We start from the raw sequence: 144,179 nt of genomic DNA, 5'->3' as shown, positions 1-144,179 counted from the left end.
AAATCAATTTTCTGAGTCATTTGTCCTTGAGCCTTTTTCTTATTTCCAGAGAAATTATTTTTAACATATATGGCCAGTTCTGTTCCTAGTGTCAGGTCCTCTCATGTGAGGTTATTGACACTTAGCAGCATTCTGTTTGCCTGCAGAGGTATAGCTTGTAGGAAAACACTACTGTTTGGAATGCTTTTCAGAGACACTGAGCCAAGGAAGTGCAGCCATGGGACCATTTTCTTTTACCCTATTGTTCAGGCTTCTAAGAATGATGCCATAGCTAGAGTTAAGCATCCCTCTTCTATTTTCTACCCTAAGATCTTAGTGTTACATATATTGTAGAAAAGGAACTTTTCACCAAATTTGCATCTTATTTAGCTTTTTGCTACTCATTGTTGCTGCTTTAAAGGAGAATGAATGTGGCAACGGAAAGTGCATGGACAGAGTGATTTCACCAAAATCTTTCTTCCAGCCGAGGAGCAGAGACAGGAAATCTAGATGTCAGACCTGGCAGATAGCATGGCAGATGGTACCATGGCCTCAAAGGCAGTGGAAGTCAGGCAGAGGGATTGCAGCTGGGTGAGAGCAAGTTGGGGGAGATCTTGAACAGCTAAAAAGTCAGTAGTATGGATGGCTTGGAGAATAGGAAAAAGCTTGACTGAGAAGGACTGTAGGGTCAGGAGAGAGCATAAAAGCAGCTAATGTGTTCACTGGAAAGAGATCTTCACAGCAGGAAGGTCAGAGGGTGACAGCACAGTAAAGGCAAGACTAACTGGGGAGCTGCTTAGGGAGAGAGCAGCAGGCAAAAGAAATGAAATCATAAGGAAAAGTTGAGACAAAAATAGTGAGCACTTCTCTGGTTTTATAAAAATCAGATACACTGATTTGGTGGATTCATATTCAAAGAATTCTGGAAAAGTCATATCTGTTGCCATTGATTTTGTCTTCCTTTATATCCCGTTAAATACCCATTGAAATAAGAAACATTGATTAAGTTTTTAATCTACCTCACCTCATTTAAATAATTTTAATGTTAAAATCAAAATCCTTAGTAACTCAAAGTACCATAATCCAAGGCAGAACAAAGCTTAATATCAGTTTATTTCATTGACATTTTCTCCTGACACACATATGACATTCAGGGTCACAATGTATTCTGCAAGTCTTTGTGACTACTATGCCAAGCTCTCCAAGTTAGTTGTGAGGATTACTCTTCGTGGTAGTCAGCCCTTCTGTTACATTCTGCAGTTTAAAGATACCATTTAATAGCTCATCATGGACAGCAGATGTGTATATGAAAACAGTCATTGTTGAGAAGTGGGCAAACAGGATATTGAGAATGTGGAACTGGCACAGAAGCTGCAAAAAGCAAGGAGTAATATTGTCTTCTGCTTTGAAGAGTCCTTAATTGGGCAGTTCAACTCTCTTGAAGCAGGTCCCACTCTTCAAGGAAGTAGTTTCACTCAAGGCAAGCAACGAGAATAACCAATTGAATTGAAAGATTGATGTGTGAGATAAAAGGAAGAAAATTCAGTTCAGCTGTAGAAGTACATAATAACAATTGCAAAGATGGAAATATAAACTTCCCTGTGCGGTGGAAATTACAGAGCTGCAATTGATGAATCAAATTACACTTTGGGGCAAAAATGTAATTTTTTGGTGAACTTTTGTAATTTTAATCTGAGGGGCTGTGGAGCCTGGAAAAATACTGTCTGGTAAATACTGTCTGGGTAGTCTCTCTCATTGGAAAGGTTGCAGAATAGTTCAGACATGAGATATGTCCTATATAAATACATTTATTCTTATTATGTTGCACAGATATGCAAAATAAACCCACTGATACATATATACACTCTGGGCCCAGGTTTCAGGAGTAATAAATAAAGCATATCATGCTGTACAAATTATGTACTGACATGACACACTATGAAAAGAAAACCCCTACATCTACTATTGAGCATATGCAGATAATTTATTCTTTTGTCAGACACTATCTATCAATGAAAAACAGAGAGAAAGAAATAGAGGTGGTCAAACACAATCTTGGTAACAAGGCAGCTCACCCCCAGTGATTGCAATCTGGGGTTTTCTGAGCTGTACAGGGTGAAATGTCACTTACTAACACTGTCTGATTGATGAGAAATCTGGATTATATTTGTAGATGATTAACTCAAAGGATTGTCTGCCTGTTCCTGATGACTTTCACTCTTTGTACATTGATCTTTTTTCTCTTGCCCAATAGATAATTTTATTAACTTTTTTCACCAAGGTTTTTAAAAAGTATCTTCCTAAATTGCCTATTGCTTCTGTAGGTCTATGCTACAGCTTTCAAGTTTACTGCAAATGTATTGCTACTTTGTAAGCTTTATATCCAAAGCAAAACACAAAAGGTGAAAAGCCTGAATCCCTTATACCAGTGATATATCATATGGGTTTTTTTCTGGTTGCTTGGCAATAAAAAAATAGACATGTGACTCCCTCCTCCATCTCCCTGGCGCCACTTGAAGATATTTTGTCTTGGCCTTTCTTCTTTTGTTCTTACCTCTCTGTGGGAGTATTAGTTACAAAAAGGTTTTCAGCCTGATTTCTTTTTTCTTAGAGTCTCTATCTCACAGTTTTCTTTGTAAGATCGCTATACATGTGTAAAGACGTGACTAATGGCAGCTGGGGATTAGAAGGGGCAGAGCAGTGGGAGATCAATGTCACCTAAGTTTAGGCACCAACTGTGGCACCTAAGATACCTACTCTGTGTCCCTGTGTCAGTGAGATGAAGATGTCACCAGAAGACAATTCAGTACCCCCAGGACCTGAGTCATGAACTGGAGATACCTACACATCAGCCACCGGCCTCTGGAGACCAGGAGAGGAGGGCAGGACACTTCTCACCAAGGCAGCTTGGCTAGGTGTCAGCAGTCAGGCGGGCTCCCCTGCTCAGAAAGGGCAATCCCCAAATACACCCAACACAGCCCCTTCTGCACAGAGAGGGAGGGCCCTCAGGCAGATAATGCCCATAGTCAGGGGATCTTCACTTCATGGTCAAGAGACCATCCAGTTCTGAGCTCTTGGGTTACACCAGTGTCAATGGGACCATTTCCAGATCTCAGACCCTGTGCCCTCTCAAAGAAGGCAGCTCTTGGTAGCACTTGGACTGGTCTGCTCTTCTTTCTACAGCCATAAAGAGAGCTTTTTCTCCATACCACTTTTCCAATCAACTTGCCTGTCTTTCTGGGCACAAAGAGATTTGTGGGAAGGCAGGGGCTTATCACCACCTCTCTGACATAGTCTGCAACTATGTAAGTTGGGTGAATCATCAGTCCAAGGAAAAGCAATATCTTGGCCTCAAGAACTTGTACCACCTAGAGAAAACCCCTTCTTGGTGGGTGAGTAGAAGAGCAGGGGCAAGAGCTGAGAAAGAAAAGGGCCCCAGTTGTACTTGAGGCAGCAGGGTCAACTCAAAGTGCTTTACCCTCATCTGTGCCTCTCTTTCATGGTGATTGTTGTTCTCCAGGCAGGAGCTTCTCATTTGTTGCAGTTTTGAGCAATGAAGGTAAACATGTTCTTATTTTGTTTTATCCTCATGCATGGCTCAGAAAGCTTTATCAGTCCAAGAACTGATTCAGAAAGCAGATTACACATGCCTGCTTTAAGGACAGGAAAAAGTGCTCAAATCCTATCACAAGCATATCAGGGCACAAAGTCAGCAGTGGGGACATATCTAAGAGTTTACAGACATAGGCATCTGCAGGCAAGTTAAATCCTAACACTTTCCTTGTTTAATCCATCATGCATAAACAGTTGCCTTTCTCTTCTTCCTCTGTTTGAGAAATGTGTGCAGGCAGATTGTGACATCCTCAGATATGCTCATTATTCAAAATTATTTTCAAATTGGTTTGCAGAACATTTCCCAAGTGCAGAGCCTGTGAGCATTTTGTAACAAAGCAGTGGTTATCTGGACATTGCTGGTTGAGTAACTCATGCATTGCTGGGCTTGCCTCGGGTTTAGAGAGCACAGTAGATGGCAAAGGGCAAGTACTTATTTCCATCATCAAATATACCACTGGAAATTTATTGTCAAACATCCCTCTACACCAAATGTGCAAGTTAATATCCTGTCTTCATTTAGATGTGAATGTATGTGTCATGAGCTCATAACTTGGTTTTAAGATAATTATTTATAGAGTTGTGTTTAGACTGTTTGCTCAGCTCTGGTGGTGCATCTGTGCATTCGTTCAGTTAGGTGACAATGCATGTGGCAATGTGGCAGCTCTGCAATCTTAATTTATTCATCACAAGGTGCATTGGTTTCTTGATCTAGTTTCTGGAGAAATATTTAAAACTCCAGCTGGCATGATGTTAAGTAACATTCTAAAATAAGAAGGTGGCATTTGCGACCTTCCAGTACTTAAAGGGGGCCTATAAGAAAGATGGGGACAAACTTTTTAGCACGGCCTATTGTGAAAGAACAAGAAGCAATGATTTTAACTAAAAGAGGTTTGATTTAGACTACATATAGAGAAGAAGTTTTTCACAATGAGGGTGGTAAAATGCTGGAACATGTCCAAATAGGTGGTGGATGTTCCATCCCTGGAAACACTGAAGGTCAGGCTGGACTGATCAAGTCGAAGATGTCCCTGCTCATGGCAGGAGGGTTGAACAGGATGACCTTTAGAGGTCCCTTTCCAAACCAAACTATTGTATGAGTCTAACAGAAAAAGTAATAAGTGGTCTGGAATGGAGCGGACTGCATGGAAAACCTTGGCAATAATGCAAGATAAAGAGCCTCTCAGACACTGTGTTCCTGAATATGGGAAAGACACATGCAGGAGTGATTACTGTCCAAAGGCATGATGTTTCAGTGCAAGCTGCTGAAACCCTCTCACAGAGTGACCTATGCTAAGGACTGGCAGAAGAGCACATTACATCTCAGTTATCTCTCTGGTGAGAGTCCTGATGCAGCGGCGGCTGTGTAGGGTGCTTAAGGTGCAAAAGTCCTCCTGACATGCTGAGATATCTGTCCAAGGTCAACATTTTACAGTAAAGTAATAATCTCAAAATATTACATTCTGTAGTGCTTCTTAAGATGAAAGCTCTCTCCCAGCCAAGTTGTTTAGTGTTTTAAAAAACATTTTTGTCAGTGCCTATAACCTGGCTTCTAGTGAGTCACAGAAAAGCACTCAGTTTTGAAATTATTGCCAAAAGATCTCTTGAAAATCTGTTCTGGTTTACAAGCTCCATCTTTTGCTTATTACCTGAGAGGACCACTGTCACTTCTGTCTCACAAATTTCTAACTAATAATTTGCTTTCATATCCCAATATTCCACATTAGCATGGACAATGACACTGTTATGTTACATGCACACAGTCTTTTTCACCCAATACTGCGGCTCCAGAGGATAATCCCTCAGGATTATAATATTCCCCAGCACCATACTTGGGCATAACATCAAATGGAATTTAAAAAGAAGACCAACATTCTCAGGTTCTGTGCATCTTCCTGCAGTGCTAAGGGATTGCTATCATTTTTACATCCAGTTCAGTATCAGACACTCCAGGCCTTTCTGGCACAGAGAAAAGATGGTTGTCAGGTATGTGATTAAAGACTAATCATCAGAATCACAAAGGCCTGGCAAAGAGCAGATGAACAATGGAGCAGAGGAACCCTAGAAAGGCAATAACCAGGAAAACATACATATATACAATATAAAAAATACACATGTATATTTTCCACTTGTAAACTTCAATCCTAATCAGTTGAAGAGGAGGAACAGCACTGGGTAGTCTGTGCTTTTTGTGAGTGTTGTGTGTTTATGTGGGTGCTGGTAAGACAATGTTTCTATGTGTGAAGTTGGCTCATATATTTGTGTGTGTGGGCATGTGTTCACTGCCTGGACTTCAATATCAAAAGGCCTTTTTGACTTCAAAGTCCAAAGATGAGTCAGATATCTTAAATGTATATAGAAACCTGAATACATGTAATGCATATGTAAACTTTGAGAGATCACAATAAAAGTGGGACCACAGAACAGACACCCCTGGTTGGTGCATTATATCAGTGTGCATACTGCTTTATAGCAGCAATTTTCTCCTGGCCACCATTTTCTGTGCCATTTAATAACATTTTGGAAAGCTTCCTCATGGGAAGGAAAATGCTCTGAACCTTTGGCAGAGTTCAGTTGAGGTCCTGGGAGTGCAGACAAGCAAACTGCAAGAAGAGGATGCCAAGATGCAGCTTTTCAAAATTTTATCTTCATCCTGCTGCAGAACTATGAAAACCACTTCAACTGCTCATGCTCTATTATCTCTATTAGCTGAGCAATATTCCTCTATGTGTTAAAAGAGACAGTGGACTCTTTTGAAAGACTTTTTTCTTTTAATGAGAGAAGGCTTGGTTTTTTTGACAGGGAGCTTATGCCTGGTTTTGTGGATGGAGATAGAGCTCTGATGTGATTGTCCATACATTGTATTCATCAAGTATTATCTCACAAGAAAAGTATCACTTTTCCATTATAACCTTTTCAAGCCTGGCAACCTTGTGCAGTGATTTCTCATTACAGTGAAGTCTTCTGAAATAAGGATGAGGATTCTCCCCTCTCTGTTCACTCTCTCTGTACTATTTTTGAATTTTTGAAAAGCTTGGAAAACAGCCATTATAGGTAGTAAGGCCTGTTGGAGTTTCTCAGAGAGGCAGCTTTGAAGATGTGTTTTTGAAATACTGTCCTTTATTTCATTAATAATGGAAGCTGGCTAGGAGTAAATCAAAACTTGAGCAACAAGTATAAAAAACACAATTGTCTTTTCCCCTGAAACAAATTGCAAGCCTTCTGGTCCCACCCTTGCTTTTCTACCAGCCATCAGGCTCTGCTGTTGTACTGTCCAGTCCTTTCATAACTCTCAAAGCCAACAAGAAAAATCACATTTCATTTCCAAAATTAATTTCAGCTGAAATCCAGCTCCTAAGATTAGTCTCCATCATTCCTTCCTGAGCATTAGTGGCACCAGCCTGTGTAACCTTTCCCAGTATTCGTTTCACACGTATGAAAGTACACAGATGGCCAATTATGCCAGTGACTGCACTGAATTATTATGTATAATTAGAGATGAGAACAAGATTTTAAGATGAGAAAAAGATGTCTGATTCTATCAGACTAGTGGATTTATGGGCTTGGAGAAGGCAGCTGGTTTTTCTCCTATCTGTACATGCAGTGCTTCAGCACAGATATTTTGCTAGCCATTCATGTCATGAATATAAGCAGGGGCTAAGGAGGGGATGCACTGCTGCCAGAAGCCTGAAGGCGGGTGGTCGGCACCCTCCGAGGAGCAACAAAGGAGAATTCAGCATGTGGCCAGAGCTGCTTCACAGCACGGGCAGGGTGATGCACAGGACACTATTTTTCCTCTTCGTAACTCTTCTTGACTGCAAGGTGTGGATTGTTCAGCTTCTTGCCAAATATTTCAGATTGAGAAGGAAAAAAAACGAAGCACTGTGAGAAAAAGAAGGCAGCATTATTATATAAATAAGCTGGCTGAGGAGTAAGTCCATTTCTCCTACGCAATCTTAGGATGAATTAGTGGCATTCATTGCTACACTGCTAAGTTCTGTAAGAAACATAAGATTGCACTTTTCATTTTAGGGTCGAGTGGAAAGGCTTGATTGTGAAAAGTCAAAGCTTTTTAGACAACTGCAAAGTCTGAATTAATACTAGAAGAATTACATGCAGACTGGTATTTTGTTCTCTTCTTTCAAGTTTATTCAAGTAAAAAAGTAATTAATTCTTCAAGCACAGTTGAACCTTGCCTATTTTACACTAAAAACTGGGTGACTCACTGGAAGCTTCTAAGTTTTTCAAACTCATGAGCATGAAATCAATGAATAGCAGAAATTAATGCTTTGCAAACCATACTTATTTTCATTTGATAACTTTTATTTAATGTCATTTCAAATACTTTGGATTTGCTAATCAGTCACCAAAATACAATTAGAGTATATTTTATCAGAAATGATATCTCAATAGATGGCCCATAAAAGATGTCCAGTGTCATTTTCTACTAAAATGAGGGACAGATTGCTGATTTTATGAGCCATCTAGAAAGTGGTAGGAAGGTACTTGACAACTACTTTTTTAATCAAATGAGCTACTGTTTCGTCTATGTTTTGCAATACTGGCACCTATATTTGATGTGGCAAAATGTTAAACATTTGACAAAGCTCACTGAAGATTGTTTGCTAGGTATATTTTTTAAATTTCTCTACCAAGTGTTTAAACATATTGTTCTTTACCTTTTTTTTTACAATATTCAATTTCCTCTCTACTTGGTCAAATAAGGCATTTTTCAGCCAATGACTTATCAAAATACTTCCTCAAACTTCCTTTCTATTTCTGAGGTCTGATTTTTGAAGACCCATTAGAAACATTTTCAAGATGTATTTATGAAAAATACTTACTATGAAAAAAAAATACAGGGAATGTGTTCATCACAATTTTAAGGTGATCAAGCTTAAAAAAACCTCGGAAAAAAAGCAATATGTGTGATACATGTGTCATGTAATATTTTCTAGTCAATCTTGTTAATGTGTAGCTACATGCAGGTAATTCTTCCTGCCATGACAAAACTAAAAAGAGAAATCCTAAACGTTTAACACCGAAGCATCTCCTTACGATGAACATCCTGCAATAACCCCCTCAGCTAAATAACATATCCAAATCCAAAAGCAATGACAAAAAAATCCCACAAAGCCAAAACAGAAACAAAAAAGCAAATGAACAAAATAAAAGAAAGAAAAAGGAAAGATTCAAAATTCTACAGTGTCAGCATGACTTTTATATGAGTATAAAGCTTGTTATATGCTTCCTGAATTGCTACTGTTACTGAATATTATCAGTGAGCCCCATTAACACAGGTTCTGCCTGCATATTGACAATAAGCAGTTAAAGCTCTGCTATTTGTGTCTCATTGTTTCTCATTCTCTCCCTTCCTCTCTGAATTTAAGAGCACGAAATACCTATACTCGTAACAATAGCTGAAGTAATTATCTGTTCCAAGCATCATTAGATCAGCTAAAGAAGCGTGTGGCCAAAACAGCTTTATGTCACATCTCAAATATTGCCCAGCTTAGACTTCTCCTTTCATGTAGAGCCACAGAGCCACTAGTCCAAGCTTTCACTGTGATCCAGAGGTTATTTTAATTCCCAGTGTGTTGGCTTTCCATCCAGAGATGGAAATCTTGGCCTTAGTTTCCATGAGAGCCTATTGCTTCTGGCTCCCCAGTCAGGGTATCCTGGTGAGTATCCAGGTATGGCCCAAAAAGGGAAATAAAATAACCAGAGCTGGTCAGAAGACTGTCTTTTGTTCCAACTTCCTTTATTTTTGAAAGAAAAGCAAAGCTGTGCTGAGCTGGAACACAAAAGCTAACAATCAGAACATTTTTGTGGGAGGGAAAAGCCTGAAAAAATTCCGCTTTGAAAGGATGTGGACATTTTTTCAGCTTGTTTCCTGGGCTGCCCAGCTCCTCTGGCTGCCTGCTATGTAGGCGGGCTCCCACAGAGCTGAAAGCCTGCTCTGCAAAGAGAGATGGGAAGAGAGCATGAGGGAGAAACCCTGAAACCTGCTGACTACCAAGAAGAGAGACAACTGAGGGACTGCTGCGCTCTCCCTCACTGGGCCAATATGCAGACCCTGGGCAGCAGATACCCAGCAAACCACCAATCTACTCTTGTGGTGACCAAGAAGCTGCTGCCACCAGGAAAGCCAACACTTGGGATGAGGTTTGCAGAGATAGCCAGCCAAGAGAGCCCAGGAACCCCAACTCCTGTGGCAACTTGCGTTAAAAATTGCTCAGACATGGGTTACCTATTCCCTGCAACCACCAGCTGGGAGATTTGGAAACCCTAGTCTATCTCCAGCTCACCAGAAACAGAGACTTTGAATAAAATCAGAGAGAAGGTTGAACTGGCAGAAGAGATGGCTTGAGAAATTATTTTCCAACAAACTATCATTTCTCAATAGAAATTAATTTCATAAGGAAGCTCTTGACTATCCCTATAACATATACACCGAGGCTGACTGATAGGCTTAGCACATGTACTTTTAAGGGGAAAATGAGCTTTGAATAGTTTCAGGGAGCATCACTGTGCCAGAACCCACCAGCTGTTTGGTGGCCAAGAACCTACCACGGGAAGCAGATGTGGGCGGTGTGTGTGTAAGGTCTCTTGAAGCAGGGATCTGCAACTGCCTGTGCTCTCTTACTAGTGAAGGTGCCATGGTTTGATGAGTTGAAAAGCTGGAGTGAACAGTTTTGTTCGTTAGGAACCTGATATGTTCTGGAAGAGTGATCACACAGCTGGTAGCAGTCTCTGAAAGTTTCAATAAAACAGTTGTTTGCTGAAGAAAAAGGAGATGACTATGTGTCTAGTCACGTAGTTCCTGTTTAAATTAGATCAGCTGCACCTGGACATTTCAAGATTTAAGGTGAATTTTTTCTTGATGCTATTAACTGCTCAAATGTGGCCCAAGACAAAAATTAAGACTAAAACTTTAGAATCATTAGATTTTCTGCCTGAAAATAAATGGTCATTTATAAACTACCTAGCAATGGAGATACACTTAGCAGAACTTGATATCCTTATGCTATACTTTATACTAGGTAGCAAGAGCTCTAATACCCCATATTTCTAGTTTTCACTATTTTATATCTATTTTTACATTTTTTGTTACTTTGTTTTTTCTCTCAAAGGGCTAAGATATACATATTTAACAAATGTATTTTTAGCGTAGGCCACCGATCACATTCTTGCAGGAAAAAGGAATTGTAGATCTGCTTGCAAATATTATGTTACTTCTTTTAGTTGTCCTTATGCAATTTTGGATTAGGCTTTCAGTATCTACCTGCAGGGAATTCATGCTGAGCCATAAAAGCCTATTAAAGCAGTGACTGGTGAGGCACTAAAAATACCTTAGTCTGAAATAGCTTGTTTCAGCTCTTTATCAGGCACCAAGAAAAGTGTGTCACCTAATATCTTACAGGAGAAGGATGATTTCCAGAGGACAAACACAATACCTCTAAAAGTGATAGAAGGAGAAAAAAGAGAGTGTGACAAGCTAAGCACTGGATGTCCCCTTCCATAAATGCAGAAAATCTTCACATCACAGTTTTTATATAGCTAAGAGAAGCTCTCCTGGAAAAGGTAGTCCCAGTTCAGTGTTCTCATTCACAAACTTGGCCTGCACTGGCCATTGTTCTCTTATTCTTTTCTCTAGTTCAGCTTCCTATTTCCTCTTCCTCCCTCTGTGGATCATTATCCCTATAATTTCTCAGACATTATTTTTAATAATTTCTCACCTGTTCTCTCTCACCTTCTGATCCTCTCTCCTGTGCCGACACATCAGTGATTAATTAAGCTTCAGTCTTCAGCTTTGGTTAATTTGTCCGTCTCTCCATCATAGGACCTTCCCTTCTAACTCTTGATACTCTTTCCCTTACTTCTGCTCCCATCCTGCAGAGTGGACTACCTTCCCTCACATGAATTTCAATTGGCATGTGTTATTTTGGCTATCTTCTATCTATCTCTTTCTCTAACTTAGCTGACAGCTGAGCCAACACCAATAGCTCAATGTATTTTTACTTTTTAGACCTACTCACGAGCAGTCCTGTTGCATGAAACATGGCCGGGGTTTTCTGACCCTTCCTTGCCTGTCACAGTCCAGGGAGCTCTTTCTCTCATAATATAGAATTGTTAAATATTTGTTGTTTTTTGGGTTTTTTTGGTCCACCATTTACTAATTCTTTATATCTGTTTATAAGTATTGATGTGACATATAGTCATAGTGTCACCATTAAAAATAAATCATGCCTTTAGGCCTCAGCCTTTCAGGAATTACAATAAGTCATAATCAGCTCAAGATACAGACATAGATACAACTCCAGATCACTGTTCTCAGTTTTTGAGATTAAATTCAGAGTGTTTCTGTGACATTGATTTAGAGATACAGAGTGCATATCTAAATAAAAATATTTAGAGATTTTTAAAGAGGAAAACAATTATGACTGTCTATAACTTTCTGTTCAGATCACAAATGTGTGTTGGAAATACAACTGAGTGGAAGTCTATCTACCTTTACTTGCAATTATTCCTTCCAGAAGGCAAGTAGTGGATATGAAATACCACCAGCCATGAAAATCAGTAATCCTGATACAGCAACTCTTTTACCAGTCATTACATGGTGTGACATGATTTAAACCTGAGTTTTTTAGCTAATCAGAAACTACTCTCCTCATTTTTTCCCACAGTCTGATGTTCCTACACTTCAGAGGCAATGCAGTATGCAGCAGACTTTACCCAAAATAATGCAGCTGGCCAGGTAAGATAGCAGCAGTAAAAATTATGTCTAAGGCATTGACTGTAATAATTATTCAGAAGGACTGAGCCTCAAACAGCCTAAATTGGTGAGTGCCGAGTGGCTGTTGCTCTGGCACATGTCAGGCCTTCAAGTGAAAAAAGAGCAGATCCTATAACTCACACATTATTACTTATATTGTTAACAAGCTTCATTTGTTTGAGTATTTCTTGTCAGGAAAATGTCTGGGAAATTTGACAGCCCAAAGTTTGGTTGTTTTGCTGCATTTTCACAGGACTCGAGGCCTGAGCTGCCACAGACATCCACTTACCTGCTCTAAGTGACCCTGATCTCCAGAGGTCCCTTCCCACCCCAACCATTCTGTGATTCTGGTTGCTTCCTCTCAGTTAGTCCCATGGCAGTGGGGCAGCTGTCCCAAGAGCCTTTCCTAGTTCTCATCCCGAGTAACACCCAGCTGCACCTTGTTCCAGGGAACAGTAATCCCTGAGCATCCACATTTCGCTACTAAAGATACACTCATATACTGAAGAGAGGCATTAAGTAACTTGTCCTTTGGATAATGCTGAAGGCCCCTTTAGAGAGGGATTGACCCTGGAGTGAAACAGAGAATAATAAATATGACGTGTGCGAGTTCTTATGTGCTCCAGCATGCATGAACTGGAAGATATTAAAAATCACTACAAAGGAAATGCCAGAGTCTCACACAAGGTCTACAAAAAGTTCAGACTATACAAGCTAAACATTGTGCAACACCACCAGCATGTTCAGTATATCTTTTTAAAATGAAGTATAAATACAGTTAGTTAATTTATTAAGTGGAGTCTTCCTTCTCTGTTGAGGTTACATGGATTGTGTTTTCTTTTTAAATAGATAAATAAATTACAGAGCATCCCACCCCCTGTTTGCAACAATCCTTTCCTCTTCCAAGAAGCAGCCCCTGAATACAGACACGCTATGGAAGGTGTCTTTAATACAATAAACCTGTTATATGGTATTAGCATGGGGCAATTGTGGAAGCTCTGGTAACAGTAAGTTCTACATTATCAATGAAAGAGTTGTGAAAAAAGCAGGGTCTTAGCCTCCATTGTTTCTGCTTATAGGGTTACAACTCTAGAGTAAATTATTTTTCATGCTGCTTCTCACTGAAGCAAGTAGAAAATCAAATCTAAGGGATTTGGGTGAGCATCAAAACTGAAAAAATAAGCCAGGGAAGGATCTGACTACCTCTCTGCCATTGACCCAGAAGCCCAAAATATTATACAGTCGCTAAAAAAAAATCTGAAGAAGCAAAGAGAATACCTAATACTTTGTTAGGAAGTTTGATAAATATTTTATCTCCTCCTTAAATACACCTCCTAAATTGCTAGTCTGACACCTATGACACCTACACAGTTACAGTTTTGAAACAGCAGTACCCAGAGCAGAGATTTGTCAAAGTCTTGTTAAGCCAAGTGACAATGATTCTTATTTGATGCAATCATTAAATAACAGACATTGTCAGCAGACCACACTGAATCTCCTAAAAATGAGCAATTTGTCCTCAGCAATCTGCTCCATGAATCTAACATGGAGGTATCTACAGCTCTCCATGTGATGAATCTCACCTGTAGCAGTTTTCATTAAAAAATGTTTCTGTGAACACCTGTGTTGTGAGGGGTTAAGTCTGACCCCAATGACACATCTCTTCCAGTACATGTACTTTCAACTGACTCTTAAGTGAGTCATTGGACTCTCACTTATGTTTAACAGTCACATTAGGGCTGTTGTCATTCTTCCTCAGGAAATTCCTGCAAGCCTGTTCTGGCTCATCTCAAGCTTTGCCCATCGATCAGACATTATTGATCTGAGTAAGGGTTTCTAAACACCATAAGAATGGTGAACGAACAGCTGCAGTACAAAAACGGGACCTTATCTGTAAAGATCAAAGACCTTGAGTGCAAGCTACTGAACTGTTGAGCAAATGAAAATTTAGTCCTTGATCAGAAGCTGACCAAGGTCAAATCTCAAGCTATAGAGTTCAAATGAGTTCTAGAATTCCCAAAGTGTTTATTGGGCTGGGGAAACTGGGCATACATGCTCGAGGGGTAATGGGTTCCTTCTGCTCCCTAAACTATGTTTGCTTTCAGGAATACTATCGAAAAGTGACCTTGTTACAACCTGCCAAGTGGTGCTATGCCATGGCCATTGTGGCAAAGCCATCCTGCAGAGATATACATCTAACTACCTGAGTCCTTTCAAGATTCAGGAGCTCTGAATTTGAGCATGCATTCTTTACATGCTTCCTGAAGGAGAAATATTTGTCAAAACTCTGAGCCACACTTGGTCAAGAAATTGAAATATTAAGAAAATATTACTGCCAGTTCAGGGTTTGGGTAAACCCTTCTCATTCACAAACTGTCTTATCACGTCCTTTGTACAACTCAGGAAGCTACCTTGAGAATTACAATTTACTTGGGTAAAAATCTCCAGAAGCTACTGTCAAGTCTAAGCTGGCAAGTTAACAGACCCTTTGTAATAGATCTGTTGTTCACCATTTCATACTATATCCATTGCTTCATTCTTGCAAACATTCACTTGCAATGAAGACTTCCAATGAAAGGCCTTGGTAGGAACCGACTTCTTTGAATTGAAATGGTCAGTGTTATCACTACTATCTGGCCACTTAGCAAGCCTGGCTACCTCAAAAGACCACAAGTGAACACTTACAAGAACATGAAGTATTTTCAGTTTCAGATAAGCCATGAAAATGCAGACTAACCTTTGTGAGTTTTGCTGATTTCTTTGTTTGTATTAGGTATATCCGGTGGAGCTCCATCTAACCAGAGATCAATGACTTAACCAAAAATGCAGAAGACAAACAAGACGACTGTTGACCTGGCATCGTTGGCAAACTCTTTGGCTACATTTCTTGTAATGGTTTCATCCCACCTAAAGTAGTGCTGCCTGTGAAAAACATCTGTAATTAAGACCATTAGAGACTACACGTTTGATAGCCACACTTTCCTAGAAAATGAAGGAAATCATTGAGACCAAAACAGAAAAATGCAAGAACTTCCTGAACTCTGAGCCAGCCAGTCTGCATCATTGACATATACTCATTGACTGGACAATGAGATGTTCTTTTCTCTGAAGTCGTTTTCTGCTGACTTAGCAATGTTTGCCATAGAAACTTTGGATTACCATGCTTTTCCTCAATCAGCTAAGGGGGCAGTCCAAAGCACTGGGGAGAGATGCAGCAATATATTAAGGCCAGCTCCTTGTCTGAGCTCTGAGGCCAGCTGTTCCTGCAGCATTTCATTGAAAAAATGCTTGTTTATGCTTTTCCTGTTATAAGCTGAACTAAGTGTGATCATTTGGGAGAAAGAATCTTGAAGGATATAATTAATTACCTTCAAGTTGTAGGTAATTAAATATGTAGATCCTTAACTGTTGAGTAAGCTAACAAAGACATATACTGTAAGGCACACTGCATCAAAGTACCGTAAACTACTGTTCTGAAGAAGGGAGGAGAGGAGAAGCTGAGAAGACCTAAGCTGGTACTTACTCACCTTACCTGTACAGGTTATCTTAGAAAAAAAGTTATTTCAGAATACTGCAGGAACCCTGTGTTAAAAATCAAGGTGTTGAAAATGCAAGACTAGAATGAATAGTGTGTCAAGGAATATTTTTTGTCCTTGGTTAAATAATACAGCCTGGAAAGATCATGTTGGGCTGAAGTCTCTTCAAGGTTGATGTGCTCCAGATCTTGTGACTCTGTTACTGAAAAGGAGGTTTCTTTCAGCTTCAGGAATGATCTTGCACCAAACTATTTGTTTTCTTTCCCTGAGCTCTTAATAAAGAGGTAGAATATCCAAATAGTAACAATAAGACTAAAAACTTTGTCTATACTAGTCTCATCTTAATGCAGAAGTCTCACAAAGATTACAGGACCGTACACAAGACATAGACACTACATATTTGGCAAAACTGAGAAGACAATCAGTCTCATAATTCCTTAAGGACAAGTTTCAGAAAACACATTTGGGTGTCTAAAGCACTGCTGAAGAGAAGATGTGAAGGTTCAAGACAGTGATTAAAAAAAAAAATCCTGACCCCTCCTCTGATGCCTGAAAATCTATCTGTACCTAAGTCTTATCCAATAAAAAAACTTACTGGGGTGTCAAATGCTGTGTTAGCACAAATGGCCAGGGATATTACTTTCTTGCTTGACCTGAACATTTGATATAATCCCATCTCCCACCTAAGATTCCATCTCCATCCTAAGATTCACAAAAAGGCCATGGCTCTTAGGAAACCCATCTGGAAGGCCTGATCTGCACACACTGAATTTAATGAGATGGCAACAGCAACTGCTGTTAATGGCAGTGGCAGCAGTGACTGATCACTGTTTATACAATACCTTAGCTACCAGGGCAGTTGCCAAGTAAAGAGGAGACTGAAGACACTTTTAACCACTCAGATGTTCTCAAAGAGAAGGAAGACATCCCAGTTTGTCTTTTCACAGGATTGAACCACTTGCTATATCTGGAAAGGTGGACATCCAGAAGGACAGGCTGAGCTAAACACAGGTAGGAATCTCCCAACCCAGTGCTTGGCTACTGTGACTTGTTTTCAGCTGCCTGGTGGTTCCCAGGCAGCCCCTGGGGTCTCTGGTGTCCCCCAGGAGCAGAGACCTTTGCTTTGGGTGCTGCAATGATGGGTGACATAGCCTTCAGCTCCAGTCTGGGAGTTGCCTCCAGGATCCCCATGTAGAGGAATTTTTCCATTGCATCCTGCCAGTCAGCTGGGGGGAAAGACACTCTGAGGCAGAGGTGGCTCAGGGGTAAATGTCACTGGAAAAGCTGCCAACTATGGCATTGTTTTGTGTATTAAAATAAGAAGGGGACTCCACCCATGGAAGTGGTGGATTCCTCTACATTGGACACTTTTAAGATTCAGCTGACAAGAGTTCTGGGCCATCTTGTCTAGGCTGCGCCTTTGACAAGAAAGGTTGGACCAGATGACCCTTGAGGTCCTTCAAACATGCTGTACTTTGATTCTGTGATTCTATGAAAACCTCTTAGATTTTCCTTCTTACAAAGCTGTCTTGTTCATACAAGTTGTGGTTTCACAGCCTTTGGGGCACAGTGTGCTGAGAATGGCCATGCCTGGGTGCTGCAGTGCCTCAAAGGAAACAATACTGCATCAGCAGGAGGTGTGAAATGGGCCTTGGGGCTTCCCAAGTTAACTGAATTGTGCTGCCACAAACAGGGTGTCTGTGAAAGCCTGGTGGAATTAGAGTGTCAGAAACCATGGCATTCTCAATATTTCTGATTAAAAAGTATACGCATGAAGGAAATAATACAGAAATTGCCAAATATTTAAGGCCAAAGGCCAAGTCATGTTTCCCTAAGAGTCAGTGGGATATTTGACACAGACTTTTATAAAACAAGGATTAGACTCTATATACTCTATTTATGAGGAACAACTGATATTTTAACATACCATTATTTTTCCAAATTGTTTTAGGAAAATTATTAATAACTGAAGAAATCTGAAAAAACCCAAAACGTTGAAAAATGCTTAATTGCCATAGCAACGCCTGACTTATGTTGAATATCATAACTCCAGAGAGACACAGAGCTGCCATGACCAGACAGCTTCTCTTAAAATTTCCTGATTGCTGAAATCAAAGAATTTTACTGGATAATCCTCTTCAAACACAATAACAAAACCAGCTTCCCTCAGCATTAGTCACAGTGTGCCAAATGGTTTTCCACACCTTTCCATACACAAACAGAGATCACCTTCACTTAAAGCTATTAAAGACCATTTTTGTTACAAAACAAAATACAGAATTGCGTGAAATAACGAATTATATTGCAAGATGTGAAAGGAACCTTTTCTTTCACGACTCAGTCTCACTGAGGGAGGCAAACAGTTTGTCTCTAAATCCTGCACACATGCACTGTGACATTGATTTACTGCAGAGTAGACAAATATTAGAGCACCCACCCCCCCAAGAGCATAAAAAGAAATAAATTTATCATAGTGTTATTAGTGATGAACTTGTCTTGGTTATAGAGCCAAAAATTGATTATCTGCCTCTGAAATATACATAGCAAAATATGTGATCATTTTAAGTGCACAAAAATATTACTGATTTACTAAAAGCTATCATTCTGCCCCTCAAAGGAAATGGACTACCTCTGACCAGCAGGCTTTCAGTCAGACTTTAGAATTTCTGAGCTGGAGGATTTATGGCCAATGGGAGCCAGGCAAAGAGGAATAATGCTGGGCAGCACATCACTGCTCCTGAGGAAGTGTCCCGGTTCTCCACCACTCTTTCTGGCCTGTGGTTCCTTGGAAATTGGATGCAGCAGAAAGTACCTATGTGGTATTACCAAAATCTGTTGTGATTGCTCTTATCCTAAGAAGATCCATTACAGAGGACAAGATCCACATATTCATGGTCTTAGCACTGATCTCTTACAACTGATGACAGTTTTTTTAAGCCATTGAAATTTTGTCAACTCAGAGCAATTTTGGCATACTTGATGAAACCTTTGAGAAGGAAGATCATGGAAAAGTCTGGCATGCATGTATCTGTTTGCCAGCATGAGCGCTGACAAAGCTGAGGACATCCGTGCTGGAGGTGACACCACAGGGTGGAGGTGGCAGGCTGGCTCAGTGGGAGCAGTGCAGCCATGACATGCCAGGGACATGTTTGCACAGCGTAGTCTTCAAACCCAAATCCTCCCAGTTATTTTTGACTGGTGAGGAACAAAGACCTTATTGTAACAAAAGAATCTCCTGATATGCATGAAGTACTGTAGGGAACAATATTATAACTTTGTGGAGGAAGCAAGCTGGTTTACTTTATTTCTGGCTATTTATAGCTCACTTGAACATTTTGACAATTGCAAACAACTCGCAGACTAGCTATTTAGACACCCTGCTGAATGTATCCCAACAGGAACTTGAGGGGTTTAATAATTTTCTAGCCAGAGAGAAGTAAACTTCTGATTTAGTGAAGAATGTTACAAATATAATCAGACACTGAATTTTTAAACTTTCACTTTTTGTAAATTAGCTTTTAATTAGACTGTTACCCCAATTTACCCCCTCCTCCTCAAGTTCAAGTCAATTATTTTATATGCAAAAAACCCCCAAACATCTTACCTAACATTTCAGCATAAGAAATTGCACTGGCACTTCATTTAAAATCTTGAGCATTGGGTTAAAAGGAAGAACTTTTTGAAAGGCTGCATCATAGCACCAGCTTTACCACACTGCAGTAAAACTTTCATTCAGCCATTACTGTCACCAAGGAAATTGAAGTTAATTCTAGCTACCACCTTCTCGGATACAGACTTCTGGTAAAAATGTATAGCCTATTTTTGAAACCTCTGTAAATACCTCTAATGACTTTTGTTGCTGCCTAGATCAATTTCCTGACTAGCAGACTCCAAATAGCCTGAATTAAAATATGTTTGATATTATGTGTCATTAGTAAGCGAGCACTCACCTTTTCAGATAGAATACATCTTTACAACATTTGCATTTGAAAGGGATGAGTAATTTTCAGCTTTGACAGAATTTAACCCACATGTTTTCTGCATAATTTTGCATTCCACTTAAAAATTCTCTCTCTCCTGCCATATCTTTCATATCCTTTTATGCTTAGGTTTCCCAGTATCTCTTGCCCTGCCTGCTTGTCCATATCTCTCATGAGTACTGCTTGGGTACTCCCACAAGAAAGATGAAAGCTCAGTCCTGCTCTGTTTTTCTTCAAATCATTTCACAAATGTCTGCTGGGGATTAGATTATCCATGGAAAATATTTTACAATTTACAATAAAGAATTTATTTGCTACATAAAAGGCAAAATAAAAAATAAGGTTTATCTTCTACCTAATTAAAGTTTATACAAACTCAGTATTAGATAGCTTTCTTTTAAGCAAATACTCATTCTCCATCTCTACTGAGCACTGTACAAGTCTGTTTCTACACAGTGCAAACCAAAGAAAAATTGTCCTAGATCTTCTCCCACACATTTTAGCTTTTGTAGCGGAGTCATTGTCTGATGCTTCTTCACTAATAGAAATAAACATTGAAAAAACATAGAAATAAGTAATCTTTTCTGTGTGGGTAAACAAAAGCTACTCTTCAAGAAGGATCACAGATCATCTTATGAACCTTTTAATAGTGGCACCAGTGAAGGGATGTTCTCTGTACTACGTACAGGATCTAAAGGATATGTTTTGCAACTGAAAGTTCTGCTCCATCTCTTTTTAGTCCGTATGTAATGACCTACGGCAAAACAAGGCAATGCCCATGATGTGATGGTGAGCACCACATCCCTTTGTCATGTTTCACATCCTTATCTTTATAATTATATGCAATAGTGACTTTTTTATTTGTGTAAATGATGTATTTGCTCTTTTTTCCCCCTGCATTTTGCAGTTGTAATTCTCTCTTCCTGATTTCCCAAGCCTTCATCTTAATAGCAATAAAGATCAAGCTTTGAGTAGGAATTCTCAAGAAATGTAATGGCTGTTGTGTAGTGTACTCTCTGTGTTTTAGCCAGTCCATGATAACATTAAGTATTCAATGATGTTTCCTATATTGTTATAGGTTTAACTATATATCTTGTTTTATTTGTCTGAGATGAGTTGAATCGGGTATGAAGAACAAACTCCCTCTCCTAGAGAGATTTGACCCCTATTCTTTCTGGGCTCCACTGGTATCTACTATTGCTGCAGCAGAAACCCAGCCTCCCTTTTTTAAAGTCGTACTGTGAAAAACATCAACTACATAGTCCTGTTCAGCTATATGTCCAGAGAAGCAACACAAAATTATTAATGAAAATTATACAAACATTCACAAAAAAACTGCTACAGCATTTTTTTGTGGGCCACAAATTAGAAGAAACACTATTCCTAAATGTGCTTGCTCTGCAATTCTTTTTTGTAAAGACATGGAAGTGACAAAGGAGTTCCTGTTTTTATACCTATAACACTGTATCATAGAATCATAGAATCATAGAATAGCCTGGGTTGGAAGGAAACTTAAAGATCATCTAGTTTCAGCCCCCTGCCATGGGCTTGCATCCTTGCATCAGACCAGAGTGCTCAGATCCCTGTCCAACCTAGCTTTGACTTTTAATGACTTTTTCTCTGCATAATCTAGTGTGGTGATCAGAAGTCATTACTTTTGGAACAATATTTGTGCATTTTCACTTAGCTGTTGTGCCAGCAGCATCTCTGTACTCTGCATGGCTGTGTTAGTTGCACTAGAAACAAGGACAGAAGGTCTATCTGCATTTCCATTTGTGTTGCAGGAATCACTGTTTTCAGGGAATGACATTGAAGTAGAACAAGTCTCTAAAGCTGTTTTCAGCACCTCCACTGAAACTATTTTCTGCCACTTCTATTTTGGTAAGATGAGGACCAGCCTGTGATATATAAAATTATCACAGGATTCCCCTATTTATCAAGTAGTATCTGTAAGGACTTTTTCTCCATAATTAATTTTCCTTGGTCAAGGTTGGCTTAGTCAAGTTGCCAGTGAAACCGTACTGTCTCACAAAGATCTAACATTAGATTTTATTAAGTCTAGGCATATCTAATAATCTCAACAGCTCTAATTAAATTGTTCTCTTCTAAAACTTGCAGAAACTGTTACTTAATTTAAATTTACATATTTTACACAACTTCTTGAAAGTCATGAAGATGAAGTAGAATGTAAATTCAAACCAAATTTTATTACTTTGATAACAAATTGACATGAATATTGTTGTGCACTTCCTAAAAGAAGGGAGGGAAAAAGGCATTAATAAATAATCTGAATCACAAAAAAGTCCTCAATATATGACTTTAATTTAGAGGTTTATCTGTTGTTATGCCTACTTCCCCTACTGCTTCCAGGTGATATCTTTCCAAGGCATTTTCAAGACTGTTACAGGCCTGAAGTCTGCTTCACCATTGCTGTTTCTTTGGTCAAATAATTATATAGCATTCAAATAAAATTCAATATTACCTAACAAAAGAGGGGTAAAAAAAAAAGAGAGAGAAAAAAGGACCATTTGCTTTGCAATCTTATTTAAACAAAAGAAAAAGAGGAGAAAAAAGCAACATAATTTTGTTTTACCAGACACAGAATAAACAAATGTAGAAGTTTCCCTGCCTCAGTGTCTCAGAATGTCTCGGGCTTTGCTTCTCTGGGTTATGTTTATAGGTACTTTTCTGACATTGCCTTCAACTCAATGTGCACACAGATGCTGTTTATACACACACAGGCTCTTCTGGACAAGCCATCCTGGTTGCATTAAGTTTACCATCAAGTTTAATCCCAGGTTACCATGAGACCACTACAGCAGGTAGTAACAGTCACAGTTCTTATCTGTCAACATCTACTTGTTTTTTTTGTTGAGCCTAAAGTAGCTTTAGAATGAGTCTTGGCATTGTATTTCTATTAAAATCTTCTGTAAATTAAATTGTAACACCTCCCAGAAAAGGAAAACAGTTCATATTGATTCATTATATAATTGCTTCACTTCCTAAGGTTTAGGCTACATAAACTAATCCATGGCCAGGCTCATCTCTCAGATCCCCTGGACCATTATAAACCAAACAACATTACCAGATCAGTTGATAAGCCAACATTTGGTTCTGTAACCACAGCTCCTTTTGCCCATACTGACCAGAAACACCAGCACTCAGAAGGATCAAGAAGGGCTGCTCCTGGACTACTATTGCTTTTCAAGAGTATTTTGATTTTATTAAAAATGTTACAAAGAAGTCTTTATTTCAATGATCAAATACTATTTATTTTCACAGGCATGCTGACACAGTCAGTGCATGCAGTCAGTGTTGTCCGATGTCAAATGAAGGGTATGAACCAGAGCAAAATATTGCCCCCCCACCAACACCTGCCTCTTTCATTCCAAATCTTAGTACTAGCATCCAGAGCTGAGCTTATGTCCCTGCATCTCTCCTCATGCTCTGCACAGTACTGAGAGGGCCACCCAAACCACAGTTTTCAAAATGTAGCCACAAGTTAGGCTTTCTTCATTTTCTGGGTATCTAATATGAAACAGCTGTGGATGAATTTGAATACTCACTACTCCAGCTGGAGATGGTTCCCATTGCCTAAAACTTCATAAAAAGGTCTTCATTAAAAAGTGCTCTGAAACACGGTTTTCTAGGTGGCTCTCTAAGACCAGTGGACAGCTCTGACAATGGTATTTTAGCACAAACCATTTCTACAGGAATGCAATGAAGAGAAGTTCACTCTTTGACATTTGTGAATCACAGCAAGTCTGCAGAGGTTTCTACAGTGGAACAGATGCTCCATCATAGCATATAAAGGATCCACAACTCTGAGTTAGTAGTCTGCAAGAAATCAAAAGGTTTTGCATAAAACCAGTGCCAAAACTGAACCACTTCCTCCCCTACATGTATATGTTACATACACAAGCATTCAGGCAAGGAGAGTTGAAGAAAGCAAAAGGAATAAACAAACATCCAGGCTAAACTATCTGTAGGTATTTATAAATTAAAAGAGTTGTGGCAATGCTGCAAGACAGACCTCCTTCTAAAGAGTTAGCTGTTCTCCAGTTTAAAAAGCTTTTGAATCTCTGCCTTCCATACCACATGAGGAAAGAGAAGCATCTCCCAGAGATTCCAGCATGTCAGGTTATTTAATGTCAGCATCCAGACATTGCCAAGAATGACCACTTTCTCATTTCTCAGTCTGAGTACATATCTATTCTACTCAGCTAGGGCTGGGGTCTCAGCTTTATGCACCCTGTTTCTACCGTAAGGAAGCCCAGCCATGCATCTCAGAGGCCATCATATTTATTTCACAAATGACCAATATTATTTAAGGGATCAAGAGTTACATGTAGACACAAGCTAAGCCAAGCTAACCAGAAAGATATAGCAAAGAAAAGCTTGGATCATAAAACCCACCTGTCCCAGTAAGGCTGTGGGAGGCTTGGGTTAAATTTCTTTTGCTGCCTGAGGGAATTTGACCTGGTATCTCCTACTTGGAGGTGAATATGCTGATCAAAAAAGGTCAGCTATTTTAAGGCACAAGGGTGAGGCATCCCATTATTTCTGTCCAAACTGTTCCACTTTGCATGGAATGAATATTCATCAGACTCCTGAGAGAATGAAAGCGCAAAAGTGTGTCTATAACTGGGCTGTTAGGGTGCTTAGTGGAGAAGGTGGGTGAGAGGAACATTTTCTTTTGAAATATGTGAGCATACCTGGCTAAACAGCAGCACGGGCAAGGTGCTAATGATCTGTGTTGGGGCCTGAAGTGTTCACACTGGAGATAAGATGGAATTTGAATGTTTAAATCGGATTGTGGCAGCAGCCCTCAGACACATTACTGAAAAGGCTACCTGGAAATTAATAGTTGTCTATTTAGTGCTGGATAATGTGAGGAAAATATAGTGTGAAACCACTCACAGAATGATGAAAAGGCCTCTCCTAGAGCTGCAAGAATAAAATTTCTCCCTCTAATCTAGCTTTATATAGAGATCTCAGAGTATAAATGATCCTGGCAGAGAAGTAATTAAGTAGAATGACTGCAAAGACCTGATAATAGAATGTCCTATATTCAGCAAAAAGTCATTCATCTAGATATTCTAAAAAGCAGATTAAATAACTGTTCACATGAACTCCTCTATGAAGGTATTTTTCCCTTTAGACTGTTGCTTTAATGACTGTATAATTATTGGAATTAATTGGGTTTGAAGGAACACTATTATTTTTAACATAGGTTTTATCAGGTAGTGACAGTATCTTTTGTCTTATGATAAGTTTGCATTTTCACTCTCTGATGCCTTACTATTGGATCAAACTTTTCAACTGTGGAGTTGGTGATAAATTCATCTGTGGCAAAAAAGGTGCTCACATAAGTCTGTTTATACTGACTTCTGCTGGCTTTCCTCAGGAATGAATCTGTCCAACAAAGCCTATTGTGAAATTATTTATGGAGATGTTGACAAAGTTACACTCTATGGGTAAAGAAATTTCTGCATATTGCCCTGAAATGACTTTTCAATAGAGAAAGGCATTTAGAGATGGCTTCTTTTAGGGACAAAATCTATAGAATTTAACAAAAGGGAGCAACACTGTTCTAAGATTCAGCAACAAAAATGCTTTATGGGATCTGTATGCACCATCTATTAGACCACTTGGAATTACACTTGAAAAAATAAACATTATATGCCTAGATTGTTTTAGCTCTGGTGAGGAATCACACAATATCCACAAGCATGAGTGGCCAGCTCACACTGACTGAGATCAGTGACTGCTCCACTAAGGAGAAGGATCTACCGGCTCTCAGTGCAGCCTATCTGAGTAGAAAGAGAGGAAGGTTTTAACTAAGGAACACGGAGGGCTGCCTGTGCCTTTTCAGTTTAGTCAAAGTTTATTTCAGGTCTTCTGGACGACAAAAAGCAGCAGGTTTACTTCTGTTTGCATGTATGCAGCTGGTTTGGCACTGCAACTGCATTTTCTGTGAGAGAGCAGTAGCAGCCATTGCCTTCATATGAGCTTTCCTGTGTAATTAAGTTTTATTAATAAAGACTTAAGGCAGCAAATTAATAACCTTGTCTTTACATTGCAGACTGGTAACTTAGAGTTAGATTTCTGTCTCTCTAAGAATTGTTGCTAGGTTCAGAACACTGTTTTGATACCTTTAATTTAATTACCTACAAAAATTTTATGCCATTCATCTTCTACAAAGTACATATTCTAGCCAATGGAGACACACTAATTTACACCAGGTCTGGGGTTCGTGTAGGAAAAATTTAGGTTATATTTTTTTCAGGACAGTTGAGAAAAAATATCTCGGGCTTTTGCTCCTGCTTCTAGATTCTTATCCTATCTATTATCCTATCTATTATCCTATTCTTATCCTATCTATTATCTTATCCTATCTGTGTGTTAAATGTGAACCTTTCCACCTCCAAAGTGTGTTCTTTGTAGGAGCCAGAATTTACATTCGTCTGGTAACTCTCTCTGAGACTCATCATCCTAAAAACACAGAGATGTAAATCTGGGAAGGACAACAGGAGGCTGCTCTGTTCCCCTGCTGTCCCCAACAGGTGCTGCTATGAACTCTCCTCAAACACATCCAATAAAACACATTCATGCATATTCTTAAATACTTCAGTACTTCAACAGTCAAAATACTCCTTATAAAAGACTGCATTTATAATGCAATTTTGAAATTACAATATTTAGTTGCAATAGCTCCTTTCCGTTCTTCTGTTCTCATCTAAAGTAACAAGTGATCATTATTCTATTTATAATGATCTTTTATACATACTAGAAGACTTAAATGTCCCTTTTTAATGTTCCCTTTTGTAGCCTAAAGCAATGGGATTACCTTTCTTTATGAATTATGTTTGCTAAATCCTTTAGCATTGTTTGCACCATACTGTGGATTTTTTCCAAGTCATCTTTTTAAAAATGTGGTGTCTAAAAGTGGACACCTGGTCCAGTTGGCTCCCAAGTAAAGCAAAGCAATTACTTCCCAAGGGTTGCATACAATATTCCTATGAATGTATCTCTGACCAAGACCTTTTCTTGGAAAAAATACTGTGTTGTTACTCATAGGCAGTTTGTGATTCACCACAATGCTCAGATCCTTCTCTGGGTAAAGTCACTTCTGTTACATGTCTATTTTCATATCTTTGCTGAATTTCATCTACTTTTAATTTCAGATGATATCTGATTTTTTAGACCTCACCTCCAGTTTTGATCCTGCCATCAAAATAAGAGCAACTTCTTCACTTATATTGTCTGTAGATTTTCTAAACATATTAATTCAATTTCATAATTCAATCACTAATAAAACTACTTAGAAGAAATAGGACTCCAAATAAGGGTTCACATTCTTAATGTGAATCACTGATAACTATTCTTGGCAATCACTCCATAACCACAAAGAGGGGGTTCAGCGCTCACTTTACTTGGGTATGGGTAAATCACCACAGTGGCTGTGGTTGTGCCCAGCATTATAGTCTACGACCTTTTCCCAACATCCACTTTTCCAGAAAAGTTATGCACTGGGAGGAAGTAATGAAGATGGAGCCAGTCATCTCCAGACAGGCTGAGAGGCAATGATCACAACCTGAAACATGGGATATTACATTTAAACACCACAGAAAAATTTTTTTCCATGTGAGCATGGCCAAACACTTCAACAAGTTCCACAGAAGGTTTGTGGAGTTTTCAGCTTGATAACACTCAAAACCTGAATGGACATGGACCTAAGCAACTTGCTGTAGCTAACCCTGCTTGAGCTGGGGGCACGGATTACAGACCTCCTGAGGTCTCTTCCAGCCTCAAACATTCTGCAACTCTATGAATTTATAAGAAAATTTAAAAAATTTGGTTTACATGTCTTTGCTTGAATTCATAGTGTTTTGCAAGCAGTTTTAACTTTTCATAACAATAATGTTAAATAGCCTGAAGTCATGGTCTGATCTGCAGCTGAAGGTCAGTCTGGGAACTGGATTAGACATTTTGCTAGTCTCTGCAATACTGTGAATGACATGTAACATTTCAAACAGTATTTGAAACTCTGTAATTGACTCCTCTGGAGACTGAGAGCACATCTTTTTAACCCTAGATCAAAGTCCTTCTCCCAGCTTGAGCACTGCTATTAGACAGTTTCCCTGTCACAGTCTCCCTCTTCCCACCATTCTACCTTTAAAAAGCTGTGTTATTTTTAAGGAAGTTGAAGGCCAGCACTGACATTATTAGTAAAGATCTGCATCCAAATTCATGACTCATATGACCCAGGGAAGGTCTCTGCAGTCAAAAGGGAGTATTGGCAAGCATCACTTGTGACCTGGACTCCATCCCCTGTGTTCCCAGAACCTCACAGTCACTTCATTAGTGCCCACATGGATGAGTAACATGAATAGCATGAGTCACAGCCAGAGACTGGATATGCCTCAACAGTCTTTCTGCTGTGCCTAAGGTTTCTGAATTAGTCAAGAAGCCCATGTCCCAGCAGGATGGTCAGACGGGCAGATGGATGTCTCTGGCCCCAAGACAGAGTCTCTAATCACAGTCATCCACTGAGAAGTTTGTCACTGGAGCAGCACAGCAAATAATAGGACTGTACCTTACTGAGGAGCAGAGCCAAAATGTGTTTGTCTTGAAACTGGAAATTTTCAACATTTATCCTTCCTAAAAGAGGTTTACCTTTCTTTTCTGCTGCAATGGGGAATCTCTGGCATCTAAATTCACTAGGCATGGGACCTGACTCTTAAAAGAACCTGCAGCTTTTACAAATTACTGATTTGGAAACTGATGGGCTGGACAAAATACTTTCAGCTAGTCTTGTAACCTGATTTTGATACTTGGCAGGAACTGTAAAAGTATTCATGCTCTTTTTTGCTTCCTGATTTACCAGATTGTTTTTCAGCACTTTTCTACTTTCATGACAGTTTCTGGTTGTGAAATAATGTAAAACACACTTAAATATAATGGAGGGATTTAAACTATCTGTTCAGACAGGTTACTAAAACATAGTACAAGCAGATGTCCTGAACAGCAGTGCAATAAGTGTGAGGAAAAATACAAAACATTTAACAGAACTCTATACCTATTTTGTAGTTATATACTTGAAATCCACACTATGTCAGGTATAATTCTGTAATAGTGACTCTTCTTCTTCTGTTATGAACACCATTGTATTTTCAAATATTGGTAAATCTGCTAAAAATTTCTTTAAAATGTTAAAGGGCACTGTTCTGTTAAATCTTCCCGTAGAATTTAGGTGTCCATACAGGTGTTTCTTCTACTGACAGACCTTCACATTTCCTTGTCCCAAATGGGTGATTCTCCCCAGAAAATAGTTATACATGAAGACATGAGCACTTTCATCCTATAGGTGAGATACAGACAGGAAAGGCCTCATTTGCAAGTCCTGCCACAGCAAGAGGTATGAAGTGGACACTGGGTAGTTGAGTATTCATTGTTTCTGCAGAAGTGTAAGAACTTCAGTGGAAACAGAGGTGCCAAGGGGTTCTAGACACAAAGTAGCTCAGGAGGGGTTTGTGAAACTCTTAATGGTATGTGATTTGGACACCCTGAAAGGCAGTTAGGTAAAAAGTCCTCCAGCAAATCTGGCCTCTTGCCCTGGGTATTTTATCACCTTAGCCAGCCTTGAGCTAGGTGAGGAAATGGTGAAGCATTACAGCCTGACTACTGAGGGGAGGTAGTAACCACAAAGTATTCAAATCTGCCACTGTTTGTGCCTTCTAAGAATTAATTTTCATCCTATGATCTCACACTTCTAAAACTCCTATGTTACTTACGAAAGGTTATGGAAATACCAGTTTCACAAAAATTGGCTGCCTAGAGCTTTTTTTACTAGCAGCATGATCCTCTAGTGAAGTTAATTCACATGATTTTTTACCTGACTTGAGGGCATATAGATTCACACAATTAGTATCATCCATATAGCTAGTTTAGGAGCATGAAAATTCAAACCCACAAGAGAAACACAAAAACATGCATGTTTTTCTTGCTTCACCTGACAAAGCTCACAGTAATTATGCAGACAGAAGGGTGTGTGTGGACTAGAAAAAAAATTAAATAAAACTCTAAGAGTAATTCCTGTGAATATTTTTTTGTTAAGATGCTTCTATCTTACTGCGTGGTTGACGTACAGATAAATCCTTCCCAGTTCCAAAAAGAGCAAGCAATCTTGCACATTTCTAACAGCAAGTCAAGATTTCCATGAGGCATGTTTCTTTGAATGCTCATACACCATTGGTTTCTTATAAGTTATATTGGGCCAAAGCAATTGCACATTTCCAAGACAAATCTACTGCTCTAGCATTGAAGGCACAGCCGCATAACCACATACTGTTTACTTATTTCAGGAATCAAGAGTTTTTAAGAGCTTCCCAAGGTTAAATGCAGCATCCTGTGTGCAAGCCAAGTTGCTATGGTGACACTGCTTCATACTTGCATTACTTACTTGTTAATATAGGCCTTTGGCCTTCTGTTTTCTAACTGCTGATAGATGAACTATCAAACTGTCTTACATTAACTGTACAAAGGTGATGTGAATCATATTTCAAAGTAACAAATGAAATGTGGTGCAATTAAACATGAGAAAAATGTATCATCTCAAATAAAACTTTGTTAAGAGATTTTATATTTAAGCAGCACCATTTAATTTGAAGCAATACTGTTGCAACCTATTAGACTGAAAATACGTTCCAGCAGGTAAAGATGGAAGCAGGAATTACAGTTAGAAAAGCAAGACATTAAATGTCAGGAAAGTATATTGTTGTCATCCAAAAACAACAGCATGAGAAACTGAGTATTTCCAAGGTACTGGTCTTGGTTTCATGTGTTGTCTTTGCTCTCAACTCACTGGGAGTTGAACCTCACTACCTACTACTTGGAAATAAAAATAATATGTTCCATGAGATAGATAAAATAGTAATATTTTTCATTTATTTGCACATTGTTTGTTTATGTCTTTATTTACAATTTGAATGGTATGATGCTGTTGCAGAAAGCTTTCCAAGAAAGCAATATATGATATCTTGTCAATGGCTCTGATAATGATGTTGTGAGAGACAGCAACCTTCTTTAGGCATTAAATAAGTGCACAACTTCTGGATCGAGATCTTAACAGAGATCACAGCTCTTTTCACAGAGTTGGTTTGGTGTATTTTTCATCTCTACTAGAAACAATCAAAGATATGTGAAAAGTTAATATGTTCAAAAACCATTAGGCCTTTTGTTTTAGAATATGTTTACAGGCAGCTGGAGCAATTAAGCAGTCCTAGTGCATCGTTAAGAAGCAAAATATAACCAGAGTAGATGCTTCTCAAAGATCCTTTTATCCACAGTGAAGAAAGGCTCTGATTGCATTTTTACAAGCTCCAGAACATGCTGCAAGTGAAGGTTTCTCTTCTCCCTCTTTTCAGCATTTGGGCTTTTCCCTTAAGATTCTGTATCACTCAGCATCTTTTTCTACCCAGAGACTTCTGGCTAAACACATGCCAAAGGAGAAAATCGGAGATATGTACTTCATTTCCTATCATTTGACAAAAATCATCCTGAGGCAACACTTTTTTCCCCTTTTTTATGACATTCAGCATGTTCCAGTGTCACCATCAGCATGCAAAACCATTTTGTGTATAACTACATTTTACTTGATTAGGTGTTTCTGGGCATATTTTTCATTTGTAACAACAAGCATAATGTTTTAAATACTTCTCAAAAACTTTATAAATACCTTTCTTCTGAGGAAGCCAGAATTTGGGCCCAGAACAGTAAGTGCTAATCCTAGGAAGAGGAACAAAATGGGAAAATTTATACAAAAACACCTTGGCAAGCTCATTGAGGTGAAAAGTGGACTTATTTGGATGAGGTCAATATATTCTTATACTCAGGATGCTGTTCATTACCTTTGCTGGGAATACTAAGCTGAAGCTCAGTTTTTTCTTAATTTCAAGTTTCTGTAGTTAATGGTTATAAGATAATACTGTCCACTCTGTTGTGCTGTTGAAGAAGCCTCTAATACATTTGAAATATTTTTTGGGTGTTTTATTCATGCATTAAGTGGGGAGTGGAATCCCTGACAAAAATAAAACAGCCTTTTTCAGATTAATGTCAGAAATCTTGCATGGTGGTGAACAGGTAGTACTAAAACAAGACTCCCTGATGCCTTCCAATGTAAAAATAACTCAGTATGTCTGAGTATGCTACAGAAGACAAAGCACTCTAATAGTTTTTTTGGCATTAACTAGGCAATTACTGGATTTTAGACAAAGATGTGTTTCTAACAGTGTATTTAGAGGAAAAGTCATGAGTTGGATGTGTACCTGTTCTACATTTTATGTCCTACAACAACTATTTGTAGAAGTTACACAGACTTAGTTGATATCCATGTAAGTTCCTTCTTAGTCTCATGACCTAGACAGATGCATCTCAGAACAAATGAAAATGCCATTTGAAAGCTACAATTAAATAATCACAAATATACTGCATTAAAATTTTATAGTCACGACTGTATTACCATGGACTTTGGAAGATTTTTCCGTGCTTTCTACTTTCTTACTTGCAAGACCTTAAGTAACAGTGGACCCTTCTACCCTGGTTATATTAGGAAAAGCTCCCGAGACCCGTTACTGAGTCAAAGGCAACATGACGCATATTTGAAGAATACTGTCAGGACAGCAGCACTTTGAAGTCATTCTCACATATAGCAGTAGTCCTTGATCAAAATACTCCTCCAGATAAAACAGATGCAGGAAAAGAAAATAAGAATATTCACACTGAGATTTTCTAAGGTCATCAAGGAAGACTTGGAAAACTACTTCATTAGTCATTACACTATCCTTCCTCTCTGATTATGACTTTCTGCTGATAAATTTCTGCTCTAAATTGAATTATGAGTTAATTAACTTTCACAAGACTGACTGAGAAAACTCACAAGCTGCAGCCTACCAATTTGAAATAGTGCTCTTAGACATAGCACATTAATGATAATACAGAAAGGAAGAAAGAAAGATTTTAAAAAAACCAACCAAGGTTCTTTTAACTTGCTTTTACAAATGAAGACATACAACTAGCTTCCAAAGCAACAGTAACTAAGAGAGACCAGTCATAGTTTTTGTTTGCTATTTAACAACAGGGTTAACAAAAAGAGGCATGAAATACTTTATCCAAACTCATACAGGATTGCCATGATTGCTAATTAACTATTTTATATTATGAAAGGAATTGCAAGAATGTCATTAGCATAAGAAAATTATGCAAACCACTGCTTAACTGACGCAAGTGTTACAAAAAGATAATGTACACTTTACTTTGTTGATGATGTAAATGGTGAATTTGAGGATCAGTTATAGTTTAATATTGACAGGAGCATATTGGTAATGAAGTGCAAATAGCTTCTTATTAACTCAGAGAGAGATCAAGCAAAAGGAAAGTTAAGAGCTGGAAGCAGATCTCCCAGGCATTGCCTGGAAGTAAGAGCTTTAATTGGAGTCCAAGGGGCTGACATCTCGCATGAAGACAAACTTCTGCTGGAACCTGACTTGCGTCTTTAGTATGTATGCAAATGTCTAAGAACCCACACTTGTTTTTTCAGTTCAGAGCAGAGTGCTATATTGAATCAGCAGGGGGGCTTCTGCTTTTAACAACTTGATGAAAATATTTCTACTGAAGCAGTCTTTTTGCAGAAAATTAGGGCTTTGGTTAATTTTCCAAGGTCTGTTTTTCATGTTCCATTGATTTTTCTATGAAATATGAAAACCTGAAAGACAAAACATCTTCTCTGAACCTCAAAATTTTCTGTTTGGAAATGCAACCAGGTGTTTTCTGAGTTTCATCCCGTCTTGGAATACTGTCCTGAGAACACCTCCCCTGGTGCACTGTTGTCAGGAACTCAGTGATGAACATTGTTTAGCAGGAGGTAGATCACCAGATACAGGATAAATGGAGAAACTGGACCAAAACCAAAACTAATTATTAGTTGCAAAATTAAATTATAAAATAGTCACTGAAAAACTCTCACAGAGTATGTATGTGCATGTGTTTGTGCATAGTTCTTTTGAAAATGTGACTAGCTATATTTTACCTAATTAGATAATACTATCCTATGTAGCCACCTAATGTACTGGGCACACAGCTATTCTAATATGCATGATTAACAGTGGTGATACAAACTTTTATAGAGAGTACTTCAAGTCACAGAAACTAAAGAAACCCTTTTCCCCATATAACTTGGGAAATCCCATCCACTGCAGAGCCAAGCCAGATAATTTTGCCATACCCTGCCTATTACAGATAAAGCTCCTTAGAAAAATACTATCTGTGCAACTACCCATCAAATAAACTACTCAGTCCTACAGAAGCTTTCCAAAACCAAAGGGCTCCTCTGGGGTTTGTGCTAGCTTCTAAGAGCTGTCTGGTCCCCAATGCCATTATTACCCCATGAGGCACTGCAATCACCACTTGCAAGATTCCATGAGCAAATGAGGATCTCTCAGGATTTCATAAAGAAGAGTCTCTTGAGTGGGATCCTCTTCCCCCTCTTGGATCTCAAGCACAATGCCTTCCTCTGCATTCCTTGCCTGTACCACTGTTACCAACAGTCAGATTAGCTGAGGGACGAACAGCAAGAGAAAAGACAAATGGGACAAATAACATCTGCACAGCCCATTTTGTCCTAAAAGGAAGTGTCTGACTTTTCAGCCCATCAATTTGTTTTCCCAAGCCCTGAGGATGTCACTTCCATAGGAAAGGGGCCTGATGCCATCTCCCTAGGAGGTGCTGCGATGTCTGTGCTCTGTCTGCACTGTGCAGAACTCACCCTCAAGGCTCAGTTCTGGAGCTCCTCTGAGACCTGAGCTGTGCTGAGAAAAGGCAGCCCTCTCAGCTGGATTTGCAGCCAACACAATCTGCCCACAAGGACCTATCAGACACAAAAGTCTACTTCTTTTGGACCTGACACACCAGGCTTGGGATTTAAAGGGTGTTGGTGTATGGACAGGCAGGAGTTAGAGGCCTGGTCTATCACACACAAAGAGCCCAAAGTTATAGGGTGTTCCACTCGGAGGAAGCCTCTAAAGTTTTGTTGAAAGTCCTATTTTTTCCAAGATTTAATGCACAATTCTTGCTGGAGGAAACCCCTTTACTGTATCAATTGTATACTATATCAAGATATGTTGTATGCCTCATGAAGTCTGTTTCGGGACTGGTAAAGCAAAGAATACTGTTTAAGTGTAACTAAAAAGTGCTATCACAGCTATGTGGGACAAAATTAGAGGGGAATGGCTCCAGGTTGAGGACACAGTAACTTGGTAATTGAAATGTTCTCCACAGCATCTTTTAAACAATGAGCCAAATGCTAAAGACCTTATTACAAACTCTGCCTATTATTTCCTTTGAAGCCTTATGCACATAGTGTTTAGACTAAAAAATCAGCTGGTAATTTTTCTGACTGTGTACAATTTTCTTTTTAAAATATAAGGAGAAAAGGAAACAAAGGTCTCACAATGAGAACAAACTGAAATACAAGAACTTTTGTGGGAAATTGAAATAGCAGCAGGATTAAAAGCAAAAAATACATTAACCCCACAGACTCCTTTCTTGCCTCTGAGGCCTCTCACTTAAGCACTAACCAGGACCACTGTGGCTTTGTTTATGGCATCTAACAAGCTCAAAGCCTCTGGCTGTACAACTGCATTAGGTACTTCTTAAAGCATTTTTTGAAGTTCTAGGGAACAATAAAACAGTATTAGGAATCAAATTCAGCTTTTTCATGTTTGCTCAGCACTCCATCTATATTGTTAACGTAGAAGTAGATCTATTTGTAGGTATGGATAGATGTGTATATACATGTATGTTGAAATATCCTATTTAATTGTAACAGAATTGCTAACATCTGCCACTTATTTCCATTGGAGAACTCCAGGCAATTTCAGAAGGACATGTGATGTGATGCTTGCATATAAAACTGATGAACAATATATATATAATTTTTTTATTACACTTAACAACTATTTATAGCATGATAGCTTAAATGAAATAGCTTCTTTTCCATATTTAAGGGCTTTGGGGAAGTTTTTCAGAATTTGAGGAAGAGAATGTATTTTTAAGGTTTATTTTAGTACCACTGGAGTTAATAATTTCTCATCAACTTTAATACCTGCAGGACTGCAGTCCCAAAATTCAGATCGCTTACAGCTGTCATCTTGCCTTCTAGTGGTATTTCTTTACAGCCACCGCTGACGAAAAAAACCAAAACTGATAGACAACAGTATTTTAAATTTATGAAAAATATAAATTGACTCGTGTTGCCACTGGAGAAGCAAATACCTTTAAAAATGCCTAACAATTCTAATTCCCCTAGCACAGCAGGCAAGACAAAGCTGCTACAAAACCTCTGAAAATTTCACATGAAAGCTTGAAATTGAAGGTTGGGCAACTCAAGTAGCTTGATTTATTTTGTTGTTAAACAATACCCCCATTTTTTTCAACTTCTCCAGTATTTCAATGTCCTTCATGCCTGATAATAACACACTACCATTTTATTTCCTGTGCAGGAGCTATGATGTCAGACTTCTCAGATCACTAAATATCATGTAGGTTTGCAAGGACTAGGAGCAAAAGTTAAAAAACCATCCTGACTGCAGGAATTTCTGCCTTTGATTTTCTGCAAGTAACTCTGGCTTGCTTACAGGATACATAGAGACAATGCTGAGATTCAAAGGTAGAGTAGAGAAGACAGAGGTCTTCCCAGATTTATGGTGGGAGGAGTGGCCAGGTACTGTTAAAGAACTTCTAGTCAGGCTGAGCTGAAGCAGATTCACAGCAGAGTAAAGGGATGCTGCATTGATCTAATTTATTTCTTACATTCTTGCAGTATGTTACATGCTTATTATCTTTTTGGTATCTATCTGCACTGTTCTGCAGGTAGATACCAAAAAAACCAGGCTGGGGGTAAAATCAAGAAAAAGACAAGTTGTTCTTAGGCACAAAAGATGCTAGAAATGGAGGGTGAAATCCTATAGCCACCTAGGAATTAAATCCCTTTCTTAAGCTTTGTCACATATTTCTACCTGTTCTACATTGGAGTAGCATGATCAGGCAGAATTTTGGAGAGCTGCTCTAACTGAAACCCAACGCAGCACAAGAGTAGATAATTTCTTTATAATTAAATCAGGTCTTCAATTCACCAGGTAAGCCATAGGATTGGTTTAAGAGAGGGAAGAGCTTCCAAGAAAATCTGGACTTTGAACAGCTTCATCTGCAAAGCTGCTGACTGAAAAATCTAGCAGGTCTATGAGACCTAAACTTGCAATACTGTCTACTGGTCTAAGGTATTTCCACTTTTATAGATTGAACTTAAGATAGTTAAACAGTCTGATCTCTACTAAGCATACACGCTTAGCAATTCTCAAGGCTGGCAACTCAAATCCATTGAACCATTCCTTAAAATATTTTTAAAATTTTGTCTGGACCACAAATGAAATATGTTATTGGAGGCAATGCCAGCATATGCAGTTTATATATACATGTGGATGTACATGCATACCTATTATATGCATAAGGTATACACATAGATATTATACATGAGATAGATATAGATATAGATATAGATATAGATATATGAACAATTTCTCTTGGTGAAAGACACTTCAGTTGTTAGAAAGTTCAGGTTCACCTTTTGTTTCCAAGTAATGGTAGGACAGCTAGAACATTTTAAAGGCCTGTTCAAATACCAGCCCTCCAATGATGATGGGACTAGTAGTATAAATGGAGAATAATAGTCCCCAGCATAATCATTTGACCCCCAGCATTCTAGCCACTGATTTGACCACAAAGGTTCTTGCTCATACTCTGATATAACCTGGGCAGCACTAGTACTACTTATGCTAAGAGATAGAAAGCTATCATGCATTATCTACAAGCCCTGAATAACAAAAATTCTTGAACAAACAAATGTGGACATGATTTTATATTAACAAAGAGAGAAAAGGAAGGAATGGAAGTACAATACCTAACATGTGAGAAGCAAAAAGGAAATCTACAAAAGGCTGTGGTTATGCACAGCTGACCTCAAGAGGCACCCTACTGATGGATGTGTCTTCTCTGAAATGAGCTGAATTTCACTGAAAGCGCTTAACATGCTTCCTTTTACCTGAACTGGTTCTGTAGGACTACCTCAATTGCAGTATGACCATGGCAGAGTCACTCTGGTCAGATGGAGCTCAAAGCTCCATGGTGAGTTCTGTGACTCTGAAGGTGAAAGCCTACACAAAATGGAATAATGGTCTTGCTTGGTCTTTGCTGTAGGACAGAAAGGGCAGCAGACTTTATTGCTTAACTCCTAGCCTTTGGCTTGGTTTAAAACTGAGAGGACATTACCAGTCAGTCTCTCATGTCCTGGCCTGAGAGGGGGAGACAGATCTAACCTTTGGCAAAGTGAAGCCTTTAGAGACCTTTGTTTCAGTTTTGCGGGCTGCGTTTCTATGAGAAGAGGTAGCCATTATATAGCACAGAAATACAGAACAAGTGATTACTGTGTGCCAGATCTGTGCAGAGGGTGGGAAATGTTCATCTGCATATGCTGTAAGAGTTTATTAAACACAGCAAACTGCCTGCAAAATTCGCATAATGAAAAGACATTTCATTTTGCCCTCTCTGAGAGAGATAGGGAACACCAAATATATTGCAGCAGTCATCTTAAAGGATTCTGTTCACTTCAGGGAAGTACCTGGTAACACTTCATTGGGGCTATGCTTTTTGCCTTGTGGTCATCAGCTGCTCCAAGGTCTTTAATTCCAGAAATCAAAAAAATATGTTCCTAGACTAGAAGAAAATTTCCTTCAAGATTTTATGCAGCAAGTCTTCACCACTACGTTAGCTCTATGTAACTTATGCATTTGTAGAGTCATGTAAGTGCAAGAGAAAATTTCAGAACAGCAACCTTCAAAATGGCTGTGAAAAAAATATTATAATTCAATTGTCAAGAGGGAGGATTTCATTAACGGCATCGCACAATAAAGCTTTGCCATCTAGTTTGGGTGATCCTAGGTTATCTTGTCATTTAACATTTGAACTACGTCAGGAAACTGACATTCGTATTTTCACTAAGTTACTTCTTCCAAGACAAGTCCTTAAATGATTTGCCTTCTCCTGCATGTATTTGCAGTATATAATTATTTTAAACCAGAAAGAATGCTATGGCTTTGTGCATCCACTCATCTTAGATTTCAGCAAAAATTACTCAGATTGAAAGGGATGTGTTATTGTAACTCACTCCTGTTTATATGCCCCAAAATATCAGTCACTGTGGGTGGCGGGGGAACCTCCACCAACATGCTGATTTGTTCTGTTACTACATGTTCTTTGAAATTATCAACAGCCTCAAAAAAAAAGAATCTGCCATATGTCTATACTCAGCCATTCTCCATTTGGCTGAATGGACAATTCCTAGTTTATAGAGATCTGGATTTTACTCTCTTGAATCATGCTGAATGGAGAGACTTAGTACCCAAGTAAATCCAATGATATAAAGCCAACCAGGACAATTATGATCATCTATCTGACCTTCTGCACCACATAAAATTCTATGTAGTCATAACTCAGTAAATTTGTGGTTGAGTCAGGCTAACTTAGGAAGCTCTCTGTCCTTTTAGTCAGCTTCAGAGCCTGAAAGTAAGGGGCAGAGCATCAAACATTCTTCTAAAGGAAATTAAATCAAGAAGATATAGCTATGCAGTCTCACCCATAGAAAATTACACCTTTAGGAATGCTGAAATAAATCAGAGTTTTTGCAGTAGTGTATCAGGTTTGGAATACATTCTTAGCTACTCTGCAACACTCCTGAAGAATTTCAGATTTCTCTGTGTATCCTCTTCTTTTCTCTCTCCTGCAGTCACATGAAGACATAACATTTTCTATACAGTAAAGAAAATGACTACAAGAAAAGTTTGGCATGTCAGCTGAGGGCACTCAGATCAGCTGCCTGCAGGAATACTTCTGGTCCCTCCACTGATTTGTTGGGGAGCAGACTCCCTATAGTCACTGTGAATACCTTTTCTAGTCTGACATATTACATTAAAGCACAAATACAAATGTGGCGTTACTATCTAAATTTACAGGTTACATTCCATTAACTCTTACTTCCCACCAGATAAGAAAAGCTATAGCCAAGTAAGATTTGACCAGATCTTAAACACCACCACAGTGGGAAGTCCAGGTTTTGGCACCACTTCGCAGGTTTTCATGCCATTCTTTGATCACGTGAGATGGCAATCTCCTTTTCTATTGTTTTTTCCTTTTTTCTTGTACCACATCCATCACTGAATGCTATGAGAATTAGTTTCTTCTGTCAAATCAGGACATTATCACAGTCTGCCACAGACAACTGCTGTCGTTTTACAATCCCTGCTGGTCACTGTGGTGCTCAAACCTGCCTCACTCCAGTCAATATTATCACTACTCCATGTCCAGGTGAGTAGTATTCTTTATTACTACACAAGCTTCTCTTTGGTTCCATGCTCATGAACTTAGACTTCAATATTACCTGAATGATAATGTCTGCCCTTGACCCTATAAACTGCTTTTGTGACTCACAATGAGCTGCAAAGCCTTTCACAAACCTCCAAAAAGAACAATAGACACAGGCACCTCAAGCTGCACCTTGGTATGGGCCATGGCCTATCAGAACAGTGTGTGATATTTCACGGTGCAAGGCTTACCTTCAACCTTCTTTCTGCTCACCATACAAGAGCGAGCCAACGAGAAGAGAAAAGCAGCTACACCAGCCTCACCAGCAGAGCTTCCTCATGGCTGCTGCGGGGAGCAAGGGGCAGGGGAAGAGATGCTGTTCCCTATGGGATGCCAACATGCACTCCAAGCACAGAAGCAAGGCTCCACCAGAGAGGAGTAATGGCACCTGGAGGACAGGGAGCTTGTGGGAGGATGACTGTGGGTGCAAGAAGTTGGTCAGGGAGTGATATGAATAAGCAAGAAAAAGCCAGGTACAGGATTCTGGAGGTGGAAAGTAGGACATTCCACATGTGGCTTGACTGGAGTGGAAGTCATTTCTGAAGGGAAGAGGGACAGAAAGCATTTCAGCAGAGAGGTGGAAGATAGAGAACGAAGATCTAGTGCAGGCCAAAGCATATGTCCATCTAAACTATCACAGCAAGGAAACTTGGAAACTGCTAGTTTAGTGAAGTGACCAAAGAGTAGGACTGACCTCTAATCTTAGTTTAAATACTGATTCAAAGTACTGCCTTGGGCAAGGAATTGGTTAGATTGGATTAATCATGTCTATCTACCTATTTCAAAGGGCTGCTGCAAGGATTAATTAGTCATTGTTTGCAAATATCTTTGAAGATGAAAATGTAGAACTGTATAATTAAATTATATCATTAGCCATAAGGTTATGTGACTTTGATGTTTTCCAAAAATGCAGAAATTAATACCATAACATCTACTTCCATTTCATTCATAGGCATATGTGTAATCCCAGGTAAAGAATTAACAGTGCCTGTAAAACATTACTACATAGTGGTTACCTGAATGAAATCCATTTTAGAAATAAGTCTACATTAAATTATAAAGTTTGAAGCCATAAAACTTGGGCTTATATATCAATCCTTCTATTGATATTCAAAGACTTAGTGAATCTGCTGTTTTAAACTACTGTTTCATCAATAGAAACAAAATTTCAGGTTGCTGGTGCTCCTTGTTCACTGTAGTTGATGTTCCACACAACAGCAGTGAAACTCCACTGAAGAGAAAAGAATTACTGATGTACATATGATAAGGATTACAGTCTAGCCCTGGAGTTGTGCCCGCTGGGGTGACATGATAGCCAATGTGCACAGATGTCATTGTCTTCTCCAGGACAAGCTTGGACCAGAACACACGGGAAGGGTGATGGATCTTCCCCATCTGCCACTTTAAATGAACTGAAAGACGTTGATACTTTGTTTGGCACACAGTTTCAGAAAGCATCAACTATCAAAGACCTACTAAGTACAAAGATGCTACACAATTTTATATTATCATCTCAGGCCAGATGGGCTAATACCTCTGACAGAATCACATGTTTGACATTCAGTGGGGTTTTTTTGTTCTGCCCACCTATTCACATGAGTGTAAAAGAGGTTCCTGTGTGTTTTTTCACCATGGTATCACACTGAATCACTTTATACCTATGGCAGCCCCAATTTTTGCTGATATTTGAATTTGTCAAATTACTCTGAAACAATTATGGAAAGCTGCTGTGGAAAGTTTCTAGGCTAGACTTGTTACAAAGACTTTTTCCTTTTATTTTTTTAATGGAACTCTATTAAATGTTTCTGAAAGGATACAACAGCTTCTCCACAGTTTGTTTCATTGTAGGTGTTGCTTAGCATTCACAAAACTACAATGACACAAATAAAGTTTTGTTTTGAATTGGCTGTTTTCCAAACAGCTTTTGTGCTCTGGTTTATTGAACTTAGTGGGGAGGGAGGAGTAAGAGGGAGTGTTAAGACTCCTTCAGGGTCCAAACCTCCCACATAACTTTTCACAGCTCCTGACATCCATACCACCCCCTGGCAGGACCCATCTGCTGGTAAGAAATTGTGCCTAGGGCACTATACTTCTCACTTAAAATTGCTGAATAGAAACAGAAGTTAGCAAAATGGCTGAACAGAAATAAAATATGACTATATTTGTACTTACCTATCTTTAGATCACATGCAGTGAGCTTCCTTTATTATGTAAAACTGGTGTCTTGACCATTGTGCTCAGAATTCATCCTTATGCAATTCCATCATATCCCATGGAAACAAATCTAAAGATCTCAGTCAGAGAGCAAATACTTTCTCCCTTGCCTTAGCATCTGTATGGATTAATTCTCACCTCTACAGCCTCTTTTGTTTTGTCCTTCTCACCTTCACCTTGACTCTTGCTCTCCATCAGACTTATTGATTCTTAATTTATTCAGGAGATAACATCAATACTCACTCCCCTCAAGTCTTCATTGCTTCCACCTCATCAAACATGTCTTCACAATACAATAATGTCATGCTTGTATTTCAAGAATTTTCAGAAAGTCTTGAAATGTGTTCTGTAAATCACTGCCAGGCAAATTCTTTGAAAGGAATTTTCTTAACCACCGGCAATGTGCTGTTTTACCATACCAACTGCATTTTGGATATTAACAATATGATGCAGTTTTATAAAAAAATCTCCATTATTTATGGAAGTTGCTATTCAAGTGACATTGCTCATTTAATTTAAGTAATCATAGCTCCTAGAGTGAAATTGGGAAGTAATATTATACAACATCTGAAATAGATGAGACTATATACATGTAAGAACTTTGCAATTTAATAGCATACTTGCATTTCTAACACAGTGATAATGCTCCCTAGGTACGGACTAGAAATCAGATTCAAATCATCATGGGTTTGTACATGAACATAATGAACACTGAGTATATACTTTTTGAGAAATAATCATAACATCCTCTGCCAAAAAATAGCAACACTTTCTTAAATTATTTCCTTTTTAACACAGCCCCTTCTCCATGTGCAGAACAGATCATCTCCTGTTTAAATACCACAATCGTGACTACAAAATACCAGAGTCAGCCAATACTAGAAACACTTACATGCTGTATATGTTCATAATAAAAACCAAAAATGTGAAAGCACTTGCAAAAACAGATTGTGCACATTAGCTTCAGGGCAGCAGAGACTTGCACAATGACAGTCTTAGCTTGATACTGCGATTTAATTTGCAGTGGCCTTTTTTGCCTAGGAGTCATACCTGCCCCATCACTTATCTGACATAAAAGAATCACAAACCATTTTTGAAAGATATATAAACACCTCAGTATGTCACACCAGTATCACCAGGAATGGCAATGAATATTATTTCAATTCTAATGATGTCTTTCAGATGCATGTAATTTTCTGTTTGTTTGTTTACTTATTAAAAGTAAGACAAGTAGGTGAGGCAGATGATACTACTTACATCACATGTAGCATCCATATTCCACTCTGGAACTTTCTGAGGCTGAAAGAGAATGAAGGTGATTAGCAAAGTACTGAAATCTCTGGAAAGGAGACGGGAAGGGGCAAGATGGGGAATGATCCTACATATTCTGTATGAAATTACATGCTGAGGGGGAAGCACAGGAACCTTCCTCAAGGACGAAAATAAACTAGTGTTGCAAAATAAACTATTAGAAATTGCCTGGAGCATAGCTCAGAAATCTAATTTTTTTCCTACTGGTGGAAAACGGCAGCCCTAAGCAAATTACTTTTCTTTGCATTCTGTCTCTAAAATACCATAGAATAAAACAGAATAGACTATTTTCAGGTGGAAGGGAGCTATAATGATAACGTAGACTCTCTGACCACTCCTGGGCTGACCAAATTTAAAGCAAATTATTAAGGGCCTGTTCTAGGTTGCAATATAGATGTATTTATTATTCTATTACTACAAAGCTGTGGGGTACTGGTTGTTATCTCCTGCTATGACTCACCCCTGATAACTGTTAATGAACCACCAAGAACCCACTGCATGACTCATGGAGTTACCTCATCCTATTGTGAGATGCTCTGCCCAGGAGGGAGGAGCCAAGCATTCCCACCTGGATATAACCTGGCCTTGGAACTGCACAAGCAGCTGCTGTCTGTTGGATTCTGAGAGGACAAGAGCTACCACTGGCCCTTCAGGTGAAGACCAGACCTTCCATAGGATCACTGCTTCAACTTAACTACTTTATTTGGACTGGTACCACCACACTAACAGGGTGTCAGGTTGTAGCTGACTTTGTCAGTGTTTTTCCTTGTATTATTGCACTTGTAATTTTCCTATTAAATTATAATCCTGACTTGTGATCTCCCACTAGTTTGTTTTCAGACTAATACAGGACCTCAGAATGGAGCCATTAATACATTCTTTCCTCTGCACTTTTTCTTCCCTATTCACTATGTAAAGCACTTGTAGCCAAAATTTTGTCTGTCTTCACAGGCATGTGTAGAGGGTTTAGCATAATGTGGCCCTAATACTGACTGATGCCTTCTGGTGCCATTGTAATAACAATATTTAAAAATTAGCTAACTTCTATTTACAGTTCCACCACTGAATTCAAAAGAAATTCTGCTATTTCAGTGAGCATCTATGCAATTCAACTTACAGATTTAATAAATAATTAGAATAATATTTACCAATCTTTCCAAGACATGGCAATGCTTAACTAAATGGAAAGAATACTTTAAGTCCGTCCCTACAATAAATGAAGCATGTGAACCTCCTGAACATTAATAGCAGCACCATACCCAGCAGAAGTTGAGCAAAATATATGAAAAAATAGCATTATATTTGGAAATTTGATGCCTTCTGGATGGTTTCAGTATTCAGTGACATGTATATTTTTGTCAATGACTATAAAGGGAGTACTGACGAATGATATTTCACTCATTCCTCTTGCTATTCAATTAGATATGGCTGATATGTTAAGTGTTTTTCAGTAAGAACATAAGACACCAGTAGGGATGGCTTTCAACAGCATTAATCAATAATGTAATAGCACAGTGGATGATAATGAAAAGGCAGAAGTTACTAGTGGTTAGCACTGTGCTCTCTGACACACTGCTCTTCTCTCATGTGAGACACTGTGCAGTGAGGGTAACCCTTCTACACCAGAGCCAGGTAAGCATAACTCCAAAAGGAGACTTCTCAAGGCCTTTTATCATCCCCCTGCCCTTCCCCCACCAACTACAGCACTACAGAGCTGCAAAACGAACTTGTACTTTCAGGCATTAGATGTAATGATTCAAATAGCCCAGAAATTTCAGGGTATGAGTTTATCTGTGCCATTCATCACTCCAGAGTCACAATTAGGCCTTGGACACTTGATCATGTTGATCTAGGAACAGTTTTTTTCCCTCCAATTAAAAAGGGAAAAAAGCCCTAAGCACAGGGCAACTTGCTATGAAAGTTATCTGCCTCAAACAAAAAGCTTTACCCATGCCAATATTTCTTCAAATACGAAGTTAAAGCAACAGCAAAATTCCATGTCGTCATGATATAAAGCCCTGGCTGGTTTTTTTTTGTTTGTTTGTTTACAAACGTGTTCACCAATTTAGACTAACTGTACAAACAGAAAGGCTTTCTTCTGCTGTCATTTGCTCTTACATCTGTTAATCTCTATAATCACAGTTCCTCCTTCCCCTCCAGCTATCTCTGTGCTGGCAGCAGCACAGATTCCAGAGTGCAGCCTATAGAGTTACCTTCTTCACACCAAAGGCCTCAAAGCTGAGCTTGGCATTGGTGTCAGTGGCTTGCCTGAATGACTCATGAGCTACTACAGCTGGGACAAGCAAGGTCCTCAGTAAAGCTCAAAGTACCTCACAGAAGCTGTTTTTTCTCCCCACCTCAGTAAGTTAATCAACCTCAGTATCTGAGCAATAACAGCTAAAAAGACTCATCACTAGAAAGTATCTCAAGTGCCAGCAGAAATACAAACCAGAGGATATGAAGAGAGTTCCTGTAAGTACAAGCATGTACTCTGGCAGTGAACAAAGATGCCAGATGCAATCACCAAGGAGATTCTGGGAGTAATAAGAGAAAACACCCAGTTGAAGCAGTAGCTTGCAAAATCCTAAGCTACAAATAATGACAAAACAGACAGCCTGCTTCAAGGCTCTGAAGAAAGAATAGCATCTGCCACTCTCGTGTGCTACCTCTCTTCATTCTGTTGGTGAAATTCTGTTTCTTGTGCTTCAAGTTTTGCTTTTCACAGCATAGCTTACTGATAAGAAAAATGGCCTCCTCCTGCCCTTTGGTCTTATGCCTCTTATCAGAAAAAACCACAGTGCCAGTTAAAGGAAAGTAGGTAGTCCTATTTGTCTTCCTCTCCTGTTGATCATTTTTCGTTGATGTTTCCAACAAGGATTTTCCAACACCTTTTCTGGGCAGGACCAAATCTACAGTATAGTCTTTCTCCACTTCCGTAATTGGTTTAAAGGTCATGGTGCCAAAAGACTGCTCTGTGCTACAATGAATGACCTAGTTAAAAAAATAATGATGCTATATAAGTTACAAAGCAGAAATATATTGATTTTTTAGTGCAATCTACATTATATCTGGCAGCAGGCAGCATGTAAGTCACCTCTGAACAGAGCCCTTTGACCATGTACTGTTCCTTTTACATGGTGATTATGTGCCACAGAGCAAACGGAACAAGAAGTGGAATGGGGTCAAATGGGCATCTCTGCAGAGTATTAAGACAAAGGACTTTATAATTAAAACTGGAAGATCTAGTCATCTTAATGCAGACTGAAGATTAGGATCAGTGCTTTTACAGGAAGATGAATTATACTTTAAGAAGTAGGGAATCTATCAGAATGAAAAGCCTGCTTCATGAAAGCAATTTAGCAAATGCAATTTCAGCTATGACTATAAAAATGATTCTATGACATACTAGCAAGTGTCAGTTACTTGAAGCTTATTATTGTTCAACAGAATTGTCTTTATGTTCTGCTTACAGCAACTGAAAACAAGAATCCATTTGCTCTGTTATTTTGTTGTTGCAGGTACATGACCCATTAGCAACGGCATTTTTCCTAGCAATAGTTCGTAACGTCCCCTAAAATTATTAGCTAAGATGATAATGGTACTGAACTTCTACAGCTGTTACCAGTTTCTTCTGTAAAAAAAAAAGGAGGAAAATGGAAAAGAGCTTGTTTTCCTGCCAACAGAAACATGTGAAGTTATTTTTTATGTTAACACATTAAGTAGGAATATTGTCATTAAGATTGTTATGGTATTTTGCATATTTTACCAAAAATTGCTGGGGAAAATACGCACTTTCTCCTGTAAAGGAGCATTTAGAGTAAATTTCTTAAAAATGTTTCCCAGAGCAGCAGTTGCTATCATAACAGAATTTACATCAGGTGTTTGTTAATGAGTTTCTAAAGATAAATAAAAAGCACTGCGACCTCATGCTACAGTTTGCTTCTAATGCATTGTCATATATTCAGAGTCTAGCAACCCTTTTCAGACTGTTAACTTTCTACTATATTTTCCAGTTGTTTCATTGTAAACCCCTGTCATTTGATACAATAATAGACATGAAACAGATCTCAGCTTAGACTGCAATTAGTCATGCATGAGATCTTGCTACTTTTCTCCAGCTACCAGAAAAAAAAATCTTTGTCCTTGCATTGCAGATAATGGGCCTTAGAGTCTCTACAGATCCAATGGAACAAAGCGGAGGTGAAGGGATGTTTCTGTTTTTCCTGAACACATAATCAATCATGTTTAGCCAGATTGGGTGTGTATAAACCAAAGACAAGCTAAAGGGCTAAGCTCTTTCTATGAAGTGGCATTCTAGGCATGTAGGTGAAAATCAGAGAGATTTAAAAGTTTGAGTCCCAGAAAGTATTAGAAAGGCTATCGGATTAAGTAAATGAAATGTGAGGGATTTGGGGATGCTTAGATGTTCAGCTTCCAAGGAAGCTGGAGGAGTAGGTCTTGCATCTTTCTCCATCTGATCTGACAGGGACATGGCTTGACATGCCATGGCACAGCAGCAGTAGTCACATCCCTCTTCTCACAAGAACATCACAAAATCATTTCACTCTTCAGCAGGGCTGGCTCTATAAAACCTCGCTACTTCTAAATAACTATGGAAAGCGAAGCCATCAGAAGCTAGCATGGTTTTGGAGATGTAAAACTGGTAAGCAGTTTTACATCTCCAAACTGCAAACATAAAACTGGTATGCAGTGACTAGCAACAAAGCATTCACTCAGCCATTCCACCAGCCTCAGGCTAAGCAACAATTTTGCACACAACTGCTTGCACAAACACCTTACCATTGCAAGGTTTCCTTCCTGCCCTGGCAGACTTAAAGGAAGCAGGAAAGTGTGCAGACACTACAGAGCATGATTAGTTGGTCACATATTCTGCAGAAAGCATAAAATAGAGCAATCACTTGCCACAGCAACCTTAACGTATGGAGAATCGGTTGAAGAAATAAACTGATTTTAATTACAGGAGTAAATGTAATTAGCAAGTAAGCTATATCTAAACAATATAAGAAAAAAGGAAAGCTTTTTTAAAAGGTTCTTTTGTTTCTTCAACTGAGAGCTTAATGGGCATTATTGTTACTTAGTATGTGCCCAAGTGCAGCTCAGCAGCCACTGAAGGGAAGGAACCAGCAAAGGGTTGCCATCTACAGTCTTCTGATCCCAAATGTTGCCAGTGTTATATGGTCACCAGGAGTAAAATGTATCTGGTCTAATGCAAGTGTGAACCTGTGTCCGTGTCTGAGTTAAGTCACACCAGGCTCACTTTGTAAGCATTGGAGAAACACACGCATCTTAAGTGCGAAACGCACCGCATTCCCTGGTAGAAAACGAATTCTTTTACTCTGTGAAGGAGGCCAAGGTGACTTACTGAGGCTTCAGACCCCGAACTGGGACTCGCAGAGCCGCCAGCGAGCCCCTCAGCCAGCAGCGCAGGGCGCCCCCTGCTGGCCGCGCGGCCGCACCGCAGCTTCAGGCCTTCCCTCGTCAATCGGCGCGCTCTCCGCAGCGTCCACAAAATCACGCAAATTGTGCCCCCAGGTCGTAATGTAGCCTGCCAAACCTTGCTCCTGAGGGGGAGAGGTAGGCAATGTTCCCCACCCACACCCCCCCCCCAAAAAAAAAAAAACCAAAAAACGGGGATTAAACTAGAGTTCTGCATTTTCTGGGGTGGTTATGGAGGAAGAGAATAAGAGCAGGTGTGGCTTTAAACAGAAGACCGAACTTCAGTTAGGACTGCGAAAAGGGCCGAGCTGCTTGCCTTCGGGAAGAGCCTAAGAGTAGATGAAGCCAGAAATTCTCTTTTCAGAGTTCTTTTATACTGAGGGTGCTAACTGTTGTTAAGCACCTGGTTTGGCAAAGCCTGGGCACCAGACTTCAGGAGTCCAGCTTTACTCTTCGGTTTTTAATCCTCCTTTTAAAAATAAGAATATATAAAAAAGCCCTTCTCTGGTTTTCAGGGACACTATTAATATAAACAGATAGATCAGAGATTCTCGGGATCAGGTACTGTGGTAATGTCCTCCTACATTCTTGTATCCTAGTATTCTCACGTTCTTGGCCTTTGAGAATGTCTCTTTACAGAGAGAAAATGTCAACCCCCCCAAAAAAATCTTTCAGCCTCTTACATGAAATATACAATAATTATTGCAGTCCTGGTGTAACCATTAGTGGCAGTTGTTAAGCTTCTTATAGTAAAAGCTTAAGAGGATGAGCATTGTGTAATGCCCAATTGCAAAAGCATTTTGTTCTCTCACGTCTCTTGTCATGTTTCTGATAAAGGTTGAACCATGAGACAAATTCTTCAGAGAATACTTTGGTGTACTTCAGAGGTGCCAAAAAACACCTATTCTTTTTTTTTCCTGACTAATTTGCCTTAAAAAAACTTAATTTTGCTTTCCTGGTGGTTGTGATGGCTATAATGTGCAAAAAAAAAAAAAAAAAAAAAACCCAACAGCTGGCACACTAGGAGAATAAACAATAGCGTTCTGCTTTCCAGAAATTGTATTCCAAGCGGGAATTAAACCATGGGCTGGACACCAAGTCCCAGTTTGGACCTCTTGCCAATTTGTCCCTTTTATTGAAATAAAAGGATGTTGGACTAGTACTGACAGAGACAATCTAAACTCTTAAGTGGGATCTATATAGCAAAATTTTAAAAGACCATGAAATATTTTTCCAGGTGAAAGGCAGACACATGGAAGTCAGGGAATGCAGAACTGAGATGTTTTAAGCAACACCAGTTTGACATAATTTGTGTCTGAATCTTTTGCTATGTGATCAGAGACCTCTTTTTATAGCATTCTCTCAGTTAAAGAGAACAAAGGCTGGTACTTCATCTGTGTCAAATAATTCAGAGTTTCTTCTACAGAACTGGGAGTAGACAACTTTGAATTTTTGTCTTAAACACCTGATTGTACCTTCCAGCTATTAAAAAATGCGTCCTCAGTATTTTAATGAATGAAGATTTCTGAAATTCGCTGGCAAAAGCCTGGAAATCAAGTTAACAAAACAAACAAACAAACAAAAAAGCTAAAAATTAATTTCCCTCCTTTTTTCAAAGTATTATTTGTATGAGCTTTTTTTTTTTAGGAATATCTACTCAGTGCTTCAGCAAAGCTAATCTCCTGATTCTACAGACAGCTAGTGTTATTTTAGACTATTATATAAAGTCCATCAAAATCACTATCTTTACTGACAGACTGAAAAACTTGAGAGATTGTTTTCTCAGTCTCATCCAAAAACTGACAAAAATGGGAATTCCACATTTTAAGTCCCAAGCTAATTTTCTGTCTAAGGTCAAGAACTTATAATAAACATAATTTTTTTTAATCCAGAATTTATATAACATTTATTTTCACAATATCCTGGATTGGAAATGCCCTGCTGTTTGTTTTAATACTTTGAAAGAATATTTCCTGCACATCTAAAAAGGTTGGCATTCAGTGCAATAAATAGCCAGTACTGTCAAAAAAGCAGGTGGAAGAAAATATCTTTTAATGTGACTCCATGAAGACTACTTGAGCAGCAGTGCTGAAACAAAAGCACTGATCTCATGCTTTGAAAAACCTGGTAGATAGACTGTTGTAAGATGGTGTACCTGTGTGAGACTTCAGATGTCTGCAACAGACTGCTCAATTATTAAATGTCATTAGAGGGGTACATTCATGGCTTTGACTATATTACAGTGCAGAGGATGTCTGTATGTACAACATATTGCAGTATATTCCAAAAGTGTGTTGCATACTAACAATGATTACATTATCTCCCACAGGCAAAGACAGCTACAGCATCAGGAACATCAAGAAAAGTTTCCATAGCTTAACTTTGGTTCTATTACTGAATGTGACCTTAATTTCACTGAGATATTTCTTCATGTGTGAAGTATCAGTTCAGCTTCCTACAGTCCTGTAAACTGACAGTACCTACACTGAACAGATTCCACACGCTCTACCTCACAGGACTCCAGGGACAGTAAGGAAACACTCTGAGCACCATGTAGACCAACCAGAAAGTGTAGCAGGCAATAAGAATCATGGTATTGACAGGTAAAGTTATATAAAAATTAAAAACCATGAGTGCCTCCGGGACATTATTTTTGCCATTCTGATATTTATAGAAAGGAGATTCATGTAAACATAAAATCCAAACTTCTGCATAAGAATCACCACTTACTTGGCACCACACATTTTTTAAAAAATATTTATAATTTTGCTTGGATTTCAGAGCTTGACCACTGCTTTCTTTTTAAAGCAGCAGCCGCTGTAGATCGCAGTGTGGGCCCAGGCAAGTGGTTTGATGCCATGCCATGCCAGCACAGGACCCAGGCAGAACAAAACGACCTTTCTCTACCTCTTGTCTCACAGACACCCAGCCATCTAGCATTTCCTACAGAAAGCATCTCTGGGACTTAGCAGCTCTGCAAGGCTGGCCCCAGGCACGCATCCCACAGCCCTGCTGCAAGGCTCTCCATGTGTGCTGGTATGGGGCTGTGTTTTGGATTTATGCTGAGCACAGAGCTGACAACAGAAAGCTCGTTTTCTTGTTGCTGAGCAGGGCTTGCACAGAGTGCAGAAAAGGAGAGTTCGAGGGGGAGAATCAATTCCCTCGACCTGCTGCCCACACTGCTTTTCATGCAGCCCAGGGTATGGTTGGCTTTCTGGGCTGCACACTGTTGGCTCATGTTGAGTTTTTCATCAGCCATCACCCCCCAAGTCTTTCTGCACAGGGCTGCTCTCAGTCTCTTCCCCACACCGCCTGTAGGTGTGTCTGGGACTGCCCTGAACCAGATGTAAGACCTTGCACTTGGCCTTGTTGAGCTTAATGAGATGCGCATGGGACCATCTCTCGAGCCTATCCAGATCCCGCTGGATGGCATCCTTTCCCTCCAGCGTGTCGATGGCAGCACGCAGCTTAGTGTCGCAGCAGCTCTGATGACAGTGAGCTCAATCCCGCCCCCACGTCGCCGACAAACATGAGCGGGGCTGGCCCCAGCACTGCCCCCCGGGCGTGCCTGCGGGCGGTGCCATGTGCCGCATGGAGAGGGGGCGCCGCAGTCCCCCCGCGCATCTATCACCGATCGCTCCTTGGTACGGCCCTCTCGAGAATCCTTGCCGCTTCCTGCCGCCAGCGCATGCGCGCTCCCCGTGCTCACTGCTGGCCCCGCTGCTGGGCTGTGCGCCTGCGCGCCGCTCGGCACGTCAACGGCGCGCGCCGGACGTGCCGCCGGCTCGCGGTGAGAGTGTGCCGCCATGACCTCCGCGCTGGAGAACTACATCAACCGTATCCTGCCCCAGCGGGGCCCTGCCCGAGAGGGGCTCTGAGGGTGGGCCTGCTCGCGGCAGCGCGGTCCTGCTGCTTGGGCCCGTCCCGGTTGGCGGAGGCTGGCTCGGCAGGCCGGAGGTTACCCCGCGAGTAGGGTTCCCCACAGCACCCAGTGCTGCCGAACTCAGCCTTGCCCGGCCCGTGAGGAGGAGCGACATTCGCTCTGGGCCTGCTCCCTTAAAAGGCTCTTAACAGGCGATTAGTTACCAGATTTGCGGCACTTGCTCAAAACCCGTGAGTTGGGGTTCTTGGAACGCTTTTCCTGCCAGTTTTTTTGTGCTACTTGTAACCCATGGGCATTTGCAGTTTTATTCACAAATAGTAAGATAGTAACCCTGAATTAGTCAAGATGATGGATATATGATCATCGAATTGAGATAATGGGATCTTCAGAGAGAAGGGATGCAGAATGCTAGCCTCGAAATCACCACTGCACAGCGGTTTTTTAAGGACTTGAAGTGTTTATAAAACTGTTCTTTAAATTTTGAGTCCAGTTAGCTATGGGAAGAGAGGTGGGCTCAAGTCTTTATTCTGCCTTCAGTGCTGTTCGTGTTTGTGTTTGACTGTCCATGGCTGGGTGAGGTGAAACTTTAAAGGTGAAACTTTAGTACTATGTTGTTAAATGTTGTTGTCAACCGTGCTGCTTTTAAAAACCTGCTCATAGGCTTTTCGGGCTCTTAGCTCATAAAACTTACATTACATATGAATGTTTCAGAAAATATTAATGGTTCTATTATCAGATAGGACTAAATGTTTCCTTAATGAAATACCAGGTACGGTTGCAGTAATTACTTCTGATGGAAGAATGATTGTGGTAAGACTTACATTTTTTAACATTTTATTTTCCCTTATAAAGAGTTTCCATCATGACAGTAAAGAAGCTCTGTTAGGATAGTCTTACATGTTCACACCTTTAAATTATAGAGTAGAGAATAATTGCCATAAATAAAATTGCTTGTTATGAATGGTTTCAATATTGTTGACTACAAGAATCCAACTTTTCTGTTGTTTTATTTAATTTCTGGAAACTTCCATACAAAAAGCAGTGTAGGAATAGTAGAATTGGTTGTCTAGAGGAACATCATAGATAAAATGGAAAATTTACTTCTTTAATGCTAAAGCTTATTGTGTCTTTTAGGATGAAAACACAGTAATACATGTGTACTTTTCTTAAATTGAGTATTGCTTTTAAAGTTTCATTCTTTAGCTGTTTATGTTTAAGCCAAAGAATAAAATCTAAATAGAACATCTGTTCTCTAGTACCTTAGTTTTTACCTTAGTAGCCACTGTGTTTAATATATCTTCAAAAGCAAAGATGAAAAATTTTAAGGGTCATTGGAGTGCCTTTTTTTGTGGGTTTTTTTTCCAGGGAACGCTCAAAGGTTTTGATCAGACTATAAACTTGATTTTGGATGAAAGCCATGAACGAGTGTTCAGTTCTTCACAAGGAGTTGAGCAAGTAGTGCTGGGACTATACATTGTAAGAGGTGATAATGTGTAAGTATAGCACGTTCTTGTTTAAATCTTTTCCTACAACTTACTGCGTGTGTGTGCACGTGTATTTGTGTGTGTATATGTGACTTGTATAAATCTTGATATCCCCAGGCACCTGGCATCTTTGTATCTGTGGGTTGCACTGGAAGTATTGTCAAAAGTGAGTCACCATCTCTGAAGGTGTGAAAAGGATGTGTAGAAGTGGCACTTAATGACATGGTTTAGTGGTGGGCTTGGCAGTGTTAGGTTAATGATTGGACTTGATCTTGCTGGTCTTTTCAAACCTAAATGACTGTGATTCTGTATTAAATAGCAAACATCTACACTTCTTTTACAGAAGTGATTGCATTGTAATGTTGAGATTGAAGATGATCTGAGAGCTGGAGTACCCCTCCTATGAGGATAGGCTGAGAGATAAAGAAGGAAAAGAGAATGACTGAAAAATTAAATACAACTTGTGTGCAAAAAGTCAGCAATCTGGTATACAAAGTTGACTTTCAACAGCTTTTTTTTTTGGAGGAGGAGATGTTCACAGAGAGCACTTCATAATCTGGAAAATCCTTGAAGGTCCTGACTTGACAGTGTAGCAACTGTTGAAGCCAGTGTAATGACATATCAAATGTATGAGTTGATATTTAATGTAAAATTCCCTTACAAAATGAGGGTAAAAGTTCTCTGAGTGCAGACAAAAGTAGGTGGTGTGCCAGATGCATGGGAGGGTTACAAGAGAAGTGGAAATAAAGCATGGTACATGGGACAGCTAGGAGTATTTACTTTTGCAGCAGCATTCTGAAACTGATGGCAAAAGTAAGTTTATTTTTTATCACAGCTAGATGAAGAGCATGTTGCAATGACCAACATGTGAGCCTGGGTAGGAATTCTTCTAATTCTAATGGATATTTCTGTACAACAAAGTGTCAAGACCTTGATATCTAGGTACATTTATCTGACATCATTGAAAAGGTGGATCATTTTGAATGCTTTCATCATTTTTGACTTAAGCTTTTAAGAGAAAATAATTTGATACATGTACAAAGGTGGGGCTAAGCATGCCCCACCCTACCAGTAGCTTTTCATTTAGATAGTACAAATGTGTATAGAAAGCCAAGTAATTTTTTACTACTTTGCTGTTTAATCACACAGTTGAAATGGATGATGAAAGATATCATCATAGAGCCACATTACTCAAATATTTTTAAAAAATGCTTCTGTGAAATAGAATTTTTTTTTTGCAAACTCAAAACATATTTATTGCAAGTAATAATTCTGTATTAATGCAACTCTTCAACATGCAGAAATTCAGCATCCTTATAGGAAGAAGTAAAAAGAATCAACAGCTAAGTAACAGTAACTTCAGAATAGGGGGTTTTCATGAAACAGGGAAACTATTGAAAAATAAAAGGAAAGAAACAGTCATGGTGCAAAGTACTTCCAGACATTCCAGTGTGCATCAGTAGAAGATTTCATGGAATATGTAGCATTAATCAGAAGAAGTCAGTATAGTTCAATGGCAAGTAAGGGTGGTTAGAAGATAAAATACAGCTTCTGTTGTAGAACTGTGTGATTTGATCTCAACAAATAATAACCTGATTTTTTTTTTTAATTGCAGTGCTGTGATTGGTGAAATTGATGAAGAGACAGATTCAGCTCTTGACTTGGGGAATATTCGAGCAGAACCTTTAAACTCAGTTGTGCACTGAAAAGATGAAAATGCAGAGGGACTTTGTAAATCTTTGGTTGTACAGACCTGTTTAGCAACGTGGACAGTTTCTAGAAATTGTGTTTAATTCGTTTATTCACCATTTTTTTATTATGAATATATTGTAGTTTTGCATGTAAATTAAAGTTTCTACATTTTGCTAAAGATACTTTCATTGAATTTCTTTTGGGATTTCATGCTGTGTAATTTCACTGGGAAGTGCAATCAGTATCAGTGATGGTCCTGATTCTGTCTATATATACCTTGTTCTTAAAATAAGATCTCATTCTTAAAGGTAAACGAAGGTTTTCATGTTAGCCCAGGATTATTTGAAGGTAGATGTGTAACATTCAGTTGAGCTATCTCTAAATGTAGTTCTAGCTGTAAGTAGAAGTCTGTAATTGGGGGTTTTTGTGTATGTGTATAGTGTAGAAACAAAGAATGTTAAAAGCTTTCACAGTCAAATTAATGACTTACACTTATAATACATTTTTTGTTGTTTATCAGACGTTGTTGTTCAGTCCCCAAAAGTATACTGGAGGTACAAGAATTTGTAATGCCTTAATCCTTGCAGACAAATTGGAGAAACAGACTTTTGAGCAGGAACACAAAAAAAAAAAAGTCCACGCATTTATTTGAAGCCCATTGAATTCCAGACCAACTCATTCTCTGTCTTCACCTTTCAGCAGCTGTTGTGTTGCTCAAAAATTAGGTAAGATCTACAGAGAGAGAATTATGTGTTTGCTAATGCATAGCCGCTGTCTTGGAACGTAGTTTAGAAGACAGAAATACTTTAGGTAGATGAATTACTTATTTTGAACAAAATTTGCCTTAATATTGAATACAAGGATCCCATGTAACAATGATCACATGAAGACCTGTTACACATCAGCAACAGCCAAGCTACGTGGGACAAGCTCTGTGCAATCTAGTGTGTTTTAGGCCATATCCTATTCACTGCTCAGTAGAAATGCTGGCATGGTGGTAGCAAGAGGAAGTCTGTACTCTTGAACAACGCTGTTTTCGTTATTCTCCTGTGTCCCACAGGTGCAGTATTTTCCTCCTGAATATAGATGTGCTGTCAAAACAAACAAAAACATTTTTATTGTGCATATTTGGGAGTTTTATACTGATTTTATTATTAAATGGGATTTGGTACTTTTCATTGCAAGTTCACTGTTTGGAAACCAGATAAATTGAACTGAAAATATTTGTTCTCCATAAAATGTGTCTCTCAATTCTTGGAGCTTCCAGGTTGTTTTCTGAGATTGTTCTTGGTGGAGCATGTGAAGCCCAGCAAACCTTTTTTTGCCTTTATCCATCTTGTGATCTAGTAATGTGTTGTTTTCTGTCCATATTTCTGCAGGGAATTGCTGAGCAGACATTGAGTAAGTCAAATCAGGGTTTTTCTGTGATTACCAAAAGTCAGTACTAAGCCTGGCTATAATACATTATATCAAAATAATCAGTTTCATTAAACAGTCAACAAAAAAGCCTTTTTGCTACTTAAATGCTGATACTGGCACAAGAGAAAAGAAAGTATAGGAACTGAATTGTATTAATAAAGAAAAAATAAAGCAGATTATTAGATCTTTTAGAGCTCAGCAGAAAATGCAGAGGCAAAGAGTAGTCAGGATGAGCTGATTTTTAATGCACTACTTAGTGTTGGACGTATTAGGAGAGTTATAATTGAAATACATTGATTGAATACTTATACAAGTACTGGAAAACTATAGAAATATGTTGTCTTATGGCTGAGAAATTGTGTTTGAAGATTAGTCATGGAATGCTAATGCATATGGAGACCATCTATCTCAAGCACATCATTTGCAATGCAACTCCTTGGTCCTGTGTTTGCTTGAGGATTTAAAATAAGACATGCTGATGTGAGTTGAAACTATTTTCTCTGACGTTTAAGTGCTCATCAGCAGTGGAACAATGGCAGTGAGGTTGATCAGTGAAATCAAGGGACTGACCAGACGTGAATTCCAGTTGTTGAAGCAGGAAAACCATGATCTGGAAAATGATAGTTTTGCAGAGTTAGGTGTTTAAAATGCAGATTGCAAACCCTGTCTTTTTTCCTTCAAGTGAGTCACCTCAGTTGTTGCATTTACTTTTCTGAGCCTGTGAGCTGGCTGTGTGTGTAGGGTGGTGGGGAGCTACAGCTTGAAGAAATTAAAAGGTGTCTGCACTTGCGGGCTGACCTAAACCTAGGGTATTGTCCAGGGGATTACTGAGAAAGATAAACTCCCTTTTAAAAAAGGATCCTAATAAAAACTGACTGTGCAAAGCCCAAATGGGTTGATGATATGCAGTTGACTGTAAAACTGACTGTTCTGTGATGAGATACCCAAAGGATGGCCAGCTCACAGGTCTGCTGGGATTGTGGGCAGTAGCTCACCACTGCCAAGATGGAGCCTGCTCAGAAGCAAAGTTCTGTCTAAAACCTGAAAATTTAACACCCGTGGAGGTTGCTTACATTCATGCTTAGCAGCAATGTTAAGCTTTTCAGTGTTGTGATTTTTGGCTTATGCTCATGTTTCAATTTCTGCTCCAATATTTCTTCCAATGTGATGTTGCTGGTTTTGGTCTGGATTTGACCAAAGCTTCTTGTGGATGTAATGGTGGAGGTATCAAAGCCAGGACACTTAGTCAGAAGGGATTTCTTGACATCAAATCTAGGACTTGATAATGCTTTTAAAGTTGTAAGATGCAATTAAAGCTTTGTGAACTTCCAGGGACGCTTGAGCTATAGTGGCTAACTAGGTTCCTGTAAGTATATGGTGCAGAGATATTACTCAGTAAAACACTATTTCATGCATGAAGTCAAATTATAACCAGTCTGAAGGAGTATTTTCATTGAATCAAGCCTGTAGCACAGTCTAAGCTATCAAACCAATCACCAATAGGAGTAATTTATTTCATTGTTTTCATAAATCAAAAAATCAATGGGATTGAAACCACAAAGTGGACAAAGAGTGATGGCCTAGTATTAGTGATTCTGAAGAGGAAAACTAGTGTTAGTCCCCAAAGGAAGAGTAGGGTGGAAGCTCAGCACATGTGAAGGCTGTGTATATGTCTTGGCACTAGGGGAACTCACTGCAGTCAGTGTTGCAAACACATTGAACGTAATAAACAGGTAAAACAGAGCAAATGAAGTAGAGCTGAATTTTTGAGAGGAAAACTGAGGTCCTCAGATGCTGAAGAGGTATGAAAGACGACTGGATGGAATGGGAAAAGGGAACCACAGATAATAGTTCTGAGTTGAGCAGGGGTATGCCAGAGTCTGTGTGCCAGCTGGCTGGGGTGAAGGTTCTCGTGTTTACACTGATTGCAGAGATGTAGCAAAGCAAATTTCTCCTAGGAGATTAGTAGTAGTGTCTGCAAAAAGCCTTTACTCTTGCTGGAGAGAAAAGTACTCCCAACAAAAAAAACCCCAACCCTATTTTCAGAGCTGAATGCCCAATTAATTCTGACTGCTGGTGCCTTTTGAGTGTCAGCTGGTTCCATGGGGTACGTGAAGACCCCTGCTGAGATAGGAAAAAGGTATTTTTGGTAACTGTCTTCCTGCAACGAGTCTAGATTAAAGATTCTGTAAATAACAGGTGATATTCAATAAAATCCAATGAGTCCTTGCAGAGTAATAAACCAACTATACAAATAGGAGAAGGACAGAGAAAGGTGATGCTGAGGACAAAAGGAAGTAATGCTGAATTGGAGGTAATTGTCATATTCCATTAAGTTTCCTGCATTGTCATAGGTTGGTCACTTCCTCCTTTTGTTTGTTTAATAGAGATCTTGGAGTGAAAGGACAACTCTTGATTAGTAGTGGGAAAGGATTCCTCCAGTGAAATGAATGAGCTGGTTTATAAAGTTATTAAGTAAATTCATTTGGTGAGCATGAAGAAACAGAATCTACCTTCTATGGTCCAAGGGAAATTTTTCTAACTGCAATCCATGTTAAGAGCTTCCATGTTCCTTTCACATACTTGCAGTCAAAGTGCTTCAAATACTGCATGGCCTACAGGTGGGTTACTGCCTGTACTGGATTGAAAGATCAAGGATACTTTTTTGAGGATGTAATCCAACAGTGGAGAATTTCTGTACAACTTGACCTTTGCTATCAGCTATAGCCTGTTGTCCTTAGTCCCTGGAGGCAGTGTTTATTCTCCATTCCATTTTATAAGTAAACAGCTGAGATACACATCAAACACTCTGTACTAGAACTGAAGATAAAAAGCAGGTCAATGATATGACACATTTGTCCCACGGCCACTGCTGTACTACTTTCATAGCAAATGTACCAGGTCTGTGTGCCTGAGTAGGTGTTTTGTACCTGTGGCAACATAATCCTACCTCTTAGCCTCTGCTGCATGATGCTGCACTCCACTAAGAATTTTATTCTGCAGATTAATACAGAAGCTATCCTTAAATACCAGAATTGAGTTCTCCATGCATTGGTAAGATAGGATTTAATTTATTCCACAGTTAACATGACAAATACCAGATCATGAGCTGTTGCTACTTTAGGAATTAAAATACGACCACAAAGGCACTTCTCAAGAAGGAGAAGCCTTAGTTGAAGAGACTTGGAAACTATGAATGTGAATTATGCCAGTGAAAACACCAAGATGATCTGTGTTTGCTAGTTCTGTTTGGTCTAGATACATTTTTGACACCTGCGTATGCTACTCTCCTAATTTTTACTAATGGATTCTTATTTCTACTTTCCAGTTGGGAGAACTGCAGTTTATTGCTTAGAATAATGAAAATAAGTCTGTGGAGTAAGTGGAAGTTGCAGTAGCCAGAAAATCTGTCATATCAATTAGTTTTAGTTTCTCTGTTGCTTAAATAATAAGGCATTATAACTTCAAGTATCAGGTATTCATGGACAAATAACTATGAAACCCACATGTTCCAGAATGTCAAGATTCTTGAGGGAGGGAAAACTTGTACCAGACCTAGGTTAAAAGTATATGACTGAAGACAGTAAAGACTATTTGTTCTTCAAATCCTGTTACTGATAGCCTCTCTCAGCATGCTATATTTTGTCTTAGGGTCCCTTTCAGGGGCCTTTTCTTTTTCTGTAGTTTTTACAGTAATGGCAGAAATGCTGATATTTCTTACATCAGCAGCATTTTCCCTGAAGAAAATAAAAGCTCCACTGACGCAGGTGAAAATCAAAGCTGAAAACACAATAGCAGACTTTTGCCAAGGCCTGCTTGCTAGCCCTAAAAGCAGGACCCTAAAAGCAGGACCTTATCTACTTGGTAATATGTTCCTTCCTGGAGCCTTGCAGCACGTTCCAGGAACTCTGGAACTTGCTTGGAACAACGTGCTGTTGCCGTTCAGCATTACATCAGTAACAGTGCCACCGGATGCTAAAAAATTTCACTCAATGCTTGACTTCTTTCCTGCCACTTGCACTTTCAGATGAATGGCTTTCATTACTTTAGGGAGCACAAGGACATGTGCATGTACTGGTTTTGTCTGGTAAAACCTCTTTAATGGCTTTCCTGCCATCTTGTTGTTTTATACTCTATGTTTATTTTATCTTTACTTTAGTGTCAAATCCAGCAGTGATGATTACAGTGCCCTGCACAGAAACAGGAGTGAAAATTATTCAGGTGGAGAAATTGAAGAAGCTGGATTTGAAGTACTCTAATGCATAAAAAATAGAAATAAGCAGGATGGAAACCTGTTAAATGTGAACACAGTTGGGCTTTACAGCTGTGAAATTTTGAAATTACAGCAGCAGAAACATTGTAGTGAAATTCTCTTGAACACAGGTATGGTTATGGTATCTGTGTAAATCATTGATCTTATAAGAAATTGTGAAAAAACATTTTCTACCCATAACTATTTTAAGGCACTTGAATTTTATCTGGAAGCTTCCTATCCTAAAATGTTACTTTTTCATTGTGGTTATTGCTTTGTATTTATGTGCTTAAATGTTTGGGAATTCTCATGTTTAATTTTCAGACTTCAGCTGTGTTTATCATACCGTTGGAAACCTATATGTAGATAAATACTGCCATGTTTCTGCAAACTGGCCAGAACTGCTGGTGATGTATGGCTGGGATCTGCAGCCTTTGCACTGATAAACACGTGTATGATGTAAAGCCCTTGGATACAGGGGACATGTCAAAATTGTATCCAAAGCAGGCCAGGAAAAAAACATGGAGCAATAAACCCCCCAGCTATCTACAACCATTTCAAATATGGTTTGCAGCATTTCCAATTAATAAAACCATTTCTTGCCAACTGCCACGTAAATACCACCTCATCAATACAATTTCATGCGTACAGACCGAATGTACAGGAGTTCTGTTTTGCACTGAGTTAGAGGACTGAACAGAAGCCAAGGCAGGAAACGATTACGGCTAAGGAGCTGATGCTGATTGAAAATGTGTGATGCTGTGGGGGAAATATCACACAATAGAACCTCAGATAGTTTGGGCACAGATTTAAAAAACAGCACAAGAGGATGTAAACAGTCAATAGGACTGGGGCCAGCCTTTCTTCTAACAATCAGATAATTAGCCGTAGGAGCGTGCAGAATTATTTCCATGATTAAACAGCAAGTGCAAAATCCATGAACATGTGTGCTCATCAATGCTAAATGAAAACAGCCTTGCTTTTTGCCATGTTTCTTTTGCAGGTCAGCCTAACTCATCCTGAATACAAGAGTCAGGTATAAGAGCAGCTTAAATCTAGGAAGTGCAAATTGTCAAGGACTTTGAAAAGACAAGTTTAAGATTACTTTGTCAAACTATAACAAAGTAGGATTACTGGAATTGCACTTCTGATTTTCAAGACTGATTCCTTGAAAAGTCATCGGCTCACATTCAATTAAATTGTCAGTATCCAAGTGGAATCAGTCTCTGATGAGAAACTGAACAAGGCTCAAAATGTGTAGGATTTGCCTGTGTTTCATGGCTACCAGAAGCTCACCCGTTGCCTTTGCCTACCCAGACCTCAAGGAGGATTGCTCTAACATGCAGCAAGAATCTAGAAACTGTTAGCAATAGCTCAGCTCAAGCCCATGATTTTGACATGACTGTGCTTCAAGTCCCCTGGAGGAAAGAGACACATTTGCCTGGCCTCTGGGTATTAAGATGAGATTATTAAAATTCTAAGAGATGCCTCTGCTCAAATAAAGGTGCAAATGAGACCATGTGCCAAAGTCATTAGTACAGATTTTTATTAAACAGTAAATATGAGGTAGAGAGAGACAGGGAAAGGACAAGTGGGGGGAGCGAGGGAGAAACTAAGAAACAGAATAAATAGTGGAAACATCACACCGTAAGTTCTGATGATGGCCCATTGGTTCTCTTCATCTTGTTGGCAAGTTGCATGATAAGAAGGACTATCCCATTTGGCAGGATTTGCGTCTTATTAGCCTCTTTCCTTACCTGGAAACCCAGTTTGTAGCCTCAGGTGTGCAGACCCACCTGCACGGGGAGGCCACGCTGTGGCCTTTTCACTCATCACTAGCCAAGCACTCAGCTGATTTCTGAGCCACTCCAGTCTCTCACAGCACCTGGGCAGTTACTGCACATGGTTGAGTGTTTGAGTCATTCATCAGTGGCAGTCCAGTCTCTCACAGGGGGACAGGAAAGGTGCATCTGTGAGAACAGGAGAGCTCTGGAGAGTTCTGTGAGCAGGAAAGGGGTGCAAAGCTGTGTCAAGGTGAACAACAAAACAAAGCCATGTGCTAGATCGCAAAGTTTATTAAGTATCAAGTTCAATTAAATACAGTGTAATAGCTTCACAAACATGTATTCATATAAAAAGGAAGAGGGTCACAGCAGCATTTAATGCTTTTCTCACTACCTGTTAACTCAAGTCCTTGAAATAGTAGGTAAAACCCTAAATTCTTTCAGTCTTGATTCATCTCAGTACAATCATTCTTGCTTTTCCAGAACTGGGACTTTGTTCTATACTCTGCTGGTGAGTTTTGCAGATGGGAAATGACAACTCAGATATTAATTAACAACTAGGAACTCCCTGAAATAAGTAAAACTGGTTGATACAAATTTTCCACAACATCTGGGCTACAGACCCATATGTTGTGGAAACCATCTGGGTTTCCACAACACAAACTACCAGATAGATCATCAGCTGCTAGCAGCAACAAAAAGATTGGCTATCCTATCACAAGTTCTGGAGAGTACTGAGGAATGTTGATAATATTAATGTTCCTTTTCTTCCCCTTCCCACAGGAAGTGTTTTCAGGTGCACCACAGATGTTGATGCAAGAGCTACAGAAGTCTGAAGCTGCAGCAATTTTCGATACAGAAATCAACACCAATACCATGAGAGGTACTGAGTTTGAATATCCCTCATGATATTCAAGTGTGACAGTGACTGATCATGACAGTGACTGATCATGAGCCCAGGCTGCCCATGGAGGCTTTGGAGTCTCCATTCTTGAAGGAATTCAAAAGCTAACATGGATCTGGAAAACTAGCTAAAGGTGGACCTCCTGGAGCAGGGGAGCTGGAAGAAATGGTCTCCTGAGGTCCCTTCCAACCTCACTCATTCTATGAAATATAGCAAATACTAAAAATACCATAAAGCAAGTCTTGGCACTACTGCACACTCACAGTCATTTTAAACCTGCGTCACATAGAGTGACAACAACGGAAAGTGCCCTTTTCTCCAGCTTGAACACCACTGTAAGTTAATTAGCAGAAATAGTCACTGCATCAGGACTAAAGCTACAGGCTCAAAGCACATCAAATGATGTCCTAAGCATTAAAATAACACTGGAGGCATTGCAAATACATTGAGTGAAATGATTAAACAGAACAAAGGGAACACTTTTGCTAAAACACAGAACATGAGTGGAGCAACATAATGCAGCTACCATAATAGTACACATTTCTGACAGTTCTATCAAGCTCAGGAATCCAGATCAGTCAGTGTGCTGGTCAGAAAAAAAATGGATGTGGCTCTTATTGTGAGTGCAAAAGAAGCCAGCTATGCAGAAAAAAACTAACAGATAAGTGCACTGTGCTTGACATCTATTTAGTAGACTTAGAGTTGATATTCAGACGGCAATGAACAAGTTTTCACATCTCAACCAGGGAGAAGGGAAACCATAAATGTTCTATAAAACAAAAAAGATTTCCAGAGCCTTTCCATGGCATTTCATTCAAATGAGGTAATTTTTGGTTAAAACGTCACGGTACTCCTCTATGGCTCTGCAAAGGGGATCCTGGTCCACATGAAGGTTTCTTGAAGATCCAGCACATTGAGTTTCAAGTTCAGCAGTGGCTGGGGAGAAAAGACACAAGATTCTTTATGTTACTTTTACAGCAGACAGGGAGAAATAAGGCACTGCAAGAACATTTCACATGACATGGGAGTCTGCAATACAGAATGAGACTTCAGAGTTTCCAAGGACACATAAAAAGGGTAGAGCTGGGCACAAAGGAAGAAACACATTTTGTCCCCATTTGCTTATCAGTCAACAGCATTTCTAAAGCCAGTGAAAGACCTTGCGGAGACTACATGAACATCTTCTGGGACTCCACAGGTGACTCCAGTGGCCCTTAACAGAGCTTCTTAATGTAGCCCCTGCAGAGCTCTTCAGCCTGAAGTCTTTGCTTTCCTTAAACGCTCAAAGCAGTGCTGTACTGGAACACTACTACTGCACAGCTGCAGTCCCTGCAAAGCAGTGACTCTGGAGGACCAACTGTCATGAACAGGTGGATTTGCTCTTTGGACGCTTGCTCTCAAATGACAGAGTGTGTTTCATGCTCCATATTGCAAGCACTGAACTCATGTTTGCCTAAACACTACTGAATTATCTCTTCCTAAAGAAAGGCGGTATTTTGTCTCTGATCATGTTCTTCTTGCTTATTCAAAACAAGACTGGAACACCTATGCTACAAAGACAAGCCATAAATCATAGCAAAAAAAATCAAGATATAACAGCAGAGAACTGTGTAGCACTGAATGCAATCCCTGTACAGGGAAGAAGGGACGGCTAAAGTCTATGAAGATCTATAAAAATGTGGGGGCTTCTTGGATGTTTTTCCTGGAGATTAACTCTAGTGAAGGACAACTTCAGCTTAAGCCAAATACTTCTTTATGGGGCAGTGGGTGAATTTTCTTCTTGCTTGTCTTTTCTAGCCAAGAGCATGACATTCTATGCAATATTTTGGGAAGCAGGAATTTTTCACATTTAAGTCTAAACTGGAAAGGTAGCAGAAAAAATTCTCCGTGCTTAGCAGAGGAAGTTGAAAATAATGGCTTGAAAGCTGTCAAGACTTAGAAACAGTCACCTTTTCCATTAAAAACACTCCTAATGTAATGACACATTACCTTCTTTAAGTTCCTTAGTGATTTTTTCATCCAGTTCCTGTCGTACCTAGAATTATACATCAAATATACAGTTAAGATATAATATGACCCAAACGGAATTGTTAAAACTCCTAAGACACTCTTACACCCCACAGACAATGTGATAAACCCAAAAATATCATCCCAAATGGAATGATGGCCTGTGATGGCCAAGAAGATGCTGAAGGCCCTGGACCACATGAGCTATGTGCAAAGGCTGAGAGAGCTGTGATTGTTACTTTCCTGGAGCAAAGCTCAGGGCAACCTTATCTGTGTGCATTAACTACCACCAGGTGGGTGGAATAAAATGGATAGAGCCAAACTCTTCTCAGTGGTGCCAGAAGAGCAAACCCCCCAAGCCTCAACTTTTTTTTGAAACATGTACAAGCAGCAGTAAAATCCTGGGGAGAAGGGACCCCTCTAGAACACAAAATGAGACATAGATAGCAGAAGGAAGCAGGAAATGCAAAGCCTACACCCAAAGAGGATCTAAAGCAGGACTAATCCTAACAAAGCCAGAGTAGTTGAGGTATTGGAAGAAAGCACTTTCCCTGGTTTATGAAGCCTTTACAATGACCAGAAGGTCCACAGGACCCTCTGCAACATGTGTGGATGAATCAAGAGAAGAAAAAGGTCTGGTTTGCCTCTTATTTCTTCCAGTAACCCTTTTGTGATTCTCATCCCTGCCCGAGGAAAGAGAACTAGGTGGAAATAAAGCCAACACATGGATTTCCCTGAAAAGGGAATGAAAAGGCCTTTGAATGAAAATACACCTTTGAGGACTCTGGGAGTGTCTCCACAGCTCTCCTGCCCCCCAGCCCTCTGGAGAAGGCATTGCACTGACTAGCCCAAACCTTCTGAGCAGGTACCTCTCACTGCTTAGCTCTTCAGGCAGTAACCTACTGGGTCACTTGCAGCAGTCACCATCTCAGTAATTCAGTTTCAGGAAGTGATGTTGACTTAATGTTTACCTGTGGAGCTTCTTGAGCACACAGTAAGTTGGATCCTCTAAGACTCCATGAGGTGATGCTCAGAGTCTAGGAACTCAACTTCAGAGCAGTACTGCTACTCCACACACAACTGCTGTTGCTACCCAGAGCTTTCTGACTGTCAGAACAGGCAAGGGGGGTAAAGAGCTGACTCCTCTAGTTTAACCAAGCTGCCTTAGAACAGATGAAATCCACCCATATGGTGACACTTAAGAGAAGCTGAACTACCACAGAAGCCATAACTTCACAAATACATAAAGCACTCTCTCACCTAGAGAAACCAGCAACTTCAAAGAGTTTCCAGCTTTAGGCAAATGTGAATACATCAGTAAGTTTGAATCAAAAGCTAACAGCAGAAATAGACAAAACATTTGCAGTAACACCAAGCTTAAACGGTATGGGCTACAAACCTTGTCACATATGTGGCTGCAGAGAAGAGAGAAATGATTTTTGATTAAGGAGCTGAAGAAAAACAACCTTAAGTTCAAAAGTCTTCAGTGAGACACAAGAACATGGCCTACATGTACATGAGGCAAGGGAAAAAGCTCACAATAGAAAGACCACTAAAGCACAGGAGGGTAGTTGGAAAATTAAACCAGAAAAGGAACAGAAATTGAGAATGCAGGGAATCAACATTCCCTTTCTCACATTATGTAGGGAAATTGGTTTCATAAATCCACCAATTCACATTAGTTGAAGCTAGCAGAGTTCATTCTTATTTCTATGTCAAGTCACCCACATTCATTTTCACCGGCCTTTGCTGAAGTTTGGCAGTTTGTAAATAAAACAACTAACCTCAAGTCCCAAAATATTCTTGTAACACTTGCACCAGACACACATTCCCTGACCCTAGCTATGCTTTAAATTTCCAAATTTTGGTACACAGACCAGTAACAGTACTTCCTATTTATGCCCTGGAGAGAGAAGAACACGTTTTCAGACTTTCCAGAATACACTGAACATTGAGTGACTTGAGGCTACAGGCGGTACCATGACAATCAGTCTCAGTTGTTCCCTAAGTGGTGATTTCAGGAAGACATACCACAACAGAATGTGTGGCTCAATTTAGTAAGATGGAGGGTAAATTCACAGTGGGAAATCTGAGTCCCACACACACTGCTTTGATGGAGTGAAAATCTGGCATGCTGAGATTTCCAGCTTTCTCTTAAGATAACCTACTTGAAATGGTAAGAAACGGGCAAGTTTTGTGTGGATTTAGCAGTTGTTTGGCCCACCCTTATTCAAGGAAGAAAACTTCAGAATTTGATATGGTATAAGAGTTCAAAGGGAATCCCAAGAAGAGAAACTGTGTATAGTGAGAGTGAGTTATCCTCAGCTCTTCTGATGACAAAAAATTAAAAGTAGGTTGTAATTGAAAGCAAAGAGAACTTCAGGGGACTAAGTCCTACCAACAAAACTGCACTAGGAAGAAAAAATGTTGGTATAGAAGAAAGCCCCAATACCAAGAAGCAAATTCCCTCTGGACATCAGTAATTGAAGACTGGGAAAATGTCATACATAATTGTTCAACAACTTCCTTGAGAGTATGATCAAATACGTGCTCTGGAAAGAAACTCTATGGGTGGTGTTGAAATCAGGACACTGAGTGGGAACAGTATCACCATTCTCAGATCTAATGCAAACTTGTCTTGGAATCAGCTCACATGTTTTTCACAATTGGATTTGGAAGCAGTTTTCATAAATAATTCAAGAGGGCTATGCAGCAGGGCTGTGAACTATGCATCTGTATTTATTAACAGCTGTATAAAACAATAAGCTATGAAATAGCCTGGAGAAATATTTAATTTCTGTAATATACCTAAGGGAAGGCAGTAAACCCATTAAGGTGTCTATCTTGATATTTACAAAACTTTGAGATTCCCAGAGAGTTCCAGTGTCTTCTTGAAAATGAAAATGAAAAGCACTACCTGAAAACTGTTGCTGTAATTCAGTTTTAAGAAGCACTGAGTACCCCCACTGTCTTTCCCTTCGCTGTCTGTTTTCCTCATTCTTCTCCAAAAAAGGCACAATAGTTAAACCTCTCCTTTTAACCTAGGGCAGCTTTTTTGCCTAGAAGAGGAATGTTTTCCTCTTCTGCCTTTTTCTCAACATCTTGCTTCCATCTCTCTGTCCTTTCTTTCCCTCTGTTTTTACTGTTTCATGACATAACACATGGCAGGAACTAAAACAACAAATGTCTCCTATGTGCAGAATGTGTGCCACACTGAAGTACAGAGAGCAAAGTTATGCCATCCCATTCATATCATCCTACTTTTGAAGCAGCCTTTTGTTGGTATTAACATACTAAAACAAGTTCCATGAAGAAACTGCTGGAGTGAAGATCAAGGAGGAATGAAAAGGTGTCTCAGAGATGTCTGATTGTATTTGTCACTCAGCACGATGTAAGCCATTTTAAACAGGTTAGCCAAAACATACCTTGGAATTTCATGTTGAGCTTAGCTGGGAACTTCCTATGCCATTGCCACAGTTTCTCTTGTAAAAGAGTGTCATTACACAGTTCCTTGAGTTGACTTAAATATTTTTTGGCCTTTGACCCTCTTGAAAATTTTTACACCTCTGATGACCCAAATTCTTCAGCCTCACAATGTATAGCTCTGCACTGTTTGAAGAATTAGCAGTTGCTTTGGCCTACTAGACAATATGGCATGCAGCAATAAATGGATTCTAACTTCAGGCTGAAAAGGATAACCTTGCATATGCCTACTCTTCTGCAGTAATTGAGAACAATATTTCAAAATGCTTACCTTGGCCACAAAGGCTGCAACCCTGTTTCTTGAGGATAATGTGCTCTCGGTTGGGTTTAGGAAGCTTCCTCCTAGACTGAGACTTCTATTCAGTCCTACATTGTTGCCAAGATGTCCCAGTGCAGTAGAATACAGAACTGGAGTTGCAGCCAGACCTCCGCTGACAATGCTGCTTGTTATTAAAGATTTGCTTTTATGGCGTTCCCGCAGGAGTTTAGCATTGGCTTCTTCCAGTCTCTCATTAGCTCTGAAACATTTGGAAGCATACAAACAGTTATCTTTGGTAGTAACACTTCCCCAGAGCTACCCTCCAGCTCCTTGGCTACTACTGGACTTCTGAGATTAAGAGCATCCAAAATTAGCACATCATTTGACCTGAGCTAAGAAGTCACACTAGGTGCAAGGAGCAGCAAGTGTTACCAACGCTTAGGAGTGCTCAGCATGAGGGCATAAAGCACTCTGTGAAAGCTGTGTATTTACATAGCTTCTTCTGGAAGGTACATCACCTCTGTAACTACTCAGAGCTAACCTCCCCTTCCCAAGGAAGCTCAGAGCCACTGCTTAAACAGAAGCCAAAAAAGATCATTTCTATTTGTCCTTCACAAAATCCAATTCTGTTCTCTGAGGGGAGAACATTCATACTCAAGGAGTAGCAGACATGAAATTCATCTTTTGTGTCATACGCAGGATGAGATTATAGAGCAACAAAAAAAGCTGCCACTTAACATCAACTTGAAAAGTATGCTGTTAATGCCATGATCAGTGGTGTTCCTGCTGGAACACTGAAGAGAAATGAAGGCCTGCTGAAGGGCAAGGGTCTTAAGGTATTTTCCCCACAAACATGCTGTCACAGGCGTTGGCACATAATTCCTCTTCTGCACCTGGCCAGCATTAAGAAGGAAAATGCAAGAGGAAAAAGGAGTCCCCGATAATTAGTCAAAATAAAGCATGGATTTACCTTTCCAGTTTCTTTGATAGGCATCGTCTAGTTTTCACTTCCTCCAGATACAGCTCCTTGTACTTTTCCATTTCTGCCTGTGCACATTCTTTTGGAAAAGCAGTTTCTTGTTGGGTGTTTTTTATCTTGTCCAATTCACATTCCAGATCTCTGATTCTCTCTTTTAGCTGGTTTGTCAGTGAAGCATGATGACTGCTTCTGATTTGTTCTAGTCTGTCCTGGGAGGCTGCCTGTGCCTGAAGGAGACAGTGACCTTCAACCTCCAGAAGGGAAAAGAGTCCTCAGCCCACCTGTCAATTGCATGGACCCAGTTTCAAGGGCCCAGCTTGGCTCAGAGAGGTGGCTGTGCCTCCTCACTACCATTGGCAGTCAAGGCAGAACCCTGGAGCTACCACCAGGGTAAATAATACTTTTCACTCAGGAAGAAGCCCAAATTAGTACTACTATTCAAAGCTACTAATGGAAGCTACTAATCCTACACTATCTCTACAAGACAGGGCATAGAGAACAGGATTCCTCAAAGACATCAGCAGGATGTCTCATCTCTCCCCCATCTCCACACCTGCAACTTCAGTCACTTCTTTTCTGAGCACTCTGCCTCGTACAAGGACAGAGCTGGACCTGTAGGTCTGGCCATGACAGCCGGAAGGTACAAAATCCCTTCAAGCACGAACAGCAAGAACCAGAGCAGCGGACACAGACAGCCCCCAGGCACTGCAAAATGGAAACCTACCCTGGGCAAGCTTTTGATTCAGGGACCTCCCTGCACATTAGACACTGTGAGAGCACTCCTGCCCAAACATATTCCCTTCTCCCACTGCTCTTCAACATAGACACAAGTACAGTGCTAACACACAGAATTGGGCACCCACAGCAAAACACTAAAAAGTGATTCCCACAACAAAAGTCTAAATAGTGTCTACAATCACTTACTTGCAAAAACAGATTGACTTCTTGTAGTTTTTGTCTTATTTCTTGGTTAGCTCTTTCTTCCACCTCCCTTTTGTATTGTTCCATTTGGCTGTGATCTACCATATTAGTCTCCAGTCGATGCTGGAGTTTTTCCACCTCTTCTTTCAGCTGGCGTTTGGTCTTCTCTAGTTTTTCACAGTTCCCACTCAGGGTGGACAGCTCTTCTCGCAAATCTCGATTTTGTGCTTCTAGCTGCATGCTTCTTTTAGACTCCATGTCCAGCTGCTGGGAAACTTCACCAACCTGTACATTTGAAAAAAAAAAAAAATTCAGAGGGATTGAAAGGCAGATTTGTTAAAATCTCTAAAGGAGTTTGCCATGAAAACTTTATTTATTATCTGCATACTCAGTATTAAAAACTAAGTGTAACCAGGCTGTTCTTTTCCAACAAGATCAGCCTTCACAGAATTTGTGATAGGACAAGAATCTGAGGAATCCTTTCTCAGCTCTTCTTGCAAAAATGCTGTTAGCTTTTGGACTAAAAATGAGTCACTGCAAAGGGAGTAACTGATTCTATAATGATGCCTTCTAAAGCTGAGCATAACTCTGAAACATGGCTTCTGTAGCAACGAATCTGAACAATGAGCAGAGAAATATATAAAGGTAACGTGCTACTACTGAACAGCCAGAGCAATCTCAAAAACGTCTCTGGCAACAATACTTCTGGGTCCCCATGCCAAGATGGGCTGAAACAGCCACTTGTGTGCAATAAGTTAGAGCATTTTCCCTATGTCACCTCTCCTCATCGTACCCTGCACAGCAACAACACTCTTCAGAAAAGGAAAGTCTCAACAGCCTCTGGCTGAAGCTGCGCCTGACACAGGGCTCGAGGGTTGTCTTGTTGTGTGAGCAACAGTGGTGTTCCTCCCCTCTCTTCCAGAGAAGGAATCCATCTGTCAGACCTAGTTAATGCTGCCACAGCCTCACACTGCAGCTGGGCCTGAGCTGAGGCCTGACCCTCACCATGGACATGACATCCTGGTAGGACAGCAGAACGGCTCGTCCCTAAGGCCCAGCCTAGGGATCTACACTCTGGGCTGATCCTGCCTACTGTCACTGGACCTGTTCTGCTCTTCCTCATGAGCGCCTGTGGGACAGCTCCCTGGCCTGTGAGGTCACGGACCCTGCCAGCCTTGCTGCCACTCTTGGTTTGCCCTTCCTGTGCCATTGCAGATGCTGCTTTGCGCTTAAGGACTTCATCTTTACTCAAAATGACAACTACGTAAGTATTAGTCATCTACTACTCTAACAGTAAAAAAAGCATTGAGAAGATAAATCAAATCCAAAATACAGCCAAGCAAAGAAAATCATCAACATGACAAGAAATACAGGGAAAGCTTCACAAAGGGTTCAAAAGAAGTAACACCCCAACCAACCAAATCCCCAGCTAAGGAGAGCTCACCTTTGTTCTCAATCTATCAACTTCACTGACCATTTCAGAGTATCTGCTCTTCATTTCTCCCTGCAAATTAAGCTGTGACTCCATTTCTCTCTCCTCATACACCCTTATTTTCTTCGTAGCTCTACTGAGAAGTCTCTTCAACCTAGAATAGCAAATTAGTTTGGAAACTAATGAAACACAGGAATAAGCAATCTTCTCCACGTGCCATCAAGTAAAGAGTGCAAGACATGGCTTTCCTCATCTTTAACATACTTGATAGTACTGGGAATTGTTGAGGAAAGAAACCACTTTGCCTGTGCCACACAACACCTGGTTCATCCATATTTCAGCTGAAAACATGAATAGAAGACCTCCTTCCCCCTGCTAAGAGAACTGCAGGGCAACCTCGACTGCCAATTCTTGTTGCAGATGTAAGTAAGTATAGACTCATACAGATGTATACCTTACAGGGACTAACATGAGACTTCAATTTGCTCATGGAATATGTATACCTATTTTTACATTAAAGTTCAATAAAACTGGACTTCTATTCAGGGCTATCTCTTCATCATATCAAAAAGCCATACCTCTTAAAGTCTTTCTGCAATTCTAAGTTTCTTCTCATTTCTTGATCCAGACGGAGTTCAACTGGGCGTTTCAACTCTACCAGTTTCTTGACTTTTTTTCTTTCACTCTCACACTTTCAAAACAGGAAAGATACATGACACAAACAAAACATAAGAACAATAGCTAGGTGCAATATGTGTCTCTAGAGTTCTCCACAGAGAAGCTGCATTCCATCTCCATCTGTTAGCCAAGTTCTAGTTTAGGTTTTCCAGCAAACAGGCCAATTTTGAAGAACAAAAACACATGCCTCCATGGAAGCAAAGGTGGAAAGGATGCTGGACTACGTTCAGGAGTTCTCAACTCATAGCATGGATTATGAAGGGGTATGCTTATCATAGGAGAATACAGATCAATGTAAAGCTTTTACAGGATCTTTACTGTCCAGCAGGCAGAGGAATTTGACCTTTGGGAATTTTTCAATATCCTATTCACTTCTGCCATTACTTCCACCTCTTCTTTGTGGCTATTTACTTATGTGCTTGTTGCTTTGTACTTCCATTATTGCTTTAGAGAAGAGGAGAGAAAGACTGCCCCTTTGAAACTGTCAGTCATTTCTTGTTTCCCAACCACTAGCTTATTTCCCCAGAATTCCTTCAGTATGTTTTTCTGCAGTGCTTTTAAGCATCCACTACCCTGAAAACATGCTGCTGCTCCTCTATGCATTGCACTGGAAAAATGAAATACTTCCACTCTGCCCAGAAAACAAGGGATCAGAAGATGACCAGAAAGAATCCAAGAAAAAACCTGGGGAACTGCAGCCCTGCTTGATGTGCTCAACTGATGCAAACCATACTGGGAACTCTTTCCAACAGAACCACTCCAGAACTTATGTAAGCTATCCGGCTAGCTTTTATTTGCTTCCTGGATGATGCACAGATCACAACATATCCAGAGCCTTAATTGCAGGGATAGTAAAAAAACACTCTTTAGGTAAGAACTTGACCAAAATGTTAATGTGGTTCTCCCAAGCACTGGCTTAAGTCTCTGGAGAATTTTCTGGATTTACCTGTTCAAAGAGGTCTGCCTTTTCCCTGTCAAGCTGAGCAACACGCTCCTCGAGATTGGATCTTGACTTAAATTGCTCTTCCCACATGCTCAGCAAGTCCTTTGATGTCAGAGGCAGCACATTCTGCTTTTGCACCTGTAAAAGCAACAGTGTCAGAAGAAACGAAGGTGACCATAAAGAAAACACTGTAATGGAAAGCTGTAACTTAAATGGAAACTGGGTTAAGCTCTCCTCTCCCCACCCAAGGTCTGTGGTTAATGTTAATGTGGAATGTAAAACACAGCTTGGGAAACGTAACCAAGAAGAGAAATTGCAGATGATAAAAATAATGAAAGCTATAGGGGTGATGAGATGAGGTTGCAGCTTTGGGGAATAACAAACACACACACAATCATGCTGTAGCTTTCTTCCAAGGGTTCTCCAGAGTTCATGACATGTATGTTCTCCAGAGTTCATGACATATATATACATATAATATATGTATATATACACATATAATATACATATATAATATACACATATAATGTGACAATTTCTAGTGCCCACCACGGGAAATCACCTACCCTCATGGCTTCTATAACATCAGTACATCTCCTGAGAGCAGGAAGATGCTTTGAAATTGACAATGGTATTGATGGTTCTACCTAAAGGGACAAAGATTTGCCTAACAGATGCACTTGATTTGAACAAAACTGGCTGATTCAGTTCAAGTATAAATGCTAGAAATTGACTAGATGCTTTTAGTGGCATTTTTTAAGGAAAAAAAATTACAAAAGGAAAAAAAGGAAAAAAACAAGAGATGTCTACTGACTACAGAAAGTCACAAAACACTTAGCACAAAGTCTTAGATAAAAAAGTCCTTAGGGTGTATGACCTTCTCAAGTGTCCTTACAAAAGAGGCAAACCACTGGTCTTAAGACAGAAACTAACATGGCCTCAAGACAAGCTCTGACAAAGCTGCAAAGATAATATGGATCTCTCAGGTCTGGTCTCCTCCCTCAGCTTTCAATTACAGATCTCTACACTGTCCACAAGGTCTACTCTATGAGTCATCTGCTATGGCTTAACCTTGTAGGCAGCTAAGCATTACACGGCCACTTGCTCACTCCCTGCAGGTGGGATGGGGAATGTAATTCATCAGATGAATCACACTGATGGACACAAGTATCCTGCACACCACAACACAGATACAAAACACAGCAGCGGGGAAATGAGGAAATTTACAGCCTTTTGCCTTGAGAGTGCCTTGCCCCTTGAGTGTGCCTTGCCCCAAAACCAGATGGATATTTAGCAGCGGTGTGCTTATACAGCCTGCATGATCTTTTCATCAACTATCTACACACAAAAAATTCAAAGACTATAACAGTCATTCACAGAAGCCCATAATGTACCTGCTTGTGGTGGTCCTCTGCAGCTGCCTGTGCAGTCTGTAAGCTCGTTATCAAGTCTTCCAGGCGGTTATGAACCTATAGAAGCATTACAAGAAGGTAGAAGGCACACTGTGACTTTCTAGATTGAAGTTACACCTCACTGACAAAAATAAGTATTACATACAATCTCTTCACCTCTTTATTCCTATACTATTTACACCCAGCCACAATTATCAAAATGGCCTTGGTTTGATGCCACTGTAAAATTGTTAGCAATCATTGTCTCTGCTATTTGGTGCAGGGAGGGAGGGAGGGAGAGAGAGACAAATGCGATATATAGAATCTTCACCAAAAACAGACAGGCAGGAGTAGCTTTTCTCATCCCCAGTACACTTGAAAATCATGCCCTATTAACCAAAGCAAAAGGATTTGTGATGGCCTTACTATTTCTTTTGACAGTATCAATACATCACAAAGTTCAGCTATCACATGTAGTGACTTTCAAAACACCTTCAGCTATAATTGACAATTACAGCCATACCAAGAACCCTAGTTCACTGGCTACAATACAAAAAACAACAACAAAAAAGTCTCTTAATTCAGGCCACAGATGTAAGCACCTTATCTGAACTAAAAAAAATAACCACTGTGTAGAGGCAGTGGGAAATTCTAAGGCTCACACGGAGTTTTGCAGATACCACAGGCAGTCCTCTTCACTGTTTCATGAGAACAGACACACAGCAAATAGCTAAAGGAAAAGCAATTCTGAACAGCAAAAGCTCTGGGGAGTACAATTTTTGTTTCAGTCTGATGTCAGCCAGGTCTCTGGCACAAAGGGCTTGTCATCCATTTACCCTGTTGATCCACAAGTTAACTTGATGAATACATTAAATGAAACACACTGCAGTGCCCAAAGCAGCATCTGATGTTGTGAAGGTTCTACAGCAGACAACGGTTACACTAGTGTATCTGTCAAATCCTTACCTTTTAGAGTGTTAAGTTTGACTTGCACAGGAAAACTCAAAACCAGATGGCTGGGAAGTAGAGTAGGCTGCTTTCTGAGCAGCCTCTATTGAGAAAAATGCAGGAACCGAGCTCCCCTTAGCTCTCCAGGAAAACCTCACCTTACATTTTTCCCACAGAAATCGGTAACTAGGCTCAGGAGTCACCAAAAGGGAAATTTATGACCAGCTTACTGAGGCTGAGGCTTGCAGGTCTCTCTGTAGGGATTCAATCCTATTGCTTTGTTGCTGGACAGTGGCTTCCAGTCTGGTGTTTTCAATTTCAAGGCTTAAAAAGAAATACAGATCTTATTAAAAAAATCTGCCAGAGCACTAATTCCAAAAGAAAAGCAGGAAATAATCAAAACCAAGGACATCCTTCAAAATTGCTATAAATCGCTGTGATGCAACAAGGCTATCTATCTGTCCTGTGGTTTCCACCCAATCCCTGCAAGCAACAGATGCTTCCCCCCATTGTGTGGCTCTCTTACTGTTGCACGTGTTCTTCCAGTTGTTTTATAGTAGTGCTAGTATCAGAAGATGCCAAAAGCTGGTCCTGCAGTTTCTGGGCAGAAGCAGTTGCCTCTCTTTCCTTTTCATCCAAGGCAATCTTCAAGTCACGAACACAATGCTCAGACTGAAGATACTTTTCTTCCCCCTCCCGCAACTGTAAAATCACAGTAAGAATCCACAGTTGTCAGGTGAGCTTTTACACAGAGCACTCAGCTGCTGCCCAAGGATTCACGTGCTGCATATATCTGTGCATACCTTCTGAACAAACTGTAATCATTTCAAGTACTTTCAAAGCTTTGCTTCTACCAGCAAATGAACACAAGCTGTGTTACTTCCTCATCTTCTACAGCGGCCTCTCCTATCCCTCCATGGATTTCCTAGAGCATTAATCTAGAGCACTGACACTACCCCTTTGAACCTTTTGGTGACTTAGGATGCTCTTCGTATTCACTTGTTTGCTTCTCCATGAAAACATGAAGTAAAAAGTTCATCCATCTGTAATGACTTTACAAAAGTCCCTCATAAGTATCAGATTTAAAACCATTTTACTTTTAAAACTCCAAGGCCTCTATACGTCAGTCCTTGGAAAAACACTGTGAAAGGTGGTCCCGGACTCAGAAATAGCTTATACTGCCCTTTCAGGAAAATCGCTTAAGGATGGCAAATTACAGCAGGACCAAAGAAGGGGGAAAAATGCAGAGTAAGTTACAAACGCTTTCAGAATTTGACATGTTTCCTGGTGACATGGCAGGGTGGGGGGAGTGGGGGATGGGGGAAAGCAGGACAGCATAAAAATGTCCAAACACAGCAGTCCAGCACTTCTTCAGAAAAGAGAAGTTGTTAAAAAATCAGACTATTTGTTTGGCTAAACCAAAGGCAACAAGCTATAGACTCACCAATTTATTGTGCTAAGCACCTTTGCAGATAAAAACTTTTGTCCAAGAAAGGGCATCATGTCTGCATGTCAAACAGATGGACACTGAGTTTATGAAACAATGCAATTGATTCACACATCATTACATATATCCTGTTGATTTTTTTTCCGAGAGTTTTAGGACAACATCCGATCTTACTTTTAATGGCCACCCTAAGATTTATTAATATAATTACAGACATTACATACCTTGATTTTAACCTTTTCCAGTTCATTCTGCAAACGCATTTTGTCTTCCTCCAGGTCACTGCGGTAGCGTGTAGTAACTTCGAGTGAAGCTTCTGACATAGATTGCTTTTTAAGAGCATCAGCAAGCTCCTGCTGCAGCTGTCTGATCATGCCCTAATGAAACAATTAAATCAGCATGAGTAAAGTTGTAAGGACATGAAAAATGCCTTTACTTTGATTTATTTGATTATACAGTTAGACATGTCTTTGGATTGAACTCAAGTGAAATTGTCTGCCACCAGCAGGCATATGCACAATCACCTCTCCATTTTTCTCAGCTGAGCATTCCCAAACTCTCAGCAGCTGTTCATGAGGATTTCTATTTCCTAATACATAAAAAAGATACAAATATTGTTCATCTTCTTGAAAATATGCATAAGCACACACTGCAATCATGTGAATTTTTCCAACATAATCCAAATAAATCTGTTGTAATGCAAGAGCCATAGTCTGACTGCAGCTACTACTTTGTTGACCAAAGGCAGGACTTGGTATTACTTGGTATTCTTTGTTCTATTCCTGCATTTTACAAATATAATTAAATAAATACCTATATCTAAAAGTTCTTTTTAAATATACAGTAAGTATATGTTGAATCACATCCTCTTACAGCTGTCTTAATGTTTTAGAATAAAAACTGCCTTTATACTGACTTACTAGGTTTACTAAAATCAGGATAGTTTATACAGTTATACAGATGTAGTATGTTCAAAAGGAACTTATTGTTTTGGTATGAAGAATACACAGCAATTCCACTTAAAATGACTGACAGTATTGCTGGAGTTATCTCCACAAACACACCTTACAGTAACTGACAAATGAAGAATAAAGTAGTTATCTCACACATGCCCATATTTATCTCACTCAAAGATTCAGGACATGTTAGGAAGAAGGAAATGTAATTTTAAATCACTATTCAAATCATTAAAGGAGACAAACCTTACACCAGCCTATCTAAATATTGACTTTTATTAGTTCTTATTTTCCAGAAAGTAAGAGAGATTGAACAAAATGGGTAAGGCAATTTTTAAGTACTTGCTCTACCTGAAATTGGCCAGAATACTCTACTGTTACAGAATACCCTACCTACTCCTAGGAACACAGATAATGATGCATTCTCCAGGCAGACCACTCAGAGACCCCAGAATATACATAAATTAACACCTGGACACCATTATACTCTTCAGTTTTGATAGCAACTTACAGAGAAGCAATTTTTTTCCTCTGTAGAAATTTAGTAAAAGTCCATCTAACACAATTCACTAATCTGCATCTTCATTTCTCAGCTGTCACATATTGGATCATTCTTCCTTTCACATCACTCCTACTTGTGTCAACAAAGCAATATTTAAAAAAACCATCAAATACCTACACTGACGCTATAGGATAAAAAATGGACTAAGGAAAAGAGATGAAAAAAGTTCAAGAGAAGAACCACCTTTCTTGATCTTGAGTATCTTTTTTTCTGCTCTTTCCTCAGATCTGAGCAGACACATCCCATTTACCAAAACCTGCCACAATTTCAAGAGAAACACAACAAACCAGAACAAACCAGCATTATATGGTCCTATGCATATAGCTTATACCTGGTACACTTCAGAAACACAAAATAATCACAAGAACTGGAAAACTTTAAGTAGCTCTAAGTCTATTTTACCTCTCTCTCTATTTTGTCACTCTCATATTTGAAGACTTGTTCTCTTAAATCAATACACTTGGCATTTAATTCCTTGTTTCTCTCTTCCACTAGGTAAACTTGCTTTTCAGTATCAGCTCTGAGTTTGTTGAAAATATCATTAAACCGATCCTGGACATCATTCACTACTTTTTCTTTGATGATCCCCTTGTTCTGCAGATCTTCCAGCTGCTGACGGAGCAAAAGGTTTTCACTCTGGAGCTGGGCTAATCGCTCCTGCATGGATTCCTGTTTTATTACAAGTTTGTTTACTTGATCTTTCTCAAGTTGTCGAGCATGATCGTATTCCTTTGCCTGACACTGGGTTTGACTTAATTCTTTTTGTGTCATTTCTAAGAGCAATGTTTTTTCTCTGAGCGTTTGTTTCAACTCGTGAAGCTCATTTTCCAGACCATTAGCTTTGCTTTCAGCTTTACTCAGCTGCTGAGACAAGCTCTTGTTGGTTTCTCGCACATCTGAGAGGTCATGATGGAGCTTGTCTTGCAAGCGAAGCCATTCATCACGTTCTCTCTGAAATGTTCGTTCGGCGTCACTTTTTGATGACTGGTGACGTTCAAGTTCTTGAACAGTAGAGTTCAAGCGGGAACGAAATGATTCGATTTCTGTCTCTAGTCTGTCTTTGCTTTCTTTTGTCTGCTCAAGTTTGGAAGTTAGCATTGCGGATTCTGTCTTTAGTAAGTTCAGCTGTCCATTGTACTGAAAAACTGTTTGTGTTAAAGTTTCCTCATTCAGTTTCAGTTCCTTTTTGAGATCTTCATTTTTTTCTTTCAAGGTCTCATTTTCTTCTAAATATTTTCCTTCTTCCTCCTGGTGCCTAAGTCTTATTTGATCAAGTTCTAGCCTTAGCATAGCAATCTCATCTTGCAGTAACTGATTTTTGTACAACAGATCTTTTTCTCTCTCACTGTCGGATTCCTGAATGACAGGAAACATGAGTTAATATCCAGGTGAGAAATAAATCTACAAAACCACTTCAGCATTAAATTGCATTTTAACATTTCTAGCATTGCAACATGACTTCAAAGATGAGAGTGAAATTTCAGATGAGTCATAAGCTACTCTATGAACCAATATACGTGTACAACACATGCACAGAATGAAAGTGTAACGTATCCATAAGTAAGCATGCCAAATATACAATGTCTTTTTCTTTAAAGCAACAACTAAATCATTATTTAAAATATCTCATGTATAAAGGCTTTTAAATGACAGTGCTTTATTGTGTGTGCATGCCTTTAAACTATTTCCTTATAGGTTAATTTAGCTGTGTTACCAATCTGGTAAAATCTTAGTTTACCAAGGCTAAAAAGGTTATTTTCCTTTTTCAATGTATTTTTAACACTTTTTTTTAGGATTACTGAAAGTTAGCTATACAGATGGATCATCCCTGGAATGCAAGAGTCTTGTATAGTGCCTCTTCATTTTACTAATTTTTTTCCATGTAAACATATTCACCTTACATTTATTGGGCAGCGCAGCCAAGAACAAATGATTCTTCCAAGAATTTCACATTCTTAGTAAATTCAGTAAACTTTTAAAGACTTTTTGTTTAAATACAGTGTTTATGAGTGCTTAGTCTCCTTCCATTATTCTAACTAGCACCAAGAGTTCAATTAATTGCTGATCTTCCTTAATAACACTTAAATACGTGGAAGTGGAAAAGAACTTCATTCTTCAAGTAACTATGTTTGATAAGTGAGTAAGTAATTTAAAAAAACCCAAGGAATGGGAACACAGAGTGAGTTGTCAAACAGCTTCCTTCCTGGTCAGTCTGGATGTAGGTAGCTAGGTGTTTCACTGCTAGAAACCTTAAAAAGTGATGATAAAATGTCAAGGAAATGAAAAGAAGACAGTTTAAAAAATGGCATAAGTAGTATTTTCTTTTAGGTTTCTAATTGTACATGCAGTTCAAGTACATACAGCACTGATGCTGCTTTCCAGAACTTTTAAAGACATAAGGGAAAACAGAAGAGGTATTTGCACAGTAAAATTACACTGGTAAACTGTAAATAATCCATCAAGAAGCAGAAAAAATTATATAAATTTTATTATGACTTAAGAACTAACATGGTGAAATTTAATTAATTAGAAAAAAAATATCTGCTTACATCTGAACTTTTTCCTACAGTTCTTCTTGTCTCTTCTTCTAGTTCCTTTTGTCTCCAAAGGTGGTTGTTCAAAATGCCTTCTTGCAGGGCTCTGGCACTCTTTTCCTGAGACAGCTGTCTCAGCGTTTCATCACGCTCGTCTTCAACCTACAATAATACAATTAAACTACTTGCACCTTGAGAAAAATCAAAGCTAGCAATATCTTCCCACTCTCCCTTTTATTCTTGTAAATGTTTTTGCTTTCCACAGTTATGATAATGCATCTACAAATTTTAATTTTCTTCTGAAAAATACAGAAGAAATACCAAATGCTTTGTAGTAATTTAGAAAATAACTTGAAGTCAGGCTTTGAAATACAAATGAAAAAGAAAAAGAACAGACTACTGTTCTCAAAATCTGGCAATAGTTACTCAATGCTTCTTCCATGAACAAAGTACCTCTTCTTTAGGCATACTGGAATACAACACCAATTAAAAAGAAGCAAAAAATAAGAAGACAAGTGTTTAACTCATTATTTAATATACCTGTTTGAAGAGCTTTCTCAGTGTTACTAACTCCATTTCTAAATTCCTTGATTGTAACTCAAGTTGCTGTTTCTCCTCCATCTCTTTACAATATTGCTCTTCTTGCCTTCTGAGTTTTTCTCTTGTTTTCTCATATAATGTTTCTACTCTGAGCCTCTTTTCTTCTTCTTGTTTCAAAGTAAATCTGGGATTTAACATAACAGTTGAGAAACTAAAGCACTGATATAAAAATTAGATATTCCACATGATGAACTTGCAGAAGCAACTCAAACCCTAAAAATGCTAAGTATTTTCAGATTTTATATTTTTACTACAATTTTTAACTTTTTTAAGCATTCTAACTTCATTCCATTATCTATGGTATCAGTTTTACAAGAAATAGGAATAAACCACTGAGTGTTTTATCACTTGTAAGCAAGTTTATATAGGTAAATATATAGTATTATGCACATTTCTGTTATATTTAAAGAAGTCATATTCATATTACAGACACTTCCATCAAAAGGAGTTTGTCTCATCAATTAAAGCAACATAAACTTTTGACTATGATTAACATACATTTTCTTAATATGATGAGCATTGCCTGCTTATTATGGATTCAGTGACTGCAAGTAATGCTGATGAAGCAGAACATCATTTCTCTCTCTGACAGAACCACCAATTTTTTAACAACCCTTTTGTAAGTCTGAAACAACTGCTGACCACAGGAAAAGCACACTGTTTCTATTTACTCAGGAATGAGGCAGATTTTCAAAGATATATTTAGAAATGCAGAGAGTTTAAATTTAATGTGATTAAAAATAGCTTTAAACCTCTAAGGATCTATATCTGGAACAAACAATAGCAATTTGATTTTGAAGACAGTCTATGGAAAAACCCTTAGGGAATATCAACTTCTTTACTAACTGAAACAAGCAGCAATAAGCACCAACATGGTAAGAAATGATGCATGGTGTGCCCACAGTACCCAAACAAAAAAGCAGTTTTGTGTTTCACAATTATGTTGAGAATTTTTTTCTCATATCCTTGCAACAGTCAACAAGGAAAAAAAATAGTATTCACATAAGGACAGATCTGGCAATTGAAAATCTGCTTCAGAAATTCTGCAAAAATAAGTATCAGTAGCCACTAATAAATTGTTCAAAAAATTGACAGTAGTATTTGTATTTCAACAGTTTATACTGCCAGGAAAAAAGCTTTACATGAAAGTTTTAGGGTAATTTCACAAAAAAAAAAAAACCAGCTTCTGTAAGTATAAAGCTAACATTGCTTTCAGAATTTATTAAGCATGAAAATATTAATTATTCACAATTGATAGACACTTGAGAATGTTCAAAAATGGTGGCTGGGGTAAAGTTGAATTTCTTCACATGGGGCTGTGTTTTGAATTTGTGCTGAAAGCAGTTGATAATATAGATGGTTTTGTTATTGCTGAGCAACACTTGCACAGCAACAAGGCATTTTCTGCTTCTCCTACCACCCTACCAGCGAGGGAGCCATGGGTGCACAGGAAGTTGGCAGGGGAGACAGCAGGGACAGGTGACCCCAAGATTGACACAAGGGACATTCCAGACCATATGACATCATGCTCATATAGAGTGGGCGGAATAAGGAGGAATGGGAGTATGTTCAGAGTGATGGCATTTGTCTTCCTGAGTAGACACATGTGATGGAGCCCGGCTGTCCTGGGGATGGATGAATACCTGCCAGCCAGTGGGTAGTGGGGAATGGATTCCTTGTTTTGCTTTGCTTCTGTGCACAGCTTTTGCTTTCCCTATTACACTGTCTTTATCTCAATCCATGAGCTTTCTCAGTTTTACCCTTCTGATTCTCTTCTTCCCATTGCACTGGTGGGGAAGTGAGTGAGCAGCTGTGTGGGGTGTAGTTGCCAGCTGGGCTTAAACCATGACAAGCTGCTAGAGTCCAATTCAGACAAAGCTGGCACTGGCTTTGTCTTTCACATAATCCTCTTCCACATAGCAGGAGGCACAGATCAAAGCTCAGCTCTTTCAGCTCCTTACAGGGCTGGTGTTCTCACTGCCTGACTAGCTTAGTAGCTCTCTGCTGAACTCACACATATCAGTTAAGATCCCTCTTTTTCTAGAAGGCTAAAAACTGGACACAATGCTCTAGAGGCAGGTCAGCAAGTGCTGAGTAGGGGCAGACATTCACAGGAGTTACCCGCATTCCCAATATTATACAGCAACAGAAACTGCAAAGACAAAAACATACACATCTCATATAAATCCCCTCCCTTGCAAATCTCATTTTCCTATACAAACTATCTTGTTCTGTTCTCTTGGTATTAAAATAAGTGAAAACAACATCCAGACAATTTTAGATAGCACTAATATCCAGGAGTGTTTTTTTTCCCCCAGCATTATGTCCTTCCTTTATAGCGTAACTTGCCCATGGAATTCAAAATATACTAGCTCAAAAAACTAGAAGCTTCTCATCCATCACATGTTTCATTACATCACATGTTTCATCAGCACCTTCTGGCACACTGACACTGACAAAATAACACATTATCAGAACACAAGGTTACATACTTAAGGCTTTGAATATCACTTTTCCATTCCACTTCTTGATGAGCCAATATGGATTTCAAATCTTGAGTCTCCTCTGCTATTAATTTTGACTCCTCCTTTTCACTTTGTAATTTTCTTACTTCTCTCCAGACTGCTACATACCGATTTTTTTCATGCTCTATTATTTGTTCATATTTAAGAAGTATGTTTTGAATTTTCAGTAAAATAGCAGAACCTATTTTGAGATAGAAAAGACAAAGCTGCACATATATACAAATACTTTCTAATGAGTAAATTACTTGATTTGGCGTAGATGATAAAATTTTGGTAGTGGGAAGACTGCAGGTAGTGGGAGGGAGAAGAGGCCAGGGGTTGCCCCATGCTAGACAGAGACAATGGACCCACTGCAGAGCACAGCTGAGCCTCTCAGCCGTGCTGGTGACACCTCAGAAAATATATTTAGGAGAAGGCAAAAGCACTACACAGGCAAAGGAAGAGGAAACAAACAGTTTTGTATACAGCCAGGTCAGTGAAGAAGGGGGTGGAGGAAAGGTGTTATCTTAAATATAAATAAACTAAGATACCTAGGAGTGCATACAAAGAAACCATGTTTTAAAAGAGAAACTTGTAACATCTGAGGAAAAAGTGACTTCAGAACATACCTGTATGATCCACAGTAAGCTGTTCTAAGAGCAACATAGCCTCTTTGTAGGTGGACGTTGGTAATTCGACATCCTCTGAAGTTGTGTCCGATGAGTGAGTTAAATCAAGGTCATCAGTTACATCCATTTGCATGCCAACCTACAAACAACACAGTATTTTCTGTATACAGCTATGTAATATTACAAATGCATGAATGAGTCATTTTCTCATTCACAGTCCATATCTGATTGATCCCACCTAAGCGATTAAAAGCTGATAAAACTATTTATCAAGACACTAATTTTACAGTACCTTGTTCTTTTCACTCCTTGTTTTTGCTGCAGGTCTGGAAAACAGAAATATATTTCAGTTCTGGAATGTTTATCTTGAATTATGAACAATATCTAAATTTTTGTTCTGAAAACCTAATTTCAGAAGGGAATTAAAATAAAACTTAATATAAGAATTTTTTTAGATGTACACAAATACTGGAAAAAATTTGTCTATCACCGTTACTGGAAGACTGTTTTTTTCACAAGATATTAAGCAAATAGTTGAAATAACTGTTCATTCAAAGTGATAGGAATCATAGGGCTACAGACATGGAGATACACAGATACGTAGTTCCATGAATTCCCTGCTCATTACCAGAGGATTAGCTCTCTGCAGTTTTGAGACTCTCACTCACAGGTCGAAGAACCATAATTTTGGATTCCCTAGTGTACTTAGGCTGACTGGGATGGATCCCACACAATGGCGCGTCATTTAGATTTTTGACCAAAACAGCGTTGACAACACACCAGTGTTTTAGCTCTTGCTGAACAGCGCTGGTACCCTGTCAACAACTTCTGTTCCTCATTCTGCCCCCTACAGAGTTAGATTTTAGGTAGGCAAGAAGTCAGGAGGACGTACATCTAAAAAAAGAAAGGAGAAAAAGAAAAAACTCCAAACCCCTAAGATGCCTGTGATAAAACAGCATCTTTGTTCTTGTATAAGTCTCTCCTCTCCCTTTTTAAAAACATAAAATATGTTTACTGACCTCCACGTAATTTTTCAGCACTTGTGCACATTATCCTTATAATTAACTTAGCAAAGATGTTCAAAACATGTTAAGCAAAAAAGAAGTGTTTTGGAACACAAAAGGCATCACCTCATGCTGTCACATGAGGAACAAAAACCACTGTGTACATCAGATATACAAAAAACTTATTGTTAGCTTTACATCCGTTTTTATCACTAAGTAAGTTTTATTAATAACATTCCTTATATTCACTACCTTTCTTCCTCTTGAAATGTTTCACCGAAAGTGCTATCATCCAGGACTTGAAAATGATTCCCACTGGAAGAGCTCATCTGCTGATTAGCCTTCTGCTTTGAAGTTTGTCCTTTATTTTTCTTTGCAACTTTGGGATTCAGGGCAAATTCACTACATTAAACAGAGACAAAAAAAAAAGTCACCAATTGAGTAACTTCACAGAAAATATTTCTTTGAAATGGACATACTTAAGATTTCCAGAAAGAACTAAGATAAAAAATACCTCTGATAAAACACAGACTTAACTCCAAAAATTGTGGAATATTTAACAGTATTTTAAAAATGTTGCTCTAAGAATGAGGGGGGAATGTGGGACCTGAACTAGATTCAGGTAGTATCTTGTATCCACATTAGAGGAAGTATTAAGAGCAGAGATTCCTCTGAAAGACAGACAGAAAAACACTACTGCTTAGGATTACATAAAAATATCAATGCCTACTTCAAACTTTTGAGATTCAATTGGTAGTATCTTTTCCTAAGAAAAATGTGATTTTTTTAAAATGCTTGTGAAGCAGTGGACTACTCAGTATGGCTTTCAGTACTAAGGAAACTGCTTCAAGTAGTACAATATTAGAAAGACTAAAAGAAACCTTTCAGAAACCTAAAAAGTAATGTTACAAATAAGAATTAGAGGTCATGTCTTTCGTTTATACTTTGGCATTTTAATAATTTCTGACCTCTCCTCAGGTGAAAAATTTTTGTTGACTTTTTCCTCTGTAGTGTATTCATCCTCCATTTTCAAACTGTCATTCTTCTGTAGAGTAGGCTTTTCTTTCATTTGCTCATTAGTAACGTTGCCTGGTGGTGTATTTAATTTATCAACCTTTTCCTGTTTCACTACTGTCTGCATTTTGAAACATCTTTCTTTGCTTTTTTCCTTCTCAACCTACAAAAAGAAAGTTAAGTTTCATGTATTAACCAGTATTTCCATAAAACGGAAACACAATATCCAAGATTGATTAATTCAGGGTTTACCTCTGAAAGTGTAAGATGAAATAAAATACAGACAAGTATGTTCAGAAAAAATTACACTACAAAGCATATTGTCATTGAAAGTACATCAAATTCACTCATGATTTTATAATGTAACAGAAACATAGTCCCTAGAAAGAAAACAACAGTGTATCTTAAAACATGAAAAACAAAAATGTAAAAGCATTATTAATGGATTAAAGCAAAGGACTGCATGATGTTAGTTGTAAAAACAGAAAGAAAAAAAAATCAAATGGAAGTGTGCTTGATTACTGCTTCCTCCATGGAGAATGGGCAGGGTGGCAGGGAAGAAGATTCCAAACCCACAAGTAGAAACATTTTCACTCACAGCAAACAGGAAATTTAGTGAAGAGCAATGAAGACACACCATGCAGAAATCACAGCAAATGAAAAGCCCAGTCAAGACCCTGTTCAGAAGCTATTTTCATTCTTTGTTTCAGAATCAGAACTGATTTAACTATGTGCACTCCTTTTTATGTCAATGAAGTGGTAACTTCTTACACTGGAACTGAGTGCCACACGCTGTTAAACTGGAACAACAGTGCATTCTGTGTTTTCTGAAAAAAGGGCAACTCTCCATTGCTCTCTTTATTTGTAAGTATTATATTTTCATTAAAACAACCACCAATTTGCAAAAAAGCATCTTCATTTAATGATTAATAGCTGAAGTGAACAGGACCATTGATGTGGAGAAAGACTACAGAATAAGGAGTAGCAGGTGAACTACCTCTTTCTGCAGCTGTACCTTCTCTTTTTCCAAAGCCAGGAATACTGTTTGCAGTATTCCTACCTTACTCTTAAATCTTTCCATATCTTGTTTTAGTTCTTCATCAATACTCCTTTCAGGCATGCCACACAATTCCTGAGCATTAGTGAAAAGACTTTCAATTTCTGTTTGTCCTGTGTTACTGTTGATAAAGCAGGCCCTGAGAATATCATCATTAAATCCAGAGCATTTTTTAAGTTTCCTTTCTGTTAAAGAACACACATTTTTATCACTTGTAGAAACAGGTCTTATTTTAGGAAGAATATTAGAAATGTCACCCAAATGTCTCAGGGAGTAAGCCGGACCTTCCTCTGCATTTTTCCTACTTCCATGATCATTCTCTTCTGTTTCCATAGTAGGCATTTTCTTTTTCTCTCCTTTTACTGGAGAAATCTTCCTGTTATCTATATTGCTAATGCCATCTTCTTCATCTGTATTCCAGGTATCTTCTACATTTGTCTTTAAGCTATTTTGATCAGAAAGAACACCAAGACTTGGAAATACAATTTCCATTTTGGGTACTTTTCCACCTAGCGTAAGTTTAGTATCTCCAAATTCACCTTTGCTTTCTAACTTATTACTTGATTCTGTCACAGGAGATGAAATAATGTGAGAACTCTTCAATTCTTCACCAAAAGCATCTTCTGGTATTTCTTCCATAAGGGAAGCAGTTTTCTCAGCTTCATTTTCACCAAACAACTGCTTCAGCTCTGCTGTAATGTTTTTAAAATTTGTTTTCAATTCCCTTTTCTCATTTTCAACCCACATTCTTTCATATCTTTCTTCCCAAGGTTTTAGACTTAACTCCTTGTCAGCACTGTCCAATTCCTCTTTTTCTGTATGTGAAATTTCTGCTTTGTCAGTCTGATTTTCATGTCCTGTTTGTTCTATGAAGCTGGTAGTTTTTAAAATATATTTATCCTTAAGTAAACAGGTACAGACAAAAAGATTACCATGAAAACAGAAGTTACAGTTAATCTACATAATTTATGTTGCAAACTCATCCTACCATATAATAGAAATAACAGCATCGAGATATTTTGAAAGCAATTTTTATAATACAAATCAAGGGATACTAAATTAAAGGTTCACTGACTCACTTTCTTCTTAAAAATGAAGGACTTACTAGTAACAACAGTTTTTCAAGGATTGGAGTTGTCTAGACAGTAAGGTTGCTTTTACCTTTAAGCCTGACTGCTTTTTCTAACTGGTCGCCTTTGTTAGAAAGCAAAATATTTTTTCATGTTTTATTGCTTTAATACCATTTTTCTTCAGGATTGCCAATGTTTTCTCATCCTCCTTCCTCCATTATTCTCTACTGTCTGGCATTTTACAATCCCCTGCCAGCTAAGCTAATGCAGTGTTAATCAATATGCTCTGTCATTAATATTAAGGATCCTCCTCTATACCTGGAGGAGTAGAAGCAATTTGCTCCACTGTCCCTTGAGGTGCTACAGAAGACTCCAGACCCCTCTATCCAGCCCTCTCCCTCTCCTTTTGTACGCCAAACACAAATAGGATGTCTGCCTCATTCCTCTCTAGAATGCACTCTGAAAAAAACCTTTTCAAACACTTACTAACATGGTCAAACAAGAGCGTATTTTGCAGAGGCAGGGAAAGTACAGAGAAGGTCAAAAAATTTAGTATTTTTTTTTTGTTTCTTCTTCTCCTACAAAGTGGAAGACCAGGCATGCTTAATCAAACAGATCAGCGTATTACTGACAAATTTCCTTCTTTACAATTTCCTTCTTTACTTGAATGTGCATTTTGCATGGGGAAAAAAATGAATTTGACTGCATTGTTTCTCAGCACCATGCAAAAGGAAAAACACTGAACAAAATCTAAGCAAACCAGCTGGAAACAAATTAGTGTAACAGCAAGTAATCAACATAATGATAAGGATCTTTCCCACCATAAGAAGACTGCATCCTATTTTACTTCAGGCTGTAATACAATCTCTATCTACAGGACTCTCCAGAATTATTCACTGACTGTTAAGTTTACTTTACTTTATATGTGTGTAATATAAAATTCTTTGCTTTATCATGTATAATGCAATTTACTGATTCACTCTTAATTCAAAATATTTGGTGTTACATACCCACACTCCATAGTTTTCAATGGCATCCTTAACATCATCTTTTTCAGCTGCTGATGATGTATGAAAAGTAGATCCAGAGCACTCACCTACAGTGTGAAAACATGTATTTTGATAACCAGAATGACCTAGTACTACTTATTTACATTTAGAGTGCATCTTGAGTCGTATTTGTGAGAAAAATCTTAACACAAAATAAGGCATCCCCTCTAATTTGTGATCTCTTAGAGAGAAAAACTACCATAAAACAGATTTAAGATGCATCTGGTGTATGTTGCTTTCTTCCAGGGCATTTACAGGAAATTTGCTGAAAATCATTATAAATGGTCACAAATAAATCAGTCCTTAAAGGCACATTACCTCAACCTGTCTTTGAAACGCTCTGTGCCAGGCAGTAACTAATTACATGGCTGCAGCAACTGTCATTTCCCTACGCACAGTGAACAAAAAATCATGAAGAAAACCACAGCTTTGAAATCTTTTAAGGCCCCAACTTTACTCTATGCATGAAACAAATCCATCTCTAAACATGGATCTGGACTGAGTATTTGAAACTGCTGGCTCTCCTGTTGCAAAAGACATGGATGGGAACTGAAAGACAGACCTGTGTTAACATTGAGAAACAATCCATGATCGGAACATTTTGCTCACACTGTTGAAAACTGGATTCCACTCTTCCCTCTCTCAGAATTTCTATATAATACAGGCAGCTCACAAACTTCTCAGACACAGTCACTCAGTCTGGCAGCCTACCCTGAATCTCTGTTACAGCACAGAACTGGACTCCAGATAATCCCAGACACCATCTAGAAGCAGCAACTCCCTGTCATTGTTCTTGTGGAAGGCACATTGTACACTTTCAAGTGACAAGTATTCAGAAAGAAACAAGTCTTAGCAACTCAAGTGTGGAATCTAAAAACAAGAGGTGGAGGCCTTACACCTTCATCACTCTGCATCTCCTGTCTTGCTCTATAATGCCATGGATTCTACACAATAGCCTTTCTACACACAAAGTTTCACTGCTAAAGAGGGACACACCATCCTTCCTACAAGAAAACTGAGCAAGATGGAGAAAAATAGATAGATACCAGCATAAAAATACAAAGGGGCACAGTATTAATGAGTCACAGGGCCAACCTCACTTCTTGGCATTTTCTGCTTTAGGTCAGTACTTTTGCAAGTCTTCTATTCTTGAAGGGTTCTTAACATTTGATACAAGCTCAGAGTTACAAGTTTATGTCTGAACTGGGAGTCTGAGCTCCTCAGTCAGTCATATAAATATATTCTAACTCCAGGTAACGAATTGTGAAGTAACAACCTTTTCCTCCCACCTCACTGCTGGGTAAAATTTCCAGATTTTTTTTAGATTTGATTGTTGGGTATATCAGCACAAGGCATTCCACAACACACAACAGTCATTAGTGGGTTGACAGCACTTTTTTCACGCGGCTGTTATGATGATCTCTTGATAACTCTGATGCATTTCAGATAGTCTGATAAATACTAAAGGCAATAATAACAGCAATAATTAGTGATTATCTAATAGGATAACTTTCTATAAGGACCACAGGCATTTTTCCCCTTTTCCTTGATTTTCAACATTACAGAGAAGTTTTAGACTTTACTCATGCTTACAGATATCCCAATACCAGGCTGTTTGCTGCTGCAGATGAAGGCTACAACCAGCAAAAAACCAGACAGATGTGCTGGTGGTCGAGAAACACTGGTAGGTACCACCACAGAAATTACTGTAGAGAGTGTCCTGAGTTATCACTGCCAAGACTGCTGTAATCAAAAGCAACCCAAACTCCTATTTAGTCTTGCCTATCAGTGAAGTTTTCAACAGCAGCTATGCTGAGTTTGAAGTCACAGTCTTCAAATAAGATTTTAGGGTCTTTGGAGCCCATAAGATTTATTTCACATAGTGTTTAATCAATCTTGAAATTTCTGTATAATGGGAACAGAACAATGGAAGAGGCAGGAAAGATACAAGGCAACAATGCTCTTCCATCTTCAGGACTGCCTGAAAAGGGAAGATGACAACATATATGCTGGAGGAAGCCTACATCATGGAAAGGCATACTACAGGAGGGAGCAAACGTACTGGTGCGTATTTCAGTAGTCCTGCTTCCAGAACACCTTGCTAGAACCATTAATTTAAAATTAGGAAAATAATTGCAATTACAATGTGTCTGTCCATGAAAGAACATTACAAAGAGACTGTTACGAATACCTTCAATATCCTCCACGTCTTCTAAATCAAATTCCTGCAACAAAGCTGCAAAACATAAAAACGATGCCATATTAAATACTCCTAAAATATTATGAAGCTGAACCCAGAACCCCTTGAGGCAAATATTACCTGATTTCTGCTGCCTGTTTTTAGGAGAAGTTTCCTTCATTTCCAAAGTAGATATGGGAGTCTGCATCTACAAAAGACAATTCAATGATAAAACACCAAATTCAAAGTAACTTTAAACTATTTAACGGGCAGAATAAGTAGTCAGTCTGACATGAACAAATACTTACCTGTGAATTGTTGGGTTTCTCCAAGAAGCCTAGAAGTGAAAAATGTTTTGGGAAATGTTATTTTATTTAATTGTGGGTACCTTTTACTCCATTCTACATCAGTAGTTTCTACAACTAAGTATTAGTCACAAGCATTATTTCATCAAGAGTGTAATACTGAACATTCCATTTATCTCATCATGCAGCATTTGTCTTAGTATACACGAAAAGAACAATGCATACTTCTCACCATGCACCTTGGATCAAAAAATAATTAACACAGAACTAGGGCAATTTAGGTGAAGCAATAGGGTCATGTTTATTAACAGAACAAGATTAAAATATTTAGTCCTTTTGAGGAGTTGAATCCTGTTTTCTAAAAGGATTATTTCAACAGGCAAAGCTGGTCTGCTGCAATGAATGATCATAAAACAGCATTATGACTGATTATTTTACAAGTGCTTGTAGAATATGTTGAGGAGCATTTTCCTTTCCATTGATGGGACAAAGAAAGCATGAGTGCAGACACAGAAACCACATATACATCTAACAATGTAGAATCAAGACTGTGTTCATCAGATGGTTGTGGTTTAGCTTGCACAGCAACAATAGAAACAACTGTTGTTTGGTTTCAATCTACCTTTATAGCATAGTTCCAAATATTTTAAAATTTTGCCCAACATTAAATAATTTCCAAACCCACACAATCTGCTGTCACACCTATATTTCTCAAATCCTCTGCTTTAGTTGTATTACAGTTTGAGTCCTCACATTAAATAATTATATGAATGAATACTTAGAATTATTAAGAATGGCTCCATGGTAAAAAATTTACATTTATTTTTTTAATATCTTATATTAAAAAACCCCAAACCAACATTCAAAACCAAACAGTATTGATTTCATTAAACCTGGTGGTCCAGCAGTATGGAAAGACCTTAGAAAGATTACCATAACAACCTTTTACCTTCTTTTCACACTGATGCTAACCTTGTATTAGTAGAATTCTTGTCTAAGCAGAATTCCATGACAAAGAGTTAACAACTACATTTGAAGCTCCTGAAAGCTTGTGAAGTTTTGCTCAAGAGGCAGTGTGATGAACTATAGGCAGAAATCCTCATGAAAAACCCTGCACTTGTAGTCCTATTTTAGCTGCTAGGCAAAGCACAACAAAAAGCTATCAAAATGCTGTCAAAGGAATTGACTAAGGGGGTTAAGCTAAGGGGGACAAAAGTGCTAAGTCAGCTCATAGCTGTCTTCTTCTGCCTTATCATCCAAGAAAGTTAGATGTTGAGAAAGGTCAGTCCTAAAACACATACACTGCCATTGCTATGGAACAAGAACCTGAATTAAAAAAATAAGATACTGAAGAACACACTTAACACGAAGAACTTCCTTTACAAACTGCCCAGCAAGCGCTGTGATTACTGGCAGTAACTAACAAACAGTAAGCACTTCATTGGTATACTCTGCACTCACATCATGACAGCATTTCTAAGACAGAGACTGATAAAAGTTTACTTTAGCCTATAAATGCTTACGGACAAACATTAGCCCACCAGGAAGTTACCATTGTCATTTTCCCCTGAAACAACGTGGGAGCATGCTCCCTGTGTCTCTGCAGCTGGGAGCACCACACCAGATGATATTTTTCTTGGACTTTCAGAATCCTCCTGTGTGACCTAAAACACATGAATGAGATATTGGTACAAATGCATTTTTAACTATTTTCTATTCAAAAAGCTCCTGCTAAACCAATTTGTGCAGCATGGTATCAACTATATTAGAGATACAAAAACGTTTTTTAAGGCCCTCAGAAAGAATGCACCAAGACACTGGAAAATCACAGCAGCTGTGTTTGTTTTCAGATCTTGGGCAAAGACTTCACGCCACCATTCTGCCTCACTGACAAACCTTGATGAATTGGACAATCACAAATAAAAATTAATGTGGTAACTCAAGACACAGGTTGTGAACCAACAGCTGCAGGTCTGCAGCTGTCCAACATTTGTACTGAACTCATACCTGACAATCAACTAGGTACTGACATTCTCTAGGCATATATCCTGCAGTAGTGAATGAACACAGTGCTGCTCCCAATTGCAAGAGCCATTTGGGTTGAACAAAGATTAGTGAGGCAAAGCTTACAACTACCTTAACACTAACAACATTTTAGCCTTGTATTTTTAAGAACAGGATGGGAAGAGTTCATTTTTTCTCACAAGAAGAACCAGAGGCATTTAGCTACAGACCCTGCTCATTGCCACAGACAGAAAGAACTTAAAAGGCAAACAAGGGCAGCATGTCTAGTGTCTCTGTTGAACATGACTTTAAAGAGCGCCAGAGCACACCTACAAAAGGTAGAAAGGATCTGTTCAGAAGCAGTCAGCCATCTAGGTTGTGGACTTCAAAGGCAACAGCCGACCAGGTTAGCAGACTAAGGCTGTACAGTAAAAAAGCAACAATCCTGCCAGCCTCTGTGCAAAGGTCAGAATATCTTCAGCAGCAAGGCACTTCACTGTTTCCAAACTATACTAGAAACCAAACTCAAAGGCCAATTGCTGAGACATAAGCTGTTAGCTAGACCTAACTTCAACCCAATCCGAACTGAGCAGCTGGCCTAGAGCAGAAGTATTCAAAGGGCCCCCAGTTATAAATATATGGCAAATGCAGGAAAAGAGGAAATAAGCCTTAACAACAGTAGGGTCCAAATCAAAAGCATGCTCTCAAGTGATTCTGGATCTTACTCCTACCCTCTGCAGTGGAAACCCTCGTGTCCTTCACAAAAAGTACCTCGGAATCCCAGGGAGATTCAGCATCTTCCTCTTGCTCTGCTCCCATTGTTGGAAGGGCACCTACAAATAAGGTAAAAGTGAGATGCTTCAGTGTTTGTACTTCACTCTGCTTTTTCCCATCAGCCAAGTCCTGCATCTTTGGATTGTTTGCTCTACTGCCAAGGACAAACTAAAAAGCAAGTTTTATTCAAGGGTTTCTTCCCACCTAGACACATCATGTTATCTCTTTTACACTTTCAGCTTCTTTTGCTTCTTTTCTATCAGAAGATGGCTATCCACAACAGCTGACAAAGCTATAGGCAATTTCCAACAATGCTTGGATAACATTCAGGAGGATACTCCAGTATCCTGCAGTTCTGCTGTATACAGAGCTAAGGTCACATCTCTCCAGCGTACAGCCGCAAAATTTGGCATTCACTATCACTTTCCACTGTACAGGAGGTACCACAGAAACACTATCCAAAACCTCCTCACACTAACACCACTAAAGTCACCAAGAAACAATGCTCCTTTTGTTGTGCTACAAGGAAAGACCTTCCGTGACAAAGTTGTCACCCAGCCCCTTCCCAGAAGCTAGACACCTAAGCATTGCCATTTAAAAATAGAGGCTCACACCTCAAACACTTACCCCAAACACACAAAAGCCATTTCTGTCTTGGGGTTAAAATTCAAACCTCTTCTTTACCAGATGATTTCAAGGTTCAGTCTCAGAGTTCCTAGCCAGACTATACTATTGTATTTCTATTTTAAGCTACTCCATTAGGAAAGACTGATTCAGGATTCAATTGTGTGGATGTACACACACACAGAAGAGGGAAGGAACTGGACGCCCGTGAGGGCACTGACCCCAGAAGAGGAAATTGCTGGTTCCAGCCTGAACTCTGACTACTTGCACTACGCCAAATGCATCCTAATGGTAAAACTCATGTAGACAGGTGAGCAAGTATAGACACAACGCTAGAATACAGCAGGTTCTGCCAGGCAAGCCCCCTGTGTAGCATCTGATCAGCAGCTACACAAGCTCCGGTAGCATCTACTGCAACAAGCTACTCCCTGGAGACAGACAATGGAAATGGTGCCTTCTCTTGCTACTGTCAGACCTCAGGTAAGAACCAAAGTGCTCAACTCTGACCAGGATGGTAATGTTTTCAAGCACACACGTGGTGCTGGAGAGACCATGTACATTTTAAAACTGGACAAGGTGAGGCACTGGAAGAGCTTTCTCTCAGCTTGCCTCAAATCCTTCCCTGGCTTCAGCCAAGAGCAATCACAGCTTTTCCATGTGACAGCACTGGTCATAAAAGGGAATACTATTGCCACTCAAGACACTCTAGTCCTCCTTCTCCTTTTTTCATCTGCAGATTATGTTCCGATCATTTCAGGGAGAACATAGCAACAAATCAAGAATGGCACTTGCTTCATATGGCATTGCTTGGTATACAATGCTACAATTTCAGTTCTTCAAGAATGAATGAAAAAAACAAAACCTCCTTTCTTTCTCTGCCAGTGCCCACTAGGACTCACAGGCAAGAGAAAATTTTGCTATTATAGGAGTCAATCACCACTTTAGTTAATTTTCTATGCATTAATATTTGTAGAGGAAGAATTTGGATCAGGATTTACTACGCAATTTCTCTCACCAGAGTTGTCTTTGGAACCTTTGTAGACTTCATGCCTATCATTACAAACAGTATTTTTCACATCCTCAACAACTGTAGTTTGTAGCTCTTTGCCAGTGCCTTCCTTTTCCTCTTCTTCGAGTTCAGATGATTCTTCCTAAAAGAGAGGAACCAAAACAGCTGAAAACAGTAGTAACAAGCATCATCTTCGCTGTTCCTCCACAAGCAATTCCTTACGTCAGTCTAACTCTAGCTTCACTTAAGTTACATCATTCTAGAGCACATTCCTTTTTTCCCTCTGCTTTGCTCCAAGGACAATAATTAGGTTCCTGCTCTCATTCTAATGCAAATTTCTTTTTGTTTCCTCACTTTCAGCCATTCAGCCTCACTTTCATTTCACACCATGAATTTTCCTAAAAGGTAGTAAAACTTCACAGAGAAAAATTGTAACATAGAACTGAGAAAAATCTAATGTATTCCAGAAAGTGTCTACTGCCTATTTTTTTCCATATTATGTCACTGTATTATTCTTATGGCAAAGAAACTGTTTTGACTCCAAGTAAGACATTATCTAACATCAAAAATGGATGATCAAAGGAAGAATATATTTGAAAAGTAAGTATTAAGAGAAATCCAGTTTACCATGTGTTTCTTACCTATCTGACCCTCAGAAAATACCCTCGTGATTGAATCATCCCTATATACTTACTTTGGTGCTCAAATGAAACGTTGCTCTCAAATTTTCTTCTTGCTTTTTTAAGTGCAAGTTTTCACTTTCTTGTTTCAGTGGTTTACAGACTTTATTATCTACTCTTTTGGGTTGCTCCTCTTCACTATCTTCACCATCCACACATTCAAGTATGACAGAGGTTGCTCTTTCACTTTCATGTCCTGGGTATTTTTCTGCTAACCAAGAATTATTGTCACTTTCAAAGCCATCACTGAAGTTTGACTTTTTCTCCTTAATACAACTATCTAAGAGAGGCTGAGGTATCTCTTTTTTCCAGTCTGTCATTTCAGAGTCTGCAAAACCAGAGTCAGCATTTCTGTGAAACTTCTCCTGAATCACACTTTTTCTATTCCAGGTTTCTTGTGTATCTTGCAGATTATTCAGATTTTGAAAGACAGCTTGTTTTGGTACTGACTTGCGAGATATTTCATTATTCATGATCTTTGGAGACACTGCCGTTTTATTGTCTTGAAACCTTTCACTGGGCCCAGCTACAAAAGACACAGGAGTATCAACAGATTCCTCTGCCTTTTCATCATGTTCTTTACTTACTTCATCATCATCACAGCCATCTCCAGTTCCATACCTGGCATCCCCTTCATGCTTAGCTTTACTGCAATACTCTAATTTCTGATTAACTTTCCCTTTAGGTTCTGTTTTCTCCTCTTCCAGTATTTCATTAGACTGAGTTTCTTCATCTTCCAGCTCTTCCTCCCCTTTTTCATCTTCAGTAAAATCTTCTGACTCCTCCTCTGCCTCTTCCTCTTCCTCCTCATAATCTTCATCATCATCTCCGTTGTCATTTTCATCCTCCTCCTCCTCCTCTTCCTCCTCCTCCTCCTCCTCCAATTCTTCTTCATCTGGGTTGCTTACAGCTGAGACATTTTGATTAAACAGTTCTTCACCATCTCCTTTGCTCACATTAGCACCTGCTGGGATTCTTTGTTTGAGACTTTTCTTTGGTGACTTAGGACTTTCAATTCTAGAACCTTCACCATCATCTTAAAGCACAAAAAAAAAGGAAAATGCACGTCAACAGAAGGGAATCATGTAAACACTAAGTAGGCAGGTTATCAGATTAATGTACAAGAGAGGAGCCATTTGGGAATGTCTGGAAATAGAAAGAAGTGAGGTTGAGCAGGATGGAAGATGAACTTGATGAAGGAAAAAAGGCTTAAGAGTGGTTTAATATCTTAATTTTAATGGCTTATTTTATTCTGAATTATTATGTGCTGTGTTTTCAAAATGCTACTTTTCTAATTTACCATCACAAAAAAGCCCCCAAAACCAACAAAAAAAACCTACTTAGCAAGCCTACTTTACATATCAGTATATCATGCAACCTTTTGCAAATAACTTACTGTTTTTCCTGAACTGCTGTGAAGCATTCATTAACAGTGTCAGGTTTGGCTTCTGCAGCTTCTGTAAATAAGAATTTATTTAAGAATTTTTCTTTTAACAGTAACAACAACAAATCTTTTGTTCACATCAAATCTTGAATAATCAGATTGTCCTTATGATAGAAGTATAAGATGGAGCCAGCACTAACTATGAAAACACTCCTCTCATATCCAATTCAGTAAGTACTTCACACTGTGCAGGCACCCTTCTGCAAATTATTTCCAAAACTGTTTATGTGCATAACCATTCTAAAAATCTGTTTCTAATATTTGTAATACTTAAGTAAAATTCAGTTATATTTAAAACTGCATTTTCAGGATGCTTATAGTAATGTGCAAATGTGCACAAGGGAAATAACTATTAAGACTCCCATATTTAATGCATAAATAGTTCCTGCAAATACACTTAAAAAATATCCCTACATTCCAAAATCATGGCAGAAAAATGTATCATTTATTTAAATCAGTGCAAGAAAATGAAATCATGTTAAAACTGAACATGCTTGCACCTCCAGCATTACAGGGTGGGTAGAACTACCACACTCAGGTTCCATGTCACTGCACAATGTAAGTGCAACAGAATCGATGCTTCAGACATCACTCGGAAGATGGTAGTTCTAGAGATCATTAGTAAAAACAGTAGGCATGAGAGCTTGTAACTGACCAAAAGGGTACTACCCAAGCATTCAAAAAAAGAAAGAGGAAAAACATGCAGTGTGAGATCACATGCAAGCACTGAATGTCATCTTATAGAAGAAAATGGATGACCCATTTGAGTAACTCATCTGTTCATTGAGCACTCTGGAGGAACCTGCTGAGGAAAGGAGAACTAGGCAATGAAGGATTTCTGTAGATCTTGGTAAATAAATGTTCTTTATCATTTAGGACTCTATCCCCAGATTTACAAGGAACAATAACAATGTTTGGAGAAGAACAGGATAGGTTATGATAGTAACTCACAAACTTTTAAGGAAGGTCTGCAAATCTGTTGCTGTCACTCTAGCTCAACTAAGTGTCCCTAGCCCACTGCACAGTGGCAGCGCCCCGCGGGACCAGTCATGGGAGTAAAGCACCCCTAACTAAAAGGGGTGCTCCCAGAGAGCCTTGGAATGAAGCTATTGGTCCAGCTCGTCTCCACTCCCACATTACATATAAAGATAGATTCTGGAAAGTTCTTTGTTTGCCAGTGCCGTGTTCTGTGATTGGAAAGTTCAAAGTTCTGTACCCTCCTCCCTTATTCCCTCATCAAATCAAGTTATTGTCAATCCTGAGTTCTATGTACCCCGTTGGTCCTTTCGGTTTACCCCCTCTCTTTTTCCCCCCCCTCTCTTTTTCCCCCGCTATAAAACCGGCAACACAACACAGAATTCCCGCTTTTGGCTCGCCGGTCCAGTCCTCATCCCGTTCCTCCCTCCATCTCCCCTTATCCTATTAATAAACCTCCTGGACCGTCAATCTGACTGCCTGCATTTCTTGCTTCTGCTACCGATCTCTGGATCGCACGGTTTACCCGAGAGTTCTGCCGCTCCCGGCTGCCCCGCCCGCCCCTGAGAGCGGGCTGCCCTGCCAGGGGTCCCATTCCGCAGCTAGCCCGATCACGAACTGAGCTTGGGGCCCGGAACCCCATCACAAATCTGACTCATATGAACAAGGAAAAATAAAACTATGTGGTTATCTCGTCACCTACTGCTTTTTTGCTCCAAATTGCAAATCTACTGCATACTCTGTCACAGCTACAGGTCCTTTAGGAAAAATTCACAGCAGAAGGAAGGCTAGCAAGCCAGAGATTGCATTAAAGAGAAAACAGTATTGGCTGGAACTGCAGTATCTTTCAGTTCCAAAGAAAATTTGGCTTCAAACCCGTTATTTTTACAGGGTATTTCTCCTATAAACACATCATACCTTGGGGGTAAAATCAAGTTCCTCTTCCTCAGAGGTATGCCAACTGTCATCGCTCTCCTCTTTCTCAGAGCTTCTTTAAAAGCAAAGCAAAATGAGTACTGTGTCTCTCAAGTCATTCCTCACGTAAGTGTTATGTATTTTTAAAGTCTCACCTTATTGAGTCTCCTTGGGAGAAGTCATCTATTGCTGTTCAAACATTAATTGACATGTTGAAATTAAATTCAGCATGCTAAAAATTTACCATTTAAAAATTAAACATTTTGCATAGACAACTCTACAGATCATAACAGAATGATACTTTGGGTAGTAAATTCAATACAAGGTGGCATAAATGACTGCATTTCCAAAACAAAACTGCTTCTTCAAACAACACTGAATTTTTAAAATCTAAATAAAAGGAAATTAAAAGACCAGAGCTGTATCTCCTTTGGATTCTAATACCTAGCAGTTTAAGAAATATGGGAACATGTCTAAACAAACAAAAAATTTAAAAAGTGCATGACATTAATATACTATGTTAGTAAACAATTAACAAAATGGTGGTGGTTTAGCAAGACATTAAGTAAAAGAAATTCCAAAGTATTCATCTTACACCCAAGTACACATCACATACAGTGATTTAGTATTTTACACAGCATTATGTATAACATTATGCTATATCTTACACTATCTGCTGCTCTACCCAGTTACATTATTTTGCAAAGGTAATGAAAATCGAAAAGCATAATCAAGCTGTAAAGCTCAGGTAGAAGAATCACCGACAGTTTTGTGCATTGCACCAAAAAGGGAATTCAGCAGACAAAAGGGGCAAACCCGGGGCATTCTATAGCACACTCCAAGCTTTCACCAGTCTTACAAATGTGACTTGCACATAGGATAATAGGATAAATAGGTCAGAAGGAACCTCGGGAAATCTCTTAGCCTGCCTTCTCAAAGCGGGCTCACAGTTATCAGGTCAGATAAGGTTGTTCAGAGCTTTACCCAGTCTGGTCTTTAAACACCTCCAAGGAGGGAGACTGTACAACCTCTCCGTTTTACTGTTCCCACACCCAATTAGAAACTATTTTGGTGCCATTTCTGCCTCTTATGTCTCTGCTTCCTGTCATGTACCACTGAGAAGCCCTGGCTTTGTCTTCTCACATGTACTAGAACCTGCTGCTAGATCCCCAGCAAATTCACTTCTTCTCTAGACTGAGAAAACCTAACTCCCTCAATATATCCTCAAAGGGTAAATATTCCCATCCCTGATGAACCTGATGGCCTTCCACTGAATTTGCTCACTGTTGAAAGACCAATCTCTCTTGCGCTGAAGGCTCAAATTACACCCAGAGCACTGGACACAATCCAGAGAGTGCCAAGTAGGGGTGGATAATCACTTTCCTCAATCTCTTGGCTATGCTGCTCTGAATACAACACAGGACACTGTTGCCAGGGCACCCTGCTGCCAGCTCATTCTCAGCTCACTCTGCCAAGACCCATCTTGGCACTTGCCCTGGCTGAATTCTGCAAGACAGGCCTGACAGTTAATTTACACAGCCTGGCAGAGTAAATGTCTGTGAATGACAGCACTATCCTGAAGTGCATCTACTGATCCTCCCAACTTAGGGCTATTTGCAAACTTGATGAGAGTGCACTCTAGCACATCACTGGTCTACTAAAGAAACCTGAACTCTGGGAATCCAGCTTTAAGAGTGCTAGACCCTCTCAACTATCAACAGCTAAGATGAAATAAAAGGGCTCTCCAATTCCTGAAACAGAACAGCAAAATGAACAGAACTTCCACACAGTACCTATTTCAGCACCCCTCGAGTTCTTGATAACTAATTCTTGTTAACAATCAAAACAACCATTCCAATGTTTTTGGCAGAATCATTAAAGGAAAAGAAAACCAAGGCATATCATTCCTGAAGACATCTCCTCTACTAGCATTAAATACAGAAGAACATGGAAACTTTGTCTGCTCTAAAGACAGGGTTTATATGGGAATTTTGATGAGTATGTCTCCTGATCTGCACTGAGCTTTTGGACAATGAAATACAGTGTGCATGTCATACAGAAAAAACCAGAAGCTGAAACCGCCAGTGCAAGGACAAGCTAACAGTTAAAATACTAACACAGTCTTTAATTTTTACTGTTTCCTATTGCAAACACACAATATTTAAATAGTATTAATTAGCTGTAGATACCACAGTTACCTCTTAACTCAATCACTACCAGCAGTCTTACCCTACATGCTAATGTCCCAAGCCGAATAAAAACCTGCCTCCACCAGTGTGGCGCAGTTATCACTCTTGATGGGTGACTTCAGTTTATTTTCAATTAGTACAGTTATAAGTAATCGAAAGAGCTGAGTGAGTTTTCTGCAATTTTGCTTCCAATGAATAGATTAGCTCAGTTGGGTAGAGCATGGTACTAATTAACACCAAGTTTGTGGGTTCAATCTCTGTATGGGCCATTCACTTAAGAGCTCGACTTGATGATCTTTGTGGGTCCCTTCTAGATCCAAATATTCTGTCATTCTGTGAACAGTAACTTTAAGCAATGATAGAGACCAGATCACATTGTCCTTTAGAAGGTAAGAGAGAAAGTTCATGAGCTAGCTTTCAGACAGAACTCTGATTACAGTAGAAATGGGATCTAGAAAAGCAGTCTCTGGAGATTGCTTGTTTCTACTTTAAATGAAGCCCATTTCCATTTCAGAATCACAGAAGTGCTTATTTAAAAATAAAATTATTTACTATCACTACAAAGCAAACACTAAATTCAATAATAAAGAACCAATGCAAAACATGCAAAAAAAAAAAAATCATGCAAAGCTTGCTCTCTAATGTTCATAAAACCAATACCATCAAAACAGGGACTTCCAGGATAATAAACATCATAGATGTGTTGGTATTTGTATATTGTACAACACATTTCATATTTTAAATGCTACTGTATAAAATACCTTTCCTTGATTTTCCTGTTCTTGATGTCTGGTTAGGAGATTGTTGCATTCCTATATCCATTTAGGAAAAGGCATGGAAAGGACAGATGGAACAATGACATCAGAATAAACTGGAATTTCCAGGAACTTGGAGAACATAAGCAGCACATCAAAACAGCTACAGCAATGGGAGAACATACTGGGACTATCAGCCTATTCTACAGTTAGAAGCTGGAAACAACCCAATCACAATGTAGAGAACTCTGCTCTCAAGGGCAGTGTTAAGCAGTCACTTAATGTACTTGCTCTATGTAAAACATCCATATTTCAGTATTTTGAAATACTGAAACAGATTATCAGAAATATTCTCTCCTGAAAACTTTGTATTTCCCTCAACTTGACTACTCCTTGTCTAGCATGGACTCAAATGACATTCCTTCATGGTTGCAGAGAGCCTTACACATACAGCACACAAAATTCCTTACTCTAAGCATCTCAAAGATCCGTATGCCCAAGAATCAAACTTTGGAGACATACTGTTCAGACGTTTCAAAGAAATCCTGGCTCCCTGTACTCAGACCAGCATGCAACTTTGAGACATTATGTTATTTACACTCACTGATCTTAAGCTACAGTTCTAGCACGTTTGTTATCCCTTGCTAAAAAAGGAACCCAGTAACTTGTTGCCTTAAACCAGCTCATCCTAAAAGCTGTGTCAGTCGGTGCCTGATGCAAACATATGCCACTTCTACCTCAGTTTGAAGAGTCCTGCTTGCACTGATTTGTCCATGCTGAACCACAAGCTATGTCACCAGCCAGAACACAGACACAACAAGAGGGCAGCACGCTCCCCCAGGGCTACAGAGCAGGCCACAATTGGACCAAAATGGGTGCATTGACTGGTGTATCATGCATATGTGTTTGTGTTTGTATGCATATCTGTGTGTTGTGGAACACAAGTTCAGAATATAAATACTATGAATCTGCTCTACCCATCCCACTTAGTAAAATTATGTATTTTAAGGCAACAAATCATTCTGTTATTGCAGCTGATACCAAATTTCTTCATGATGTAACATTTGCCTCAGAGCAGTCCTGCTTGTAGTGATTTTGCCACTTGGAATGAATGTGGCAAAACGACTTGTATCAGAAAAAGATATACTTAAAGAGCTAAGAAAGGACCTAATGACGGTTTCTCATCCCTTCTACATTTCTCAGTTTTCTTAAGAGATGATACAAGACAACTTTTACTGACCTTGGGAGATAAAAATCACTGAAGCATTTATTTCTTTTCTAAGAGCTCTATGATGGAAACCTAACAGTTTCCATAGGGATCCAGGAACACAAAAGGAACAATACATCACACAGTAAATATTCAAATAAGCAGAAGCCAACTTCTTAAGTAGGCTGAATTGCTCATCAGAGGAGAGCATTTTGAAAAATATTCAACAAGTGCAAAAGCAGCAAAAAGAATAAGGACAACATGGAAAGGTTGCAGAAAAATTGCACAGAAGAGCAACCAAAACGAATATAATTCCAAAATGGGTTTCTCTGCTCTCTTGAGATCATTCCAACCTCTCTTCTGACAGAGTCTTCAAAGTCTATTACTGCAGTGTTACTGCAGCATATCAGAAGGACTGTCACAATACAGGACCTGTACTTTTTGTGTGCAAGCTAGAGACTGCAGAATTAATGCAGGTAAATGTTCTCTATGCTACTAATCTCTCAGAGGCAGTTAACAGTGTGTACTGTTTGGGCAAAAGCAACATTTTCCTGATCTATCAAGAAACTTTACAAATCTCTGACTAGATCAAATGAAGTGTTCTTAAGTCAAAGGAACAAAGTCTCACTCTAAATTAAATTCCTGTGTCTAGGAAAAGTCAGTGAGGAAAAATATTCCATATTTTACTCCTATTTCTTGACATTTAAAAAAATGGAGTAAGGAACTGTATTTAAAGGACTAATGAACTGTGTTTGAGCACTGTCTTCTGCTCATTTGCCACTCATTTTCCAATGTAACAACACCCTTAAAAACTCAAAGAAAAAAATCTCCCACTTTTAAGGCTTGAGATGTAAAGTACAAAATAAACTACTTCATGAATACTAAGGTATTCATTTTCTAAGACTCCTCTAGGACTCTGAGCTCATAAACATAGACTGGATTTTTAAAACTCACTGAAGGAGTTAATTTTTTGATCACAAGGCAATTTAATTGTACTTCTGGATCACAAGGTAATAACCGTTTTTTAAACAATTTGATTAAGTAGAAGAAAAGTAGAAGAAAAGTGTTATTTTTATTGTAAATCAAACTGTATGTTCAACCCAGTAACTGCAATGTTATTGCAAAAAAAAAAGTTACTTTTACAATACAGTATTTGCTAAGTACGTTTCTACAGCACATTCCTGGAAACAGTTGTAACTGATTTTGAGAAACAGGACATGCAAAGAAGACCTTAGTGCAGATGGAATTATTAATATTAAAATGAAGACACAAACTCTGTGAAAATCAACAAGACACATAACTTTCTGCTCACTTCTCTGTAGCTTCCCAACTACAGAAAGAGGAACAACTACTTAGGAGGAACCTACTGCTTTTGTAATTGGATTTTTTTTTGTAGTTGAATGGCCAACTACAGGTAAAAGTACACACTTGAAAAATAAAATCACTTTTGCCTAGTTCCTTCCCTATCCCCCTTCTCTCTCCCTCAAGGAAAACCCATATAGGTGGGCAGTCTGACAGAAAGTTAACAACCCTGAGAAGTGAACACAGAATGCAAACAGAATGCCTTCACAACCCACAGAACGCAAAAAAAATACTTTCACAGCCTGACAAGCAGCACTTCCAGCTATTATCAAATAAGCACATTCACAAAGCTTGTGCTACTCCACTAAAATGATGCCTCCAGTAACATCAACAGCAAACACAGTAAGCGCTAACAACACAAACCTACTAAAGAAAAGGCCACAGTGATTCTCCTCGTGAGTTACTCTGTGATTAAGGATCTTACCTCCTCTGTCCACAGCAGGTGCACCTAACGTAAAGCCAGCAGCTCCTGCCCTGAGCGGAGTGCCAAGTACTGTGCTGCCTCGTGCGCCACCACCTGCAGCAGCTTCTCCTGTGTTTTCCCAGTCTGCATATTCTGCCAGCTGTTTACTAAGACTGTACAGAGAAAGACAGTATATACATTCAGTAAAAAATAATCACATACTTGCATATACCACGTAATAGAAGAGTTAACAGCCACTTCTTGTCCACCCTACACACGTATTCATAGCGACATAGATTTATATACTCATATGCACTGACTGCATGACTATTACACACTTCAATATTCACTACAGTAATTTTTACTCTATCAGTGTCATATTCAAACCCACAAAGTTATTAACTCTTGCTTGGTACCTGTGAAGTCCCACTTCTGAATAACTGTAGGATACAGACATATTTTATATTGAGCAAATGTGAGCTTAGCAATAAAACTTGAAATCTAACAGAATGCTCTGGGTAAAACTTTTCCTCAGCTTCCACGTTAACACTAGACATTGGAATGATGCATCTCAGAAGACAAGAGGAAATGGCCACAAGTTGTGCTAGGGGAGGTTAAATTGGATATTAGGAAAAATTACTTCAGTGAAAGGGTGGTCAGGCATTAGAACAGACTGACCAGTGAAGCTGTTGAGTCACCAGCCCTGGAGGTATTTGAAAGATACTGCAGATTGGCACTTAGGTATGTGGTTTAGTGGTGGGCTTGGCAGTGTTAGGTTGATTCTTAGAGGCCTTTTCCAATCTAAATGATTCTATGAAGACATCACTGAGCACACCTTCAACACAGGTCCCAACATACCATTAAACCTTGGTGCTGTTATCAAAAATTATCAAAAACCACATTGATAACTGACAGCTTACTCTAATGATACAGTTTAAAATGTACCTAGAATATCCATGAATAACAGCATAATCCTCAGCTGTCCATCCATTAGTGTCTTTATGGGAAACATCAGCGCCATACCGAAGAAGAACTTTTATCATATTAAGCTCTCCACCAGAAGCAGCAGTCATAAGTGGGGTTCTGAAGGATCAAAAAAAAAAAAAAAAAAGAAATAGCTTGTTTTACACAGTCACTGAAATTATTTTTGTTTGTTTGCCCTCAAAAAAGTATGCTCCCCATTACTTTGAAATGAGCTAAAGAAAAAGCATTTTTTATTACGAGAAACAGTAAATTGGGAGAGGGTCTCAAAACAACTGAATGTTTAATCTTAAAACAAAGCTTCCACATAGACAATGCTGCCACACAAACTCTACTTCTACTCTACTCTGTAGAGTAGAAGTATATACTATGTACTTCTACATAGAAGTATGTACTATGTACTATGTACTTCTACTCTACAAACTCTACTCTACTATGCAGGAGATGGCTTTTCAATTTGAGGCAATGTCACTGAGCTAGTGGCAGGCTTTCTGCCAGAAAAGCCATCACAGACAATGACATTTGCAATCCTCATGTGTAAAGCATCAAACAAGATATGACAGCAAGCCACTGAGGTATGACCACCTTTCACAAGTCACAGACTAGTCACTGCTTATATGTGGCTCCTTGTTTTGTATCTTTTCAAGACCTCATTCCCATGCCTCACTCAATCCAACCAGAAGAATACAAAAGAGACCCGTGTAAAGTTTTGACAGCCCCTCACCTTTCACATTGATCTCGAGCATGCACATCAGCTCCTTTTTTAAGGAGAAACTCCATTATTTCTTCATGATGTTCGGAGACAGCAAGAATAAGAGGGGTATATCCCTCCTAAAAGGGCAGATAAAGTTAAAAATCAAAGTAAAACAAAAAACGTTCAAGAAAAATAGGAATGTAACTTTTGGGAAACACTTCACTAACAAATATAAAAATTCACCTTATTTTGGGCCTCAATATTAGCATTATGTTCAAGTAACAGCTCTGCTACACTGGTAGAACCAGACAGGACAGCCAGATGAAGGGCAGTGTTGCCATCAGTGTCTGCCAGATTTGGGTCAGCACCATGTTTTAGCAGAATAGCTACACACTTTTCTTGCTGGCATTGTGCTGCCTGGAAACAAAACACAAAAAACTTCCAGTGTTTACATTTCACTTTGTTACAATTCCTCCAGCTTCCCAATACTGCGAATTAAAGCACCTTCAAAAATTAACTAACATATGCCCATTCCACACTAATCACAAAAGGTCTAGATAAAGAATACTGAAAAATACATCATTTAGTTCAAGATCATAAGCCTCAGTTGCAAAAACGTAACATAGTCCACATACCTTCATCAGTGGTGATCTGTTATCATTGTCAAAAAGATTCAGCTTACACTTGTTTTCTACTAGATACGTAACTACATCCACATGGCCGTTTGCACAAGCAAGATGGAGAGCTGTCCTAAAAATTAAATAAATTGAATTAGCAAAGACAAGGATAATTTCAGGCATTTTGATAAACAGATATCAAGTTTCACTTTGCAAATCGCAAGCTTAAGAACTCACTCCATTACCAGTAAGAGGAGGTGCACACCAAATGCCCAAGACTTGCTAGCAAAAACCCTTTGCAGCATCTGCTTAGTAAGGGGACATTTCCTTCACTGCAGAACTGAACCTGCAGAGATTCCTGTGCCTAGGCATTGGGTATTGCCCTCAGTGGGACTACACACATGGCACAGCAATAGATCAAAGCTACGGAATCTGAGGACTATAGCAAGTAAACTTCCAAGTTTTTCTTTGATCATTCATGGGCCAGAAGTGTATTGGAGATGTAGGAGATGAGTTTCATCGCAGGAATATTAGTTTCCCCGCACTTTGACAGTTTCTCCATTTTCTCTAGTTTGTTTACTACTGAAACAAAAAGCAAGACCCCACTTGCACCAAAATGCCTCTAATAACATAGCAAATCAGAGAGCAGAGCACTCTAATCCTGACTACAGGAAAGTAGCGTTTGACTTTCCTTTTAACTATCATAGTCATAAAAAACCTACTACAGAGGAAGTTCTCTCCAAGGAGGCCATACCATGTTTCTACCATATATAACCAGCACAGGAAAATGCAACATTTTTCTTCAGTTTAAAGCCTTGCCAGAAAGAAAAAGGGTCCTTCAAGCCACAGAATATCTGAGGTCTGATGTCAGTTAACCAGCCTACTCGTATGTGGAGGTGCGGCAGCCCGACCCGGTCAATCCCGAGCCCCCAGCCCCTGCGGTCAATGCCGTCCATGCCAGCGACGAAGAGGCCACCGAAGATGCGATATCCTGGGGCTCGGCACAGGCCGAGGTGTGGGCCGCCCTCTCCCCTCCCCTGGAAAGTTTCTCTTAAGTTTATTAGTTCAAAGTTCCACTTTCCCGCCTTGTTCCCTCCCCTGTTGCCACCCCCCGCTAGAAGTTTCTGTTGCCGCGGTTCCCTCATTGGTTTGATGTAATCCCTCCCCGGTTGTCGTTGATTTGCTCCCCTGCCTGCCCGTCATCGTTGTTCCGGAGCCTGTTGGCTCCGCCCCTGCTTTCCCGCCCTCGGAGACCCCGTTTATCCCTATAAAACCTTTGTTCCCCTTCCCTCGTGGCCGGAGTGGTTCCACATCACGAGACCATACGCACTCAGTGCCAGGCATCTCTGTGGTCCACCCCACCTGAGAGCCCCTCGACACGCCCCTTGCTTCAGCATCCCTTCAATAAATTGTGCTTTGAGGACTCTCAACCTGTCTGGACTCTCTTTACCTCGGGGGCAGCCAGCGATACCACTACCTTCCCGCTCAGGGGACATCGTCCTCTGCCACGAGGCCATTTGGCGGCCCTGGGGCCGACTGAAGCTGCCCAAGAGCGGAGCGGAAGAGCAGGGTAGGCTGAAAGCCAGGACCTTGGCTAGGTCCTGGCGACCTACCGAGAGCCCAGAGAGCTCGAAACGAGACACAAAAGCATCTATACCACCTTAAAACTACACTCGTACAGAAAGACACAATCACCAAGGAAGTTCCTGCATATGTTTCTGCCCTTGAAGGCGATACAATAAAAATTCTGCAGTTCCCCAAGAACTGAGGGGAACATCAGCACTAGTTTTGAATCACATCAGTGTAGGTAGGTCCTCTATTTAGAGGAGCTCAGCCAACCTTCAAAATATTTTAGTACCTTGCTGAGTGGTCAAGGTACAACAGCTCCCCGGCTGGGTGGGAACAGAGAGGGGAAGGTACACAAATATGGCACATGAGTGCAGGAACTCAGCAATTTGTAACACAGATACTCCTTGTCAGATGGCAGCTGATGGGGCCACTTCCACAGACTTGAGGATAAGGACAAAAAAACCACCCAAGACTTCAAAGAACTCATGATGCCTTGCTACAGACAGGAAAGAGACTGAAGCATCAAGGAAGACCTCCTGCTTCTGAAGAAATGACTGACTGAGATTATCTGAAAGCTAAGAAGGACTGGTTATGAAGGAGTCAATGACCATCTAAAAGCTGCTATTAACAAGCACTGGGAAACATGACAAACCTGAAGTCACTAACTACAGGCTCATCACTGCCATCCTCAGCCAATCCTCTCAGTTTGCCAAGTGGAAGGGAGTTGGCTCCGCTTGGAGCAAGGCCTGCTGAGCTCCACACAAGATCCACTTCAGGGAACAGGCAGACGGAGAACATTAGAGTGTTCACAGTTGCCTATCCCCCCAAGAGACCTCCAATAACACCAAAGCTGTTCTGCCACCAGCCCTAGGAACTCTGCTCAGACTCTGCTCCTTCTGCTGCTGCAGTCCTACACTGATCACCCATGTGGTAGAAGAGACCTGCTGATGTCTGAGCAGCTGCAAAACAACCCAACCAGGAGGCCTCAGGGGAACAGCAAGTTGAGGGCACACACTTTCAAAGGCACTTAGCTAGCAGCTACAAGCTAAGGAATGTAAAGCTCTGGAGTTCACTTTGACAAGCAGCTGACTGGGTAAGTCTCTCCTAATGATTAGCTTTGACCCAGGATTCATGACTAGCCAGTATTATACCTGTGAGTGCTTTCAACTTCATGCCAGGTTTTGTCTACCTTTTTCAGCACAGCTGAAGGCTTCCCTGGACCATTTCTGAAAAGCCTTTCCTCTCCTGACTAATGCTGTTCCATACGCATTTTTGGAGGTACTATGGGCTACAGGACCCACTTTATGGAAGGAGCCTGTAGGTGTGAGACTTGCCACATCCCTGGTGTACTGTTTTGCTTTTGGAAATCACAAGAAGCAGAACTGAGATATTCATGTGAACAATGTACACATTTCAGCCTTTAATTCACAGGTTTCCTGTTCTTCACTTCTGTTTCTGATGACGTCTTTAAGTCCCTGGAGGATGTGATGAAGCTCTGGAACACAATTGCATCTGATGATCATTCAATCCACTCATCACACCCACATGCACTAAGAGGGCACAGGTGAGCCTATAACCCTCATGGCTGGTATAATATACACCAGCTGCAGCAACCAGGCAGGTTCTGTCCACGGGATCCCTGTCAGGTAAGCTTTCCAGCACTGAGTATTGCCATGCCAAAATCACTGCAGTGATCTAGAGAACTTACACTGCCTTGTCTTTAGTAAAATCTGGTTTGGGTTTTGTTTATCACAGTGTGCTACTTTATTTCCCCAGTTAAAATGCTGATAATAGCTTGACACGCAGAAGGAAACCTTACTAGAGGAAACAAAGACTTCTATACAACACATTAAAATACAATAATTAGACAAATTATATACCAGGGCCTGCTAAGATCTGGTGACTATTTCTATAAATGCCATTGGACACCTTGACTTAAGTAAATGGAGCAGGCACAAAATGCAGTCAATTCACCTTAAGCTGCATCCCCCATCTCCAGCTGCATAATCAAATACTAATTGCCAACACTCAGGCACATAATCCTAAGTGATGCATCCTGGACTCTTCCTTGCTTCTCCTACAAATCTAGATAGTTTTAGGGCAATGAAACTAGCTGAGTTTTATTGCTGCCAGAGGTCCAGCCTTCTGGACTACTGAGCTAGACTGTAGCTGAGCTACTCTGCTAAAATCAGCATCTCTTCAGAATATCACAAAGGATTTGACTCTGAGTGTTTTCAGAAAAGGTGATTCCCTTATGCTTATGACAGATCTCTAGGAACTATGCTGCAGCCCAGGGCTTCTCCTTAAGGTAGAACTGAAAAGCGCTTGTTGTGCTTGACTCAAAAAGCCACACAACAGCACCTGTCAGAAGCAACAGCTTTTCCTGCAAGTCACTGACCAGATCTTCCAGTCCAAGGTACTGATTGAGCTGTACCAAAGCCTCAGAGCAAAAAAATTAACTGCCACCTAAAACCATACTGTAGCTTAGGCTGCCACATCAGAGTCACAAAAGGCAACTGTGCATGCAGCATCAACAAACAACATGTTCATTTTGCGTTATAAATCCTTCCTGACTCCAGTGTCTACCTTTCTTTAAGTTGCTCCCAGCTGAGGAAGTGCATCCTTCGGGCTCAACTACCGAACCTGCACGCTGAGCCCTCAGAGGTGCACACAGATAGGTGCAATTGCACTCTGATTCAAAGCCTGGCTGGAGAATGGCTATGAGGCTCTTCCTGCAACTCCCCTAGGCCAGGCTAAGAGCTCGCTTCCACTCTGTGCCCCTGGGCAAGGACACAAGACTCCGGGAATGAGGGCACTGAGGAGGCCGGGTGAAAACTGGTAAGGCGACAGTTGGCCGAATTCAAGGGGGTTTAGGTAGCACAAGCCTGATTCCCTCAGCCAGCCCAGGGCTGCGCTCGGCTGCAGCGCCCACTCGCCCTCCTGCTGCCCACAGCGCCACTGCCGCTCCGCTCCTGCGCCGGGCAGCTCCTGGGGGCTGCTCAGCTAGCTGCACCTGGGGCTCCCGAGATCGCCCCGCGGCTCCCGCCCTTACCGCTCCGCCTTGTCCCGCCCGTCGATGCCGTATTTCTTCAGTCCCTGCCGCACCTGGCCCAGGTCGCCGCTGGCGGCCGCGCGGTGTAGCTTGCCCAGGTCCTTCTGCCGAAGCTCATAGGCACCGGCGGGGCAGTGAAGGGAGGCGCTGCCGGACGGCGGCTGCTCCTTCCTCTTCCTCCCGAACCCAAAGATCCTCTTCATCCCGCAGCAGGGACGCCGGCACAGTCCCGTCTGAAGAGAGCGACGGCGGGAAGCACCCGGCGGGCTTTATCGTGCCTCACGCGGGAACAGGGGAAGGGAGCACCCGGCAGCGACCTCGACTCGGTGCGGCTGCTGCAAAGCGGAGCGAACCTTGAGGGCGAGGGGTACCCTGGGGCGCTGACAGCTCCCGCTGCCCTGGGGCGCTGACAGCTCCCGCCGCCCCGGCAGCCCCAACGTATCGCCCCGCGCACCCAGAACCCCGCGCAGGCGCAGGCGCGGGCGGGCAGCGGCGGGGGGCCTGCGCAGGCGCGGCCGCGAGAGGCGGGCAGTTGCGGACAGAATAGGCCTCCGCTGGAATTGACGTCCTGAGGCGTTTAGTGCTGCGTGGGTGTTGCTAGCAGGCTTGGGTGAATGGGTGACGAAGCAACAGACAGCAGGGATTAATACAGGATGAAAGGGGATGGAGCGAGGCTTCAGACATCATCTAGTTACGTGCCTGAGCAGATGCCGAGGAATACATCTGGTCCAAGTAGCTGGGATTGCTAGCTGCCGATTGAGGTGCAGCTCGAGCTGTGGGTGGGAGCTCGAGAGCAGAGGCTGAACTGCCGTGAACTGCCGACCTTCGGGATGTCAGAGGGCGCGACTGTGGATGACGCTAGTCAGGTGAATAGACTCTAAGACACAGCAGGAGCCTGGAACTGCCGACTTTTTGGATAGCAGAGGAGGTGAAGACCGGTGACGGCAGCGAGGTGGTTGGACAAGGAGAGCGGGACAGGAGCCGCAGACTGGGGCGGCAGAGCGGGGCTGTGGAAGCGCAGGGGGTCTTTATGTAGGTGCCCTCCTGGGAGGCACCAGCTCGGGCTGTTTCTGTGTTACTGCTCAGGAATAAATGGCTTTATGGAAAGAGCTATGTGAGCCTGTGCTGTGGGAAGCCTGGGCTGGAGCCGGTAGGGAAGCTGGTGTGCCTGAGGCAGTGGGCTGCGGGAGGTGTGTCAAGGCAGGCGCCGCTCGGCTCGCTGCGAGGGCCGCGCTCCCAGCAGTGACAGCCTTTGGCCCTGCATGTGTGACTGACTGCCAGGTTGGTGACTGTCAGACTGGCAGTTTCCCTAACATCCGTGACACACTCAGAAAGTTACTTTATGGTAAATGTGGCTATATTTGGCACCGACACGGAAGAATACAAACATGTATACGGACGGACTGTATGAAAACGTAGTAGAGAAAGCAAAATATTTGGTGTCGGTAAATTTGGAATCATTCTCAATATTGTACTGCTGCTATGATGCCACTGGGTAGTTCAGATACCATATAATTTGGGGATGATGCTTAGGATATTTGGCTAATGGAACACCTTGCCAGAACACTTTTTCCTGTCTTTAGAAACTACTTTTTGCATATGAATTTCTGAAAAACAGATGACAAACAAAACCTAGTCCAAACAGAGGAACGTATTTTTCTATGATTAGCAGCGAATATTATTTATTGCAGTGGGGCAGGAATATAGTGCCACTTTTTAGGGAGGTGATTCAGCCCTTTGAAATATTTTGTTCTCCTTCATCACTAAGAATGGTACATCTATTAAAATCTTTATTTTCCTTTCCAGAATGGATCTTCACAACTTTATCAAATGTGTTTGCTTCTAGCAGTATTCTCTTGTACCAAGGTGACTGATGTACAAGTCACTTTCATTAGTTGATTCTCAGTGTATTTGCAGTGTTCTTTCAGACCTGATCTCTAGAAAGAAGAGCCAAATTTTTTTTTTGTTTTAAATTTTAAAAAGATGGAAAAAAAATTTAAAAAGATAGAAAAATACTCTTTTGCTGAATCCACAACTAAGTAGGTTCAGGTTGCAAAACCTAAATTGTTTTGAGTATTAGGAAATTACTTATGAGTAACCATTTTTAAGAGTGTCTCTATAGTCAGTCTGGCCATTTAATGGATAAATGGAGAGCAAAATGCATTTTTTTAACTGAATATATTTGTTTTCTTCCAGTCATCTTAGAAGAAAGGCAAGTTTTTATTTACAAGATGACAACAAGGAGTAAACACGAGTCATCTCTATGCTCTTCAGGAGGAAGTATTTAATCTCAGTTTCTTTTTCAAGTGGACACGTGCTCAGCCACAAATAGTTTTGTTTTTACAGGTTACTCCCTAGATAAGACCAGGAGTTCCTAATTCCATGTCAAATATTTCAGAATGGTATCAATAAAATACCCTGTGAGTACAGAGTCAGCTTTAGCTGGTGGTGACTTTGATAGCTGAATGGGCTAAAATTTGGTTTCATGCTTTTAAAGATAACGGGATGCTGATGGGGTCATAGAGTCATATGGGTACAACAGGAACTGTTAATTCATTATTAGCCAAAAAAGATGCAAAATAAATAGCTAGACTCTCATTAAACTAACTATCAGCTGTTTGTGTTGATCCTTGTTTATACTATTTCATTAATTGTGTTGGCTCAGGGTGCTGTTGAAGATACCAACCTGTTTTTTGTTTTGATTAATTTCTATTTTTATTTTTATAGTTCCTTTCTGGATTTAGGTTTGGGGTTTTTATTTTTTAATTTTGGTGTTTTCTATTCTGTTGCTTTTTCTGTTCAGTGTTCTCTATGCTTATCTGTAGTTTCTCAGTATCATCCAGTAACAGCTGTTTCTTTTCCTGTCTGCATGAAAAATTTCATTCCTGTTCCTGAGTTCTTGTTTAGTCACAAGACTTGTGTACCACAGGTAGATGGCCAAATAGTGCTTAAGTGTGACTTAAGTGTTGCATAAGCACTGGTATTTGGGTTAGTCTGCTAAAGGTGCAGCTTCCCTTCAACATGATTCACTGTAGCTGGATAATTTAGCTCACAGTCTTTGTACAGCTGAGGTATCAAATGGCAGTCTTAAAATTCCCCTTTGCCAATATGGCTAATTCCCTTATTAGACCACCTGGTGTATTTTGTCTAGCAGGAAGGAGAAGTGTCAGTGAAGACTTGGTCTGATAATAATATGCTGCTGAGTATTTGGTTTAGTACACCTGCTTTGCAATTGCTGTATTTATAGGACTGGTACAACTTAGAAAAGCTGTCTGGGAGGATTGCATGTTTTGGCAGTGCCAACTCTGAGGCTTTGAAGAGGATGGGGTAGTTAACACACCTCCTGCAGACAGTGACTTCAGCAGCTTTTGTTCTAAGCAGAGGACTGCAACTGTGGGGCTGCTTCTGGTGTGCGGCTCCTGGAGCCTTCTGCAGTCACTGGCTATGCTGAGTCAAGCGGTGGCAGTTTTATTTGCTCCCAGTCCAGTCTGACACACCATATCCTAATAAGGTATAAACGGTCCGCTTCGGACGCCTTGACCCCTGTGGGCTTTCGGGGCTCCGGCGCGGTCGAGGAGGACCTCGCTGGCTCCCCGGGCAGGCGGTCCCGGTTCTCCAAGCTGCTGCCAGGCGGCAGTGAAACCCGCTTCAGGGTCGCCCGATTGGGTGGAGGGACCCTGGTGTGAAGGCCAGTGCCAGCCGCGCAGTGAGGCGAATTGGACCGAGAGCCCCTCGGAATAAAAGCAGTCCAGGCGGGTTGAGGACGAGCAAGACGCAGGTTTATTGGAAGGAGAAGCAGGGGAGGCGTGTCGCTCTAGTCCTCAGGGCGGCTCAGGGGGAGAGTCCCGGTGCTGCGCACGAAGGGGTTCCCCAGCAACCGAAGGTGCTGTGCTGAGCAGCCTCGAGCACGCTCGGACACGACCTTTTAAGGCAAGCCACGGGGTTTCCCGGGGCGGAGTTGCAGGGGCGGGACCAACCGGGTTAGGGAAGACGTCATCGGGGGCAAATCAGGCATAACTGGGGCAGGGAGTACAACGAACCAATGAGCGCGGGGTGGCAACAGAACATTCTGGGGGTAGGCGGCAACAGGGGAGGAGTAGGGGAGGGGACAGCAAACTTTTAACACAAACTTTTGGAGGGAGGGAGAGTACGGCCTACAGCCCGGCCTCCTCCGAGTCCCAGGAGATGTTATCGCTGGAGGCATCCGCTTCTACGGGATGGAGCTCCACGCTTTGGGACTCGGGATCGGCAGCCTCGGGCTGCCGTACTACTACAATATCCCATGTACACAGTAGGATTAACAGCTAGCTTTCCATTCAGAATGTAGAAGGGATTTCTTTTGGCTTCCTCTAAGTGATGAACAAAAAATGTTACTTTTTTTTTTTAATACAGTAAAAGAGTTACTGTATGAGATTGGCTCAGCTGGTCAGAGCATGGTGCTAATAACACCAAGGTTATGGGTTCAATCCCTGTATAGGCTGTTCACTTAAGAGTTGGACTTTATGATCCATCCTTGTGGGTCCCTTCCAACTCAAAATCTTCTGTGATACTGTGGCTCAGAAGAGTCTTACTAGCATATTAAGAACCACACAAATTCACTGGCTCACACTTTTTGGGCTACCAATATACAGTTATCATGGAAATGAGCTCTGTGTTATTGTGGAGTCAAGTAGGTTGCAATTTGATTTGTTCGGTTTGGTTACATTTTAGTTGAGAAAAATGCAGAATAAAACCTCTTTCTTCCTTCTTTTTATTAAACTACTTGGAAATTATAAATCATAAGAAAGCGAGAAATGTCTGCTGACAATATGACTGCAATGCTGTGGCTTAACCCCAGACATGAACTGAGGTACCACACAGCTGTGTTATCCCTACCCCCTGCACACACACCACACAGTGGGATGGGGAGGAGAATTAGAAACAAGTAACAAAACCCCTGACTTGTGGGTCCAGATAAGAGCAGTTTAACAACTGACTCAAATAAAAAAAAAAAAAAAGGTCCTGTCTAACTTGACCTACTTTCTATGGTGTGGAATATCCCTTTGTCCAGTTTGCATAAGCTGTCCCAGCTATGTCTCCTCCCAGCTTTTTGTGCAGCTCCCCACAGGCAAAGCATGAGACATCGAAAATTCCCTGACTACTGGTAAGCACTGCTCAGCAACAGCCAAAACATCAGTGTGTTATTGTGCTGATTTGGGCTGCGGTAGAGTTTTCTTCACAGTGGCTCATATTGCGCTGTTTTGGATTTGTTCTGAACGCAGTGATGATAATACAGAGATGTTTTTGCTATCATTGAGCAGTGCTGTTGAGTCCCCAGAGTACAGTCCCTGGGCCACCTGCTCTGGGATAGCCACAAAATGTTGGGTCCTGAGAGCAGTCTTGGGCTGCCTACTCAGGTAGATGATATTTGGAATACCCCTGCTAAATACCCCCTGCTATTTGGAATACCCCCTGCTAAATTAAGGCAGAACAATGCCAAACAATGGCAGCAATGATGGCAAAACTAAATTTTTGTTTCCAGTCTTACTCATTCTGGAAAGTGCTGAATGTTCAGATTCCAACTGCGTGAAGGCTGTACATTCTTCTTCAATGGAAAGTCTATCACTGATTCCAGTAACAGTAGTGAAATTATCTGAGCTAAAATGCTTTGTGGGGGTCAGACCTATGGTTGGGTTTGGTGCATCCATACAGGGAGCTTAAAACATCAATTATTCTGAGTCTACAGTGCACATATCATAGCCCTGTCCAGAGGTGTGCTTGAGTACAGAGAACATGTGAGAAACATTGTGATGGAGAGGTATGGGAGCCTTCATCCTTCCAGCAGTCAACAACTATACAAATAAGAGAGTAGGCAGAAAGTTAAATGATGTTACATTATTCATTTTGTTTGATTAAATGTTTTGTTGTGCTTTCAGTTTGTGCTAGCTGTGTTTCAGATATTGATAAATTTGTGTTTGGAATAGGCTTAGACATGGTTTTCAATGGACACTGAAGGAGAGAACCAGGACTGTTCCCAGAAAACTGCCCTGAAAGCTTCAGCTGATAAATGGTTCTTCTGTGACCCTCACATACTGATTATTAGCTTTTTTTTTTTGAGTTCAAGCTAGTTTCAATTTCTTGAAAGACTGAGACTTTCGGAAATAATTCTGCATACTTGATGTTTAAAAGCAAACCAGCATCAGACAAAAAGAAATCAGTGTTAATCAAAATACAAATGCAAGAGATTTGCTTATATTGCATAGTCTTTGATCAAACTGCTAAGAAGCCAGACTTCATCGGCTTACACAGCATCCCAGAGTTTACTGCTGCTTCTTATGTCATTTGCCTTTACTTAGAGTTTACAGTACTGTTGCTCCTTAGCAGAGCTCTCGTTCTCAATTATGTGAAGAACTTCTGCAATGTACTGTTTAATTAAATTTGTTAGCTTCCAAAGGGCATTTGGGATTTACAGCCCAAGGGGATCCCCTGGAGAGGAGGTGAAACATGATTTTAATGCACTTTTTGCAACCTGTTCTTTGGTGTATGTGTGGAGAGTGAGCTATCAAAGTTGTAATGCCTGCCTTCATGCATTGGAAGCAATGAGGACTGGTTAGGTGGACTTGTATAGCTGTCTACTTCCCGGCAATAGCCGGGAATGGTGTTTCTCCTCAACTTCCAGGTGTCAGAAATGGCTCTAAGCATGAAAATAATACTGGAAACATTCCAAATACATTGAGTGGAAGGATTAAACGGAACAAAGGGAACACGTCTGTTAAAACACAGAACATGAGAGGAGCAACATCATGCAGCTACTGTAATAGGAAACATTTCTGACAGTTTCGCCAAGCTCAAGAATCCAGATCAGTCAATCTGCTGATCAGAAAAAAACGGATGTGGTTCTTACTGTGAGTGCAAAAGAAGCCAGCTATGCAGAAAAAAACCCTAACAGATAAGTGCTTTCTGCATGACATACATTTAATAGACTTAAGAGTTTATATTCAGACTACAATGAAAAAGTTTTCACATCTCAACCAGGGAGAAGGGAAAATATAAATGTTCTATAAAACCAAAAAACTTTCCAGAGCCTTTCCATGGCGTTTCATTCAAATGAGGTAATTTTTGGTTAAAACGTCACGGTACTCCTCTATGGCTCTGCAAAAAGGATCCTGGTCCACACGAAGGTTTCTTGAAGATCCAGCACACTGAGTTTCAAGTTCAGCAGTGGCTGGGGAGAAAAGACACAAGATTCTTTATGTTACTTTTACAGCAGACAGGGAGAAACAAGGCACTGTAAGAACATTTTACATGGCATGAGAGTCTGCAATCCTGAATGAGACTTCAGAGTTTCCAAGGACACATAAAAAGGGTAGAGCTGGGCACAAAGGAAGAAACACATTTTGTCCCCATTTGCTTATCAGTCAACAGCATTTCTAAAGCCAGTGAAAGACCTTGCGGAGACTACATGAACATCTTCTGGGACTCCACAAGTGACTCCAGTGGCCCTTAACAGAGCTTCTTAATGTAGCTCCTGCAGAGCTCTTCAGCCTGAAGTCTTTGCTTTCCTTAAACGCTCAAAGCAGTGCTGTACTGGAACACTACTACTGCACAGCTGCAGTCCCTGCAAAGCAGTGACTCTGGAGGACCAACTGTCATGAACAGGTGGATTTGCTCTTTGGACGCTTGCTCTCAAATGACAGAGTGTGTTTCATGCTCCATATTGCAAGCACTGAACTCATGTTTGCCTAAACACTACTGAATTATCTCTTCCTAAAGAAAGGCTGTATTTTGTCTCTGATCATGTTCTTCTTGCTTATTCAAAACAAGACTGGAACACCTATGCTACAAAGACAAGCCATAAATCATAGCAAGAAAAATCAAGATATAACAGCAGAGAACTGTGTAGCACTGAATGCAATCCCTGTACAGGGAAGAAGGGACAGCTGAAGTCTATGAAGATCTATAAAAATGTGGGGGCTTCTTGGATGTTTTTCCTGGAGATTAACTCTAGTGAAGGACAACTTCAGCTTAAGCCAAATACTTCTTTATGGGGCAGTGGGTGAATTTTCTTCTTGCTTGTCTTTTCTAGCCAAGAGCATGACATTCTATGCAATATTTTGGGAAGCAGGAATTTTTGACATTTAAGTCTAAACTGGAAAGGTAGCAGAAAAAATTCTCCGTGCTTAGCAGAGGAAGTTGAAAAAATTGGCTTGAAAGCTGTCAAGACTTAGAAACAGTCACCTTTCCCATTAAAAACACTCCTAATGTAATGACACATTACCTTCTTTAAGTTCCTTAGTGATTTTTTCATTCAGTTCATGTCATACCTAGAATTATACATCAAATATACAGTTAAGATATAATATGACCCAAATGGAATTGTTAAAACTCCTAAGACACTCTTACACCCCACAGACAATGTGATAAACCCAAAAATATCATTCCAAATGGAATGATGGCCTGTGATGGCCAAGAAGATGCTGAAGGCCTTGGACTAAAGCAGGACTAATCCTAATAAAGCCAGAGTAGTTGAGGTATTGGAAGAAAGCACTTTCCCTGGTTTATGAAGCCTTTACAATGACCAGAAGGTCCACAGGACCCTCTGCAACATGTGTGGATGAATCAAGAGAAGAAAAAGGTCTGGTTTGCCTCTTATTTCTTCCAGTAACCCTTTTGTGATTCTCATCCCTGCCCGAGGAAAGAGAACTAGGTGGAAATAAAGCCAACACATGGATTTCCCTGAAAAGGGAATGAAAAGGCCTTTGAATGAAAATACACCTTTGAGGACTCTGGGAGTGTCTCCACGGCTCTCCTGCCCCCCAGCCCTCTGGAGAAGGCATTGCACTGACTAGCCCAAACCTTCTGAGCAGGTACCTCTCACTGCTTAGCTCTTCAGGCAGTAACCTACTGGGTCACTTGCAGCAGTCACCATCTCAGTAATTCAGTTTCAGGAAGTGATGCTGACTTAATGTTTACCTGTGGAGCTTCTTGAGCACAGAGTAAGTTGGATCCTCTAAGACTCCATGAGGTGATGCTCAGAGTCTAGGAACTCAACTTCAGAGCAGTACTGCTACTCCACACACAACTGCTGTTGCTACCCAGAGCTTTCTGACTGTCAGAACAGGCAAGGGGGGTAAAGAGCTGACTCCTCTAGTTTAACCAAGCTGCCTTAGAACAGATGAAATCCACCCATATGGTGACACTTAGAGAAGCTGAACTACCACAGAAGCCATAACTTCACAAGTACATAAAGCACAGAAGTACTTGGCAGCAGTCACTCTCTCACTCAGAGAAACAAGCCACTTCAAAGGGTTTCCAGCTTTAGGCAAATGTGAATACATCAGTAAGTTTGAATCGAAAGCTAACAGCAGAAATGGACAAAACATTTCCAGTAACACCAAGCTTAAGTTCAAAAGTCTTCAGTGAGACACAAGAACATGACCTACATGTACATGAGGCAAGGGAAAAAGCTCACAATAGAAAGATCACTAAAATACAGGAGGGTAGCTGGAAAATTAAACCAGAAAAGGAACAGAAATTGAGAATGCAGGGAATCAACATTCCCTTTCTCACATTATGTAGGGAAATTGGCTTCACAAATCCACCAATTCACACTAGTTGCAGCTAGCAGAGTTCACTATTATTTCTATTTCAAGACACCCAAATTCATTTCCAGGAGCCTTTGGCACAGCTCTTAGAACTGAAGCTTGACAGTCTGTAAATGTAACAGCCACCCTCGAGGACCCAAAATCTTCTGGTACACAGATCATGAACAGTACTTCCTATTTATGAGTTGGAGAGGGATGACCAGGTTTTAAGACTCTTGAAATTTTTTACAACTCTGATGACCCAAAGTCTTCAGCCTTACAATGTATAGCCCTGCACTGTTCTGAGGATCAGCAGTTGCTTTGGCCTATTAGACAATATGGCATGCAGCAATAAATGGATTCTAACTTCAGGCTGAAAAGGATAACCTTTAACACGGCTACTTTTCAGCAGTAGTTGAGAACAATATTTCAAAATGCTTACCTTGGCCACAGAAGATGCAAGCCTCTTTTTTTGATGATAATACATTCTCACATTGGCTTAGGAAGCTTCCTCCTTCACTAAGACTTCTGTCCAGTCCTGAATTGTTGCCAAGATGTCCCAGTGCAGAAGAATACAGAACTGGAGTTGCAGCCAGACCTCCGCTGACAATGCTGCTCGTGATTGAAGATTTGCTTTTATGGCGCTCCAGGAGGAGTTTAGCATTGGCTTTTGCAAGTCTCTCATTGGCTCTGAAACATTTGGAAGCATACAAACAGTTATCTTTGGTAGTAACACTTCCCCAGAGCTACCCTCCAGCTCCTTGGCTACTACTGGACTTCTGAGATTAAGAGCATCCAAAATTAGCACATCATTTGACCTGAGCTAAGAAGTCACACTAGGTGCAAGGAGCAGCAAGTGTTACCAACGCTTAGGAGTGCTCAGCATGAGGGCATAAAGCACTCTGTGAAAGCTGTGTATTTACATAGCTTCTTCTGGAAGGTACATCACCTCTGTAACTACTCAGAGCTAACCTCCCCTTCCCAAGGAAGCTCAGAGCCACTGCTTAAACAGAAGCCAAAAAAGATCATTTCTATTTGTCCTTCACAAAATCCAATTCTGTTCTCTGAGGGGAGAACATTCATACTCAAGGAGTAGCAGACATGAAATTCATCTTTTGTGTCATACGCAGGATGAGATTATAGAGCAACAAAAAAAGCTGCCACTTAACATCAACTTGAAAAGTATGCTGTTAATGCCATGATCAGTGGTGTTCCTGCTGGAACACTGAAGAGAAATGAAGGCCTGCTGAAGGGCAAGGGTCTTAAGGTATTTTCCCCACAAACATGCTGTCACAGGCGTTGGCACATAATTCCTCTTCTGCACCTGGCCAGCATTAAGAAGGAAAATGCAAGAGGAAAAAGGAGTCCTCGATAATTAGTCAAAATAAAGCATGGATTTACCTTTCCAGTTTCTTTGATAGGCATCGTCTAGTTGTCACTTCCTCCAGATATAGCTCCTTGTACTTTTCCATTTCTGCCTGTGCACATTCGAAATCTCTGATTCTCTCTTTTAGCTGGTTTGTCAGTGAAGCATGATGACTGCTTCTGATTTGTTCTAGTCTGTCCTGGGAGGCTGCCTGTGCCTGAAGGAGACAGTGACCTTCAACCACCAGAAGGGAAGAGACCTCTGCCCACCTGTCAATTGCATGGACCCAGTTTCAAGGGCCCAGCTTGGCTCAGAGAGGTGGCTGTGCCTCCTCACTACCATTGGCAGTCAAGGCAGAACCCTGGAGCTACCACCAGGGTAAATAATACTTTTCACTCAGGAAGAAGCCCAAATTAGTACTACTATTCAAAGCTACTGATGAAAGCTACTAATCCTACACTATCTCTACAAGACAGGGCATAGAGAACAGGATTCCTCAAAGACATCAGCAGGATGCCTCATCTCTCCCCCATCTCCACACCTGCAACTTCAGTCACTTCTTTTCTGAGCACTCTGCCTCGTACAAGGACAGAGCTGGACCTGTAGGTCTGGCCATGACAGCCGGAAGGTACAAAATCCCTTCAAGCACGAACAGCAAGAACCAGAGCAGCGGACACAGACAGCCCCCAGGCACTGCAAAATGGAAACCTACCCTGGGCAAGCTTTTGATTCAGGGACCTCCCTGCACATTAGACACTGTGAGAGCACTCCTGCCCAACCATATTCCCTTCTCCCACTGCTCTTCAACATAGACACAAATACAGTGCTAACACACAGAATTGGGCACCCACAGCAAAACACCAAAAAGTGATTCCCACAAAGTCTACGCAGTGCCTACAGACACACGTCAGAAAGTCACTTACTTGCAAAAACAGATTGACTTCTAACAGTTTTTTTCTTATATCCTTGTCTGCTCGTTCTTCCACCTCCCTTTTATACTGTTCCATTTGTTTGCGATCCACCATGTTAGTCTCCAGTCGATGCTGGAGTTTTTCCACCTCTTCTTTCAGCTGGCATTTGCTCTTCTCCAGTTCTTCACAGTTCCCACTCAGGGTGGACAGCTCTTCTTGCAGATCTCGATTTTGTGCTTCTAGCTGCATGCTTCTTTTAGACTCCATGGTCAGCTGCTGGGAAAGTTCAACAACCTGTACATGAAAAGAAAAATCCCAAATACAAAGTGAAACCCAGAGGGATTGAAACACAGAGAATTTTGTTAAAATTGCTAAAGCGGTTGGCCATGGAGGCTGTATTTATCATCTACTGGAAACAAGCAGAGAAAACACTTGAGAGATTGCCTGAAAGAAGTAGAAAAGTTTAGACTTCAAAAAAAAATTATAAGGCACTTCAGTGAAGAGTATGTCTGGCTCCCCGTAAGAAGATGTGTCACTGTTGAGCCACTAGCAGAGAAGTAGAAACCCAGGTTCTCAGGCAAGAAAAGAGAGACTTTATTATTTTGATTTCCATATATATAGACTTTTCACAGGTCACCCTGATTGGTCAGTCAAAAACCTCCCCCTAGGCCTAATTGGCCAGGCCTGAACTGCCCAAATCTTGAGACCCTGTTTGCAAAAACATCCAAACTTTATCTTTGTTTATAAAACACAGCAAAATGTTCTCACGAGAAAGACCTGTGCTAGTCACAAAGATGGGCTGAAAAAGCAACCTGTGAGCAATGAGTTAGAGATCTTTTCCTGTGTCACCTCCCCTCATTGTGCCCGGGCAGCGACGATGCTGTTTAAAAAAGCAAAGTCTGAACTGCATCCTGTTCAGCTCATGCCTGAGACAGGGCTCAGGGGCTGATCTTCCTCTTGCAGCCATAGTGGTGTTCCTCCCCTCTCTTCCACACAAGGCCTCAGAGCAAGCTGTGACAAAGCTGCAACCAACAACCCTCTGCAATATGGAAGAGGAGAAGAAGCACAGAAGGCTGCATTCATGAATTGCAGCAAGGGAGCATCGGTAACTTCCTCAAGTCTCTCTCCTACTGCCTCTTGGAATACTGTGATTTTTTTTCACCATGCACAGAAAGAGTTAGGCACACACATATATAGTTTGATTCCTATAGGCACAGGTTTTCCATACCTCTGCTCGAACCCGAGCCAATTCTTCTTGCAGGTACAGGCTGGCTTTCTCCAGGTCACCCTCGTGGCTCCTAGTAACTTCCAGTGAAGCTTTAGATGTAGATTTTACTTCACCTGCTCTGGCAAGCTTCTGCTGCAGCTGTGGCACTGAGTCCTAGAGAAATGGGGATCCATGAACACGAAGTTGTCACTCAGCATATGAGGTGTGCTTTCACTTCTTCAATTGCATATATACACCGGTCTTCAGAGTGAATTCAAACTAAGAAATGCTACTGGCCACCAGCAGGTAGCCGGGAAACAGATGAACTCTTTCTCCTCCTTTTCCAAAAAAGCAGCCCCATGCTGCCAGGGGGAGGTATGGAAAACTTCACTGTTTCTATTCTAGACTAAAAAGGCACGTCAAAAGCCTGTTGCTATGAAAGCCAGATCCTCAGCTGCCTTCTAAGCAGCCTCTTTCCCGGATAATGCAGGAACCGAGCTCCCACTGGCTCTCCAGGAAAACCTCACCTTAAGATGTCCCCACAGAAACAGGTAACTAGGCTCAGAAGTCACCCAAAAGGAAATTTCTGACCAACTTACTGAGGCAGATGCTTGCAGGTCTCTCACTAGGGCTTCAATCCTATTGCTTTGTTGCTGGACAGTGGCTTCCAATCTGGTGTTTTCAATTTCAAGGCTTAAAAAGAAATACAGGTCTTATAGACAGAAAATCCACTAAAACAAGCACCAATCCCAGATGAAGAGCATGAAGTCAGAGAATCGAAAGCAAAAGTGTCATTCAAAATCAGAGTATCTCTCCTGTGGTGTCCACCAAGTCTCTGCAAGCAACAGACACCTTGCCCCACTCTTGTTCTCTTACCGATGCACCTCTTCTTCCATTCGTTTCACAACAGTGTTCGTCTCCAAATATGCCAAGAGCTGATCCTGCACTTTCTGGATGGCAGCTGTTTCTTCTCTGTCCTTATTATCCAAGGCAGTCATTTGGTCATGAAGAATATGCTCAGACTGAAGATACTTTTTTTGCACCTCCTGCAACTGTAAAATCACAGTAAGAATCCACAGTCATCCGGTGAGCTTTTATACAGAGCACTCAGCTGCTGCTCAAGGATTCACGTGCTGCATATATCTGTGCATACCTTCTGCCCAAACTGTAAAAATTTCAAGTACTTTCAAAGCTTTGCTTCTACCAGCAAATGAAAACAAGCTGTGTTACTTCCTCACCTTCTACAGTGGCCTCTCCCATCCTCCACAGACTTCCTAGAGCATGGTTCTAAGGATGGAACACTACCTGTTCAACCCTTCTGGGGACCTGTGATAATGCTCTTTGTATTCACTTGCTTGCTACTGCATGAAAGCATAAACTGAAAAGCTTTTATGCCTAAGGAAGGAAGGTATCTTGGAAATGTCAGAGGAAAACTGCTCCTGAGTGACCTGTTCTGGAGCACAGCATGGCGCCAGGGCAGCATGGGGAGTTTTCTGATGTGCAAGAGAGCTCAAGTGCAGCACCGAGAGAGGTGCCCAGCTCCCCCTGAGCAGGAAGCTGTGGATGCCTGAGGAGAGGCAGCTCTGCCTCAGTGTGGTGGGGCCAGGAAAGATGGCAGCAGTTACATCCCACTGTTTCAGCAAAGGCTCCCAGGTGAACTGCGTCAGCAGACCTGCTCTGGAGTTGGGAATTGAGCCAGTGTGCTTGGGGAGTGTTCTTAAACCAGGAAGGCCTTGAATGTAGGGCAGAGTGAGGAATCCCCCGACCTGGAAGTGGTGAAACCCTGAGGAGACACAGGTCTACCTCAGCATGGTGGGGGGGCAGAGGCAGGAGGGACAGAGGCAGATCAAAACCTGATGTAACCACCACTTCCTTAGGTCTCTCTCCTTCTGGCTCCCGGGATACTCTTCTGTCCTTTCTCAAAATGGACAGGAAAGCATCAGGCACCTCCCCATTTATTCCTGTAGGGGCAGGCTTTCCATACCTCAGCTTCAACACTCTCCAACTCCTCCTGCAAGCCCAGATTGTCTTCCTCCACATCAGACTCAAGGCTTGTTGTAACTGCAAGACAAGTCCTAAAGCATCCAAAATGTGATAGGAAATATGTCCAATTCTGCATAGTCTTTTCCCTGCTTGCTCCCAAATCAACTCATTCCCTTTCCGACAAGCATCGTGAAAGGAAAGCCAAGTACATGGAAGCCTTGGAGAATTCAGCTTAGAAGGGACCTCTGGAGGTCTCCAGGCCCATCAAACCACAGTGCAGCCTCAACTACGAGGCTGCTAATCATGCTGTTCAGGGCTCCTTCCACTACTCTTCAAAATCCCTATGGATGCAGCTGCATGAACTCCTGGGGCAAGCTCTTCAGCTGCCTGACCATCTACATAGCAAGACAATTTTTCTCTGTATGCGTGGCTGGAACCTGTCATGCCTCCTTGGGCAAGTAGCTTCCCTTTCTCCCAATGCTCCCATTCATACCACTAAACGCACCAAATATGCCTTTGCATAAACCCCCTCTTCTGCAGAGCAATCATGCTGCCAAGCTAATGGCAAGTTTTTAGCGGGTCTGGGTCCGTGTGGGGAGAGGACACCACAGAGAATGGTTTCTGGCAGTCCTCAGTGGGGCAAAGTACAAGAGTACCGAAGGTATGAGGGCAGCCAAGAGCAGACCCGTTTTGCCCGTCATACAGGGAACTCCTTCCATGTGGCTCCTCCTTCTTTTTCTAAGCTCACTCCCCTGCCTCTCCTCAGTCACACTCACTCACTATCTGAAGATGCCTGTGTACTGTTTTAACAAACTCCTCACCTTTCACATTGCTCTGTAGCATGCTCGTCAGCTGCTTCTTTCAGAAGACACTCCAGCATCTCCTCATGCTGTTTGGAGAGGGCAAGATCTAAGGGGGTATATCCTTCCTGAAAGGACAGAGAATCTCCGTTACATAAACAGAGCCGAGTTCTGCACCTGTTTGAAAGAGCAACTTTACCCACATGCCAAGGTTACCTGGTTCTGAGCATCACTACTGGCATTATGCTCAAGTAGCAGCCCTGCTACAGCAGTATTAGCAGACAGGACAGCCAGGTGAAGGGCAGTGTTGCCGTCAGCATCTGCCAGATTTGGGTCGGCACCATGTTCTAGCAGAATAGCCACACATTCTTCTTGCTGGCACTGTACTGCCTGGGAACAACACACAAAAAGGGGGAAGACTTTCAATGTTTTTTTCTAACTCTGCCACAACTCGCTCATCTCCTGGATGCTGGGATAAGACATCTTCAAAGGTTAGCTAACAGAGGCCTAAGCCATGCTGATAATAACATGCATGTGTCTACGGCCCTTCTGTGCAAGGAATCCTGCCAGACACCTCTCCTGAAATGCACCGTCAATAAGCCCTGCTAACAAGATCAGAACACAGTCCACATACCTCCATAAGAGGAGTTCTCTTGAAATCATCAGCAAGGTTCAGCTGGCAGTTCTTCCGTGCTAGATACCTAACAACATCTGCATGGCCATTCGCAGAAGCAAGATGCAGAGGCGTCCTAAAAATTAAACACAGATCTCAACACAAAGGATGAAACAAATTTGTGTCTTTACGCAGCCCTGGGGACCCTGCCCGGACTCTGTTTCCCCCATGTGCTGCCGCTGCTGCAATCCTGCGCTGATTAGGCACGCTGCAGAAGGGAAGGGATGAGACCTCAGCAGCAGCGAAACAACCCTGCAGAGAGACCATGGCGAAGTGGCAGGCGGCAGCGCACACTTCCAACAGCACTCGAGCCGACCCGGCAGCTACAAGCCACGAAAAGCTCTACAGTTCATTCTCCCAGCTGACAGGACAAATCTCGCCTCCCAAGCCATTAAGCCTGAACGTGATCCCACACAGGGCCTTAAGGGCGAGTACTTCCCCATGGCATCCAAAGCTGCTAGGGAGGTTGGCTGCGGCGTGCTAATGCTCTTGTTGTGTCTTTTCCTTAAGAGAGGGCTGCCGAGGACTAGTGGAGCTTGGCTCAGAAGCTCCCGCGACAGCCCCTGCCAGAAGCAGCCAAGGTGTCCCATCAGTGGCCCACAGAACTGACCGCCTCTGCTCGTCTCGCCCGCCGATGCCGACCAGCTTCCAATACCAGCGCCACCGCCTCAGCCAGGCCAGGTCGCCGCGGGCAGCAGCGCGGTGCAGCCTGCCCCGGACCTTCTCACTGGGCTCGGAGGCACTGGCAGCGGCGGCACAGGGCTGCCCAGACGCGCTGCTGGACGGCCACGGCTGCCGCTGTCTGCTGAAGAGCCGCCCGACCCTCCTCTGCAGGGTGTGCCAAGACATGGCCCTGCTGGCGGTGGGGGGGGGCAGCAGCGGGAAACACCCGGCGGGCTGGTGGGCTCCGGGTGTGGATGGGGATGCGGGAAAGGACGAGGATGGGTAAAAGAGCGAGGACAAGGGACAGGGAATCAGACGGAATAGGCACCAGCCACAAGGCTGACAAGGTCGGCCCGCGCAGTGGCTGCGGCCAGGAGCCTCCGAGGCGGCGGCAGGGACTCGCAGTGCTCCCAGCGCGGGACGAGCTGCTTCTCCCAGAGTGGGTTCGGCAGCTCTGAGCGCCGGCTGCGGGCACCAACACACCGAGCCCACAAAGCGCCTGGCAGCGGCAGAGCTTTAGCTGGGGCATCACAGAGGCCGCGGCGCGGGCACGAGCGGCGCCGGGCGGGTGATGGCGGAGCCGCCCTCGGCGTGCGCCCGGCAAGCAGGCGGCCCGGAGCTTGCGAGGCCGCCGGGCGGCACTGGGCACTAGCCCGCCTCAGGATGGCCCAGGGCACGGTCTGGCCTGCTCCGGCCGGGCCGGAGGCTGCGGCAGGCGCTCGAGCAGCTCTCGCCTCACCCGCTCCGGGCTTTTCCCTCAGTGCATGGCCAGGCTGCCTCTGGGCACACGGCCCCGAAGTGAAGATCAGGCTGGGGTCAGATCCCAGCTCGAGCGGGCGGGCACGGCTGGAGCTCTCGAGAGATGATCGCAATAAGGCTGCCGTGCCGGAGTTCCAGGACAATTCCCCAGCTTGTCTGTCTTGTCCCTCTTGAAGACCAGACCCCTTGCCCCCCGGCACCATCGTAGCTGCTGGCGCCTGCTGCTGTGCCAGCTGCTCACAGTGACGTTCAGTTCTGCTGCTCCACCAGCCAACCGGTAGGATGCAGAGCGCTACAAACACACTTTAAAACACGTCCTTGTTTGTCCCAATCACAACAGAAAGTGAAGGCCCAGAGGTTCTGCACGTAATTTCTGGTGGAGAGATGCTACAAAGTCCTGAAAGCAGGCTGGAGGAATTTCCTAATACATTTTTTTTCCTTTGAGGGCTATGGGTGGGTCAGTTCCACACATGCTCAAAAACCTGTAGGATTTGCCTGTGTTTCATGGCTACCAGAAGCTCACCCGCTGCCTTTGCCTTCTGCCCAGATCTCAAGGAGGATTGCTCTAAAATGCAGCAAGAATCTGGGAACTGACTATTAGCAATAGCTCAGCTCGAGCCCGTGATTTTGACATGACTGTGCTTCAAGTCACTTGGAGGAGAGATATTTCTTGGGCATCTGGTTGTTGAGATGAAAATATTAATATTCTTAGAGAGATACGTCTGTTCAAATAAAGGTGCAAATGAAACCACCTTAAATAATGTGCTAAAGTCATTAGTACAGGTTTTTATTTAAGAGTAAATGTTAAATAAAACTTGCAATAAACAAGTTTTCAGATTTGAACTGGGCAGAAAGGAAACCATAGATGCACTATAAAAAAAGAAAATATCTAGAAATATTTCACAGCATTTCATTCAAAGGGGATCCTAGTCCACATGAAGGTTTTTTTAAGATCCAGCACATTGAGTTTCAAGTTCAGCAGTGGCTGGGGAGAAAAGACGCAAGATTCTTTATGTTACTTTTATAGCAGCCAGGGAGAATTAAGGCACTGCAAGAACATTTTACATGACATGAGAGTCTGCAATACTGAACGAGACTTTAAAGTTTCCAAGGACTCATAAAAAGGGTAGAGCTGGGCACAAAGGAAGAAACACATTTTGTCCCCATTTGCTTATCAGTCAACAGCATTTCTAAAGCCAGTGAAAGACCTTGCGGAGACTACATGAACATCTTCTGGGACTCCACACGTGACTCCAGTGGCCCTTAACAGAGCTTCTTAATGTAGCCCCTGCAGAGCTCTTCAGCCTGAAGTCTTTGCTTTCCTTAAACGCTCAAAGCAGTGCTGTACTGGAACACTACTACTGCACAGCTGCAGTCCCTGCAAAGCAGTGACTCTGGAGGACCAACTGTCATGAACAGGTGGATTTGCTCTTTGGACGCTTGCTCTCAAATGATAGAGCGTGTTTCATGCTCCATATTGCAAGCACTGAACTCATGTTTGCCTAAATGCTGGTGGCAGTGGTGGCACAGGGCAGTCCTGGAGCACTGCAAAAGGGCAGTGGCTGCTGCTTCTTGCTGAGGAGCCCCGAGACTCTGCACACTTTTGTGCATGCTGCAGTGCATGCTGCATGGCAAGTATGGATTTGCTGTGTTGGTGGCTGCTGCTCACCCCCTGCACGGAACCACAGAATGATGATGGTGCTTTACTCCAAGTCCTTTTGTGTAACAGGGTTTCATAGAGTCAGGTGCCCTGATTCCTGAAAGCTAGCTCTGGCAGGATGTCCTCCCCATCTCCATCTACCACATGGCTGGTGCATAAGATGACTCAGGCTGGACCAGAAGCCCAGAAAGGGGTTATCTCTTGGTGCCCGAGAGTCTGGAGCCTCCAACCCAGAATCCACACCTTGGTATGGAAAGCGGATGTGGAAAGAGATGAAAAGAATAAGTACGTGACTGAAAGACACACTTTTACGCTATAAAAGATACACAAATCATCACAGAGGCAGAAATCTACGTACACTGTGGAAATGTGCAAATGCTTCTTCCTGGAGTCTGGACCCAGGCCCTGCTGGCTACTTTCCTGGGAATTGAGTTAAAGGATTCCGAGGTAAACTTCACCACCAAATTGGTGTTGGTAAGATACATTGGTTCCTAAGTTATATTATTTCTTGCTAGCTGTAATAACAGGTACCTTTTCACACACTGAATTCTCTCTGGTAGAAATTTATTTATTTTATTTTATTTTATTATATTCCTGTGTAGCACGTAATTTTGTCCCAAGTCTTATGTCCGTTATTTTTTGTGTCTAATAAATTACAATTTACGTCATATTACACCTAATTGGTGATTAATAAAGCACTTGCAAATGACACCGGGCCTTGGGGTGATGGCCACCCCAGTAAGAGCTACTGCCTGCTGCCCAGGGCCTAGGTAAAAAGCAGAGATTTATCTAAGCTCCTGACTGCATTCGTAACACTGGCCTTGCTAGGAAGGACAGAGTCCATGAAGTCTCATGCTCAAAGAAGTCCTTCCTTTTGTCTTCAGTGTTCCTGGCCTGATTCAGTTCCATTTGGACTTTAGCTTTCCTAACTTCACCCCTGGATGTTCAGACAATATTTCTGGTTACCTGGCCTTGTGTCCACCCTCTGTAAGCTTCATTTTGTGTTTGAATGAGGAGCAACCTGTTCAAGCCATCCATGCAGGCTTCCTGGCATTTTTGCCTGACTTCCTGCTTTTTGGAATGGAACTCCTTTGAGCTTAGTGGAAGTGGTTCTTGAATATTAACCAGCTTTCTCAGGGGCCTCAGTCTCTAGGGTCTTATCTCATGGCACACTTCTCTCCTGAAGTTCAGGGCTGTGAGCCTGCTTCCACTGTCCTCTGTACCCTCAGAAACCCAGAGTCTACCATTTCATGGTCACTGCAGCCAAAGCTGCCCTTGATTTTTCGCATTCTCAACAAGCCCTTGTTGTTAGTGAGGACTAGGCCCAGCAGAGTATCTCTTCTGGGTGCTCTGCCACTTTGAGAAAGAAGCTGTCATTGATGTACTCCAGGAATCTCCTGGATTGCTTATGTGTTGATGTTTGTCCCTTCAACAGGTACTGGTTGAAGCCCCATATCAGAACCAGGGCCTGTGAATATAAGGCTGCTTTCATCTATCTGTAGAGGGCCTGATTTGCTTGTTTCTCCTATTCAGATGACGTACATCAGACAGGACTGTTAAAGAAGACATTAATGAGTTATCTTTAATCTTAACTCATAAATTCTCAGTCAGCTCCTCATACATCCCTAGGCAGAGCTCCATGCGCTCTTGCTGCTCTCTTCTACAAAGGTCAGCTCCTCCTGCTCACATACTCATCCTGTCCCTTCTAAAGAATCTGCATCCCTCCATTGCAACACTCAAGTGATGGGAGCCTTCTCACTGTGTATAAGGCCCCAGAGCTCACTCAGTGAGTTCCTTAAAGAAATGTACAGGGTTTTTTACCTGTAACCCAAGTCAGAAACAGAGGAGAAAATATCAACAAGATATTCCTCAAGGGGTCAAAACAACAAAAACTTTACTGGCAAACTTTAGAAAATCAGGGAACTTTGGCAAAGTTTAAAGCAACATAAAGCATTTCACAAAGCATTAAATTAGCTCATTCATCTTAGCAAACTTGAAGCCCCTCAGTTTTTAAGGTACTTAAAACCCTGAGAAGATGAAATTAGAAGAAGAAAGAGAAAAGAGATATATAAAAAATCAGATACAGCTACCACTTCTAGTTTCAGCAGTGTTCAGCTGATAGAAATTCCAAGAAGAGGTAGAGTCAAAATGTGCTTGTCTCATATCTTGGGTTAAATGTGCAGCTGAGGGACGGGCTCTTCAGTTTCATCCTTCTTATGTCATTGTGCTTTGCAAGGTGTTACAAAGTCTTTTAAACTGAAGAAGTATTGGAAAGGGAGTTTTGATGTGAAGAAAGTTAATAGTGGTAAAAAGGGGGTGAATGGGCTCGGTCTGTAGCACTGTGCCAGAATAAATGAAACTTGCCAGTAATATGATCCTTTGTACACATGCCAGGATGTATAGCACAACTCCTTGCTGCCATATATTAACTTGTGACCCTTGCAGTCATTCAGCCCTCAGGGACAGCTCAATTTGTGTTCACACAGATGCAATGACAGTAAGAGTCACTTCTCAGCCTAGGGTGAAAAGGAGATGATGCTGTATAGATGGGGGAGAAGTATATTGGGACATTTGTTCCCCAGTATGTTTGGAAAAGAAAACTGACAACACCATCATTGTGGTAATTAGTGTTTGGTGCCAGTGTTTCCCCAAGTGACTCCCACAGTCTTACCTGTCCCCAGCCCGAGTGTAGGTGAGGTCATTTTGTATTACTTAAGTCTCTGTTCACATCATGTGGTGTGTCCCAAGTCAACAACAAGACTTGTAGAGTAAATACTTTCAAATGGCTAAGGATTTTCCTATGTCCCCTCTGGTTTCACTCTCCTCGAGCGTCATAGTCTCTTGCACCCAGATATTTGAACTCTATTGAGCATTATCCTTAAAGCTTCCCTGAACCGCCTTGGGGCTCCAGCTGCAACTTTTTTTTGTTTGTTTTGGTAGCTAGCTTTAAAACACAGCTCGATGAAATGGGAGTTGGGGAATTAGACAGCGTTGGGATACAATGCAGCTTTCAAAATGCACAGTATGTACTCAGACAGGGCTTTTGTGCTGCCCTGTTGCCTTCCTACCTCTGTTGCCTGATGAAGAAATAAACTCTTGCTGAGTGAAGAGACCATTAGTTGTGCTCTCAGAAACGTGTTCTTTTCATGTGCACTTGTTGCCATCTAGTGGCAGCATCTTCGTGTACTGTTTGCCGCACAATTTTACTTTTTAGGCGCGGTACAAAATTGTTTGTTGTACGATTCCTCCCTCAAGCAGCAAGGTGCACCTCTTCATCCATGCTACTAACTGGACTGCTGTGAGGAAGGGTCAGGAGACTAGATGGAAGGTTGGGAGAAGTATCCACTGTCAAGTAAAACCACAGGAGTGCTCAAAATCAGTGTTTTCTGAAGCTTAATGGAGTTTTGATTAATTAACCAAATACTTACATGATCATATGGAAGCCTGGTTGCTGATTTAGCGATGTATCCTGAAAGGTATCAAGTCTTATAAGGAATGACTGACAGAAATGGGGTTGTTCAGTCTAGAGAAAAGGAAACAGCAGGGAGACCGTATTGCTCTCCATAATGATCTGAAAAGGAAATTATAGCCATGTAGGGGTCATTCCTTCTCCCAGGTAACAAGCCATAGGACAAAAGGAATTGCCTCAAGTTGCACCAGGAGACAATGTACTTTCCTTTGCTTTAAACCAAGCATTATTTCCCAAGATACAGAAACATTGTGCAGAATACAGTCCAGTCAAAAGGAATATTCAAATCCCCGCTCAAAGTTGCATTGCACCAGAGGAGGGAAAGTGAGGTAGATCTACATTCCATGGCAGGGTAACTTCCTAAGCATAATTTGCTAAAATTTCTTTGTTTTGTTTCTGGCTACTGATTTTATGCCAGGTATATACTCTTGTCTGGTTAGTTTCTATTTACAATATATTTAAGTCAGTAATCACAAATGAGTAATTTTCTTCTTAGTTACAAAGAGTGGAGCTTTCCTTATCTGTTGCTATAGATTTCAAATTACAGTGGTTTAATGTATACGCCTTGTACTATTTGTGTCTTTGTATACATAATAAATATGAACATACGTAGTTGAGTAAGTATGTGTAAAAAGTACAATTGATAGTGTGCTTAAAACTTGTAACTAACTTTGGAATACAAACCTTGTTTGTTTTCAGAAGAATTGTGGTGTTAGACTACTTGGGAAAAATCTCCTTTCTTTTGTTTTGTTTTTACAGGATACAAGCAAACAAACAAAAAAAAACCCAACAAAAATGAAATTCAGCATTGTGATAATTAATTTTAACTCATCAAGGATCCAATTCAGAAAAGAATATTTTTCTCCTTGTTCCAAGAGGGGGTAAAGGGGGATAGAAAGAAGTATATTTTCTGATTTAAAAGCCAAAGAGATACAGTTGAAATGCCTTGTTTGTCATAGGTGTAATACCACATGTCAGAAGGCTCTCCTCTGCACCTAGCAGCTATGTGCACCATAGAGGGAGTGGGTCAGTAGTGAGTACTGGTGCTGTTCCCAGAGATCTGATGGCTATTGCCAGCCTCTTTACCAGGCTGCTTGTGTTTGTTCTCAGGGAAAGATGTTATGGAGATATATATATATAACACCAAAACAAAACCAAACCAAACCAAAAAAAACCCACTAGTCTTTTCAGAAAAATGTGACATGCTTTTAATTTCCCACTGTCAGGTTTGATTCTACTTAACCTCAGTAATATGTCTCTATGCTTGATGACAGTGAAAAAAAAAAAAGGGAATGTCACTGTCCTCTAGGGATAGCTTATCTGTCTTGTTCAGCACTTTGTCTGCAAGAGGCTTTGGCTTAGTTGTGTCCCACCCTAGTAATCAGAATGCTAGCTAGGCAGCTGAATTCCTTCAGTTCTTGCTGGAGATTTTTATTTGTATGTTGTGCATTCCTTTGTTTTCAGAAGTTTTGGTGAGCTCCAGGTGTGGATGAACATGAATGTTTACTGAAGAACCATGAGATTTCCATGTTATTTAGCATCATCTTAATGCGTCTTTGTATTTCCTGGGGTTTTACTTGACTGGCCACTTCTTCTTTCTCACAGAAGTACAACTTGTAGGCCTCAGTAGAATATACAAGTTCAACTATTTCTTCCTGATGAATTTTTTTTTCTCAGATCTCCTGTGTCTTTGATCTACCACTGAACTACTAGCTGTGTGCTATGTCTGTCAAACAGCTCTGGAGTAATTGTTTATAGCAAGATAACTCCCTGTACAGCAGATTATTTAATATTAACAACACTGGATGCTCATTGTTTTTATGTTCAAGTTCAGCTGAGTGGAGCACAGGAACAGAATTTCTATGTGAAAAATAACGGCTAAGAGTTAAACCCCTCTAGAGTAGATTGTTGCTAGCAGGAGACTGGGCTCTGTCGCTGAGCTGGTAATTTTCCCCAAAAATGTGATAAGGGCTGAGATCTCATCTCTGACCCTTTAGCTCAGTTTAAGATCTCAGATAGTTAATTATAAGCTCTTTCTGCATCAGTAGATCTCATAATATCTCATGCAGTGACCAGTGGTAAACTATAAAAGAGCTGTTCCACAGACCTATTCCTTGTAGCCAGATAAAAGGGCAGATGGCCACAGCTGATCAATTGGAAGGTCAGAGAGGTTAATTATTTTTGCATGTTTGCTCAATACCAGCTTTTTCAGGCCTCTGGAAGGAGAAGCTGTAGAAAATTAAGTGACACAGAAAATAATTTCCCTGGTGAATTAGTTTATTTACACTTTGTGCATATGCTCTGTTTAATAAAGGAGAGGGGTGAGGCTCAGGGGCACTGCTTCATCTCTGCTGGGGCAGTGTGAAGCCCTGCTGTCCATAGGAGCTCTTTTCTTAGGCTGGGGAGCACCACTGGGTGGACCTGTGAGCCCAGGCAAAGCACCACAACTTTTGCTAACACAGTGCTGCCACCCAACAGAGAAACCCGTGGCAGAAGATGTATGCCAAGCCAGCCTGGGGCATCACTTCTGTGTAGAGTGACATAGCCATGTCTGTTGCCACTGCCCATAGCTCTGCATTTTGCAAGTACAGTTGTGTGGCTCCTGGGATGAACATGTTCATGGCTCTGTGGTAGGGCATGGGAGAGAGAAGCTCGTGACAAGTCCACCTGTGTAGACATCCCCCACTTAACCTCCATGGGCTCAGCATCCACTGATAAATTCCCTTTCTTTTGTGTGTTTCTATAAATCAGCATAGACTTACGACAGAGCTGCTAGAAGAGCAGGTAAGATCAGTGGTGCATTTCCTCTGCAGAGAGTTGAACAGTGATCATAGGAGCTCAACATTTTCATTTAATTAGCAGCTTTTGGATTCCTATTTTATATGTATAGTCTGTTCTGCCTTTTTGTTACCATGGCAGATCATCAATCATATTTTGGGAAGAAGTGTTAAAGCAAAATTTTACAAACTTGCACTTTACCAACTTGCATTTTTTTACATAAAAGTGAGGTTTTTTCCTAGATTTCTTTAATATTCAAATCCCTCTGGAAGATGTATTTCCAATAATTACACGATCTGAAGGGTAACACAGATGCCTGATGCCAGATGGGAGCTGTTGTCTGCTCCAATATATCCTTCACTATCCAGCTGGTAATGTTAGAGATACTCCTAAGGGAGAAATGTAGAACATAGCCACATTAAGAAAATTCAGGTTTTCTACAGTAGTAACTTTTACTTTGAATTTTGGGGCTTAGGTCTACCATTATTATTGTAACACTTCATGCACAGCAATTCCTGAAATGCTATCATTTAATGAATTAAACAACAACAATAACAACAAAAAAAAGAGTGGATTTTAAACATTTTCTATGGAAAAAGGATTAAACTAGAATTTTTCAGTTTAAAGAAATGGAAATCAGTTGCTCTGCTAATTTTAGAGTGGATGAAACAGTCCAGATCAGCCCTAGGGACAGTACATGGGGCCAGAATAGAGATAAGGAAATCCTGCCGTCACTACATATAGATACTTACAGCAAGGGGATGCAGAAAATGCTTGCAGGCCTTCCTGAATCTCTGCTGGAGACTTGATTAAGAGCTGCCAGGCTGCTGGTTGTCTCTTGGCATGACAATGTATGCCACGAGGCTGTTCTGAACCAGCCAGGTTGGAAACCTGACATTGTAAAAGGAAGGCACTCAGCATTGTCTGGGCTAAAGTGCATGAGCAGAGGTTTGTGCAAATATGGGCAGGGTGCTGCATATGGGACCCAAGCTAAAGTCTGGATAACACTGACGTGTGCTCTATGGGAACACCACTTTATCTGGAGATAGACTCAGTGTTTCTGCCTGACATTAGTTTGAATGAAGCAGTGTAACCTGTGGTAGGATGCCAGGTAGGGAGGTGCACGCTTTTTCTCTGTAAATGTTCTTCTTGCATTCAGATGTTGCTACAGAATGTCTCAGATTTAATAAAATGTCATTTGCCACAGTGAAAGTATTTTGTCAAATAAATAAAAATAATTATAAAAAGACAGAGTTCTAATTGACTCATAATAAATCATTGCATTAGAAATGAATTAAACTGTTCTGAACAAACATACTAACAGACTTTTTTTGCTACATTGCCTTGCTTTATGTATTCATTCCATTAGTCACTAATTTGATTCTCCTGATCATTAGTGTTAATTAGTGAGGTGTGTCTGTTCCAGAATGTCAGTGAGAGATTTTAAATATTTATAATTGATTAACTACTGAAGGATATTTTCAGCAATACTGAAACTCTACTTTTATAGAATAATAGAATATCACAGAATCCAGCATTCATCATAAAGATAGCCTATGCTGTCTTTATATGCCAAAACTGAATGACAAAAGTCATGCTGGATTTTTACTAATGATGATGTGTATGGTAGTGGAATTTCTTCTGGCTTTTATGTAATTCAGAAGAGCAGTTTTATAACTTGATCACGGGTGATAGATGGGTTTTGAGACACAGAAGGAAAACAGAACATAAGCATAACATCTTTCTCCATCTCTCTTTTGGGCAGTTGGATATTAGCTACTAATCTATAATAAGCAAAACTTTGTGCTTCCTTTCTCTCCTTCTTGGTATGCTCCATTGTAGTTTTCCAGTTGGGCTTTCATTATCTCAGGCGATGAAAAGCAAGTAAGATAAAAATGAAGGCCCTGATGTTAGTATTTCTGATGCTGTAAGCAATTTGGTTGCACAACAAATGCAATGCCAAGTTCTTTGCCAGTGTAGGCAGGACACTAATCGGAATTTTATTTTTTAGGAAATCCAAGTAGTAACCAGGCACAGATATAGCAACAGGAATAAGGAGGCTTTATTCTTTCCATTAGGATCAACTAACACAAAACATATTTTTACATTCACGTCAGTGCTGTACAGCTGAGTAGCTGCCCCCTCCCCTTCCTGTCCCCCTATTTGGATCAGGACTCTTTCCATCCCTGTTTCTATGCTGCAGGCAGCCATGGCCTGTGCTGAAGTTAAGTACAGCCTGGCATCAAGTGTGAGAAACAGATGAGGATACTTTCAGACATATTTAATTTAAGACATTAGTATTATCCATTGCTGTAATCAATCTGCTG

General features: G+C 40.6%; 3 protein-coding genes and 1 long non-coding RNA gene across 12 annotated transcripts; 2 read left to right on the top strand and 2 right to left on the bottom strand.

The window, feature by feature from the left end:
• Positions 1-53,086: 53,086 nt before the first annotated feature.
• Positions 53,087-56,634, top strand: LSM8 (LSM8 homolog, U6 small nuclear RNA associated). Its single transcript, XM_085042572.1, has 4 exons — positions 53,087-53,234; positions 54,050-54,090; positions 54,646-54,773; positions 56,380-56,634. The coding sequence occupies exons 1-4, from the start codon at positions 53,204-53,206 to the stop codon at positions 56,468-56,470; spliced, it is 291 nt and encodes a 96-aa protein (XP_084898698.1). The 5' UTR covers positions 53,087-53,203; the 3' UTR covers positions 56,471-56,634.
• A 7,548-nt stretch (positions 56,635-64,182) lies between these two features.
• Positions 64,183-116,408, bottom strand: ANKRD26 (ankyrin repeat domain 26). 9 transcript variants are annotated; one of them, XM_085042483.1, is made up of 39 exons: positions 116,021-116,407; positions 111,418-111,532; positions 111,026-111,199; positions 110,813-110,919; positions 110,053-110,190; positions 109,129-109,280; positions 106,142-106,192; positions 103,347-103,380; positions 103,195-103,267; positions 101,254-101,314; positions 99,872-100,893; positions 99,184-99,319; positions 97,542-97,603; positions 96,319-96,430; positions 94,770-94,798; positions 94,603-94,669; positions 94,474-94,518; positions 92,244-92,329; positions 90,104-91,063; positions 89,061-89,269; positions 88,345-88,494; positions 87,381-87,414; positions 87,089-87,227; positions 86,448-86,661; positions 83,896-84,079; positions 83,371-83,517; positions 81,224-82,177; positions 79,528-79,680; positions 78,383-78,558; positions 78,087-78,180; positions 76,912-76,986; positions 75,521-75,655; positions 74,475-74,587; positions 73,909-74,050; positions 72,468-72,749; positions 71,535-71,770; positions 70,577-70,823; positions 66,805-66,850; positions 64,183-65,751 (listed from the first exon to the last, which is right to left on the bottom strand). In XM_085042483.1, the coding sequence occupies exons 1-39, from the start codon at positions 116,221-116,223 to the stop codon at positions 65,630-65,632; spliced, it is 7,479 nt and encodes a 2,492-aa protein (XP_084898609.1). In that variant the 5' UTR covers positions 116,224-116,407; the 3' UTR covers positions 64,183-65,629. The 9 variants fall into 9 exon arrangements, with proteins under 9 accessions (XP_084898609.1, XP_084898630.1, XP_084898619.1 ...); XM_085042504.1 differs by having other exon boundaries at positions 90,122-91,063; XM_085042493.1 differs by having other exon boundaries at positions 103,195-103,264.
• A 77-nt stretch (positions 116,409-116,485) lies between these two features.
• LOC146443316 (uncharacterized) lies at positions 116,486-118,855 on the top strand. Its single transcript, XR_014846814.1, has 2 exons — positions 116,486-116,886; positions 118,217-118,855. It is a non-coding gene; the product is annotated as an uncharacterized LOC146443316 (long non-coding RNA).
• A 3,512-nt stretch (positions 118,856-122,367) lies between these two features.
• Positions 122,368-134,148, bottom strand: ANKRD7 (ankyrin repeat domain 7). Its single transcript, XM_085080082.1, has 14 exons — positions 133,811-134,148; positions 133,134-133,685; positions 132,485-132,599; positions 132,067-132,240; positions 131,872-131,978; positions 131,052-131,142; positions 129,944-130,119; positions 129,667-129,760; positions 129,089-129,241; positions 127,873-128,154; positions 126,985-127,166; positions 126,026-126,273; positions 124,278-124,323; positions 122,368-123,224 (listed from the first exon to the last, which is right to left on the bottom strand). The coding sequence occupies exons 1-13, from the start codon at positions 134,146-134,148 to the stop codon at positions 124,313-124,315; spliced, it is 2,523 nt and encodes an 840-aa protein (XP_084936208.1). The 3' UTR covers positions 122,368-123,224; positions 124,278-124,312.
• Positions 134,149-144,179: the final 10,031 nt, after the last annotated feature.

The sequence above is a fragment of the Lichenostomus cassidix genome, chromosome 1Aa, assembly GCF_008360975.1.
Source record: "Lichenostomus cassidix isolate B80296 chromosome 1Aa, HeHo_3.0, whole genome shotgun sequence".
Taxonomy (NCBI): domain Eukaryota; kingdom Metazoa; phylum Chordata; class Aves; order Passeriformes; family Meliphagidae; genus Lichenostomus; species Lichenostomus cassidix.
Note: the sequence above shows the minus strand (reverse complement) of the source record. Positions and strands in the feature narration are given on the sequence as shown.

What these genes read in the sequence shown, in the direction of transcription:
- ANKRD7 (XM_085080082.1), bottom strand. Translation starts at nt 134,148, where the DNA reads ATGGTGCCGGGGGGCAAGGGGTCTGGTCTTCAAGAGGGACAAGACAGA. An exon ending in CAGTGCCGCCCGGCGGCCTC is followed by an intron (nt 133,686 to 133,810) that starts GCAAGCTCCGGG and finishes TGCCGCTGCCAG; the next exon opens with GCGCTTTGTGGGCTCGGTGT. An exon ending in CTATCAAAGAAACTGGAAAG is followed by an intron (nt 126,274 to 126,984) that starts GTAAATCCATGC and finishes CAAATGTTTCAG; the next exon opens with AGCCAATGAGAGACTTGCAA.
- LSM8 (XM_085042572.1), top strand. Translation starts at nt 53,204, where the DNA reads ATGACCTCCGCGCTGGAGAACTACATCAACC. An exon ending in GCTGGAGAACTACATCAACC is followed by an intron (nt 53,235 to 54,049) that starts GTATCCTGCCCC and finishes ATGAAATACCAG; the next exon opens with GTACGGTTGCAGTAATTACT. An exon ending in ATTGTAAGAGGTGATAATGT is followed by an intron (nt 54,774 to 56,379) that starts GTAAGTATAGCA and finishes TTTTAATTGCAG; the next exon opens with TGCTGTGATTGGTGAAATTG.
- ANKRD26 (XM_085042483.1), bottom strand. Translation starts at nt 116,223, where the DNA reads ATGAAGAGGATCTTTGGGTTCGGGAGGAAGAGGAAGGAGCAGCCGCCG. An exon ending in ACAGATCACCACTGATGAAG is followed by an intron (nt 111,200 to 111,417) that starts GTATGTGGACTA and finishes TTTTGTTTCCAG; the next exon opens with GCAGCACAATGCCAGCAAGA. An exon ending in AATCTCCCTGGGATTCCGAG is followed by an intron (nt 96,431 to 97,541) that starts GTACTTTTTGTG and finishes CATGTGTTTTAG; the next exon opens with GTCACACAGGAGGATTCTGA.